Below are 144179 nucleotides of genomic sequence, written 5' to 3'. Positions count from 1 at the left end.
TAGGATGTATGGTTGAAAGAAAAATGTAAAATGAAATAAATCAAATTAATCACACGTCACCAATGTGTCATTGTCAAGCTTCTGCTTCAAATCCAAAGTGTTGGTTGGTAAGAAGAAAACTTTCAATAAACAGAAAACGGCATTAATTAATTCATTATTTTCACCCACATTAACTTACCTGAAAGATTTCGAAAATAACAACAATTTGTCTTTAAGAACTGAACCTGCGCTTCAGTACATAGACAATAATAATGTTATTGGCTTTGCGTCTCGCTAACTACTTTTACGGTTGTTGGGGAGTACATAGGCAAAAATGGAAGAGATACGGTGGGAGAATGGACAGAAGGCGGATACCGAAGCGTTTCCATCAGTATACGCTCACTGGCATAAGATCTGATGGACTGAGGCCGTAACGGACCATATGCTCTGATAATTCGTTGGATAATTGTAGTGGTAGTGATAACGATGATGATGAGGTAAGGTAAGGGTTATTCTGCCCGAAGGCAGGTCTGAACCTCCCCAGAGGTGTTCCTGAGCCGGAGTTTACGTGCGGTAGGGTGGCCAGTTCCTTTCCGCTCCTCCATTCCCTTACCCCCAACCAACAGCGCGTGGCAACCCATCCAACTCCTGACCACGCCCAATGTTGCTTAACTTCGGAGATCTCACGGGATCCGGTGTTTCAACACGGCTACGGCCGAATTCAAATGCACAGGAACGACTCTTTTCACTCTTATCAGGCACGTTTTGTTTGCTTTTGAAGTCACAAGAACACAGAAACCCAGTGGGAGGGGCACAGGAGAGGTCAATTTCCACGTTTCTTTTTCCTTCAGAGCAAGTTTTTTGTTTCCCCCTTGTAAATCTCTCACTCCCCCTCCCTACCAGTGGGGTGAGCCCCTATGACATTAAAAAATATTGTAATAATAACGATCACTGTTAGTTATAGCAAGGAATTTCCGTTACTTCTTCTTTGTAAGCCGCAAATGATTATTCTTGTTCTTACGTAGCAGCTGTTGTAGGTTTTTATTCGTGAATATTTATCGTTGTTATAATTCATTGACGATGGCTGCTAGTAGAAGAAATCCTAGAATTCATCCTCCACGCGAGAAATCTTTCTCTAGGCGTGATGCCCAGATCAAACATTTTTTGACGTAGATTTGCGTTCCTCGACAACCGGTACATGGGAAGAAAAAATTTAAGACGCTTTTAGTGTTTGAGTGGAACGCGTATATCACCGAGAATATTTAACTTCGATTATGTTTAATGTCTCAGTTGAGAGGTAAAAGAAAAGGCCATCTGTTACTAAAACATAATTGAAAATCTCAAACGTAGTTCTCATGAAGTAGACCTTCAAAGTAAGGTAAAATTTGTGCTAAATATGTGACGTCACACGCATACTCTGTTATAAGATGGCGCTGTGTTGACTCGCGCACTCAGTTGGAGGTTAGCTGTCGTGAATACATCGTGGTCAGTTGTACAGAATAACATATTTGATGATGGCTCCGTGGCTGAATGGTTAGCGTGCTGGCCTTTGGCCACAGGGGTCCCGGGTTCGAATCCCGGCAGGGTCGGAATTTTAACCATAATTGCTTAATTTCGCTGGCACGGGGGCTGGGTGTATGTGTCGTCTTCATCATCACTTCATACTCAACACGATGCGCAGGTCGCCTACGGGAGTCAAATCAAAAGACCTGCATTTGGCGAGCCGAACTTGTCCTCGGACACTCCCGGCACTAAAAGCCATACGCCATTTCATTTCAATAATAGAATTTTAGTCTTACTCGTAATATTACTTCCGAACTCATAAATTATGTATCTTTATTTCTTATATCACAAACCCATACTGCATCGAGTTATTACCAACATTCCAAGTGTACCACATTCTTCTCCTTCTTCTTCTTCTTCATCTACTTATCCTCCAGGGTCGGTTTTTCCCTCGGACTCAGCGAGGGATCCCACTTCTACCGCCTCATGGGCAGTGTCCTGGAGCTTCAGACTCTAGTTCCAGGGATCCAACTGGGGAGAATGCCCAGTACCTCGCCAAGGCGGCCGCACATGTTATGCTGAACAGGGGCCTTGTAGCCGGGTGGGAGATCCTAACCTTACATATAATTTCCTTGGCTCGGGAACTGGGTATTTGTATTGTCCTCAAAATTCCTGCAACTTGCTTTATGATACCTGTAGCCATCTCCCTTATAACCTTACAGTTATAAATCCCTACAACACATACACCACATATAATACTATCCTCCTCTACAATAACACGCAGTTCCTCCATACGCCACAGATGCTGCCCACCAACATCGGCGGGCTGCACCAAGCTAGTAATAGCCACACGAATTTTAAAGCAACAGATCGTTTAAAGCAACAGATAGCTTCTGCCATATCGTGGAGTAAAAAGAAACGACGAACTGAATACCTCCCTTCCATTGTATACCTATCAGTAAGTGATCCAGGTGAACTAATAATAATAATAATAATAATAATAATAATAATAATAATAATAATAATAATAATAATAATAATAATAATAATAATAATAATAATAATAATATAGCAACAAATTCCGCAGTAACCGGATAATAACCATGAATTTGCCTGAAATAAAGATGCTTAGAATTTGATAATGAAAAACAATGTGTTTGCTAAAGGAAATAATAAATTAATTGGGATCAAAGTTTAAAAAATATATAGAACATTCTTGTGAGCTAATGAAAGTAAGTGAATGTGATAAAGAATTTGCGGATGTTGTGTGCTAGAATATTTTGTTATGGAGATAGAACGATGTAATTATTGAAGAAGGAGTTACCGAAAAAGGATATGTGCCGCTGGATGATATTTAAAAGATGGTGAGTAGCATGATAGGCTCTTAGCGATGAAATGTATCCCCGTGGGTGAGGGTGGATTTACATGTACTTGCCTCTAGAAAGAATGCGATATTCTACATGGAATAACTGAAGCGAAGAAATCAAAATCCCAGTAACTCCTGTAAACCTAATTTTACAGGGGAGAGAAAAAAAACTGATAATCTCCCTCATTGCTTTTAAATCTAATGCGTTTATGTGCTCACATTAAGTAAAAGTATGTTCTTTATCAATTAAACGCTTCATAACTTAGGTTTTTATATTATTTAATGCTGCAATTAGAATTAAATAGTGGCGGAGTTAGGGGTTTTTGACTTCCGGAGTCTATGAAATAATAAAGTATAAAAAAATGTGACAGAAAAGGTACAAGTATACCATAACTACCGTGTGAAACTATACATTATTTGATTATTGTGACTGATTATTTGTGATTATAATTTCAGGTAATTTAAACAATTAATACGGAAATTAATGTGTGAATGAAGTTTAATTAATTAATTGACAAGTATAGCCTAATTTCGCTGGCTGCTGTTCAGTTGAAATCATTCTTTTTCTTATAAAGCAAGGCAAATGGCCTTAAAACAAATATAATATGAATAAATATCATAAGCGTGGGTCCGGCTCTGTGGTGGAGTGGTTAGCGTGATTAGCTGCCACCCCCGGAGGATCGGGTTCAACTCCCGGCTCTGCCACGAAATTTGAAAAGTGGTACGAGGGCAGGAATGGGGTCCACTCATCCTCGGAAGGTCAACTGAGTAGAGGTAAGTTCGATTCCCACTTCAGCCATCCTGATGTGGTTTTCCGTGGTTTCCAATTCTCCTCCAGTCAAGCGCCGGGATGGTACCAAACACTGGGCCACGGCCGCTTCTTTCTGCCTGTCCCTTCCAATCTTCCCATCCCTTGACAAGGTCCCTGTTCAGCGTAGCAGGTGAGGCCGCCTGGGCGAGTTACTGCTCCTCCTCCCCAAGTGTATCCCCCGGCCCAAAGTCTCACGCTCCAGGACACCGTCCTTGAGGCGGTAGAGGTGGGATCCCTCGCTGAGTCCGAGGGAAAACCAACCATGGCGGGTGAACAGATTAATAAAGAAAGAAAGAAAGAAAGAAAGAAAGAAAGAAAGAAAGAAAGATCACAACCGTGTAAAGTATAATGTATCAGAAAGTATACTCATGGCCAAAGTTATCTACTGTATTGTTTTGTGTGGATAATAATTCCAGGGGGAAGTTTTAGGCCACGAGAGTCCAAAAAGGACCAGCTTAGTGGGAGGTCTAGAGTCTGATGTCCAGAGTGACATAACATTGTTCTTGTAAACAAGTTTTCAGATGCAATTGAGCATAAAAATTATGAGTGTTTCATCGCGGTAATTTAACATTTGACATTTTGGTGCTTGATAACTCGAGTAGATTAATTTTCAAGTAATGTTATTTTAACGGAGTTAACTAAGCTTTATTTAATGTAACTCAACATTGATTCAAGTAATTCCAATTGAATTAATTTTTAATGAATCAAATAATTTATTTGTGAGTAGTTAAATTTATTAATTGTTTTTCATTAAGGATAGTGTAGTATACATTTATTGATTTCACGTTCAGAGTGAGGTTACGTTGGTCAAGCGGCACAATAACTGAGCTCTTATGTCAACGTTTTGACTCACATTTTTATACAAATTTTACTCGATTTAACTTGTATCTCAGTTTATTTCAGGACGATTGCATTTATATTCAGTTCGCAGTTTATATAATTTTATTTAACTTTCCATAATATTTTCATTATTAGAGTTTAATTTGATTTGATTCAATTCTAATTAATTTTCATATCCCATGTTAAACAAATTCATCATACAAAAGCAGTCTGGTTTTCTAATTTAGTAGCTTGGCCCATAGATTAGGTGGGAGTAGAGAAGAAGTGGTGCCGGTAGGCGTATGACCAGCGCCGAGGTAAAACCCACAGGACCATATACTCATGCTAGAAGAGGGCATTTAGATGGTACACTACATTTATTTTTCAATTAGTTATTATTTAATAATACAACTTGCTTCACGTCGCACCGACACAGATAAGTTTTATGGCGACGATGGGATATGAATGGCCTAGGAGTGGGAAGGAATCGGCCGTGGCCTTAATTAAGGTACGGCCCCAGCATTTGCCTGGTGTGAAAATGAGAAACAACGGAAAACCATCTTCAGGGCTGCCGACAGTGAGGCTCGAACCCACTATCTCCCGGATGCAAGCTCACAGCTGCGCGCCCCTAACCGCATGGCCAACTCGCCCGGTATTTTTAATAATAGGCCTAATATTAATAATAACAACAATAATAATATCTGTTTGATATCTCACTAACTACTTTTACGATTTCTGGAGACGCCAAGATGCCGAAATGGTGTCTTATATGAGTTCATTTACGTGACAGTAAATTACCGACACGAGGCTGGTGTGTTTGAGCACTTTCAAACACCAGCGGACTGAGCGGGGATCGAACACGCCAGCTTGAGCTCTAAAGGCCAACGCTCTACGGTCTGAGCTACTCAGTCTGGCAGTTACTATTTAGTTCATTCTCGTCCGGAACATCAAAGTCTCTGGAGGACAAGAAAGCAAAATCTCCTAATAACCGTGTTCGCGGCAGAGAGGTTAAACTCTATGACGGCCCACTTGAATTAACTCGGTACTAATTTGTATTGCAGTCCGAGACCCCAGGGTCAGAACTAGATGACGATAATAATATTAAATAATTGGTATTTAACGTAGCTTTGATCGAAGACGGTCTTAAGAAACACTATCATTCTGGAATATCGATTTGAAAGGGTTCTTAAGGTATCTGGAAATCTACTTTTACGAGTCTCTAATTTAGAAGGTCTTTAATGTCGATAGAATCAGTCGATTACGAACTCACCGAGCTCGATAGCTGCAGTCGCTTAAATGCGGCCAGTATCCAGTAATCAGGAGATAGTGGGTTCGAGCCCCATTGTCGGCAGCCCTGAAGATGGTTTTCCGTGGTTTCCAATTTTCACACCAGGCAAATGCCGGGGCTGTACCTTAATTAAGGCCACGACCGCTTCCTTCCAATTCCTAGGCCAATCCTCTCCCATCGTCGCCATAAGATATATGTGCGTCGGTGCGACGTAAAGCAAATAGTAAAAAAAAAAATAATAAAAAAAATACGAACTCACAATCTTTCACTTAAGAGGCAAACTTCTATTCAACATAGCCGATTATCTCCATCAGCGCTCTACATTTATAAGCATACTAGCTGATGTACCCGTGCTTCGCTACGGTATTCTCAGAAAGACTGACTTTGTAGCTTTCCTAACTGAAGTCAACATAGGTCATTACAAAAACGTCAGTAGGAAAGTAGCGATTAAAAGCAATGTTATCATATAAAATATTCGATCAAATAAAAACCGCGCATTTTCTCACTTTTAAAAAATAATACTACGGTGTCGATCTAACAGTCCAAAGTTCCAGAGCTGGAATGACCAGGGCGCAGGCAGCCGTGAACATTCCTTTGCCATTATTCCGTTAAATATTCACACTGCTCATTAAAATCAGTGCCGTAGAGTAGGGATTGAATAGCTCGAATGCTATGATGAACCAGTGCGTTATGTACCAGTAGTAACAGGAAATTTATGAAAATGAAAATTTATGCTAACGAAGAAAGTTATCTAGCTCCCCAGCTACTTCCCGCCAATATTCAGGTAGACTGTTACACTCGATACGACCGGGCGAGTTGGCCGTGTGGTTACGGGCACGCAGCTGTGAGATTGCATCCGTGAGATTGTGGATTCGAATCCCACTGTCGGCAGCCCTGAAGATGGTACTCCGTGGTTTCCCATTTTCACATCAGGTAAATGCTCGGGCTGTACCATAATTAAGGCCAAGGCCGCTTCCTTCACAATCCCGGCCCTTTCCTATCCCATCATCGCCATAAGACCTATCTGTGTCGGTGCGAAGTAAGGCAAATTAAAAGAAAATACTCGGTACGCATCAGTAGTACTATCTATCGGAGATGAGTGGCAACAGAAGACACAAAGCACGTCACAACAAACAATGGTCAATGTAATGTTATTGTTGTAAATTTTATGAGCTTTCTCTACTGTAGGCCTTGACATTTAGTTTTCTTCCGACTCTGCGATATTAGGGCGTCTTATACAACTATTTATAGCGTAAACTGTAGTTCCTTATTCTCCGACTTTACATACGGATTTTCATTAAATCCTGTTTACACATTTTCTCGTGACTCGGCGTTGATATGGACTTAGTAACAAAAATTCAAATGCATGAATATCTCTGTGATTATAGCCGGTACGGTAACAATATATAAGACGTAAATGATTGGAAATTTAATACCGGTACTATATAACTTTACTTATGTAGGATTTATCGATATGACCACTAATAACATAATTATTTGGCAATTAAATTTTAGGCCTTCCCATAAACTACCATATTACTCTGCGCGAATACAATTATTTATGGCCTAGATTGTAGCGACTTATTCCCCGACTTCACCTACCTTTTTTCATTAAGATAGGATCACTAATAAACAAATATTTGAAAATTCCATTTTAGTCCTTCCACTAAAGTCTCATTTCTCTCAGTGTGAATACAATTATTTACTGCCTAGATTGTAGCGACTTATTCCCCGACTTCACCTACTGATTTTCGTTAAGATACGCCTATTAATAACATAAATATTTGAGAATTAAATTTTATTTCTTCCCCTAAACTACCACTTCACTCAGCGTGAATAAAATTATTCATAACCTAGATTATAGCGACTTATTCTACGACTTTGCATACGGATTTTCATTAAGATACGACTACTAATAATATAAATATTTGAGAATTAAATTTTAGGCCTTCCCCTAAACTACCATTTCAGTCAGCGAGAACAAAATTATTTATGGCCTAGATTGTAGCGACTTATTTTCCGACTTTGCATACCAATTTTCATTAAATTCTTTTCAGCCGTTTTCTCTTGATGCGTGTACATCCATACAGACAGACAGACAGACAGACAGACAGACAGACATTACGGAAAATTAAAACGTGCATTTGCTTGTTACTGTGGACACGACCGATACAGAAATACCATCCTTTTTAAATTCTGAGCAATGTACAGACAAAACTCTTATTATATATATAGAAAACTTGATGTGCATAGCCGTATATGTTATTTCACGAACCATTAATAACACGCGAAAGCCAGATATGAATGGTTAAAATCTTTCTTTCTTACAACTTGCTTTACGTCGCACCATCGCAGATAGGTCTTATGGCGACGATGGGATAGGAAAGGCCTAGGAGGGGAAAGGAATCGGCCGTGGCCTTATCGAGGAACAGCCCCAGCATTTACCTGGTGTCAAAATGAGAATGGGAAACAACGGAAAACCATCTTCAGTGCTGCCGACATTGGGGCTCGAACCCACTATCTCCCGGATGCAAGCTCACTGCGGCGCGCCCCTAACAGCATGGCCAATTCGCCCGGTGGTTCAAATCTTAAGTAAGACGGCTAGATGTTAATATTTGCTAACCAGATAGTTATTTCTTTAGGGCGCGCATGAGGAGCGAACTTTGTTGACGATGAATAGACTTCCAGAACGTTGCTGAGCTACATTCTGATCCAGAAGAGCCTTTTGGCAGAGAAATGATGAGCATGTTACTCATTATGAATGATTGTAAGAGTTGAGTGTTTGACATGCAAGAGGATGCGCATAAAACACAGTCACATACGCTATGCGAACTCAATCGTGGCCGACCTCAGAACTGTGTGGGAAAGTAGCCGACAGAATGAGAGGCAACAGGCGATGCAGACCACGTTTGAAGTTACTGAGCCAGGGCCTATATCACAATTGGAAGGGAACCAAGGTAGAACATCGTGAGTCATCTTTGTAAAGGCCATGAAGCGCAAAGAACTATAGAGTAGTGGAAGATAAATGCTTGCAACTCGAGTAACCTCAGCTCTAAGGGGAAAATAGTGTTTAACTGAATGCTCAGCCAACATTGTCCCCAGAACCAACTTGGTACTCATTCCGCTTGCTTCCTCCGAATCATGTAAATCCACAGATTGAAGTCTCGTTTCTACACTGGCGGAAATAAATATCCAAACACCAAGAAGGGGTTGTGTTAGATTAACGAACGTTGGTAGGCGTGTTTATACATCTGGGCGATGACGCTGATTCAAGTTTTCCACAAATCGCATTAGCGTGGCATTAGTAGCGGCCCCATGACGTTGCACATCAGGTTTTCTTTAAATACGGGCTGAACTGTGCGAGAGCGTTAGTTACCTGTGAGTTTGGACGGAGTGACTGTGAGTGGGTCAAGAATGCCTTTAAGACGACGAAGAGGTCAGTATCAGCAGCTCACTGCGGTTGAACGAGGCCGTATAATAGGGCTACGTGAAGATGAATTTACCTTCCGCGCTATTGCAGAACGACTTGGCAGGAATGTCTCCACTGTGCATGCGTGCTGGCAGCAGTAGTCACGAGAAGGTACGCTCGCAAGAAGACCGGGCTCCGGACGACCCCGTGGGGCACCATCGAGAGGGAGGACCGCCGTATTCGACGTATGGCTGTGGCGCAGCGAACTGCGTCTGCACCAGCAATTCGAGCGGCATTTGGCACCACAGTGAAGTAACGAACCGTTCGAAATCGATTACTTGAACGACAGCACCGAGCCAGACGCCCTGCGGCGTGCATTCCACATACCCCAAACCACCGCCGTCTACGACTCCAGTGGTATCAAGTGGCTCTGCCTTGGTGCCAGTGATGGCCGTGTGTTGGTTATAAGGAGGCCAGGTGAGCGCCTGCATTCCACCTGTCTGCGGCGTCGACACACTGGACTTACACCGAGAGTTCTGGTCTGGGGAGCAATTTCCTATGACAGCAGGAGCACACTTGTGGTTACCTCACACACCCTGACTGCAGATGTGCACGTCCGCTGGTGATTCGACCTGTTGTGCTGACATTCATGAAAGCATTCCCGGACGCTTTTTCCAACAGGATAATCCACGCCCCCATGCCGCTGTTGTAACCCAACGTGCTCTACAGAGAGTCGTCATGTTGCCTTGGCCTGCTCGATCCCTCGATCTGTACCCAGTCGAGCAAGTATGAGTCATCAGTGGACGACAACTCCAGCGTCATCCACAACCGGCATTACCCGTTCCCGTATTGACCGACTAAGTGCAACATGTATGGCACTCCATCCCACCAGCTGCCATAAGGCGCCTGTACGACACAGTGCATGCACCTTTACATGCCTGCATTCAACAGTCAGGCGATTACACCGATTATTAGTTGACCAGCATGGCGTATTTGCGATGCCTTCTCTCACGCGGATATTAACCTGTAGTCTTTTAGCTTTAATCAATTAAATATGTTACCACGACAAATAAATTGCCAAAATTTTCGTATTCTAGATTCCTTATTTCATGGTGTTCGGATATTTTTTTCAGCTAGTGTAAATTTTTCGACATCGTAAATGAGAATCGAACCCAATTTCTTCTTTTACTGCCTCGGGTGGGCAGCCCATTTCTTATCAAGTGTACCGTTGAAGTAATTGTTAATTTCTTCCTTTAGGAACCAACATACTTAATGCCCATAGCTCCCAGTACATTTGCGTGCAGAAAATCTCGCTCGTACCCGTACATCGCAATTCTTCCGTAAGTTTCCTAGCACATGACTCCACCCTGCCCTCACAGCTTCTTTCTATGACAGGTTCGATGTACCTCTCTGGACAAAATTCCGATAGTAAGTTAGTTGATGGAATGTTGTTATTATTATGTCGAGATTTTGTTCCGCAGATGTTCTTTAATCCAGCAGAAGCCAAAAGACACGCAGATACCACCTAAATCAGTCCGATCGAACTCAGAGAAGGGCAACAAAACGTCTTCGCAACTGAAGTTTGCGTTTTTGTAGGAGGAATACACGATGAAAATATTTAAATGTAAACAGTTAAACTGTAATGTAAAGCAATTGAATGAAGCCAGGTGATGTAGAAAATATCAGATTTGGAAGTTAAGTCTTAATTAATAACTTCGTGTGGCTATTTTTAGCCGAGTGCAGCCCTTGTAAGGCAGACCCTCCGATAAGTGTGGGTGGCATCTGCCATGTGTAGGTAACTGCATGTTATTGTAGTGGAGGATAGTGTTACTTGTGCTGTGTGAGTTGCAGGGATGTTGGAGACAGCACGAACACACAACCCCCGGGCCATTGGAATTAACCAATTAAGGTTAAAATCCCCGACCCGGCTGGGAATCGAACCCTGGACCCTCTAAACGGAAGGCTGACCATTCAGCCAACGAGTCGTACAGTTAAGAGCTAACGAAAGGAGATGAATATTGTTACCTGGGTGGCAGAGTAACTAATGGTGGCAGAAGTATGGAGGACAGAGAATGCAGACTAGCACAAGCAAGGAAAGCCTTCCTGAAGACAATACATCTCTTGACTTTAAATATTGATATGCATATTAGAATTATGTTCCTGAACAACTTTTGTGTGTAACGTAGCACTGTATAGTAGACTAGCAAGATACCCGTGCTTCGCTACGGTATTATACTGAAATTTATAATTGAATGCTCAACCTTTTTACATATAATCCGCCGAAATCCTTGATCTGACTCGTTTTCTGAGAGATTACGGTAACGATCCTCCCAGTTTTCAATCTTTCTTTCCGGCAATCGAATTCGTACTGTACTCGCTCAAAGCCTGAGTCCCAACCAGCATTTATCTCCATATTGAAATTACTTTAACTTGCAATCGTTCTATCAAACTAGGCCCGTGCCATTATTCACAAAGCATTATTATTAAACACGCATTTACACATTACCATGTTCATTTATCAGTTCGAAACATCAACTGATTATTATATTTCCGTCCGCTGGCGAAACTTCGTGGCACAAATAATCATTGATATTTACAGACAATTTCAATGGACTTCATTCCGTCCCACAACAATTAAAATCACTTGGCAACCCTTTACCTGTGGATAATCCTACTACATGCCTTAATATCTATAAAGTTTCCGATAACGGAAAAACACATTTGGGCACTTCTAAAATGAATACTAATCTTATATTTACGCGAAACGTGCTCATCTATCATCACAAACCATTCAAGCACTTAAATCAACAAATCAATCCTACTCTACTCTGTTAAATAATCAAAATTATGATGTGTGTTTGATCTAATTATGTACATATTAATTTGTCCCTTTGTCTACCTATCTCTGAATTTATACGAGCCGGAAACGGTTCGTTTCACAATCAAGTTACCATAATGAATGAATATGATTTCCTCCCGCTAACGATAGCAATCTACAAATATATACTAAAGGGTTACTCATCTCAGCCTTGCAGTTTGCTAAACTGGACGAGGAGCATCGCCCCCATCCAGTGTTTAGCACTGCATCCTACTGGTATTCATGCCAGCTTGAAGAGGTAATCCTTGACACTTTTTATTTTTACACACCGGGCGAGTTGGTCGTGCGTGTAGAGGCGCGCGGCTGTGAGCTTGCATCCGGGAGATAGTAGGTTCGAATCCCACTATCGGCAGCCCTGAAAATGGTTTTCCGTGGTTTCCCATTTTCACACCAGGCAAATGCTGGGGCTGTACCGTAATTAAGGCCCCGGCCGCTTCCTTCCAACTCCTAGGCCCTTCCTATCCCATCGTCGCCATAAGACCTATCTGTGTCGGTGCGACGTAAAGCCCCTAGCAAAAGAAATATTTTTACACATGTTAAATCTTATAAAAACAAATAAATTTTTGCACTTGGAATATTTTTCACTCTAAATTTAACACATAAATTTTACCCTATCTGCTTTTTATCTAGCCCACTTAATGCCAATATACATTCTTCGTTCCTTCCCCGGACACTAGGAACGTGCGATACATCGGTATCCTCTTTAACGGCCCGAAGCGCACTCGAAATTCCGTCTCACGTCCGCGAGGCTAACCAGGTATCAGTAATTGACCGTTCACTTGGTGAAATTATGTCCAACACCCGCGACCGTTCTCAAGTAAAAATCTCCCTATTCTTGATATATATGGATCACTGTGCTACGTAACATTATAACACCTCAAACAGTCCTCCACGAGTGAATACACACATGTACTTGCGTATTAACGGATCCGACAATTCTCCACGAGTAAGTACGAACCCTGGCGTAGTAACGGCTCGAACAACTCTTCACAAGTAAGTTACTTCCTTCCCCACGACCATGTATTTATATTCGTCTCGCCTCCCCTCCGAGTTCACGAGACGTCATCTTAGGGCACGCAGTTCCAATATCCTCATACGACTATTTGCGGCCCTGCCAGTGGCTTAAACTTGGGATCCACTGATGTAATTATGTTATCATAGGCTCTATGCCAATTCTCAAATATAATTGTGAATTCATCTCCTGTATCCCAGGCGGGGTATTTTGCGACGTTTTTAGCGTCTCTTGCCTGCAGCCAATCAACGGATAGCATCCATGAATTTTCAGAATTACGCCAGCCAATCTCCCTCAATTAATAACTTCTAATAATTGTTATTATATGGTTAGGCTTCTAAATTTTACCCAATCTCGAATTTATAAATCACTTCCTTCTATAAATTTAATCCATGGAGTTAACGTTGATAGTGCTTCTTACAATACGAAGTTGTCGTGACTGCTTCTGCCCTGCGAATTTTACGATTGGTCCCAGCTTACGTGGGACTGAGAAGTTTCATATTCTTTTCTTCAAGTACCAACCTTGCGTTCAGCTCTCGGCTGGTATACTGTAGTTACCCTGACGTCATTTCTAGGAATTCTGCACTCGCCCCATCCTTTGTTGCAACCATAACTTCGCCCGCGGCCATGTAACTTTTCCACTGACTTGGAAATAACTCTTGATTTTCTCTTTCCCCTTCGTCACACTTTCTGAGAATACTAATTCTGCTTGCCATTGTACTTATTCTTAGAGGAGACAACAGTCTGTGGCAGATTTCACAATACCATCTCGGCGTGGCCCGTACTTACAATATGTAAAGTAAGATATTCTTGCTTCTGAAAATGAAATATATGTTCCTCCATAATTAATTACAATTGAATGACGCCTATTACACCCCTACCAGGGTGCAGTACTTCCCGGGCTAGGTCCAAATATACTATCCGGTTGGGTCCTTAAATCTTTGTCATCTTTTACTGTAAGCAATTTTAATATGAATCAAATCCTTGAGGAGATCTGGCGTGGTGTCGTCTTGGGTGCCTTGGCGATACTGAACCCGCGGCCGGACTGCATTCGTAGCCATTACACCGCCAGGACGCGTTTCCAGCGCTGTCCGCACATTTTGACGACGGTCCATAACATTATTCTTATTCTCATTCTTTTTATTTTTATTTTTCTTATTCTTATTCTTATTCTTATTCTTATTCTTATTCTTATTCTTATTCTTATTCTTATTCTTATTCTTATTCTTATTCTTATTCTTATTCTTATTCTTATTCTTATTCTTATTCTTATTCTTATTCTTATTCTTATTCTTATTCTTATTCTTATTCTTATTCTTATTCTTATTCTTATTCTTATTCTTATTCTTATTCTTATTCTTGATGTTCTGGACCCCACAGCAAGATGCAAGACCGCTACTTGGCAGCAAATTACTCAGCTGACATTGTCATTGCTGACAATGTGACCAGTACCATTGTCGCGCATAGGCAAATGCGCGGGATGTCTGGCAATGCCAATGATATAGTTCCGTGCATTATTGAGCTTATTATAGATGTGAAAAATTGCACGGTCAATATCATTCCTATCGTTTATTTCAAATGTGTTTTAATTTTTATTTATACGCTCGGAAAATCTACTGTAATCTAACTTGCAGTTCTCCAAAGGAAGAGATGGCTCTTGAAAACGAACCCAAGAAAGATTACAAACGATCGGTTTATGATCAGAATAAGTATAATATGAACACTAAAATCTATTGGTCTCAACCCCTTTTTCACCCCACCGCCGTTAAGTTGATTTACTCCCCCACCCCAAGAATGAAGAAGGCGTGTTTCTTTATGTTTAAAGGAGACTCCAAATACCAATGTTCACGCCAGTTATTTTCAGGTTTAAGATATGGGTATCCACGTGAAAATAATTCACATTTTTCACTTCTTTCACCCCCCCCCCCCCCGAAGTGAAATTTTCTGCAAAAGTACTTCTTTCTTTAACAGTGAAGTATCTTCAAAATACCAATTATCACGACTCTAACATCTTCAGTTTTTGAGATATGTGTCCCCATAAAAGGAATTCAACTCCTTTTCACCCCGGCGTCCCAAGATGATTTCTCCCAAAACGCGTTTTTCTTTGTTTTTAAAGGAGATACAAATAACAATTTTCACGTCTCTAACAACTTTAATTTTTACTAGATGTACCAATCCACATACAATTAATTCAATTAATTTTTCAATCCTTTCACCTCTGCCCCCGTTTATTGGGTATTCCGAGAATACGTGTTTCTTTACTTTTAAAACAGATTTCAAATACCAATTTTCTCGTCTGCAAAATCTCTCGTTTTTGAGATAATAGTATCTTCATACAAATATTTCAACTAATTTTTCAATTTTCCTCCCTCCTTTAAGTGGATTTCCGAAAAAGCTACGTATTTCTTTATTTTTAAAGGAGATTTCAAATACTATCAAATTTCACGTCTGTAACATCTTCAGTTTTTGAGATATCAGTACCCTAATTAAAAGAATTCAACCCCTTTTTCATTCACCTTTATTCCCCAACCAAGTGGTTTTCTTAAAACAAAAATACATGTGTCTTTATTTGTAATAGAGATAAAAAATACTATTTTTAACTTCTGTAACATTTTACGTTTTTGAGATATACTGTAGAAATACTCATTTTAAAATACACCCACTTTTTAGTTCCCCTTAAGTGGTGTTTCCAAAAATAAATCACCTATGTTTCTTTACTTTTACAGGAGATTCAAAATACCAATTTTTACGTCTGTAACATTTTACGTTTCTGAGATACATTGTAGTTATAATCTTTCTAAAAATTCACCCAAATTTGTCACTCCCGTTTAACCCCCATTAATCAGATTTTCCAAAAACAAAAAATAAGTATTTCGATGGTTTTGAATGAGATTCCAAATACCAATTTTCAGGTGTGTAATATCTTCAGTTTCTGAAATATAAGCATCCTCACCAAGGGCATTCAACCGCTTCTTCACCCTTTTCACCCCTCCTATTGGGATTTTCCGAAAACAAATAACACTTGTTTCTTTATTATTAAAGGAGATTCTAAATACCAATTTTTACATCTGTAAACTGTTAAAATTTTGATATATAGATACAGTCATTTTAAAACGTCACCCCTCTTTTCACCCCCATTAATTGGATTTTCCAAAAAAAAAAAAATTCGCGTTTCTTTATTTTTATAGGAGATCCCAAATACCAATTTTCAGGTCTGTAATGTCTTCAGTTTCTGAGATATAAGTTTGCTGATTAAAGGCATTCAACCCCTTTTTCACTCTTTTCAGCCCTCCTATTGGTTTTTTCCGAAAATAAAAAATGATTGTTTCTTTATTTTTAAAGCAGACTCTAAATACCAATTTTTACATCTGTAAACATATAAAGTTTTGAGATATATATACACTCATTTTAAAAATTCACTCCCCTTTTCACCCCCCATAAATTGGATTTTCCAAAAACAAAAAATATATGTTTATTTTTAAAGGAGATACCAAATACAAGTTTTCAGATCTGTAATGTCTTCAGTTTCTGAAATATAAGTATCCTCATTAATGGCATTGGCATTCAACCCGCTTTTCACCCTTTCACACCCCTCCTGTTGGGATTTTCCGGAAACAAAAAAATACGTGTTTCTTTATTTTTAGAGGAGATTCTAAATACCAAATTTTAGATCTGTAAACTTTAAAAGTTTTGAGATATAGATACACTCATTTCAAAAATTCACCCCCTTTTCACCCCATTACCGACGGAATATCCAGAATTCCTCCCTTAGCGAGCACCTACATTGTAATAAAAATGTATTCTCAAAATATAATTTCTTTATGTCCAGTAGTTTTGGCTCTGCGATGATGAATCTGTCAGTGAGCGAGTCAGTCAGTCAGGACAAGTTATCTATATACAAAGGAACTTTAAATTTTGGGGATAATTTCATGTTAACAAGTAAGTGCTCGCTAAGAGAGGATTTTTGGATATTCCGTCGCTAAGGGGGTGAAAATGGGGGAAATTTTAAAATTGGTGTATCTATATCTCAGAACTTTAAAAGTTTACAGATGTAAAAGCTGGTTTTTTAGAATCTTCCTTAAAAATAAGGAACCGGGCGAGTTGGCCGTGCGTGTAGAGGCGCGCGGCTGTGAGCTTGCATCCGGGAGATAGTAGGTTCGAATCCCACTATCGGCAGCCCTGAAAATGGTTTTCCGTGGTTTCCCATTTTCACACCAGGCAAATGCTGGGGCTGTACCTTAATTAAGGCCACGGCCGCTTCCTTCCAACTCCTAGGCCTTTCCTATCCCATCGTCGCCATAAGACGTAGCAAAAAAAATAAGGAAACACGTATTTTTTTGTTTTCGGAAAATCCCTATAGGAGGGGTGAAAAGGGGGTTGAATGCCCTTAACGAGGATACCTATATTTCAAAAACTAAAGATATTACACACCTGAGAATTGGTATTTGGGATGTCCTTTAAAAAGAAAGGAAATTCGAATTAATGGGAGGGAGAAAACGGAGGTGAATTTTTAAAATGAGTGTATCTATATCTCAAAACTTTGAAAGTTTACATATGTAAAAATTGGTATTTAGAATCTCCTTTAAAAATAAAGAAACATGTATTTTTCTAATTTGGGAAAATCCCAATAGGAGGAGTGAAAAGTGGGGAAAAACGGGTTGAATGCCTTTAATATGGATACTTATATCTCAGTAACTGAAGATATTTCAGACCTGAAAATTCGTATTTGAGATCTCCTTTAAAAATAAAGAAACATGTATTTTTTCCTTTCGAAAATCCAATATATGGGGGGGGGGGTGAAAAGCGGGTGAATTTTTAAAATGAGAGTATCTATACCTCAAAACTTTGAAAGTTTACAGATGTAAAAATTGGTATTTAGAATCTCCTTTAAAAATAAAGAAATACGTATTCTTCTGTTGTTGGAAAATCGCAATAGAAGGGGTGAAAAGGGGTGAAAAATTGGTTGAATGCCTTTGATGGGGATACTTATATCTCAGAAACTGAAGATATTACACACCTGAAAATTGGTATTTTGGATCTCCTTTTAAAATAAAGAAACATGCATTATTTGTTTTTGGAAAATCCAATATATGGGGAGAAAAGGGGGTGAATTTTTAAAATGAGTGTATCTATATGTCAAAACATTTAAAGTTTACAGATGTAAAAATTGGTATCTATAATCTTCTTTAAAAATAAGGAAACACGTAATTTTTGTTGTAGGAAAATCCAAATAGGAGGGGTGAAAAATGGTGAAAAATTGGTTCAATGCCTTTAATGAAGATATTTATATTTCAGAAACTGAAGATATTACAGACCTGAAAATAGGTATTTGGGATCTCCTTTAAAAATAAACACGTACTTTTTTGTTTTGGAAAATCCAATTTATGGGGTGCATTGGAGGGATGAATTTGTAAAATGAGTGTATGTATATCTCAGAACTCTTAAAGTTTACGGATGTAAAAATTGGTATTTAGAATCCCCTTTAAAAATTAAGAAATGCACATTTATGTTTTCGGAAAATCCCAATAGGAGGGGTGAAAAAGGGTGGAAATTATTGAATTCCTTAAATGAGGATACTTATATCTCAGAAACAGAAGGTATTACAGACCTGTAAATTGGTATTTGGGATCTCCTTTTAAAATAAAGAAACACTTCTTTTTTTGGAAAATCCAATTAATGGGAGTTAAACAGAAGTGACAAATTGGGGTGAACTTTAGAAAGACTATATCTACAGTATATCTCAGAAACGTAAAATGTTACAGACGTAAAAACTGGTATTTGAAATCTCCTGTAAAAGTAAAAATCATTTTTGATATTTTTGGAAACTCGGCACTAAAAAGGGGGTTAAAATTTAAAATGAGCATTTCTACAGTATATCTCAAAATTTTAAATGTTACCGAAGTGAAAAATGGTAATTTTTTTATCTCTATTATATTAAAGAAACATGTGTTTTTGTTTTCTGAAAAACCACTTGGGTTGAGAGGTAAAAGTGACTGAAAATGGGGTTGAATTCTTTTAATTAGGATACTGATATCTCAAAAGCTGAAGATGTTACAGACGTGAAATTAGGTATTTTGAATCTCCTTTAAAAAGAAAGGAATACTTTTTGTTTACGGGAATCCATCTAAAGGGTGGAGGGAAATAGAAAAATTAGTTGAATTATTTGTACGAGGATACTATTATCTCAAAAACGAAAGATTTTGCATACGAGAAAACTGGTATTCGGAATCTGCTTTAAAATTAAAGAAACACGTATTCTCGGAAAATCCAATGAAGGCGAAGGGCGAGGTGAAAGAATTGAAAATTATCTTTGCTAGTTGCTTTACGTCGCAACGACACAGATAGGCCTTATGGCAACGATGGGAGAGGAAAGGCTTAGGAATGGGAAGGAAGCGGCCGTGGCCTTAATTAAGGTACAGCCCCAGCATTTGCCTGGTTTGAAAATGGGGAAACCACGGAAAACCATCTTCAGGGCTACCGACAATGGGGCTCGAACCCACTATCTCCCGCATGCGAAATCACAGCTGCGCGCTCCTAACCGCACGGCCAACTCGCCCGGTGAATTGAAAAATTAATTGAATTTATTGTATGAGGATACTTACATCTAATAAAAACTAAAGTTGTTGAAGATGTGAAAATTGGTTTTTGGATCTCCTTTAAAAACAAAGATAAGGCGTTTTTGGGGAAATCGTCTTGGGGGCGGGGGGAAAAGAGTTGAATTCATTTTATGAGGACACATATCTAAAAAAATGAATTTGTTAGAGTCGTAATAATTGGTATTTAGAATATCCTTTACTATTAAAGAAACAAGTATTTTTAACTGGAAATTCGCGTAAGGGGGGAGTGTGAAAGGAAGTGAAAAATTAATTATTTTTATGGTGATACGTATATGTCAGAACTAAAGGTAACAGATGTGAACATTGGTATTTGGAATCTCCTTTAAACATAAGGAAACCCACCTTCATTTTGGGGGGGAGGGGGTTTAAATCAACTGAACGGCGGTGGGGTGAAAAAAGTGTTCAGACGAATTGATTTTACTGTTCATAATGTACTAATTCTGATCATAAACGGATCATCTTTAATCCTCCCTGGGTTCATTTTCAAGAGCCATCCTTTCCTTTGGAGAACAAAGAGTTTGATTACATTAGATTCACCTGGCATATAAATTAAAATTTAAACACATTTGAAGAAAAGATAGGAATGATATTGACCGTGCAATTGTTCACCCCTATAATAAGGTCAATAATTCACGGAAGTATATCATTCATGTCGCCAGAAATCTCGCGCACTTGCCTACGCGTGACAATAGTGCTGGTTACATTGTCAACAATGACAATGGCAGCAGATGTAACTTACCACGAAGTAGCGGTCTTGCATCTTGCTGTGGGGTCCAGAACATCTATAATAATAATAATAATAATAATAATAATAATAATAATAATAATAATAATAATAATAATAATAATAATAATAATAATAATAATAATAATAATGTTCTGGACCGTCGTCAAATGTGCAGACCGCGCTGGAAACGGGTCCTGGACGGGTAATGACTAAGAATACAGTCCAGCCGCGGGTTCATTACCGCCAAGGCACCCAAGACGACACCACGCCGAAACTCCTCAAGGATTTGATCCATATTAAAAATGGTCATAGGAAAAGATGGCAAAGTTTTAGGGCTCCTACTGACCGGGTGGAATACCTGGATCTAGACCGGGAAGTACGAAATCGATTGCTGGAAATAAATATTGAAAAATGGGAGGAACTTTGCCGTAACGTTAAGCATTCAATTATAAATTTCATTATAATACCGTAGCGAAGCACGGGTATCTTGCTAGTTTGATATATATAAATAAGCATGAGCACTAACTGACACATAAAGAATGAGAATAAATGATCTTGAAATGTGGTGTTACAGAAAAATGCTGAATGTGAAATTTGTAAATTGCAACACAAATGATGTGATACTGAATCAAGTTGGATGAATGGAGTACGATGTAATGATATTTGACGTAAAGAAGATATAGGCCTAGACTTTGACCCAGAACTTTTTCAGTTAGCTTTGGATGAACGTATATTAGATACAATGGTAGTGTACCGTACCCAGGTGTAATAACCCTCTAGGACGATGCCTCCATTCCTGTTTTTTTTTTTTTTTTGCTATTTGCTTTACGTCGCATCGACACAGATATGTCTTATTCCGACGATAGGACAGAAAAGGGCTAGGAGTGGGAAGGAAGTGGCCGTGGCCTTAATTATGATACAGCCCCAGCATTTGCCTGGTGCGAAAATGGGAAACCACGGAAAACCATTTTCAGGGCTGCCGACAGTGGGGTTCGAACCTACTATCTCCCGAATACTGGATACTGGCCGCACTTAAGCGACTGCAGCTATCGAGCTCGGTCCATTCCTGTTTAAACATCCGACTAACTCAGCTTTGGGCAGAGATGTGGGTTGGTTGTCGATGGGCAAGTTTAAAAGTCGATGTTTTTTCACTTAACTATAAGTATAAGACAGGAAATGGTGGTTTTAACACGAATGAGAAGCAATAATATGGGATAGGATGAGTTTATTTCATAAAATGTCCTCAAATCATATTAACAGAAATGAAATTCAAATATTTTAAAAAAATTATAAAATTTCCAAAGAAAGGAAATTGAAAAGTACATGGACATTAAAACGTTAATTACTCAAATAATGAAATACAAAAGGAAAGTTCAAACACAACATTAAATACTCGTGAACTTCAAATGACTTCTCATGATTGTCCAATATTCATGTTCATAACAGTATTTGTATTCGTATACATATACGTATTTGATTCGCATGGAGTAGCACGATGTTAAGTATCACAATGATACGGATTTAAATTCCGGAGAGTCGTCGCAAAAGTTAACATAAAAAAAAAAAATTACGACGCAATGGGACATGATATGAATTATAAAAAATACTAGTGGCATTTCCCTACGCTATATTTACAATGAGCACAATATATTTAACGTATCTCAAATATTTACATCGGATTAGGAAAGGGAAATCTTACATACTACACTGACTGGACGTGAAACGCGGTTCACTAAAAGATCTAGTGAGAACTAGCTTGACCACCAACATTCACTCAGCACTCGGGCTGTTCCCCATTAAACAACGAGACAACATATCAAAGCAACATGAAATTGCACAAAACACTATCCTGTAAGAGAAAACATATATTATCCTTTATTAAACATGTGGAAAGCAATGGGCAACATTGCGTTCCTCTGATGTATTCGCGCACCCAAAAGCGCGTTCATCCGTCACATATTTCCTGCTGTGCTGTGGGCTGAAAGGAAATGTTAGAATTCAATACTGCACTGAGGGCTTGGTTGCTGTTCGACAAGATTGTATTACGGAAATGACACCTCATTCACGCTGTCTATGTAAACACGGCTGATAAGTAAACGTGTAAGGCGAGCTCACATTTCCTCAACTGCACGGAAACTCACATTCTTGCTAGCATGCTATAATAATTTAACACACACATCAGACTCACTGGCCTGGCATTAATTTCCCGTCAATTCTGATTCTCAATATTCTCTCAGAATACAATTGCAGCACTCTTCTCACTGCACATCATTCTGATCACTTCATCAGACATGCAATCGGCCTGCATAATCAACTACATAAGTCAGCATGCATTAAATCCACTTATATATCTTTCAATCTTATCAGCCTTTCTCTTTATAAATCCAGGTTCGATTCCCATTCAAATCATTGTACGAAACAGTTTCCAATCCACATTGGAAGACTCCTTTATCATTCAACGTTGCGATACAGCTCTACGCGTGATACAGCTCTTGAAATAACATGCGTCACGCAATCTGTTACTAACTTTCTAAACAAAAAGAAAAATTGAATTTTCTCTCAACGCAGCAAGTGTTTAACTCGGAAAGTGGATGATCTTGTCAATCTAATCCTCCTATCTCTAACATACAAGAATATAGGAATAATTCTAAGCTAATTAACATGCATAAAGACACAAAACAAAATAAATCCTAACAACTCCGTCAGTATCCCATCTAACTTATCGTAAAGTAAAATAAAAGGATAGAAATCAAGCCTTCCCCTCCTATCCGTATCTACAGCATCACACATGTAAAATAAACACATGCCGTCAGGCAAAAATTACGTTAAAGAAAAATCCCTACACTAAACTTCACTAGTATTTGAACATAATTCATATAACATGCCATCTAATTTTAAAACATGCGTCTTATCTTTGACGACTCTCTGGACATTGGTAACGGCTCACATCCTTGCCCTGGTGATGTCCTACTCCATGATCACCACAGCTTTAACACATGGAAATAATCTTCTTTCTTCTATGGGCGGTGCCATCTTCTTGACAAAAGTTCCTGTACACTGCAACACAGAAAACTTCAAGTAAACACCTCTTCAACCGCTCGATTTGCACTTGCCGAATAAAAGCTTATTAGCTGTGAACTAAGCCATCATTAATCTGACAGAACAAACACACGTAAAATTAATATCACTTAGGGTTTTGTACAGTTAGTTAGAGCGGTTCGCGGTTCGGTACGAAAGTCCTTCGCGATACGCGACCGACACGGAATGCAATACAGCTGAGCGTCTCTCCTTCGCTCACCAGTCTGCGGCTGATATTACCGTCTATTACTTTGGACGAAAACTTTGCGTCATAATGAAGTCGGCAATTTAGCACTGCAGCAGTTAATTCAGCTAACTTCACAACTAACAGCACTGTTTCTCGGTCAAAAAAAACCATACACTGTTATATATCTATCCACGTGGCAACATTCGCGCACAAGTATCAGAGCAGTACCGAACAACGTTCACACCAAGTCGGCTCCCACAATCAGAGTGACGCTCCCAAAGCTTGGGACACTTGAGAAGCTTGGCTAACGCCGTTGTAGCTATGGGATTCCCGCATGTTCAAAGAAGCAACCAATCAGCGTGCTTACTATTCACAATGACTTTTATATGAATTAAAATTAACATAGAACACACTCCAGATGATATAAAAAATTACTCAGATTATTTCTATAGCATATTCCTTATTATTTTACACTTTCCGACCTGTGGAAATGCGTCAACTAACAGAACTGATTCCTTTATAGCGATTTTTATTTATTTATTCACGAAGCACAAGATACAGCTACACTGAGCAAATTTCACTTGCATTGTCAACAGACTATTTAACAAACGTAAACTTTCATAATAAAATATAATAAACATAACAAAATATAACAAGATCAGGTACACATCCTACTAATAACTGTCCAAATCGAAAACCATAGAATGTCCATGTTCATAGCCAAGTCGTCGTGGGTCAAGATGGCGGTATAATCCCTTCACATCAACTTATCTTTAAGATACTATTTACACACCTCTCGAATTCACTTTCATTTGATGATATATCAAGCTCTTGTCTCCTATTAATATTGTTAAAGAGTGTTGGGAGGCGGATTAGGAAAGATCGTTGAAGTATTGAGTGCTGAGTGTGGGGAATGTGGAGAAGGTCTTTGGTTCTGGTGGAACGGGAAGGAACGCGGAGAGAGAAGAGAGAAACAAGATGTTCCGAGCGGTAATGTCCATTTAAGTTCTCGTGGAGGAAACTCAGGTCAGCTACCTGTCGCCTGATGTGCAGCGGTGACACATTAATTGCCATTAATACCTGCTGCGTAGACAGATTTCTGAGCTTGGGGTTTCTGTTCCTTACAATTGCAGCAAAGAAGGACACTGCTCTGTCTAACTGCTTAGTATTGGAGGGGGCGGCTGTTGTCCAAATCGGAGAGCAGTAGTTTAAGAGAGGTTGAACGATCGTGAGGAAGAAGTGACGAAGAGCAATGGGGTCAGAAATTTCTGTGAAGCGATAGAGAATACCTAGTAATTTCATAGCCTTGGTTGTATATGTTTCTATATGGGTCTTAAATTGTAATTTTGTATCGAATATTACACCTAGGTCACGCTGTTGCGTAACCACGGTGATGGGCTTGTCGAGTAGGTAATACGATGTCGGTAGAGGAGATTTCCGCAGTGTTATGGTCATGTGGCTGCATTTTTGTGGATTGGGGATAAGTTTCCAATTACGGCACCAGTTCGAGAGGGCATTAAGTGAGGACTGTAGCAGAGCTGCATCTGCTGGATTCCTGATCTCCCTAAATATCTTGCAGTCGTCAGCAAAGAGTAGGGTATTCGCTGTTTCGTTGAGTTCGGACGGCAGATCGTCCATAAACAAAGAAAACAGCAAGGGGCCAAGAGTACTGCCCTGTGGGACACCGGAGGTGACTGGTAACCATGAGGATGAAGTGCCTGATATTACCACTCTCTGCTAACGGTTATGTAGGAAGCCAGCAAGAAGGGTCAGAAGACTGCCATGTATATTAAATCGTTTAGAGAGTTTATGGAGCAGCAGAGTATGGTCAACAGAATCGAAAGCTTTCGAAATGTCTACGTAGCAGATGTCCAGCTGTGATTTAGCTGCAATGGCGTGTGATGCAAAGCTATGCAGAGTGGCCAGGTTTGTTAGACAAGAGCCACCTGGTAGAAAACCATGCTGCTTGGTTGAGATATACGGCAAAGTGAATGCGAGGAGACGCTGGTGTATAATTTTTTCAAAGATAAAGGATAGTGTGGGGAGAATAGAGATTGGTCGGTAAGATGAAACATTAAATTTGTTGCCTGATTTGAGAAGTGGAACAATATTTGCCTGTTTCCAGGTAATAGGAAAATAGCCCACGGCAAAACATCTGTTAAATAATTTAGAGAGAGGGACGCAAAGAGTGCTGGCAGTATTTTTTAGGAAAAGAGGACCTATAGTGTCGGCACCGGTAGCTTTGTTGGTACGAAGAGTTTGAAGAAGGTTATGAACTTCACTTGGCGTGGTAGTTATGCTTGATAGGGTTCTGTTTGAAGCTGTACCAACGGGAGGGAGCGGTTGGTTTTGTAAGGGAGGGGAGAAGTTGGAGAAGAAATACCTGTTGAACAGTTCATTGCGATCGGCGCCATCTGCTGTTGCATCGTTGTGGTTCACGCTGACAGGAATCCGCTCCGTCCTTCTCCGTGTGTTGATGAGACTCCAGTAGCGCTTGGGATTGCTGCGGACCTTTTCAGTGACAGTGCCTACGTGTGTTTTGTAGTCTCTTCTGACCATAAACCTCGCGTGGCGGCGTATTTTAACGAAGGTATTGTGAGTGTGTGGGTTAGGGAAGTCTTTCCACAGGCGCCAAGCTCTCTTCTTATTAAATAGTATCAGTCTGGTCTCTTGTGATATCCAGTGTTGATGTTTGCTAGTAGTATCCCGTTGTGCAGGTACGAAGTCTTTAATTGCAGCTTGCAGCCAGTCGTACAGCAGGTCAAGAGCCGATTCGATATCAGCTATTTCGAGCAGACTCCAGGGAAGGCATTCCAGGGCACGACACATTGCAGGCCAGTCGGCACGGCGCCAGATGTAGGTAGGGCGGTAGGATGTCCTGCTGTGAGGCTTTGAGGAGGGGTGGGGAAGGAGGAGTGTAGCATCGAGGGACTGGTGGTCGCACAGGAAAAGGTTTCTGCCTGGGGTTATTGTTTTAAGTTCTAATGAGGAGAGTATGAAGTCCAGGGTGTTGGGTCCACGGGTTGGGTACATATTAAACTGTTTCAGTCCGAGGCCATTAATAAAACTGTCTATAAAGTATGTGTCACAGTTGTTAGCTGACAGTCCGGTAGTTAGAGAAGACCACTTTATAGACAAGTTAAAGTCGCCCATCAAAATTACTTCACCATGAGGGAGAGCTGCAATGACTGAGTCCAGGCACTGTTCAAGGTCACTGAATGGGCTGTTTGGTGGTCTGTAGTAACATCCCACAAGTACAGGGCGTCGAGGAAAGAGTAGCTCCACCCACACTAACTCACAGTTCCGTTCGAGATCTGTCCTTCGTTTACATGGTAAAGCACTGTTCACTGCTAGCAACACCCCACCACCTAGAGTAGCGCGATCACGACGGAATATGCTGTAATTAGCACTGAGTGGTAGTTCACTGTCACTAGCCCAAGAGAGCCATGTTTCCGTAAGTCCAATCACGTCAACTTCTCTTAAGTCTGGCAGGGATAGTTCACAATCAGACAACTTATTGTTTAGGCTTTGCACATTTTGACAATAGATGTTTATGTCTGTTTTCATTTCACAAGTGGTGGGACCGGGGTTTAAGTGGACATCTCCAGCCAGTAGTAGGAGGCAAAGCAAGCCCCTAATCGCTGAGCGACCAGGCCTAGGCTTGTCCGGCTCCGAGCCAGTAGGGAGGCGCCTATAAGTCTGGAAAATGGCGCATCCAGTCAGAGAGAACGCCGGAATGTAGTAGTTTCTCTCTGCTAGTAGCCATTCAAAAGGAGAACTCACTTTTTCACTTGCACACACCGATTCCTTAACTCGAATAGACCCTGCAGAGAACCGTAAAGCGCAACAACTCTGATTATTACCACACAAACAACACAAACTGCAGCAGCACTAAGCTTGCGCGTGTCTCCTCCCGCCGCCATCTTGACCCTACTTCTTTATGCAGATATCCATGTTCCTCAACCTGGGATTTTAATCCCGCGCGGTCCATACTCCATATTGGCCACACCCGCGCGTTCTAATTGGCTGAATGTTCCTCTTGGCCAACGTCTTCTGCACGTGCCGAGATGTGCTAACTTCTGGTGACGCTAAGACTTTCCCATGGTCCCAGGGAAGCATCGCGCAATATTCAGCGACTTTATATCTCCATGGACTTCCGGTCTCTACTATCCTGCGATCTACTACTTTTACCATGCCTGATTGAAATTTATTTCAATAAAATTATTTAATATGCCAAATATAAATCTCATTGTCTCTTATGGGCGGTCAGGATACGGCTCAGTAGAGAGAGGCCAAGAGATGAATATGGCAAGGAGATTAGACAAATGGAATAATATAGAATAATAATGTTACTCTTTTTATGTCCCACTAACAAATTTTGACGGTTTTGGGAGTTGCCGAGGTGCCGGAATTGTGTCTGGCAGGAGTTCCTTTACGTGCCAGTAAATCTACTGACACGAGGCTGAAGAATTTGAGCACCTTCAAATACCAACGGACTGAGTCACGATCGAATCTGCCAAGTTGGTGTCAGAAGGCTAGCAACTCAGCCATCTGAGCCACTCAGCCCGGCAGAAAACGTGTATGATAGAAGGTGGTGAAATACGTAACAGTGCTCAGTCGGTATATATTATTATTATTATTATTATTATTATTATTATTATTATTATTATTATTATTATTATTATTATTATCTCTGTTTGAGACTGGCATGGTAGTTAAACACTTTGTTTTCTTCCTCCGTCTTATCTTTCAATTTGAGACGGGAGCTTGAGCAAATTCTGAGAAGTGTTAAACCCTACAGAGGGCTCTAAAAATGTTATTCCATGGTTTGCTCTGTCGCGTGACGAGACTTGAGGAGAATAATAAAGGAGAGCAATTCAGATGTTTTCAATGTCACAAAAAGGCATATAGAACAGCGAACGATGTACTTCACTTCAGAGAATCACTACGCACTCTCTGGTAGACTTGTTTTAGCAATGGCAGTTTGTTAGTGCAAGGGAAGAAGGAATTTATTTTTAAAAGAAGAGAAATAAATCATCATCCTTTCCCCTTACATTATGTTACCTCAAAAACAGTAAAATGGTAGTTAGTGGAACGTAAAACTGAGAATATTATGTTGTCCAAATGAAACCACGACTTTCGGACGAGCATCGTTGGTCGAAGAAATAGAACATTGTGCATGCGTCGGTGGATGCTACGTTTGCCAGGAAGAAATCTGTTAGTGTCGGAACGTATTTGTGTGCAGTTAATACGTGCGGCATCAATGTGACTAAATACGGTTTTGTCATGAATTCGTCCTGACTAGCGCAGCGTCAGTTATTCAATTTATGTTGGCAAATGGTGGTAGCGGAGCCGATATTTACCGTCGTATGAAGGATATGTTGGCAATGAGTGTGTCACGCTGTACACACAATGTTCAGATTGTGGTTGGGAATTTCTTCATGGACCAGAAAGGACGTAACAGAACAAGGTCAGGCACAGTGGACAGAAAATGAAAATGAAAAACTAAACAAACAAACTAAAAAACGAGCGATGCCGATTCGCAAACAATGGGGAATCCCAGAAATCGTCAAGGAAATGTTCCGCCGCCAACTACGCACGTTATTCCGTCAGGGTATCTGTCATCATGTGGACCACTGAGGCACTTGCTTAAATCAACGAGGTGACTATATTTAGGCAGATATATCACCCGTACATCACTCTTTACTTCCTGTATATTCTCGTATTCCAAACATTTTTTATACAGAAACAGGTCTCAGTTTCGTTTGGGAAATCCTTAGGCTATATTATTATTATTATTATTATTATTATTATTATTATTATTATTATTATTATTATTATTATCTCTGTTTGAGACTGGCATGGTAGTTAAACACTTTGTTTTCTTCCTCCGTCTTATCTTTCAATTTGAGACGGGAGCTTGAGCAAATTCTGAGAAGTGTTAAACCCTACAGAGGGCTCTAAAAATGTTATTCCATGGTTTGCTCTGTCGCGTGACGAGACTTGAGGAGAATAATAAAGGAGAGCAATTCAGATGTTTTCAATGTCACAAAAAGGCATATAGAACAGCGAACGATGTACTTCACTTCAGAGAATCACTACGCACTCTCTGGTAGACTTGTTTTAGCAATGGCAGTTTGTTAGTGCAAGGGAAGAAGGAATTTATTTTTAAAAGAAGAGAAATAAATCATCATCCTTTCCCCTTACATTATGTTACCTCAAAAACAGTAAAATGGTAGTTAGTGGAACGTAAAACTGAGAATATTATGTTGTCCAAATGAAACCACGACTTTCGGACGAGCATCGTTGGTCGAAGAAATAGAACATTGTGCATGCGTCGGTGGATGCTACGTTTGCCAGGAAGAAATCTGTTAGTGTCGGAACGTATTTGTGTGCAGTTAATACGTGCGGCATCAATGTGACTAAATACGGTTTTGTCATGAATTCGTCCTGACTAGCGCAGCGTCAGTTATTCAATTTATGTTGGCAAATGGTGGTAGCGGAGCCGATATTTACCGTCGTATGAAGGATATGTTGGCAATGAGTGTGTCACGCTGTACACACAATGTTCAGATTGTGGTTGGGAATTTCTTCATGGACCAGAAAGGACGTAACAGAACAAGGTCAGGCACAGTGGACAGAAAATGAAAATGAAAAACTAAACAAACAAACTAAAAAACGAGCGATGCCGATTCGCAAACAATGGGGAATCCCAGAAATCGTCAAGGAAATGTTCCGCCGCCAACTACGCACGTTATTCCGTCAGGGTATCTGTCATCATGTGGACCACTGAGGCACTTGCTTAAATCAACGAGGTGACTATATTTAGGCAGATATATCACCCGTACATCACTCTTTACTTCCTGTATATTCTCGTATTCCAAACATTTTTTATACAGAAACAGGTCTCAGTTTCGTTTGGGAAATCCTTAGGCTATATTATTATTATTATTATTATTATTATTATTATTATTATTATTATTATTGCATTACAGACATAGTGGAGATAACATTTGCGAAGTGCTACCACTTCTATTGCTACTGTTGATGATTATGATTTTCTTCTTCGATGCCGAGTTCCTGTCTTGGGTCTGTCGAACACCAGGCTCAACTTGAACTTGACGCGGGGTTTAAGAAGAAATATGTACGAAATACACACATTTTTATAAGTAACCACAGAACACACATTTTTCAAGGTATATACTGTAACTCAAATTTTGTACAATGAATGTTCAATATATTTTCAGAATCCCAAATTGTATTTTAACAGCGTCATGCATTTCTATCTTTTGTTTACCCAAACGATTCAGAAATGTTTCCTTTTCTCATAAATTATTCATAAAAATGTTGAGGAAACTTACCATGTATAATGCTGATTTATTTACACATCTCAACAAGGTTTATGGTAAGGCAAGTTTTTAAACTATTTTAATAAACTGAAAAAATCCACATGAAAATTCTGAATCTTGTTTCAATTACCTCGGCTTGCACACAGTACTTTACTGTTTGATCTAGCGATACCATTTTATACGTATGCATAAGAGAACTTGGGTGCAAATTATCACTGATGTGTTATTTACAGTATCTTAAAAATGGACATAAATCTTTGAAGAAACAAAACAAGAACATAAAACAACAGACTTTTAAGTTTGGGCATAGCCTTTCCTTTTCTTATAATGTACTTCACCTTACGGATCCATACTAGTTCTGTGTCCTCTTTACCTTTGAGAAATCTCTTTTGTCTTCTTTCCTGTCTTATATATTTTACCAGGTTTTTAACAGATATTTCTGTTGTAGAGAGGAGTTTTGTCGATAGCTTTCAAGATGTCCTGAGTGAGTGCACCAAATTTTAAGTCCGTTGTGTCCCTTACATTGGTCCTTTCTATGTTCCCTTCACTAAATCGTCATTGCCGGGAACAAACCTCCTATTTGCAAAATAACAAATTTTTCAGGAGATATACAATCTTTCATAAAATACCCCCTCGACTTCATAATAATTAAAATATTGTAGTTCCTTTCTCTACCTGTCTGTTTATAGCCTTGTACTGTTTAACTGCAGTAATGCCAGTCTTAGATCGAACGGTACCGGGCGAGTTGGCCGTGCGGTTAGAAGCGCGCAGATGTGAGCTCGCATCCGGGAGATAGTGGGTTTGAACCCCACTGTCGGCAGCCCTGAAGATAGTTCTCTGTGGTTTCCCATTTTCACATCAGGAAAATGCTGGGGCTGTACCTTAACTAAGTCCACGGCCGCTTCCTTCCGATTCCTAGGCCTTTCCTGTCTCAACGTCGCCATAAGACCTACCTGTGTCGGTGCGACGTAAAGCAAATAGCAAAAAAGAAAAGAAGAAATACCTAACGGTATTACTCAGGGCGCTAACTACACTAAATCCTTGTTCCTATTCTCATTATTACAGCCATCAGAAATTAAAATAACCTTATTGGTTGTAGCTGGCAAATTGTCGGTGAAATCAACTGTGCAGAATGTAAATTCACTTGCACTTACACCACCATTACCCTCGATGACTTACTGATATGAGGTAAGAATCTACATAAAGATAAGAATGTTGTACATCTGGATTAATGGGGCAGTTATATTTTACGGATTTTAAGACATATGCGTTTATCCCACTGGTGATTTATTTTAATAATGCTCGTATATTTAGAAAAGCGGCGGCTTTCTGTAACAGCAAATCTAATATAGACCTAGAATCTCGTGAGAGTGATTTTACTCAAGACCTGTAAGATCTACATTAATTTAACCAAGTTGTATTATTATAGGAGCGAGATGTCTGTTTCATATGATTCTGAAGAATTATTTAATAAAGCCAAACTTATCTCCTTTGCTGTAAAACGTCCAGTAAATATTTTGGACACTTGCTTAATAAACCACCCCACTTCTAGGTAGTGGTGTAAAGAGTTAACTTGTGTCGCGGCGATTTACGCACAATTATTATTATATATGCGGTTCAAAACGAACAAAAATAAGTTACCTTATAAATGAAAAGACAGATGAAGCAATGTTACGGAATAAAATAAAAATTCATTGTAAAATATTCACTGGTGATTGTCTTTGGTGATAGTCGCAATCACAAAAGTGGTTTATATTTTCACCGTAAACACTTCCTTAATGAAACTCTTTCAGATGTCCGTAAATAAGCTAGTAAACACTGGAGCACAACAAATAAAATATTCTTTAAGAAGCACTCGTCCGCCTCTGTGGTGTAGTGGTTAGTGTGATTAGCTGCCACCCCCGGAGGCCCGGGTTCGATTCCCGGCTCTGCCACGATATTTGAAAAGTGGTACGAGGGCTGGAACTGGGTCCACTCAGCCTCGGGAGATCAACTGAGTAGAGGCGGGTTCAATTCCCACCTCAGCCATCCTGGAAGTGGTTTTCCGTGGTTTTCCACTTCTCCTCCAGGCAAATGCCGGGATGGTACCTAATTCAAGGCCACGGCCGCTTCCTTCCCTCTTCCTTGTCTATCCTTACCAATCTTCCCATCCCCCCGAAAGGCCCCTGTTCAGCATAGCAGGTGAGGCCGCCTGGGCGAGGTACTGGTCATCCTCCCCAGTTGTATCACCGGCCCAGAGTCTGAAGCTCCAGGACACTGCCCCTGAGGCGGTAGAGGTGGGATCCTTTGCCGAGTCCGAGGGAAAAGCCGACCCTGGAGGATAACCAGATTAAGAAGAAGAAGAAGAAGAAGAAGAAGAAGAAGAAGAAGAAGAAGCACTCATTAAAGGTCAATCAATGATTTAAATGTCCGACTCGTTGCCTGAACGGTCAGCGTATTGGCCTTCGGTTCAGAGGGTCCCGGGTTCGATTCCCGGCCTGGTCGGGGATTTTAACCTTAATTGGTTAATTCCAATGGCGCGGGGGCTGGGTTTATGTGATGTCTTCATCATCATTTCATTCTCATCACGACGCGCAGGTCGCCTATGGGAGTCAAATAGAAAGACCTGCACCTGGCGAGCCGAACCCGCCCTGGGATATCCCGGCACTAAAAGCCATACGACATTTCATTTCAATGATTTAAATTACCTTATGCCATATGACGGCCATATGTTCACATTCAGCAATCCCTACTGACGAAACCAGCGCTCTGCTTCGGCTGAACATGTGAACTGTCGCGAATCAGCTCACTAAGTTATTCTATTCGTTATGATTGAGGTGTGCTCTGTCTCTTCGCCAGCTATTCATCTTCACGAGATAGCATTATTGCTGCAAAAGTCTAACACGTCAACGACGGGTACACGACAGCTAAGCGTGGTGCACTTAGAGCAGTAGGTTCATTGCCCTTGCGTCATTCGCTACTTGCCAAACCCGTCATGTACAGCAGATGACAGGTTTGTGACATTTATTCCGGCGCCACCGATTTGAGGATCCTCTTCACGTTCACACATTAAGCTTGCTTTTAGTCCGAACAAATTGCTTGGTACGTAAAAAGTACCGAACACTGACATCAATTACTCAGAACTTGTATCATAGCCGATGTCAAGTCTTCTCATTTCCCATGCTACGATCAGGTGTAGAGAAACCCGCCCTCATTACAGTTCAGTTCACGTCTGCGCCTCTCAGTGACAAGACTGTAAATAGAACTGTTTCCTTGTGGTGTGTCATACGAACTATATTTACCACTTTCTTTCCTATTCCGTTCTCTTTTTGACATTGCAGCATAATACTTTAGGAAACACTTACTATTAACAACAAATGCGCACTAAATTAAACTTATTCTATACTACTGGAATTGTCCGCCTCTGTGGTGTAGTGGTTAGCGTGATTAGCTGCCACCCCCGGAGGTCCGGGTTCGATTCCCGGCTCTGCCACGAAATTTGAAAAGTGGTACGAGGGCTGGAACGGGGTCCACTCAGCCTCGGGAGGTCAACTGAGTAGAGGTAGGTTCGATTCCCACCTCAGCTATCCTGGAAGTGGTTTTCCGTGGTTTCCCACTTCTTCTCCAGGCGAATGCCGGGATGGTACCTAACTTCAGGCCACGGCCGCTTCCTTCCCTCCTCCTTGCCTATCCCTTCCAATCTTCCCATCCCTCCACAAGGCCCCTGTTCAGCTTAGCAGGTGAGGCCGCCTGGGCGAGGTACTGGTCATTCTCCCCAGTTGTATCACCCGACCAAGAGTCTGAAGTTCCAGGACACTGTCCTTGAGGCGGTAGAGGTGGGATCCCGCGCTGAGTCCGAGGGAAAAGCCGACCCTGGAGGGTAAACAGATGATGATGATGATGATGATGATACTACTGGAATTTACGATAACTCACAGTACTCTTTCGGGATGTAGTACTTTTTCACCTGCCTCTCGACTCAGGCTAGAGTAAAATGTAGAAGTCTCAGCCCTGTTTATGTCTGTGAGATTATGGAAACTGTTGAGGAATGGGTGGTGGTGAGTACTGACATTTGGAGCAAAACTAGTGCGTCTGAGTGTTAGGAAATGTGCTACTCAGGGGCTGGTTGTGTTGCAACAACATTTTCTGGCCCATGAAGAAAGCAATGTCGTGCTATCTCACTCTTCATCTTGCCTAAAGGGTCTCTTTTTTGTGGTTTCTATATGGCCGCAGAACTTCTGGTGGTGCTATTTGAAGATCCAACGAGACCTAACAGACAGACATATTAATGGATATCTCCAAACTTAAATTCTGTTGAAGTTTTTAACAACGTAAGTATTTCTGTATCTGAAATCTTAAACAGTATATCGAGTTCTTGCTCCAATTGTTAATTACATGATGCAGTGTTTAGAATTTAAACACTTTCTTGTGTCAAAAATGGCATTTTTCAGTTTATTTTTTATTTGAATAATATGCTTTCCTGGTTACTCTTGTGATATTCAATGTTATGTACTTCTTCAAAAGGGATATTTGTAAATGTCTCTGTATTTCACTTAATACGTCGTCCGGCGCCATAGCTAAATGGTTGGCGTGCTAGCGTTCGGTTTAGAGGGTCCCGGGTTCGATTCCCGACCGGGTCGGAGATTTTAACTTTAAATGGTTAATTCACTTGGCTCGGCGACTAGATGTTTGTGCTGTCCCCAACATCCCCGCAACTCACATACCACACATAACACTATCCTCCACCACAATAACACGCAGTTACCTACACATGGCAGATGCCACCCACCCTCATCGTAGAGTCTGCCTTACAAGGGCTGCACACGGCTAGATATAGCTACACGAAATTATTATTATTATTATTATTATTATTATTATTATTATTATTATTATTATTATTATTATTATTATTATTATTATTATTATTATTATTATTATTATACTTAATATGTCCTCCTCTGTCATATTTTTGTTACACATTTTCCCTTACCCATAGTTTCCTTCATAATTCAAAAACAGTTGAAGATATTTGCATGAAGTTTTGTATAGTAGTGTATTTTATCTAGATGAATAACATGTTGAAGGTTGTTTTCTGTGCCACAAGTGAAGGACCGGTTCTACCACCTCCTGCCAAAGTAACGGGTAACTTACCCTCTGTGTAAATGGTTGTTTCCGTCCGACCACTACCGGCAGTGTAAACCTTAGTTACAGTACCTGACGGGTAACTTAGCGGTCACTTCGAGGTTCAGATAACAATTGATCTGCCAGGCAATTTTTGGGAAATAAACATTTTTAGCTATCTTTTCTGAGACATACAACTTAAATTAGCGCAGTACGTTGATGTAAAAAGTGAAACCGTTGCAGTGATCGGTAATGTATTGCAGGTTTTTAATCATGAAAGATTCAATCGACATCATTGTGATATTATTATTATTATTATTATTATTATTATTATTATTATTATTATTATTATTATTATTACCGCCTCCGTAGCGCAACGGTTAATGTTATTAGCTGCCATCCTCGGGTGCCCGGGTTCTATTCCCGGTACTGGCAGAGATTTAAGAATGGCGGGAAGGCTGGTATATGGCTGAAATGGTACATGCAGTTCACCTCCTTTGAGGGTGTGTCTGAAAAGAGCTGCACCACCTCGGGGTGAGGAGACGAGTGTTCTTCTTCTCCGTTTATCTTTTTCTTACTATTATTAACATGTTTGAGAATGTTTTGTTATTACCTTGTGCCTAGATATCTCAAATTACCATAGACCTTACAAGTTGCTGTTGGTACAAAGGAGGACTGTTTATTCAGTGCCGGTACCGTAAGCTCTTCAATGGTTTGATACTAACGGTACAAGACTGTTTAGTTATTTTACGGTCTTCCTTCGAAATCTTAACTGAAATTTTCTAGTCACCTGTTACAGATGACTTGCTTTTAAACTCCGTTATATCCTTGTGATTTAACATAACACCTACCAATAAGTATTATTCCCGAGTTAATACAGTCACATCACACTTGAGCGTCCTCGTGTCGGAGACACCAGTTATGTCAAGCCTTCGTGAGGAAAATCTCCATGGGTATGAAATCAAAACATGTTTGAAAATCATCTCGAATGAGCTTGAATTGTCGAGATTTTTTGTTTTTAAGTTTTAGTTTTCAAACACGAGTTAAAATTCGTAATATATGCCATTGCTTACTGGGAACGTTCTCATAACGTAGTGGTCAAGGCGCTGGTTTAATAACATATAAATAAGTGTTCGAGTTCCTATAAAATATATTTTTTTTAATTTCGTAATTAGCTGTTGCGTTTATATTCATTCCCTTTTCCACACGTCCCTTTATTGATAAAATATTTCGTTCATAAGTTATATCACGATATTATAGGCTCCCTATTAGAAAAATGTGTTCTACTTATAGAAAGTTATATTATGATTAAATGAATGAAATACAGTAATTTATCAGCTAAAGGAAGCGTGTAAGGCTAAACGAGGTCGCAGAGCTGGTGGCAATTAGAGGATAGCGGAAGCGCTTATTTAATTCATAGACGCCTGCAGGCAGAATGCTCAGAGGCAGGAATATGTAGTCTATGCATTATGCATGTGTGTGTATGGACACATGTAAAATATAAAGCATAGAGTTAAAAAGAACGGCAGGGAATAAGAATTACTTTGATTTGATGAATCAACAGACAGCCTGTTTGAGACTTGAACCCTGTGCTCCTTCAACTTCGGATCGAGCGCCTTGAACACCGCTTCCCTAAATGTTCGCTGATAACTGGAGTACGAAAATTGAAACGTTAACATCTCGAGATGTTATGCCCAAACAGGAATTGATTTCGAACTCATAAAGATAAAACCCACGAAAACTCCCCATAAATCAGTGTCCGTTACAATAGAGACTTCCCTTGTTAGGTTTATTGGTGAATATCAGCTGATGCAAGTACAGGAAAATAAGACGATCGAAATGAGCATCATACATCATACGTTTGACGATAGTGATTTCATGACATTAAATAAGAGTTTTGTGCGCTGTTAGTGCTAAAAGAATTACGGGAAAATTGTGTTTAACGACTCTATTAATTCTAACGGGATATAGGATTAATACTGAAAGAGGTCTTTTTCCCTCAATTGGCTGAAAAGGAAAGATCACTTGGATATTTCCTACAAGACTGGGTTAGGGTTAGCTGCCACCCCCAGAGGCCCGGGTTTGATTCCTGGCTCTGCCACGAAATTTGAAAAGTGGTACGAGGGCTGGGATGGGATTTACTCAGCTTCGGGAGGTCAACTGAGTAGAGGTGGCTTCGATTCGCACCTCATCCATCCTGGAAGTTTTCCACTTCTTCTACAGGCAAATGCCGGGATGGTACCTAACTTAAGGCCACAGCCGCTTCCTTCCCTCTTCCTTGTCTATCCCTTCTAATCTTTCCATCCCCCACCAAGGCAACTGTTCAGCAAAACAGGTGAGTCCGCCTGGGCGAGGTAAGAGTCATTCTCCCCAGTTGTATCCACAGAAACAATGTCTCACGCTCCAGGACACTGCCCTTGAGGCGGTAGAGGTTGGATCCCTCGCTAAGTCCGAGGGAAATACCGACCCAGGAGGGTAAACAGATTAAGAATAAGAATAAGAAGACTGGGTTAGCACATAATGATCGTAATTCAGCGAATGCAGTGCATGATGTTTTCGGGGACAGGATATTTAGTGCAGGATTATGGACAAATCGCTCTTCCGATTTAACGCCTTGCAACATCTATTGATGAGGTAGTTGAAAGACAGCATGTATAGAAGAAACCCCACGCCATACAAGAACTGAAAAATGCAATTCGCTAAGAAATTTTGAAGATTCATGAGGCTGATCTGCAGAGAGTCAACCGGAATATTATCACAGGCTACTACGTTGTCTACAGGCTGAGGGAGAGCATTTTTAACACTTAATGACATGGGGTAAGTATCATTGCTTTCTATTTGTTGTTCAATCCGATTATTCGTTCACTGAATTTGTTGGGGTTTCTTTCTACGGGCGAACGGGAACGGTGTGACAGCGACCGAGCTCTCGTTTACGGCTGCGCGGCACACGGAAAGGACAGCAACCCTTGCGGGCTCTCCCCATTCCATTTCCTCTAGTTGCAATAATAATAATAATAATAATAATAATAATAATAATAATAATAATAATAATAATAATAATAATAATAATAATAATAATAATAATAATAATATATTTTCGTCTCACTTTTACGGTTTTCTCAGATGCTGAGGTGTCGGAATTTTGTCCCGCACGAGTATTTGAGCACTCTCCATGGCTAAATTGTTAGCGTGCTTTCCCTTTGGTCCCGGCAGGGTCGGGAATTTTAGCCGTAATTGGTTAATTCCGCTGACACGGGGGTTGGATATATGTGTCGTCTTCACCAACATTTCATCCTCATCACGACGCGCGGGTGTCCTACGAGCGTCAAATCCAAAGACCTGCATCTGGCGAGGTGAACTTGTCCTAGGACACTCCGGCACAAAAAGTCGTACGCCATTTTATTTGAGCACTTCCGTATGCCACCGCCCTGAGCCAGGATGGAACCTGCCAATTCGGTCTCAGAAAATCAGCGCTTTACGCGCCTTAGCCACTTTGCCCGGCGTTCTCTAATTGCAAAACACCAAAATATATCGTTGTCATCGTAACTCTTCAGCTACTTTTGAATGTCAAAGAGCTGGTTTTATTTTACTGTGTTCCTCTCGGCCAGAAAAGGTAATATTCGTCAACTGTTCATTCGTGAAGCTGTTGTGTACAGACTGGCTCTGTTTCTTCACATGCCTTTCTGTGTACTGTAGAGAAAGTTATACAAGGTATTATAATGCAATGAAATGTCACTAAATAACGTTATTAGAGTAACGGATCTAGGATTGAGGATCCGTTCTGTCAAGATGTACCTTTCAATAGCCATAATATGTTAGTTAAATGCGAAAACATTCCTGGACTTTACGGAGAAGGAAAGAAGTTCATCTAAACAGAAATCTGTCCGATATGTTTATTTTATGCTTCCTTCATTAATTTCACGGAACAGATTGAACTCCGTTTGGTCAGCTGTTATTGTAAATATTGGGGACTGGAGGTGGGGGGTTATACATCGTTCTGTTCCGCAGGATAGCAGATATTCCGAGTATCAGTCACGTCGTGGAGTGTTTTAGCGGCCCAGATTCAATTATATTAACTTCTCACGATTAATATAGGCCGATGGCCTAAATGTTCAGCCCCTTTAAAGTACAATCATCATCGTCCTTAAAAAGAATAATTTTGTTAAACATGAATTTAGATAATGGTTCATGGTGTGGATTACTGTACTCACGTCCTAGTTCGTGAATCATGGGCAACGGCTGAGTGGCCTAGCATGTGGCCCTGAGAGTCGGGATACCAGTTGCAACTTAAGGGGAGTGGGCATCTCGGACATATTCTGAGTAATGGCCTTCCTTTTGCTCAGGCGGCTATGACCATACAATCCACCAATGGTCCCTAACCCGTCAGAGGAGAGATCCTCACTTGGACTATGTGTAAGTAGGGTAGCATCCTGCTTCATGAATTTACCGAGCTCAGAACATTTTAAGAAAGCCTCAGACCTATGCGAGTAACGGATTCCCACTCATTTTTGACAAATGAGGGACTAATTGTAAACAACTTGGCGAACGAAATGGATTTCGATGGGGAGCTATCAATATTAATGGGGCGTATGGAAAAAAGAAAGAAAGAACTGCCTGAGTCAGCAAAGAGGATGCATCTGGATGTGCTAGGAGTAAATGCTATTCGGGTAAAGGGATATAAGGAAGAAGAGATAGGAGATTATCAAGTGTACTTAACGGGTGTTAAAAAGGGAAGGGCGGAGTCTGGGGTAGGGCTGTTCATCAGGAATACTATTGCACGCAACATACAGGTAGTTCCTGTTAGGTATGTAAATGAGCGAATGATGTGTGTAGATTTGGCAATTGGAGGAATAAGGACGAGAATTGTCCCAGTGTATTCACCATGTGAGGGTTCAGATGAGGATGAAGTTGACAAGTTCTACGAAGCATTGAGTGATATCGTAGTCAGGCTCAACAGCAAGAATAGGATAGTGCTAATGGGCGATTTCAATGCAAGAGTTGGAAATAAAACTGAAGGATACGAACAGGTGGTTGGTAAATGTGGGGATGATATGGAAGCTAATAGGAATGGGGAGCGTTTACTGAATTTCTGTGGTAGTATGGGTTTAGCAATTACGAATACTTTCTTCAAGCATAATGCTATTCACCGCTACACGTGCGAAGGTAGGGGGACCAGATCCAGAATGGGCTATATATTAACAGACTTCGAATTCAAGAAATCTGTTAAGAATGTACGGGTTTTCCGTGGATTTTTCGATGATACAGACCACTATCTGATCTGTATTGAACTAAATATCTCTAGGCCTAGGATACAGAAAGGGAAATCTATCTGCAAACGAATAAGTGTAGAAAATCTCCAGGACGAGAAATTAGACAGAAGTACGTGGATATGATTAGTGAGAAGTTCCGAACAGTGGACAGTAAGCAGGCTCAGGATATAGAAAGAGAATGGATGACATACTGCGATGCTGTAGGAGAAACATCCTGGGAATGCCTAGGAACAACTGTGTGTAAAGATAGGGAAAAGCCAACGTTTTGGTGGAATGATGAAGTGTGAGCAGCTTGTAAACGTAAAAAGAAGGATTATCAGAAATGGCTACAAACAAGGGCTAATGCAGACAAGGAATTGTACGTAGATGAAAGTAACAGAGCGAAACAGATATTAGTTGAATCCGAAAAGAAGTCGTGGGAAGATTTTGGTAATAACCTGGAAAGGCTAGGTCAAGCAGCTGGGAAACCTTTCTGGACAGTGATAAAGAATCTTAGGAAGGGAGGGAAAAAAGGAAATGAGTAGTGTTTTGGGTAAATCAGGTGAACTTATAATAGATCCCAGGGAATCTCTGGACAGGTGGAGGGAAAATTTTGAAAATCTTCTCAACGTAAAAGGAAATCTTCCTGGTGGTGTCGTGATCAACCGGGCTCATGGGGAAAGGGGATATAACAATCTTGAAATTACGATTGAGGAAGTCGAAAAGGTGGTAAATAAATTCCATTGTCATAAAGCAGCAGGAATAGATGAAATTAACCTGAAATGGTGAAGCGTAGTGGGGAGGCAGGGATGAAATCTCTTCATAGAGTAATAAGATTAGCATGGAGTGTTGGTAAGGTACCTTCAGATTGGAGAAAAACTGTGATTGCACCCATCTATAACCAAGGGAGCAGGAAGGATTGCAACAACTATTATGGTCTCTCATTGATGAGTATACACGGCAAAATATTCACTGGCAACTTGGAAGGGAGGGTGCGATCAGTGGTTGAGAGGAAGTTGGATGAAAACCAGTGTGGTTTCAGACCACAGGGGGGCTATCAAGATCAGATTTTCAGCATGCGCAGGGTAATTGAAAACTGCTACGAGAGAAATAGTAATATTTAAGTTTCGTAGATCTTGTGAAAGCATAGGACATGGTACCGAGGGAAGAGATATTCGCCATTCTAAGGGACTATGGGATTAAGTGTAGATTATGAAAATCAATCAAAGGCATTTATGTTGACATTTGGGCTGCATTGATATTTGTTGGTGGAATTAGTTCAGGGTTCAGAGTACTTACAGTGGTTAGACAAGACCTTTGTTGTTTATATTGATTATCTGCTGAAAGGTATAAAGTGGCAAGGAGGGATTCAGTTAGATGGAAATGTAGTAAGCAGTCTGGCCTATGCTGACGACTTTGTCTTAATGGCAGATTGTGAAGAAAGGCTGTAGTCTAATATCTTGGAACTTGAAAATTGGTGCAATGAGAATGGTATGAAAATTAGCCTTTGGACGACCTAATAGTTGTCAGTTGGTAAGAAATCTAAGAGAATTGAATGTCACATTGGTGATACAAAGCTGGAACAGGTAGATAATTTCAAGTATTTATGATTTGTGTTCTCTCATGATAGTAATACAGTGAGATTGAATCAAGGTGGAGTAACGTTAATGTAGTGAGCTTGCAGTTGTGTTCAACAGTATTCTGTAAGAAGGAAGTCAGCTCCCGTACGTAACTAACTTTACATCGGTCTGTTTTCAGACCAAGTTTGCTTTACGGGAGCGAGAGCTGGGTGGGCTCAGGATACCTTATTCATAAGTTAGAAGAAGCAGACATGAAAGTAGTGAGATTGATTGGTGGTACAAAGAAGTGCGAACAATGGCAGGAGGGTACTCGGAATGAGGAGATAAAGGCTAATTTAGTAATGAAGTCGGTGGATGAGGCTGTACGCATAAACCGGCATCATTGGTGGGGTCATGTGAAAAGAATTGAGGAGGATATGTTACCTAGGAGAATAATGGACTTTGTTGCGGAGGGTGAGATAAGTAGAGGGAGACCAAGCTGACGATGGTTAGCGTCAATTCCTATCGATTTAAAGATAGAGGCATAGAACTAAATGAGGCCACAGCACTGGTTGCAACTAGAGGATTGTTACGACGTTTAGTAAATTCACAAAGGACCGAGCTCGATAGGTGCAGTCGCCTAAGTGCGGCCAGTATCCAGTATTCGGGAGATAGTAGGTTCGAACCCCACTGTCGGCAGCCCTGAAAATGGTTTTCCGTGGTTTCCCATTTTCATACCAGGCTAATTCTGGGGCTGTACCTTAATTAAGGCCACGGCCGCTACCTTTCCAGTCCTAGCCCTTTCCTGGCCCATCGTCGCCATAAGACCTATCTGTGTCGGTGCGACGTAAAGCAACTGGCAAAAAAATTCACAGAGGCTTGCAGACTGGACGCCGAAAGGCATAACGGTCTATGATGATGATGTACTGTATGTATGATGATGTAGTATTAATTCAGATAAATGGAGTTCTTTGATAATGTAGTCTAATGAAGATCTATGTATTATAATATATGGCCAATAGTTACAGCATAATGCAAAAGGTGTTTTTTTTTTTCAAGTTTCTTCACGTCGCACCGACACAGATACAGTAGGTCTTATGGCGACGATGGGACAGGAAGGGGCCGCAGCCTTAAATAAGGTACAGCCCCAATATACCCAGGTTTCATAGTACATCCTATGCATATTGAAGTTCGACTCGTTGGCTGAACGGTCAGCGTAATGGCCTTCGGTTCAGAGGGTCCCGGGTTCGATTCCCGGCCGGGTCGGGGATTTTAACCTTAATTGGTTAATTCCAATGGCCCGGGGGCTGGGTGTATGTGTTGTTTTCATCATCATTTCATCCTCATCACGACGCGCAGGTCGCCTACAGGAGTCAAATAGAATGACCTGCACCTGGCGAGCCGAACCCGTCCTGGGATATCCCGGCTCTAAAAGCTATACGACATTGCGTTGCATTGAGTATTGAATCCCACGCAATGAAGCTTGTGTGCAGTCCTCAGGTAGAGCACCTTGCGACAGTTGTTATGACACATATTCATAGGCTAATATTTGGAAAAAATACAATAAAAGAACTATATCATAAAAGGCAAAATTTCAACAATAAAACACAGCAGTTAAAACAGACGCTCTTTCTGCATCTGAAACTATTATAATTGGTGGCAAGTCTCGAATAAAAATGATCGAAATACAAGAAAGGAAAATCGTCAGAAAAATCTCAAGACCAAGGTGAGAAAATGGAACTTGGATGAAAAGGAAATCACATGAAATCTGTCAAGTTACGAGATACTATCAGGAAACGGCTATTACAATTTTATGATCGCTATATAGAGTGGATAATGACAGGCTCACAAAGAAAATTTTAAATTTAGCCTTATCAGTGAAAAATCACAATAAATATCTACAAGAAATCAGTGAAGACCAAAATGAAATTGGCATTGCTGAAGAAACCATTCAAGATAGAATAAAATTTAGAACACAAGTTTTCTGTAAAGCCCACCCGACTAATTACGTGATGGTCTGAGGAAAGTAAAAAAGGAACACAGTGAAAGGATGAAGAGATACTGGGAAGAGAAGAAGAAAAATGGTCCGCCTCTGTGACGTAATGATTAGTGTGATTAGCTGCCACCTGGATACAACTGGGGAAGGGGAACAGTACCTCGCCCAGGCGGCTTCAACTGCTATGCTGAACAGGTGCCTTGTAGGGGGATGGGAAGATCGGAAGGGATAGACGAAGAAGAGGGAAGGAAGAGAAAGTGGCCGTGGATTTGATTTACGTACACTCCCATCACTTGCCAGGTATGAAAATGGGAAACCACGGAAAAATCATCTTCAATCCTGCCGACAGTGGGATTCGAACCCACTATGTCCCGAATACAAGCTGGCAGCCACTCATTCGGCAAACTACGTAGAACGATACAATAAACGAAGGAAGAAAAACACGTCCAATTTGAATAATAAATATGTTCTAGGAGTTAAAACAAAACTGCGACTGAGGACAGAGTTTGAGAATGTTGGAGAAGAACGGAAGGGTTTTAGAGTGCATCTGTCGACAGTAACCGCTGTGATTTTCTGAAACAGCTCATTATCGTGTTCTAATTTGTGGTAGATTTATTTTAATTGCATTCGTACATAACATGCTGCTGAGTATTGTTGCATCCATAACAATAGACATATTCTAATATCGTCATTTTAAATATGTTAACTATCTTCCCCGGTCTAAAAATCCAAAGTAAATGGCCGAGAGGTTTCATCATCCCGATAACATGACATCGCCTAATCTGCAGGCCTTCGGGCTGAGCGGCGGTCGCTTGGTAGGCCAAGGCTATTTGGGGCTGTTGCACCGTGGGGTTTGGTTTGTTTCATTTAACAAATCTTTGAAATGCTCTAAAAATTCTTAACTATGGTGAAGTGTCAAACGATCGTGTTCGCCAATACATTTTCTCAGTCCTCAGAATTGGACGCACTCCTTTGGGACAGAATAACGTAAGTACTGATACACTTATGTGTTTCTAAAATAAGCGTGGAATTCGCAGACCTTGTGTTTACTAGGAGAAGAGATAAAGATACGTTGATGTTACACATAAACCAACTCTTCAGTTTAAGCACATACGTTAATAGATCCAAAAATTGCCTGTTACGGATATATGAAATGAATAGCGTGGGAAAAAATCCCGTATGGTAGGTGTGAAAATGTCAAAAACTCTTAAAAATGGCTTAATGTGTTTCGATTGTAAACCCACGATATATATTTTTTATTGATTACACTTCGTTAAAATGTCGGAGAAGTATATTATATTTTATTGAATAGAGCGGAATGGCTGTCTGTCTTACATTCTTGTTCTGACACCTAATTCACTTCATCCCATCGTAGTGACCTTTAAAAGGAAGGGAGGTCTGTAATTCTTCCATTGCCTCGAGTGATTTTAAGATAGCCAATTGTTCTGCGTGATTATGAGAGCACCTATCATCCAGCTGAATGAGTTCACTGAACATGAACATAGCAATCCCGCATCCACCTCAAAGTTTACTCTTACTTCCGTCAGTGAATGTTTCCTATGTTTGTTCTTTCCTTTCTTCTGACTCATTCATCCTAACTATAGAGTCTAACGGATGAAATATATTTCGATGTACATTTCTTTCTTCATAACCTCTCCTTGGACGTTCGACACCTTTTACCTTGCAATTTGACCCGTGAATACCTGCCTCTCCAATATCAAGCGAGTGCGCAACCAAATGTCATCTACGTTACACCAGTGAACATCGTCCTACACTAAATGCTGAGTATAACATCGGCCGTTGGAACCCTTTCTAGTGCTGGTCTTTTGACACTTAGTGTCATATGGTGGATTTACAAGGAATATATATTGTCCGTTTATATTTTTTTAATTTTCTGACATTTTCACAGTACCTTGTGCGATATTTTTTCCGCTCTATTCATTGATGATATTCATTAAGTCGCAAGAAATCATTTTGGTTATTGAATTTTCTAATTTATATTTTCTTGTCAAGTCTGAAGAGAGGAATTTCATTCAGATAAAATACATTACTACAATTTCAGCTACACAGCTTCCGTAGCGTAACGTTAGCACTATTAGCTGTCGTGCTTTGTGAGTCAACAGACTTGTGTTCGATCCTGTGCGTATGCAGCTGCTATGTAAAGTGACGGTGGTGCGTGCCAAGTGAAAGGTGAGAGCTGTCGATCAAGATTACGGAAGGGTCACCAGTTGGAGACCTACTGTGAGAACTAGAGAACTTTGTACTGTAAATAGCCAGTAATTCGTGGACTTTTATCATTCATTTTCAAGTATAATTTCTGAGTGTATGTACTGATTGGTCATCCTAAATTAAATTAGTCCAATAAAAAGTGAGCGATTTTATTCGTAACAATACTCTAATAAACCCATTGCATAATTTTAAACAAAAATATTATTTTCATTTCTTTAATTCTGAGGGCAGATATTGGCAATGAAAGACTGTGAAAGTCTTCAAACCTCTTCTCCTAAAAGTTAATGATTTTGATTTAATGTGTTTTGCTAGTAAACCCACGATATATTCAGTAAATTAAATGAAAACAATGTGTATAACACTTTCTTAATCGGTTTACCCTCAAGAGTTGTTTTTTCCCTCGGATTCAGCGAGGGATCCCACCTCTACCGCCTCAAAGGAAATGTCCTGAAGAGCAATACTTTGAATTGGGGGATTAAACTGGTGAGGAGAACCAGTACCTTGCCGAGGCGGCCTCACCTGCTATACTGAACAGAGGCCTTGTGAGGGGGGAAGGTGCTGGAGATTGGAAGGGATAGGCAGGGAAGAGGGAAGGAAGTGGCCGTGGAGTTATGTTAGGTACCATCCCGGCATTTGCCTGGAGGAGAAGTGAGAAACCACGGGAAACAACTTCAGGGATGGCTGAGGGGGAATCGCAACCCCCTCTACTCAGTTGACCTCCCGAGGCTGAGTGGACCCGTTCCAGCCTTCGTACCACTTTCCAAACTGTGTAACCCTTAACAGAGCTATTTTTAGAGATCAGCGATGATATTATTCGTTGAAAAACTGGTCTACTCAGTAGTGCTTCACTAAGTAACCAGTGCTCTAACTCCAGTTCACCTGCTGTGTACTTTTTAGGTTCGCATGCGGATCTACCTGTCTGCTGATGAGCTCCTGTCAACATTGCTTTAATGATGGTCCTGGAATATGAGTGACAGCTCGTGTGTCAACGTAGGTAGCCCGAGGATGAGGATCTTACTGACCCAAGCACACGCTCCCCACGTGGCCAGGCGACTCAGGTATGTAGGACCTCCCGCGATGAACAATTAAAAACAGGTGACATCCAGACTACGCCCTTATTAACAAGGGATCCGGACGAAGACTCTCCCAAGGCTATACCGTATCACCATCTATTTAAGGACCTACCCCTTCACTATGCTATGTAATTTTCAGTGTGCAGTGAGCATCCCCGCGAGGTATTAATATTATATAGGAGTAGCGAGCAAGCGATTCCCCAGACCGGCGGAGTCTTCCCTGACCACACACGGCGCGGCAGACAATGGTAGCACCTTGAGGGACGTGGCCGCTATAGGGTGCTCCGTTTTAAACGCCACACGCTAAACTAGGTCGTGGATCTTACAAGTCAAGGTTAAGTGAGGTCCCTGCCGGTGTTCTAGGCCGTTAAATCTAGAGTATAGAACGGTTATCAAGGCTTGAGGTCAACTCATTCCGTCTAATCACAAAAATAATTCAATTTTGATTATATTAAACAGGATCAGTTTTTTCTCTGTACTAATGATATGATGTATTATACTTTTGATCTAAACATACACCACATTTTTTCCTAAATGAGCCCTCTTTCATCTTTGTATTAAATCCATTGACAAGGGTATCTCATATAGCAATTGAACACAGATTAAATTAATGTTATTTTCTAATGACAGTTTGGACAAATTAGATTTACTCATGCCTTCTATGTTAATTTGAAGGACTCTTAATACAGGACCCAAGGGTTTGGGTGATTGGCTCTGAAAAGAGCTTCTGTGAGCTGTCATTTGTTTGTGTACCATTGGTCAGGAGATCTCGAGAGACAGTCTGACCGCCAAGTGCTGATGTTCAGTTCAGCAATGGAAATTTAATTCCATCTACCTTAGCAGGAATCAGCTTCACCACCTGGTTTTAATCTCCCCAGAAGAACTTGGGTTCTTCTCAACAGAGTCCGTACCAATCATGGACGATGTGGGTCATTGTTGCATATGTGGGGTATGCGCTCCTCCCCTGAGTGCGACTGTGGTGAGAAGAAACAGACCATCCGTCATATTGTCACCGAATGTCCTAGGAGGTCATACTCCGGTCAGCTGAAGGAGTTTGTGTGTGCTTGTGACGGGGTTGTACAATGGTTGGACAGCTTGGATTTAAGTTTATGAACTGTTTGAGAGATTGGTTGATTGTTTAAGGTGTTATATTGTTTGTTATATTTTTGAATGTTTGTATGTAGAGTTATGTACTAGCCATAAGCTAAATAAATAATAATAATATAGCAATCTTAACAGACATAGGACTGAGTTTCTTAGGCAGGTATCGGCCAAATGATCGAAATTTGCTATTTGTCATGGGGTCTATGTTATTTGAATGAAAATAAGAGATGTCATTCATAAGAATAAAAAAATATTACCACTGAATTTTTGAAGTTATCTGAAATATCTCTCAGTGAAGTTATTGAGGACGATCGAGGAGATGTAAAATAACAGACTGTTTTCAAATTGAAATTCGAATGCATTTGGAAGGTTTTGATTACGGGGCAATTTTAATATTCAGACTTCTTAAAACAAACTATACCACAGAAACTAGCTGTCCAATTGAAATGAACCTTCCCATTCTCTACAATTCTCGAAGCATTTATTCGGCACAAAATGAGGAAATATGAAGGATTTCAATTTGAGACGAATGTCCTATAAACGCTAACCACCTGCGTTGAGATTCACTCCCGGAACCTCGAGTGTTCGAGGACAGCGCTTAAACAAATACATACAGCAGTACGTTACACACCTAAATAATAATAAATATATATCCTACTGTAAGTAGGCTATGTATTTCTATGTATACATTATTTTTATAATAGTAATAAAAAGAAGTGCTGAATTTTTCTCAGGAAAAACGTGTTTTTTACTTGCCGAATAAATTTACTAGTACAAGTCTTTGGCAATCTTAATTATCTATTCAAGTCCAAAGAATAACTTGCGTAATGCAAGGAATCATAATATCAATATAGTATGAGGAAAACACACAATTCAATACCGTGACTTTATTGTGTTTTTTTTCATCAACCTTCTCCTTAAAGTAATTACGATACGTAAAACACATTTGTTCTATTGACCTAATAGTGTCTTCAAAGAGCAGACAACAGCAGATTGGAAAAAAGCAATATGCACATCTCAGTAAAACCAAATTTTTACATTCAACATTGCTTTCAAATTCTAGTAGCCCAATGTCAAAAGCCTCAATAATTACATTTAAAACCATGATATGTGTATATCACAACCTGTCTTTTGCCAAGAATATTACAACATGGGCATGTACTTTGGAGCAGAAAGTTAAATGTATTTTACAGAGTGAATTCTAATTATAAAATGCCTATCATGTAACTTTACTCGTGGTTTTACAAATTGTAGTCTTAAAAATTCAGCGATCCGCCTCATATAAAGATTGTTTTGCAATAGGAGTTTGCAACAAAAAGGTCAGTATGACTTGACAGCGAATCACACAACAATAGACACTTTTCACAAACATGTTCACCAAGGACTGAACTTAGAAAACGTTTCATTTGCTCTTTCGTAATTCCACATTCCACATTCACATTTCTTTCCACATTCGCTTGCCTCCACCTGAATATTTCGTGGCCATGTTGCTTCAAGTTTTTTCGAAGTATTTATGGGGAAAGGCCTTGTGTCTCTTGTAAACAGATCTAGAGATCAAATAAAATTCTGGAACTCAATCGTCAAAAATACCATGGACTCATCAGTTGGATACGACACCTGACCGGCTAGCAAGCCGTTAGCAACACCAAGGCAGTGTCTTGGGAAGGTGCGATACCCAAGCGATGAGCCCATGCCGCACTGGGGAGAAACGCTGGTATTTTGGACGATTGAGATTCCTGAATGTTATTTTGCTAACTAAATCAGAAGCCATATTTTTGGTCAGATACACAATTTGGTAGCTAATAGGCCTATGCCACTCGCTGATAAAGCCACGTAACTTGTATTGTGGTGTATAGAGCTATGCACAGACTAGGCCTATACCTACGTTTGACGAATGTAGTAGTATGCCTGGATAACATGCCATACTCAGCCTTAAGATAGTCCATAAAAGTAATCGAAGCCATAAAATTCTCCAGGCCAACCATTTTAGACGCTTCCGGTGCCCACATTCTCACATGCAAGTAGTGTGCGGTAGATCCATACGCCCTTGACCTATCAAATTGCGACATTTAAATGTTGCACGTTATAATTTTTTTTTTCGTATTAGAGCCCGTATTGTCAAAGTATCAATTTGTGAAAATGTAGATTTTATAATTCCACCTTTACAATACTGTAATTGTCTTTATTAATTAATTAATTGTCTTTATTAATTAAATTAATTTAATGTAGTCTTTGTAATAAAGACAATTACAGTATTGTAAATGTGGAATTATAAAATATAAATTTTCACAAGTTGACATTAAATATTATTTTTAATTTTGTAATTGTGCCAGACTGTTTCCGTTGACGAGAGCTCCTTCCCGTTGTTTGCTAGTAATATAATTTAAAATTTATTTGCAATTTTATTTACTTATAATTAACTTATACTGCTTCATTAGTGTGCTACAGAATTTGAAGCCAGGATTGTAACAGACAACATACTGTAAATGTTCTCCAGTATGTTCCACGATAACTCTTAAATACACTGGACCTCAACCTGTTTGGTAGAGATATTCCGTATTACTTTGACTTCACGGTTCGTGTTGCTTGGGAGATGAAAGTCTTGTACTGCTCGGACAGCTACCTTCAGCTGCCTTCAAAATCAGTATATACTGTATATATCCAGTGTAACGTCCTGTTTTTCTATGTCAGCCCCTTTTATTTCTGCATTGTTATGCTGTATGGAATATTTGCGAGTTCCATATCGTCGACTCCGACTGCCATTGCATATTCAGAACGTCACAACAAGTTTCGAATAATTTGAAAATATTTATGGGATTTATTCTCCTCATAGTGCCAATGTTGGCTGTCCTAGCATTAAGTAAGTCGTTACCGAGCTTTATAGCTGTAGTCGCTTAAGTGCGGCCGGTATCCAGTATTCTGGAGATAGCAGGTTCGAACCCCACTGTCGGCAGCCTTGAAAATGGTTTTCCGTCGTTTCCCATTTTCACACCAGGCAAATCCTGGGGCTGTACCTTAATTAAGACCACGGACGCTTCCTTCCCACTCCTAGCCCTTTCCTGTCCCATCGTCGCCATAAAGCCTATCTGTGTCGGTGCGACGTAAAGCAACTAGCAAAAAAAAAAAAAAAAAAAGAAAGTAAGTCGTTATTAGAGGATGAGATCAACGAGAGCGATATGATTTTCAAAACGAAATGTTCGCTTAATTGCGCTGAAGGAATTAAGAGGCGCCGGGAGACGGGTTATAAATTGCAATTAACTGCTAGTCTCTCAAATGTTAAATCTGCATAAGTAGTGGTGAGTTACCACTACATAGACGTTTGCCTCCAGTGCCAAGTTTGCTGGATCAAAACTGACAGAAGTCGATCGACGTTTTATGAGTAGGACTAAGGCGTTATTAAACTAACAATCCTCTAGGTTCGCATGACGCGGGGCTGAGTGGCTCAGACGGTTGAGGCGCTGGCCTTCGGACCCCAACTTGGCAGGTTCGAATCTTTTTCAGTCCGGTGATATTTGAAGGTGCTCTAATACGTCACCTTCGTGTCGGTAGCTTTACTGACACGTAAAAGAATTCCTGCGGGACTAAATTCCGGCACCTCGGCGTCTCCGAAAACCGTAAAAGTAGTTACTGGGACGTGATTCCAATAACATTATTATTATGATTTTACATGACGGCTGATGTACAGATCAAAGCCACAGAACCTTCAGTTTTGCGAGGAATCGAAACCACAGGGATGTATTTTCTTATTTCAAAATCATATTTTCCTTTCCTAGGATTCGAACCACGGCCGCATTAATAATAATAATAATAATAATAATAATAATAATAATAATAATAATAATAATAATAATAATAGTAATGTAGGTTGGTTCCATCATGCTATCAAGAAAAAAGTATTGGGGACATCGATCTATGTCGGTGTCATGGTTACAACTGAAGTAGTGAGCTTCAGAGGTTGCTGAAGATGTTCGCGAGCTGTGCCTGTTTTTGGTCCGCGAGAGGTATTTTATATCCCTCAAACCCTCCGGACAAGTCCGGCGAGCCTCCCGATCCGCCACCTGGGACGCGTAAGTTCAACCGTGCTCATGAGTAGGGCATAACGATGTAAAAACAATTATTATTATTATTCTTATTCTTATTCTTATTATTATTATTATTATTTATTTATTTATTTATTTCCTAATCCGTTTATCCTCCAGGGTTGGTTTATCCCACGGACTGAGAGAGAGATCCCACCTGTATCACCTCAAGGCCAGTGTCCTGAAGCGTGAGACTTTGGGTCGGGGGATACAACTGGAAAGGAAGACCAGTACCTCATCTTGGCGGCCTCACCTGCTATGCTGAACAGGGGCCTTGTAGAGGGATGGCAAGATTGGGAGGGATAGACAAGGAAGAGGAAGAAAGTGGCCGTGGACTTAAGTTTGGTACCATCCCGGCATTTGCCTGGAGTCGACGACGGCAGAGGAGGGAATCGATCCCCACTCTACTCAGTTGACCTCCCGAGGCTGAGTGGACCACGTTCCAGCACTCGCACCAATTTTCAAATTTAGTGGCAGAGCCGGGTATCGAACCAGCGCCTCCGGGGGTGGCAGCTAATCACACTAACCACTACACCAAATTCATTTGACAAGTACTCGGTGATTATATGCCATTTATTTTATATGGTAAATCTGGTGACATGATGAACCGGCGCTTGCTTTTAAAGTTGTGCATTGTTTTCTCTTCGAAATAAAGAATTGGTGCAGCTGTATCCAGTCTGGAAGAACCTCGATGAAATATTTCCCAGAAGATGAGGTTGCTGCCTGAAAATGCACTCGACGGAATGAGTACTGTAAGTGGATTCGTAATATATATACCGAGCTCGATAGCTGCAGTCGTTTAAGTGCGGCCAGTATCCAGTCCGTAATATATGGGATTTGCTTTCATACCCGATGGCAGACCTTTCTCAGAAAATAATACCAGATGTTGGTGTGGTGTCACAAGTGAAGACCGGGCGAGTTGGCTGCACGGTTTAGGCCGTGTAGCTCTTGGCTTACATTCAGAAGATTGTGGATTTGGCACCACAATCGTCAGTTCTAGGGATGGTTTTACGTGGTTTCCTATTTTAACACTAGGCAAATGCTGAAGCAATACCTTATTTATGGCCACTATCGCTTCCTTCCAAGATCTAGACATTTCGTGTCCCACTGTCGCTAAAATCCTGTTTGATGGTGCGTCGTTAAACCAGTAGCAAACATTGGGAAGATTCTCGAACATTAATTTTTTGCGGGTTACAAGAGCTGCACTGAATTCCAGTGACCTATCCAAGGGTTTCGAAAGGGTAGATCATAGGAGGCTACTGACGGAATTGACGGCTAGTGGGCTAGACAACTCAGCGGTTGAACGGGTGGCTTAATTTCTAGAAAAGTAGAGCAAGTTAGGTGAAGCATTATCCGATCCTGTGATTAAGAGCGGGGTTCCGAAAGGCAGTACTATTATACCTTTATGTTTTCTTATGTATATAAATGATATGCGTAAAAAACTCGAATAAGTGATAAGGCGTTTTGGCGGTGTTGTTATACTGTATAGAGTGCGTAGTAAATAAGTTACAGGGTTATGAGTGACTGCAAAAAGACCTTGACAATGTTGTGTGATGGAAAGCAGACTACGGTAGGACGGTATATGCGGTGAAAAGTCAGACTCTAAATTTTGCCAAGAGGGCAAGTCCTCTCAGTTTGAATTATGCTAGTGTGTTGATAGAGTGAAAGTAGTACCTCATGGAGATCACTTAAATACCTAGGTGCTAATATCAGGGAAGTTCTTATTGAGGTAATCACATTCACGAGGCTGCAAATAAAGTTTACCGGGCTCTTTGTTTGGTTATGAGGGTATTAACGGGTTGTAGTGACGATGTAAAGGAGAGGGCGTATAAATCACTGTAAGACCCCAATTAGAGTATGGATCTAGTGTTTGGGACCCTCACCAGGATTACTTGATTTGAGAACGGGAAGAGGTCCAAAGGAGAGCAGCAGGATTTGCTCTGGGTGATTCCCGACAACAGAGTAGTGCTATCAAATTGTTGTAAACTTTGAACTGGAAAGCCTTGGGATTACTAAGACGAGCTGCCCGACTAAGCGGTAAGTTCCGAGCAGTCAGTGAAGAGACGGCGTGGAATGACACTTGTAGTCGAATAAGCTTGAATGGAGTGTTTACAAGTAGCAAAGATCATAACATGAAGATAAAATTGGAATTCTAGAGGACAAATTGGGATAAATATTCGATTATAGGAAAAAGACTTAGGGATTGGAATAATTTACCAAGGGACATGTTCGATATCCATATTCTTTGAAATAATTTTATGAAAAACTAGGTTAACAACTGATAGGGAATCAGTCACCTTAGCGACAGCCCTAAATGCTGATCAGTGGTGATTGATTGACTGATTGATTTGATGACAGCTATTGTTCACCAGCTTTCTGTTCGAGCTCGACACAAAGAACATGGCAAGCTTCTTGAAAGAGAAATAGAAGAAAATGGATGATACGTTCTATAATGAGATTTTAATGGGATACCACTCTGTTACACCACTTGTCACATGATTGAAATTACCTCTTAACTAGTTCCAGGCAAACGTAACGGAAAAAAAGAAAGCAAAGAGATCTTTCAAACATGTCATGATAGGATGAGAGGAAGATCATCAACTTCTACAGATGAAGAACGGCTTTCACACTATTCAGTTTTCTCCGTACGAAAAATCTGTACGTAAACACGAAGGTCCAGTAACGTACACGACTAAGCGGGGTTATTCACCTACATGCTGTTTAAGTATAGGAGTGAAAACCATCAGGATGAGTGCGCTGGATGACACAGTCGCCCTACGGAGCTGTAAATGGTGGTCGAAGGAAGCAAAACGTGCACTCTCTCATTCCACCAGGATTTGTCAACATGGAATCTTGTCAGTCGTGTCGAAGTGTCCATTCTGCAAGCATTTACACAGTGCTTTCTTTTTCAGCTGGTACGCAATGGCACCTTACTTCCTAAGTTTCTTTTAAAAAGAACTGTTATTTATTAACGGAGAATTTTATTATAAATATTCCAGCAGGTGGTTCTGTCATCACGAATTGAATTTTGATTTTCGCAAGTTGGTACATAGGTTTCCTAGACATCCTATATTGGTAACGCAGCCGGGAACAGCAAGACGAATTCACTTTCCGGTAATAATAATAATAATAATAATAATAATAATAATAATAATAATAACAATAATACCGAGCTCGATAGCTGCAGTCGCTTAAGTGTGGCCGTTATCCAGTATTCGGGAGATAGTGGGTCCGAACCCCACTATCGGCGGTCCTGAAGATGGTTTTCCGTGCTTTCCCATTTTCACACCAGTCAAATGCTGGGTTTGTACCTTAATTAAGGCCTCGACCGCTTCCTTCCCATTCCTAGCCCTTTCCTGTCCCATCGTCGCCATAAGAACTATCCATGTCAGTTAGACGTAAAGCAACTTGTAAAATAATAATAATAATAATAATAATAATAATAATAATAATAATAATAATAATAATAATAATAATAATAATAATAATAAACTAAAGTAAACTCGTGTCCTCATCCCGAGGTGGTGCAGCTCTTTTCAGGCAAACCCCCATTGGAGGTGAGCTGCATGTACCATTTCAACGACATACCAGCCCTCATGCCATTCTTACATTCCTGGCAGTACCGGGAATCGAACCCGGGCTCCCCAGGACGGCAGCAAATAACACTAATCGTTACGCTACGGAGGCGGATATAATAATAATAATAATAATAATAATAATAATAATAATAATAATAATAATAATAATAATAATAATAATAAGTGTGTGTGGCCTCCGGAGAAGAGTGGTGCAGGTCTTTCGAGTTGACACCTGATAGGCGACCTGCGCGTCTGGGAGAAAAGGGCCCTACTTAAGAAGAATTCTAATGCTGAAGACGGCACACACACCCAGCCCCCGAACTACCCAATGAGGATTAAAATCCCTCACCGTGTCGGGAATCGAACCCGGGACCACTTAGGCCAAAGACCAGCACGCTAACCATTTACTCACGGAGCCGGATATTTTCCGAATCCCAGTGTCAGTCTATCAGTTCTATATCCGGTCTGCAACATTCAGGAGCTCACGTGAGTTTTGAATAAATCTACCGTAAGTTAAATCGTTCCAGAAAATGAGTGAAATAAGTAGTTACTTCATGTCAATGAGAAAAACAAGGAGGGCTGTAGAAGCAGAAATTGTCAGTCTACTTGTGATCCTGCAAAACAACAAAACTAGCACTGAAAATAAACGTAATGTAGAGGATCACGAAACCAAAACCGAAGATACACGGGATACAAAGGAACAAGACTCTGATAATGACTGGCCAGACCGTCAGCCACTTTCCAAAAAATGGCTTGTGCAAGAGAAAGGAATGGATGGTGACTCTGCGGGTATATCGCAAGTAGCTTTACGTCGCACCGACACAGATAGGTCTTATAGCGACGATGGGACAGGAAGGGGCTAGGAGTGGGAAGGAAGTGGCCGTGGCCTTAATTAAGGTACAGCCCCAGCATTTGCCTGGTGTGAAAAAGGGAAAGCACGGAAAACCATCTTCAGGGCTGCCGACAATGGGGTTTGAACCCACTATTTCCCGAATACTGTATACTGGCCGCACTTAAGTGACTGCAGCTATCGAGCTCGGTGCGGGTGTACCGAAGTGTAGGTTAGAAGTGTGCAAGTTGCTGTAATAGCACCTAGGTGGTGAGTACCGGCAGCTTTTCTCCTAGAAAAAAGAGGCCTGCATTTTCACAATATTCAGAACATCGAGTTAATAATTTTGTGTATGGGATAACACTTCAAAGGTGTCAAAGGTTATTCTAAATTAATTTTAGAATATTTTTCATCATGAGCTCTTGAAAAAGGCCTCCAAAAACTCCTCAGTCACTAAATAAGTGGATGAACCCATCATTTCCCAACAACAAGCAGTTTACTCCTTCGATGATAAATTCATAGTACCATTAAATTGAATGTTGCAAAAAACGACAGTGAATTTATTGCTCATCTGCTCTCCACGTTTCATAGCAACGAAGTTGCCTACGGCAGCTGGCCGTGCCCGCTATTTTTTTAAAGATACCTCGTAAATATTCCAGTCAAATATACTTGTGCATGTATTAGACATTTCCATTCATGCAAAGGTTTCCATCCTTTTTTTAGATCCGTGGTTTGGACAGAGCATTGTCATTTTCTTCAAAGTTATTATACACTGACTGACAGAGCAAATGCAACACCAAGAAGGAGTGGTTCGAAAGGGATGAAAGTTGGGGGAAAAACAGAGACGGCACGGACGAATAATTGATGTTTATTTCAAACCGATATGCAGGTTACACAATGCGCACGGCATCGACTCAGTAGGATGTAGGACCACCGCGAGCGGCGATGCACGCAGAAACACGTCGAGGTACAGAGTCAATAAGAGTGCGGATGGTGTCCTGAGGGATGGTTCTCCATTCTCTGTCAACCATTTGCCACAGTTGGTCGTCCGTACGAGGCTGGGGCAGAGTTCGCAAACGGCGTCCAATGAGATCCCACACGTGTTCGATTGGTGAGAGATCCGGAGAGTACGCTGGCCACGGAAGCATCTGTACACCTCGTAGAGCCTGTTGGGAGATGCGAGCAGTGTGTGGGCGGGCATTATCCTGCTGAAACAGAGCATTGGGCAGCCCCTGAAGGTACGGGAGTGCCACCGGCCGCAGCACATGCTGCACGTAGCGGTGGGCATTTAACGTGCCTTGAATACGCACTAGAGGTGACGTGGAATCATACGCAATAGCGCCCCAAACCATGATGCCGCGTTGTCTAGCGGTAGGGCGCTCCATAGTTACTGCCGGATTTGACCTTTCTCCACGCCGACGCCACACTCGTCTGCGGTGACTATCACTGACAGAACAGAAGCGTGACTCATCGGAGAACACGACGTTCCGCCATTCCCTCATCCAAGTCGCTCTAGCCCGGCACCATGCCAGGCGTGCACGTCTATGCTGTGGAGTCAATGGTAGTCTTCTGAGCGGACGCCGGGAGTGCAGGCCTCCTTCAACCAATCGACGGGAAATTGTTCTGGTCGATATTGGAACAGCCAGGGTGTCTTGCACATGCTGAAGAATGGCGGTTGACGTGGCGTGCGGGGCTGCCACCGCTTGGCGGCGGATGCGCCGATCCTCGCGTGCTGACGTCACTCGGGCTGCGCCTGGACCCCTCGCACGTGCCACATGTCCCTGCGCCAACCATCTTCGCCACAGGCGCTGCACCGTGGACACATCCCTATGGGTATCGGCTGCGATTTGACGAAGCGACCAACCTGCCCTTCTCAGCCCGATCACCATACCCCTCGTAAAGTCGTCTGTCTGCTGGAAATGCCTCCGTTGACGGCGGCCTGGCATTCTTAGCTATACACGTGTCCTGTGGCACACGACAACACGTTCTACAATGACTGTCGGCTGAGAAATCACGGTACGAAGTGGGCCATTCGCCAACGCCGTGTCCCATTTATCGTTCGCTACGTGCGCAGCACAGCGGCGCATTTCACATCATGAGCATACCTCAGTGACGTCAGTGTACCCTGCAATTGGCATAAAGTTCTGACCACTCCTTCTTGGTGTTGCATTTGCTCTTTCAGTCAGTGTACATATGGTTTGATATATTGTGAATTCAGTGTTGTGTTGAGTTCTGTAATCATGGTTCTAACAATAGAGAAATAGTTTTTCCGATCGCTCGGAGTTGGTCGTCAGTATGCTTCACGTTAAAGAGCAGTACGACGAGGTATTTAATAAGGAGGCACCAAATAAGAGAGCTATGTTAGCTGTCGGTAACAAATTCCGTGCCCGGCTCCATGGCTAAGTGGTTAGCATGCCGGCCTTCGCTTTAGGGGATTCTGGGTTCGATTCCTGGAGAGGTCCGGGATTTCATCCTTCATTGCTTAATTCCGATAACCTGGGGACTGGTCGTGTGTGTGCCATTTTCATCATTAGAATTTATCGTACGTATGTCCCCGTCCTCAAAAGGGCGCAGGATGCCTATAGGGCGTCAACTCGAAACACCTGCACCAGGCCTCTCTGAAGGTCACACGCCATAAAAAAGCCGTGCCCGCTGCACGGAATATTTTCCGCTCTCCGCTATTTTTATAAAAAATATATACTTCAGTCAAATATACTTGAGCGTGTGTTTGTCATTTTTATTCGTTCAAAGGAAATCCTTCTTTTAGATCAGTGGCTTGGACAGAGCACTGGCATGGTTAAATATTTTCCCACTCCATTTTCTTCAAAGCCACTACCTGATATGACGATAAAATCTTAAACACTTTCTAATACATTATGGAATCCGATACTGAATGCGTTGAAACTACCTGGTTGGCAGTGAACAGCAATTTTTACCCTTACCTTCCAACTGATTACCCTCATCATCTGGTGACACTACGTATAACTACAGACTCGCAAGGCAACCACTCGATATGATGACGGTCGAACTTCTCCAGAAGTCTACCGTAGCGAAGCAGAGAAAAGCCGAACAACACACGACTACAGCAGTTCACCGGCTACATAGCACGGCTCTCTCAAGACTACTGCAGCAGTTTACTGGAGTGGAAATATTGAATAACATTTGAGTATCGTTTATTTTTACAGCACATGGTACACGCATGTACAGAAATGGTGTCCCAATATAAGCAAAGCATGGCTTCCCTCACCTCCCCGCTTCACGCATTGCTGCTGGGAAACAGCCCGCTACAAGATTTCGTAGTGAATGAAATGGTCACAGTGGTGGATGTATAGCGATAACAAACAATGTTCCTTCAACACTACCCGTTCATTTCCTTCCCCTCCTTTTCGGTACTGGAGTGGCCTTCAACGCTACCCCTTCACTCCCTCCAGTCCTTTTAAGTACTGGAGTGGGGGCAGTGTTGATTGTTTATGTCGGAAAGCCATTTCTGTGCACGAGTGTACTACTACTATTGGATGAACCCTCAAGGACTACTGAAGGCAACAAGTCACAGACGGTAGGACACGCCACTTCTCAACATGTTTTGAAACCGTACGGAGAAACTGGATAGAAACTGATGAACATACTGTTGTCAGTTTTGCGTGCTGGAGTTCCCGTGCGGAAAAAGAAGACATCGGTGCGAAATGGCTCCCCATGGGAAGTGAAACTCCCATTTGTTAGGATATGAAGTATGTGATATGCAGTGTGAGGAAAGTCAAGTGAGAGAGAGAGACAAGAAACTGAATTACATAGTAAAACATGTTCCCTCAAATCAGGGCCTCTTCCCGGAGAAGGCTTTCAATATCATACTCTGAAGAAATGCAAGTTCATTGTAGTATATTGATTTTGGAGAAATTTGAAATATATGTGTAGCGGGTGGCCGGCCCGTCCCTTATTTTTTGAAGCTACGCAAACCACCGAACTCGCATATAGTAGCGAACCTAAAAACTTTTATGTTTAAAACGATCATAATTGCGAATAACACTGCATTACGTGTGTGCAGGAAGTGTCCTTTAGGACTACGAAGAGATTCTGTAAGTGGCAGGCATAAGCCATAGCTTTGTGTAGCAAAGGTAGCTGAATCACGCATTGCTGCTGTTGCGAAGCCGAAATGCCAAGAAACAAGTTCAGTTCCCGGGCTGGTATATTTTTCTTTCGCTTTTATGTCGTTTTCATTGGATGTGGTATGGCCACATACCTACTTGTTTCAGCGAGTACATTTTATTTAGTCCTGAAAGAGACAATTTTAATCTGATGTTACGTAGACAGGTTGGATTATGACATGACCGTCTGTACGTACGAAGCAGGGTACTCTGCATATTCAACGCAGCAATTGCTCGAAATGTTGACCACCTTGGTTTATACAACACAACAATTTCAACACTTTTGCTCGTTATAACATGGCACGCCTCGGTGATTGGTTGCGAAAGGTGATCAAAATTTTCAGGATCCTGTACATACACTACCTGCTTTACTAGACCCCACAGGAAGAAGACACGTGGCGTAAGATCAGGTGATCGCACGGGCCAGGGAACGGGTTCTCATCCCCTTCTTCTCCATTTGTTAGGATATGAAGTATGAAGATGGTTCCGGACGACTACTGCTCCATAAGGTGGGGCCCCATCCCATTTGTTAGGATATGAAGTATGAAGATGGTTCCGGACGACTACTGCTCCATAAGGTGGGGCCCCATCCCATTTGTTAGGATATGAAGTATGAAGATGGTTCCGGACGACTACTGCTCCATAAGGTGGGGCCCCATCCTGTTGAAACCACATTCGTAGTCGGCATCATTGGTCACACTGCGTAATGCCCATTGACAAAATATTTCTCGAACATAGAAATCACGTCAGTGGAGCTACTGGTTTAACTGAAGATGGTACGGGTGAAATCTATTGATAAGCGATATTTTCATAATAGACGAACGGCTGAATTCGGTCTGTCGTGCACGTGTCCGGCTAATAATATAATGATTATTCAGCATAGCATCCAAAACAGCCTCTTCATTTGGATCAGACGTTATAGGAGCATCTCTAATAGGAGGTACCCCTCCAAGTGTCCCTGTTGGCCGCAATAGTCATTCAAGGTTTCATAACATATTGGAAATTGGTAGTCTTCTGTCGGAAAATCGGTTGTGATACAGGCGTTGCGACTTGAATGCGTTCTGCCTTGTTTTTCCCTAAATTAGTAAAATTTCAACCTGCTCGTCTCTGGAATACATCGCGAGTGAATGAGTAAGTGCTGTGATGTAACCTAGTACTTGTGGATAAACATTGTGTGTCCGTTATGGTGGAGCACGATCTGCCGGTCAAAAAATAATAAAGTTGGATTTGAACCACAACACTACCGATGCTCTGATACCACAGACGACCGGAACTACCAATTTGACCACACACACAGTATACATCGTACCCGCTAGAGGTGTAGTACTTAACTACTGCCCTTCCATCTCGAAAGTTAATATCCATGCCAGAATTTTCAGTCATGGTTTCCGGGGTTCATGTAAATATCTACCGTTACATATCATGTGGCAAAACCTATTAATTCGATTTATTATGGTTACATGTGTTAATGTGTTAATTCAGGGAGCAGAAAGTCGTATGTTTGTACAATGGTCCGTAGTATTGGGCAGGGAAATTGTGCATAGATGTTTTTTCTTTGCCGGATCCATGGCTTACTTACACTGCTGACACACAGGCAGGATGCAGAGCAATGTTGACCTTCAGGAAAAATTTAATGTTGGTTGGGTTTCATTAGAGGGGCTGCCTGGCTGAGGCGGTAAAGGCGTGTTCGGTTCACCCGGAAGGACGTGGGTTGGAATCCCCGTCGGGAAGTCGTAAAATTTAAGAAAGGAGATTTCCACTTCCGGAGGTGCATATGGCCCTGAGGTTCACTCAGCCTACACCGAAAATGAGTACCAGGTTATTTCTTGGGGGCAAAGGCGGCCGGGCGTAGAGCTAACCACTCTACCCCATCACGTGCCGAGGTTAAAAATGGTGGAAGCCTTTACCTTCCACCCCTCCAAAGGCCTTCATGGCCTGTACGGAGGTGACTTTGCTTTACTTTGCTTTGGGTTTCATTAAGCTATATAATAAGGGGCGGGTGGGCTACCGGTATACAAAATCACCCCTCTGTCTCTATATTTAAATATTAACTTCATGCTTGGTTTTGATGCCGGACGGGAAAAATTATAGCCTATGTCGGGTTCATTTTCATTTTTGTCTGTTACAGCATCACGGGAAAATTGTTCGGTAGATTTTCGTGAAACTTGGTAGTTCTGTTTAGGACATGGGCGAGTAGGATCCTCTTCACAGGACTTGAGCCGGTGTGGGACTTCAGAAGGGGCCATCAGCATAACACTCGGCGTATCTGCTTTGTGGCAGGTATTACAAGAAAATTGCTCAAGACAAAGTTTAGGCTACTTAGCATATATATATTTTAAATTCTGTATTTTTAATATGAAAAATAAGGGAAATGTCAGTGTCGGTCGTGTGTAAGTCCATGAGCCGATAACGAACTCTGTGGAGAGTAGCTGTGGAGCTCATCCTGGCTTTGTATGTACATGTGTCTCTAGTCCATTTTTTAATATTAGTTTGATACTTGGCATTACAATGAAAGGAAGAGATCAGACCAAGAGCAGCAATAAAGCAAAACAAATATGGAAAGAAAAAGTGACACAGAGAGCCAGAAATGGAGTACGTCACGTGTTGTTTCTCCGCACAAACATTGAACCAAGGATGTTTTTCTATTCCCTCCCCCCTCATTTGTGTAATATTAAGAGAAGATCCCCGTGTGAAGTACAAATAATTCAGCTAGTTTTTAGTATATTGTACCGCCTCTATGGTGTAATGGTTAGTGTGACTAGCTGCCACCTCCGGAGGCCCGGGTTCGATTCCTGGCATGCCACGAAATTTGAAAAATGTTTCGAGTCCCGAAACGGGTTTCACTCAGCCTCGGGAGGCCAACTGAGTAGAGAAGGGTTCGATTTCCTCCTCAGCCATCCTCGAAGTGTTTTTCCGTGGTTTCCCACTTCCCCTCCAAGCAAATGCCCCATTCAGCATAGCAAGTGAGGCCGCCTTGGAGAGGTACTGGTCCTCCTTTCCAGTTGTATCCCCAGCACAAAGTATCACCCTCCGCGGCACTGCTCTTGAGGCGGTAGAGGTTGGATCCCTCGCTGAGTCCGAGGAAAAAACCAACATGGAGGGTAAACGGATTAAGAAAAAAGAAGAAAGAGAGATTTAATATATTTAGTGCTGTAAATATGTAATTGATTTATTTTCATGTTTTAATTTTAATTTTAGCAACAGCTGAAAGGGGAATGGATTAGTGAATGTAATTATGCTCAGCTTATACCTTGCCTCCACTAGCATTTCGTTACCCTATCGTATTTTTTCTTCTCTTGTGCGATGACTCTTCATTAATCCCGCGGACATCAACATTAAGAGATGGTATATAATTTGCCTTCATGTATAAGAAGCCCTTTATCACCGAGAAATTGCGAGATATTTAATAGAAGCTGGGAGTATAATAACTCGGCACGACAGAGAGCCCACACCTGCCGAACTGCCGTGTTGCGTGCAGGTTCTGCAGCGACACGGGAAACAATAAGCTGGTATATATCTCGCCCACACCCACATTTTGATTAACGCTCCTCTCCACTTTATACCCAGAAGAATTAAGGAGTGGAAACTCCAGGTGCTCGGTGCCTGACCTAAACTGCCACGCTTTGGTCTCGTCGGCGACCTTTTCCAGCTTTAACATACATGTCTTCTGTTGTTGGACCACCGTGGTGGGATCAAGACCTCCCTTCCCCCCTCTCTCTCCCCTTCCAAGAAGCGGCGTGTTTATATAACCTGGAGGTCGTGCGACTTGGGAGGCACGTAATAATCGCAGTTAGACAGATAATATATTAAAAAATTAGGGAGGTTTGTTCCAAAAAATTTCGCCGAGGTGAGGAACCTACTAAATCTACCTTGAACTGGGGACTGGGAACAAAACAATGGAATTAAGAACAATAGGTTAGAAATGTTCAAAAGGTAACAGTTCCCGGGTAGGCCTGTTTTTTAATAATTAGTGAGGTAGTCTTCCTTTCACTTTCACAACCTTCTGTCGTTCTTCTCTGCTGTCACTTTACCAGAATAGTTTTTCCAAACATTTTAATGTCTGTATAGTCGGCGTCACCTAATATTGGTCTAAAAGGGAGAAATCTTGCCATTTCTCCCCCATTACTTCAGAAGCTAGGGATTTAGTTACCTCCTAACTATTGGGCTGTATTCTGCGTTGGCATGCATTTAGGCATAAGGATATTTGGGGATGATGTTACACTGCAAAGAGTAGTAAATGAGTTGCAGGATTGCGAGCCACTGCAGGGGGAACAATGTAGTGAGATGGACAGTACACAATGGTATGAATGCAAATGGGATGACCGAGCTCGATAGCTGCAGTCGCTTAAGTGCGGCCAGTATCCAGTAATCGGGAGATAGTGGGTTCGAGCCAGACTGTCGGCAGCCCTGAAGATGGTTTTTCCGTGGTTTCCCATTTTCACACCAGGCAAATGCCGGGGCTGTACCTTGATTAAGGCCACGGCCGCTTCCTTCCAATTCCCAGGCCTTTCCTATCCCATCGTCGCCATAAGACATATCTGTGTCGGTGCGACGTAAAGCAAATAGCATGATGATGAGCAAATGGGATGAAAAGTCAAGTTACAAGTTTCACAGGAAAAGTCCTTTCAGTTTTAATTACTGTGTTGATGATGTGATAGTACCTCATGGGGAACACCAGGTGTGTTGGCCGTGCGTTTAGGGGCGCGCAGCTGTGAGCTCGCATTCGGGAGATAGTGCGTTTGAACCCCAATGTCGGCAGCCCTGAAGATGGTTTTCCGTGGTTTCCCATTTTCACACCAGGCAAATGCTGGCTCTGCACCTTAATTAAGGCCACGGCCGCTTCCTTTCGATTCCCAGACGTTTCCTCTCCCATCGTCGCCATAAGACCTATCGGTGTCAGTGTGATGTAAAGCAACTAGCAAAAAAACCTCATGGGGAACAAAGTAAGTACCTAGGTGTTATATAAACAATGATCTTCTTTGCGGTAATATTATTATCGAGGTAGTTAAGGAAGGTTACAGATCTCTTCACATGGTTATGAGAGTATTTAGGGGTTGTAGTAGGGACGTAAAAGAGAGGGCGTATAAGTCTCTGGTAAGACCACAGTGTATGGCTCCAGTGTATGGGACCCTCACCGGGACTACTTGATACGAGAACCTCAAAAAATTCAAAGGAAAGAAGCACGATTTGTTCTGGGTGATTTCCGACAAAGGAGTAGTGTTACTGAAATGTTGCAAACTTTGGACTGGGAAGACTTGGGAGTAAGGGGAAGAGATGCTCGACTATGTGGTACGTTTCGAGGTGTCAGTGGTGACTCGGCGTCTAATGACATAAAGTAGAAAAATAAGCTTGAGTGGAGCTTTGAAAATTAAGCAGGATAGTAATATGAAGAGAAAGTTGGAATTCGAGAGGACAGAATAGGGCAAATATTCACTTATAGGACGAGGAGTAAGGGATTGGAATAAATGATCAAGGGAAATATTCGATAAATTACCAAGTTCGTTGAAAATATTTAAAGGAAAGCTAGGTAAACAATTATAAATAAATAAATGTAAATGTGACTTAAACAATTGATAGGGAACCTGCCACCTGGGTGACTGCCCTAACTGCAGATCATTGATTGATTGATTGATTGATTGATTGAAAACTTGGTTGCCGATACATATTATAGTTATCTTTTAACTTGCATCTTGACAGCATGTGCCGTGATTTATCCATTGTCAATATTGATAGTGCCGTATCATTGAAATCACTACTGGTATATTTCGGAGTGAAATTGATTAATGATTGTAAGAATAGTAGGAAAATATCCATGTGCTTGGCATCCTGCACACAGCCCATTTTAGCGCCCCCTCCTTCTGCATTATAAATTAATCTACGGGTCAGTAATGAAACTCGATATTTAAGGATGAAGGTTAGATTATGAAGAATTGTTTAAAACATATTGATTGTCGTATGGTAATAAATTTAGTCTCCGTAAAACCATTAATTTAAATTTGAATATTTTATTAAATCAATGACATGGAAAGATCTTCAAGAATCTCACGAGTGAGTATGATAGTAATAGTGTGGGTGTATTAGTTTGTCTCTTGAAAAGCATTGACGAACGTCATCACATCGTCCGTATGTGAGTTAAAGAGTTAATTGAACAGTAATACAACAGTCGGGTACACTCAAAATTCAATACCTGCCGAATGTAAGGACCAAATTTCCTATCAACTTGTCTTTGTGTCCTAATAACATAAAATATCAGAGGAATTTTTCAAAATTCCTTCCAAGAATGACTGTTTTAGAAATATTTACGAATAACCCTGATTAGGATATAGCACACAACATACAGGTTGAATGTGAAGACACTGGTAGAAAGTAACTCTGTTTAAATGTGTTCAAGATTATAATTCTAAAACGTGTGATAACTTTTAAAAAACGTGATAGTAATAAGTATTTTATTATATATTTAAAATATTTAGAAACTTTTTTCAGTTAATAAGTGAACAGATTAACATTAAACATTATTCCCTTATAAAAGTGCAGTTATTTAATCACGTTTTCGTGAATATTGAGCCCTCCGAAATTTAGTGGGTTTGTATATTCGGCAAACAAAATATCTGGTAAGTAGAATAGCGGCATGTGCGAATAGTGTATTTCATATCCCAGTACACCTTTAACGTCAATAAACCTCTTCTATCAGAACTGCTGTGTACCCAGATTTAATGATAATGTTCTAAGCTACCTTATTGGTACTTGTAATGATAAACTGCTTTGGCAATGCTTCGTAATTTTACTAAATAACTATTCAGGTTAGCATCAATTATCAATCATAATTATGTCTGCCATCTTTGCCTTCTTGGGACTAATTTACATGATTCAGTCTGTAACAATTAGACAATTGCAACTACAATTAATATTTTGCAGTGTTCACGATTTTGAATGTTTTTTCTGAAGTAAGTGAAGAAGAAAGAACTGTACAGTAAAAAAAGCAAGAATATCTTAGAGAGGTAGCCCTGCTTCTTACCAGAAGACCCTGGTTTTAATTCACAGCTAATTTAAGTATTTTAATACTGGTTTGGAGATCAACATTATGTTCACTCAGCCTTGTTAGTACAAATGAGTAAACAAAAGGAATGGACGAATCAACGAGCTAGAATATAACTGGCTATCACGCTACCATCTTTGAAGAAAGCTGAACTGGCGACCGCCATGTCTTAAAAAGTACCTCAGTAGGTGGAGCGCTATGTAAGCGAATGCGGAACAAAGCGGGAAAATGAGACCTTTTTACGCAGATCTTATTCATTAGGGAAAACAGTTAGAGGTTATTTTAGTTGATGATGAAAATATGGGATGGAAAGCGTAACTAGTTGATGCGTATAAGTTTTCCTTAAGCAGAGGTTTCCTACAGATTCGCAATGTAATGTAATTTAAAATAGAAGAAACAAAAAAGTTTCTTCTTGAAGTGGCATGGTGTTGAAAATGATTAAACCAATAATTATTTCACAAAGATGTAGAGATATCCACACATCTCCAATTTATCAACATGCAGATGAGTGTAGGCCTACGGTACAAGATTACAGATTAGGATGGATATCTAAACAGCCAAGAAAATTAAACACACTTGAATGAATTATCATAATTTCTAAGGCAACCTCTCTACGTAATATTTTAATAACATAGACTGGAAATAAAATTTACAATAAACAAACTGAATTTTGTGTTGATCTATTAATAGTCACATTTCTCGATTCGAACTAGCTCTCTCATTCACGAGAACCGTTATGTATTTTCTAGCTCTGATTCATTGCTCCATGTAAACTATGAATTTTGTGTTCATCTGCCACATGGTTACTTCTTTCATTTCTTATGTAATAACTCTATATCTGTTGTGCAGTCTATGTAATTTTCTAATTTAAAATACTGACTTAAGAAAGGTTTTGTCATACTGGTGTAATGGGTTTCCTCACTGAACTTGGTATCAGTAAAAAAACGTCATTACAAAACAACTGCCCTGCAACTGACGAGGGAACTTCAGTATGTAACTTTAACATAAGGTGTACGTTACATCTTCCAGTTAGTGACATTTTTCTGAACACTTTTTCATTCACGTGACAATTTCACAACATCATGAGCTGGATAAAGATTTTATATCTTTCTAGGCAATAAGTGCTTTCTTCTCTTCGGAATGCTGATCAAATATGATCTTCAGGCAGTCGTGGCTTTTCATTTTTCCCCACCTCACGGATGGCATTTCCTGCTACGTACTCAACAACATTTTCAGAGTAACTTACTTGGTGAATGACTCGTAATTTGTAACGAAGCAATCATGATCATTAGAGGTGCTGTCCTCAGAAGGAACCGTAGTATATAGAGAGGAGAAGTATCGATTTCTGTCGATGGATCAATCTGTCCCAGTAAATACTTCCTCTATGCTAACTAAATTGCTCTGCATTGGGATTATTTCTGTTTCCTCTAATATTACGTATGGATGTGAAGAGTAATTCCAAATTTTCAGTAATGCCTTGGGCAGCTAACGTCTCCTGTCATTAACTAAATACCCGACCCCGTAGAAAAAAGGCACAAGGGTTGCTGCTTCAGATACCACTTGTCTCCCTCATGTTATTCACCAACTGCTTAGTCAGCAATTTGTCCTTTAGTGAGATCCTGTTACGAGAATTTTTTCTTTACAGTGGCGAAAATTAAGACGATCTTTCAATGTACGTAGCCTTCTTATAGTAGTAAAGACATCAACTCACCCGAAATAAGATACACTGTCTTGCTCGAACACAGGCATTTCACGATAGAATAAATAAAGCCAAGCTATAAAATAATTTTTATCAACGACGAACTTGACACATATGTGAGATTACTCAGACAGCTGTTTTCGTTAGCTGGTACATTTATATCATGGCGGTCGTAGTGCTGCTTGCCTTCGCCAGTAGCGCTAACCGAGCAGCTATAGCCACTCTATGTCTAATATTCTAGCTCGTTGGGAGGAATTGTCAGCTTTGACCAGGTGTCACACCAATAATAGCTGACCATTGACCTGGGTAGCTACCTTCTTTGCAGAACTAAGGATTTATAGGTAGATTCAGCTAGGGGATAATTGTAACAACAGAATAATTTACTCAAACAAATTCGTATAAAACGTAGTTTTAGCTAAATTTATATTCTGAAATTTAATGCTCTTCTTGTGTCAGTTGTTTCTCTCCTGTCAGTCAGAATTGCTGTGTACATAAGTGCTATTCAATTTAGGAGATAGTTATATCTCTCATGAATATAAACCACTACCAAGTGTAGTATAGAATAGGTTTATTGTATTCAAACAACGTACAGATCCTTCTACGTTTCCTGGGTTTTTACCTAATACGCCCATCCCGTCCGGTTCACTTCTTCTTCTACTACTTCTTATTTTACTACTACTACCACTACTAGTATCACTACAACAACTACTACTATCACTACTACTGCTTCCTATCCCGACCACCCTGACAGTGTACAATCTTTCTTCTGTGCAAACGTCAAAGTCAAGGTCTTTATCTGTCACAATTTGAGCACTAAAGAAGTGCTTGGAAAATTAAACCCGAGAACTCCTTCAGCTCGAAGGGAAGTAGCCGATCTAAAGCCGGGCTTATATAAGCCACCGGAATTAGTTTCCTTCTGCCCCCTCCTCCTACCTTCCCGTAGTATCGGAATGAAGGTTCTCTTCCATATTATCTAGTCACGCCTTTCTCACATCTATACGTATTCCAGCCATGTATACCGTATTTTCTCTTAACAGGAATCTAGATATCCTCCCGTCATATCCTAGCTTCTGCAATGATATTTTTACATAGCTTCATTTTCCTTCCGGTTCTTCCCTGATCTAAACCAGATTTCCATTTTCGGATGTGCGCATGGCCTTCAGTTCACACAGCCTACTCCAATTTCTCAATCTGCACTACATCTGTTGGGTTTTCTTCAGACCAGAGGTTCCCTTTGAGAGCATTTATTTTCCTGAATCTGTGACAGGGAGTGGCCTTATGTTAAGAGTGTGAGACAGGTTTTACGTCATGCAATTATTCTAGGAAAATCCAAAATGATGCATTTCCTTAGTGACCACCACGAACTGTTTCGAAACAATTAATTTGTATTTATAAGCATGAATAGGCAACAACTCTTCTGGATGAAATATAGTAAGACACTGGACAATTTGAGGCTAAAAGATGAATACTTTAACAAAAATGAATCGGTTATTTGAATTCTTTGATATAAATTATTGAGAATTCTGTTAAGAATGTTCATTTCATGCTCTTGACTAAAGTCCGGCTTCCAGGACGAATTGTCAGCGTATTGGCGTAGGGCCCCGGGTTCATTTCAAGGACGTGCTGGGAATAATTTTTTTTTGCTAGTTGCTTTACGTCGCACCGACACAGAGAGGTCTTATGGCGACGATGAGATAGGAAAGGCCTAGGAGTTGGAAGGAAGCGGCCGTGGCCTTAATTAAGGTACAGCCCCAGCATTTGCCTGGTGTGAAAATGGGAAACCACGGAAAACCATTTTCAGGGCTGCCGATAGTGGGATTCGAACCTACTATCTCCCGGATGCAAGCTCACAGACGCGCGCCTCTACGCGCACGGCCAACTCGCCCGGTACTGGGAATATTAACCACGTTTGGTTAATTCTTCTAGTTCGGAGATTGTGTGGTTGTGTTCGTCCTAATACACCTTAACTATACACAACATACTGTATCACACTAGTAACCACCACAGAAACACGCAATAGTAAATACAACCCCTCCCCCGCTCCTCCTCACATAGGGTTGGCTTCAGGAAGTGCACCCAGTATCTGTAAAACTGGGCTTAGTCCACATTAGTCCCGATCCCAGATAACTGGGAGAAAGGCCAGGAAAGCAGAAAAAACTCCTAAGTATATCTGAAACATGATCCATATGAACTGATGACAAATGTGTAAAAATGTGAAGACTATCATACGATTCTAGGGATATGACCATTCAAATTTGTAGGCACTTCAACACTGTCAATATTAAGACAAAATACTTTTCCGTTTCCTGTATTTATACGACGCCAATAAAAGGCCCATGCAAAACATTTTTGACAAGAATAACTTGGTCTGGAGTCCAAATAATTGAATGATAGAGTAAAATTTACTAGAAAGATTAGAAAGAAGCAAATCTCACCAAAATTTAAAAAAAATCATTTACATTTTCAGTACGTTTGCTAACAATATTCATAGAGAAAAATGTAATGACGGCGCTTTTTTATAGGTTAAATTAATTTGTTTTATTTTCCAAATTCTTGAATTCATAATAGCTTTGATTTAATAGGTTGAATTTTCGAAAACCCTAAAGTGCTTTCTAAATTTGTCAAGTCATTTTTTATTTCGGTGGTTGGTTTGAAACCCCCCACCCCACCCTACCGTTGGTACCACCTTGACTTACAGAGAGCTTCGAGTAAGAGCCTTTTGCACTTTCTTAATATAAATTTCTTGCATTCTAATTTGTCAATGATTGGAGCAAATATATTATTATTATTATTATTATTATTATTATTATTATTATTATTATTATTATTATTATTATTATTATTATTATTATTATTATCATTATTATTATTATTAAACCGGCCTTATCCACTAAAATCCAAAATAAACGGTAAACTGCTTGTATTCAAAACGAAAGGAGCATACATAGGCTACATGATTTAGAATGTTCCTGTAAAATGAAAAACTTTACGTAATATAACTTACATAGACCAATGCTGTAAAAACTTCCAAAATCTTCTCGAAATGACCTTCCGGCACAGTAAGCACGAGAATTTAATAGCGATCAATAGTATATGCTAAAATATGTAGTTTCTATGAGTAAGATCTCTTTTGGAAGTGTTTTAGAAAACATGCACGTCTACGGCAGATTTATCTCGCTTGCGTTCCGCTAAGGAGCCCTGAAGAAAACGAAGTCTTACCTCTCTTATTTGCGGGGTGAGGGAAGCAAAGAGTGGGGAAAAGTCATCCCTCACCATGATGTCCGGTCATCTTAGCGTTTCTCTGGAGAGGTAGTGATATACTGCACTACTTTGTCTTTTGATGCGCTTAACAAAACAGAATATCATTGGTTATAACTTTAAGTCCGTACCGGACCGGTGACATAACTAACGTGACCCCACGTGTTTCGACATTCTGAACAATTCGTACATCTCACCGTGCGATCATTCAAGGTGTATTTAAGACAACGACTTGGGCGCTAAAGACCTCTTCACGTCACAGGAAATACACTGACTGAACAAATGTCATGGGATAGCGGAGCACTGATGCGCAGGTGTGTTGTCTGCACACCACACGCCCCCTGTGCCAGTGGCAGTTACACAGGAGACCTTGTGAGCAGTGGCTGTGCATGTGACAGGTGTAACATGGAACGGCGTCGTGAGCTGACACCGTTCGAACGGGGTATGATGGTCGGTGCCCGACGGATGGGATGTGCGATTTCGGAAGTTATGGGGGAATTCGGCTTCACACGATCAACCGTGTCCAGGGTGTATCGTGAATGGTTGCATGCGGGTGTCAGCGTCCACAACAGACGAACGACCGGCCGTCCAGCAACCGTCGATGACCGTGACCGGCGACATCTGAGACGGGTTGTCAATAACGACAGACGGGCAACCGTGCAACACATCACGGCTCAATTCAACACAGGCCGTGCTAGACACGTCTCCCAGTGGACAATCCGTAGGAACATGGGTTCTATGGGGGTATGGGAGCCGGCGCAGCACACGGGTGCCACTGTTAACGCAACGTCATCGGGCACAACGACGCGCATTTGTCGCCAGTCAACAGGGATGGACACTGGAACAATGGCGTAGCGTGATATGGTCGGATGAATCACGATTTCAACTGCACCATGCAGATGGGAGGCACCGTGTATGGTGCAGACCACATGAAGCGATGGATCCCACCTGCCTTGAAGGTGTGGTCCAGGGCGCTGGTGTCTCTTTTATGGTCTGAAGTGCATTTTCCTGGTATGGAATAGGCCCCCTAGTTGTTCTGGAAGAGACTTTGAATAGTACGCGGTATGTTGAGCTGCTCGGAGACCATCTCCACCCATTTTTGGCCTTCCAGCGCCCAGACGGTTCTGCGGTGTTTCAAGATGATAACGCGCCGCCACATCGCTCCCACGTCACCCAGGAATGGTTCCAGGAACATGCAGCGGAGGTCCAACGACTGCCATGGCCACCCAGGAGCCCCGATATGAACCCTATGGAGCATATCTGGGATGTCCTGGAACGCAGGCTCCGTGCCATGGATCCTGCACCTGCGAACAGACCAGCATTGGCTGCCGCTCTGCAAACGATTTGGTGTCAGCTGCGTCCAGAGGACTACCAGGGACTTGTTGACTCACTTCCACGGCGTCTCACTGCAGTTCGCAGGGCCAGAGGAGGACCCACACGCTATTAGGTGACTACCCCATGACATTTGATAAGTGAGTGTATATCCTCAATTTACAGTAGTCTTCACCGTGTAAGTCAACAAAAGACTGAATAAACATTTCCACAGATATGCAAACGACCGCAGGTAAAGTCGTTTTCACTGAGGTAGAAGGGTTTCTGTAAGGTTCTCTCCCTCTCACTAGGTTTCTTAGAACAATTTAAATGTGGTCTAGGTTCTACACCTGAGGAAACGGAGGACCGTCTTGTCGAAATATCAAATTTTCTAACAGTTTGCGACGTTTCACAGACCCCGTGGTCTGGCCAGCTTGTTCCTTACGCGGAGGCCCGAAGTTCGATTCATGAACTGGTAAAATGATTTCTGCCCGACCTAAGGGATGATTCGAGGTCCATTCAGTCTACGTGATTATAATGAAAGCTATCTGACGGTGAAGTAGTGCTCCGGTCTGGAAAGCAACGAGTAAAGACCGAGAGGATTTGTCTCGCTGAACAGGTGTCACCTGGTAATCTGAAGGCCTTCGGGCTGAACAGTGGTCGCTTGGTAGCTTAACGCCAGTCAGAGCTGTAGTGCCGTACGTTAAAAAGAATGTAAATGTGTTAATGAATCTGGATGCTTGTACAGTGAGTGTGTTACTGAATTTTAAAACAGCTGTTATCCTGTGTATAGTTTGCTTCGTTTTAACTTTTACTGAATATAAATGAAATTACAACACGCACAGCACATGGGTTCCTCGTTAGGAAGTCGAAATATTTAGAAACGAGATTTCCACTCCTAGAAATCTCATGGCCCTGAGGTTCATTCAGCCTACACCAGTAAAGGAGTACCATGTTCATTGCTGGGAGCAAAGCAGGATTGAAACAGCAGTCGCTTTTATGAGCAGCCAGTGACGATGCCATTCGGCTTTCATACATTTATCAGGATGGAAATGCCTATAAAATTCATCAGAATGTCGCTATTTATAGCAAGGTGTGTGCAATACTGTCTCACTGATACTACTACTAATACTACTACTACTACTACTAATAATAGCAAAGCAAAGTAAAAAGCAAAGTCACCTCCGTACAGGCCATGAAGGCCCATGGAGGAGTGGAAGGTAAAGGCTTCCACCATTGTTAACCTCGGCACGTGATGGGGTAGAGTGGTTAGCATTACGCCCGGCCGCCTTTGCCACCAGGAATTAACCTGGTACTCATTTTTGGTGTAGGCTGAGTGAACCTCAGGGCCATATAAACCTCCGAAAGTATAAATCTCATTTCTTAAAATTTACGACATCGTGACGGGGATTCGAACCCACGTCCTTCCGGGCGAACCGAGCACGCCTTTACCGCATCGGCCAGGCAGCCCGTACTACTACTACTAACACTACTATTACTAATAATAATGGTATTGGCTTTACGTCCCACTACTTTTACTGTTTTCGGAGACGCCGAAGTGCCGGAATGTTGTCCCGCAGGAATACTTTCACATGCCAGGAAGTATACCGACACGAGATTGACGTATTTGAGCACCTTCAAATACTACCGGACTGAGTCAGGATCGAACCTGCCAAGTTGGGGTCAGAAGGCCAGCGCCTCAACCGTCTAGAACAATCTAGAACTGCTCATAATTTGAACATCCAGCTTTGAAACTGGCCCATCAACATAACACTGACGCTTAATAATGATAAAAAATAAGAGAAAGAAGAAGGAGAAAACTTCACTGTTTTTATGTCGCAGCGACACAAATTGGTCTTATGGCGAGATCGGATAGGAAGCGGCTAGGAATGGGAAGGAAGCGTCCATGACCTTAATTAAAGTACAGCCTTAACATTCTTCTGTTGTGACAATCGAAAACCATTGAAAAGATTATTCAGGGCTGCCGACAGTGAGGCTCGGATTCACTATCTCCCGAATGCAAGTTTACAGCTACGTGAGTCGAACCACTCAGCCACTTGCTCGGTGGAGAAGAAGCAATTATAACCACACCAGCAGGCCTATCTATTAAGTTTAACCCATTAATGCCCAGAAAATATCTTTTTTCGAGTTTTCTTGTACTTTTTCAACATTACACCTATAACTGATCCTTGAAGCAACAATACTTAAAAAATCTGAATATTTCAATTTTAAGGACCATTTCTTTGGCGTATGATATATCATACGCTGGGCAGTAGGGGGTTTAACATATTACACCAAATAAACGTAGTTATGATATACTAAGGTCCGCCTCTGTGGTGTAGTGGTTAGCGTGATTAGCTGCCACCCCCGGAGGCCCGGGTTCGATTCCCGGCTCTGCCACGAAATTTCAAAAGTGGTACGAGGGCTGGAACGGGGTCCACTCAGCCTCGGGAAGTCAACTGAGTAGAGGTGGGTTCGATTCCCACCTCAGTCATCCTGGAAGTGGTTTTCCGTGGTTTCCCACTTCTCCTCCAGGCGAATGCCGGGATGGTACCTAACTTAAGGCCACGGCCGCTTCCTTCCCTCCTCCTTGCCTATCCCTTCCAATCTTCCCATCCCTTCACAAGGCCCCTGTTCAGCATAGCAGGTGAGGCCGCCTGGGCGAGGTACTGGTCATACTCCCCAGTTGTATCCCCCGACCAAGAGTCTGAAGCTCCAGGACACTGCCCTTGAGGCGGTAGAGGTGGGATCCCTCGCTAAGTCCGAGGGAAAAACCAAACCTGGAGGGTAAACAGATGATGATGATGATGATGATTTACTAAGAACAAAAATAATTAATTGCAACATAAATTAGAACTAAAAACAGAATACTGATCTTATAGATGGAAGTTAAATAATTCAGAACCCTCTGGGGCAAGGAATACTCGTGGGGAAAGTCCCTAATTCCCACCTATCATATGATGTGTTAGCATGATCTGAAGCGAATTTTGAAGCCTACTGTTTTTTTTTTTTTTTGTAATACAACAGAAACTTATTAGTAACAGTAACCACAGAAAACATCGTATCGTTTGTTTTCATGATTCTCTCCATCACCATTTAGTACTCACTTCATCATATGGAACTGAACAAAGCACTGGAGTGAACTTACTGACACTCCACTCTTGAACGCATGATGGTTCTGGCACATCTCTCTCTGTAAACTTCACTGATTTCTTAAGCTCCTTGTTTACCCAATTTCTTACTTTCCTTACTTTCCTTACTTTCTTTTGTGGATTCCTAGATTTATTCCATTCGGAAGATACATCAATGGGTTCTGTAACTCTAGGAGCCTTCTGTAGTGGTACTTGATTCTCATCAGCTGCAGTAAATATTCTCTCTGAATTTTCAGAAATGCATACATCGAGTCACTCTTCTAAGCCACACGGAGTTTTCCTTACCCTCTGACCTCGATTTCCTGCCTAAGTACACCCTTCCCTACATCCCAAGCTGTAGCACAATCATCATCACTAGGCCCATCGTCTTGATCACTGTCATTGCCATCAACAGCTCCCGTAAGCACTAATCATATTTCATATGCTTCTGAAAATGGGTCGTAATCACAATCACCATTTTTCTAAGCTGTCCAGAATGTTCAGAATGGCCTCCCTATCAGTTATTGTATTTTATCTCAAATTGAAAAATTTCATCTTGCGAATGCCCAGCGTATGCTATTTCATACGTTAAAAGATATTTGACCGAGCTCGATAGCTGCAGTCGTTTAAGTGCGGCCAGTATCCAGTATTCGGGAGATAGTAGGTTCGAACCCCACTGTCGGCAGCCCTGAAAATGGTTTTCCGTGGTTTCCCATTTTCACACCAGGCAAATGCTGGGGCTGTACCTTAATTAAGGCCACGGCCGCTTCCTTCCCACTCCCAGCCCTTCCCTGTCCCATCGTCGCCATAAGACCTATCTGTGTCGGTGCGACGTAAAGCAACTAGCAAAAAAAAAAAAAAAAAAAAAAGATATTTGTGTTTGAATGCCATCTCGATCAGTGAAGATAGTAACTATCATACGAGGTCAAATCCTCATACTATTCCCATAACAAATATACTGAAATATGATTAATTTTTCATAGCTCAATTCCACAATAATTGTAAATACTCACCGGTGCGTTATTTTTGTCAGCCTGCTGCGCTACCCGCACTTTCTTGCCAACTATCATCGTAACAGGAGGAAAAAAACACTGTCATTAGCTAGGAAACATTATTTGCGTCCCTGATGCGCTAAATGATACCTTTAAAAATTGCAAAACAGTCACGGTGACTTAGATATAACGCAATTTGGAAAGCACATTTTGCGTATGATATATCATACGGTAGGCATTAGTGGGTTAATATTTCTTTCTGTGGCATTTCAAACTATTATAATTCACTTTCTACTGGATCTCTAAACTGCAGTTTTCTCATCAGAATGGCTATCGCTATCCCCACCACCAGAGAGCCTTCTTGATAGATTCATGGGCACGTAAAACAACCCGTGAGGGAGAAATCTCAGACCGCCTGGTGCTTCTGAAGGCTGTTAGTGGTTGTAAGGATACTAAACCAATGCTTTTGTTGTTCTTGTGGTTCCATTCAAGAATACCCCATGACTTTCATATTTTGATTATTGTTACAACAGGTATCGCGTGATAAATCTTCGCTGCAGGTTCTCCTTTGTCAAAAGATAGATTCCAGTAAGAAAAATTTCAGGGTGGATGAAACATGGGCTTCGGTGTTGTTCTGCATGACGTCATACATTTTTCCATCGACATCTAAAGAGAAGATACGAAAGGTTCCAGTTCTGATAACCAATAACTTAATTGCACGATTAATAGCAGAGGAGCATGAAAACTTGTAGTTTTAGGTAATGGTTGACCTGGTGATCATAACCACGAAACCTCCACTTTTATGACTCCTTGGCTGAATGGTCAACATACTGGCCTTCGACGTTCGAAGTAATCAAGGCGCACGTTTCAAACTGCTCAGTACAATAGTGTTAAAAACTCGTTAATAACTAGTTCCACAACCCGCCCGTTTGAAAAGTGAGTTGATAGGCGGGGAATGGGGCTTCCAGGGAAGTGATTCCCGTGGCGTAGCTGATGACCGCTATTTCTACAGGAACTGGAGGGAACTACATGGTCCCGACAGCGGTGACTGTGCAGAAAGCTGTTTCGTTATTAAACAGTTCTGGATGAAATGATGATTTGTTTAAGGATTTCGAAAATGTTTGTGTGTGTAAGGTAGGAGGCCCATATTTCGTCCCCTTAGCAAATTTGGACTTGTAGAAATTCAGGAATATTATGGACAAGGCTATATACACAGTTCAAAGAAATTAGGGGAACATGTTTTTTCAACGTATGCCATGCTCCACAAAACAATACCTCACACCCAGGTATATTACCAACTAAACCTTTATTCTTTACCGTTGAAGTATACAAAAGAACATCGATGGATTCGAAATAATTTTCAGAACACAAACGGAAATGTCCAAATAGGGGCGAAAACAAAGTGTTAACAGCCCTCTAGGGAGCATTTTTATCACAGTTGGAGAGCTTCCGTATGGTCGATGTCCTCCACTAGCATTTATCACACCTTTTCACCTACGTGCCATTCTCCGTGTAAGTTGACGGAGTTCACGTTGCGGTATCTGGTCCCATTCTTCAATGAGAGCCTCTTCGAGGTGTCGGAGAGTCTGTGGTGGTACAGGACGGCCACGAACAGTCCATTAAGTTATGTTACAGTTGTATATTTGGCGAAGATGACGGACAACTGAAAAATGATAACATGAAATATTGGTGCCTAAATAACTGCAGTGACATTCACTGGTGTTTTGAATCTCTAACGCCGTTATAGACATACTTTAAAATTTTTAAGGAGAGTTTTATTTCTTCCTACGAAAACATTCACATGGGGAATTCCCTACTCGTCACCACCGATTTCGCTCAAATTTATAGAACATGCAGGGCTTGGCTAGAAATGAAAGTACCCGAAGTGGGAACTCCAGATGACCAAGCGTATAGAAAATAAAAATAAAAATACAAATGTTGACGCGGCTCTCGCACCGTATAAGCCACTTACGTTAGCGCGCACGCCGAGCAGTTGTTGGCGTAGCAGTAAGAGCTCGGACTGCTACTTCGCTGGTCGTGCGTTCGACTCCCCGTGTGGACACTGTTTTTTTCTGTCAACTTTAATATTATTCATTTTATAATTACGCAAAGAGGTGAATAATTCATTTTATTTATTTATTTACACGCAAAAGGCATAAAAAAGGTAAAATACATGGGATTTCATTGTCAGACATTTTTCTACCTGTGCCAAGAAACTATTGTTTGTGTACAGGCGCCAGGAGAAACCTTCACTTGTCAGGTGAAAACGAATCTTATTGTGAAACGACTATTCACGTTTATGTCAATACCCAATGAGGGGAGATATCCAGTAAAGGAGAAAATAGAAGAATTTCTGTTTGAACACGTCGGGAAAGTTCGGAATTCCAAATTTTCTACAATTGTGCGCTCATTAAAAAACATGACGTCCTATATGCCTTTTGCATATAAATAAATAAAACTAATTAAAATAAACGAATAATATAAAAACTGAGAAAAACATACTCCACACGGAGAGCAGAACCCACGACCACCCACGCCAAGCTCTTACCGCTACGCCAACAACTACTGCGCGTATGCGCTAACGTAAGTGGCTTATACGGTGCGAGAGCGGCGTCAATCTTTGTACTTTTATTTTTATTTTCTATACGCTTGGCCATCTGGAGTTCCCACTTCGGGTACTTTCATTTCTAGCCAGGCCCTGCACGTTCTATAAATTTGAGCGAAATCGGTGGTGACGATTAGGGAATGCCCCCTTGTTAGTTAGCTCCGGCCCATGTATAATACGTATATTTTAATGGTTCCAGTCTTACTTAATAATCCTCAGTAGTTAATATTGGTAATGTTGGTAACTTTGAAGTGATATGTGATACATTATTTATGAAAATAATTACTTTAAGTTATACTAGAACGAAAAAGAGATAAAAGAAGTATGCCTGCGGCTGGACTGGAACCAACAAATCACTCACACGATCTGCTGACTCACCTGAACTGAGTAATTACCGGTAAATCATCAGCTATATTTCACTTTCACAGCAAGTGAAGTAAGGTTATCAACACAGTTAAATGAAACCGAATTTGAAGATAGTAGCACCACATAACCGGACTTGGAATTCTCTGTGTTCGGAGAATCAAGGCTCAAATACTCCATTGAGATACGGTAATCTGTTCTGAGTTTCGAATTTCTACTTCTATTTTAAGTAAGTAAATACTACTCTTCTCACTTATTTCAGGGACTGCCTAGCCGAGGTGGAAAGGCGTGCTCGGTTTAACGGAAAGGACGTGGTTTCTGTTACCCGTCCGGAAGTCGAAAATTCTTGACACCTACAGGTACCTGATTTTCACACAGCCTGCTCCAAAATGAGTACCAGGTCTTTCCCGAGGACAAAGAAGACTGACGATTCCATTCTACTTCCAACTGATAATAATAATAATAATAATAATCATCATCATCATCTGTTTACCCTCCAGGTTCGGTTTTCCCTCGGACTTAGCGAGGGATCCCACCTCTACCGCCTCAAGGGCAGTGTCCTGGAGCTTCAGACACTGGGTCGGGGATACAACTGGGGAGGATGACCAGTACCTCGCCCAGGCGGCCTCACCTGCTATGCTGAACAGGGGCCTTGTAGGGGGATGGGAAGTTTGGAAGGGATAGGCAAGGAAGAGGGAAGGAAGCGGCCGTGGCCTTATGTTAGGTACCATCCCGGCATTCGCCTGGAGGAGAAGTGGTAAACCACGGAAAACCACTTCCTGGATGGTTGAGGAGGGAATCGAACCCCCCTCTACTCAGTTGACCTCCCGAGGTTGAGTGGACCCCGTTCCAGCCCTCATACCACTTTTCAAATTTTTTGGCAGAGCCGGGAATCGAACCCGGGCCTCTGGGGGTGGCAGCTAATCACCCTAACCACTACACCACAGAGGCGGACAATAATAATAATAATAATAATAATAATAATAATAATAATAATAATAATAATAATAATAATAATAATAATAATGAAAAATGAAATGGCGTATGGCTTTTAGTGCCGGGAGATCCCTGGTTTCGGGTCGCCAGGTGCAGGTCTTTTGATCTGACGCTCGTTGGCGACCTGCGCGTCGTGATGAGGATGAAATGATGATGAAGACAACACATACATCCAGCCCCCGAGCCAACGAAATTAACGAATGATGGTTAAAATTCCCGACCCTGTCGGGAATCGTACCCGGGGCCCCTGTGGTAAAAGACCCGCACGCTAACCATTTAGCCAACGAGCCGGACATAATTATAAGTTAATAATACTACAGTATCTGCTTGTGTGGATCGATACGCATATTTTCATGGAGCTTTCGTATTTAACTTTAAATACAACCGACCTGAGGTTGTGTGAAGTTTCGGGAAGGAAAATCCACATAAGCCTAGTAACAAGGATTTTACAGTAGATCCTGGATAAAGTATCACAACGTCGCAAGTTTCAGGTCTGTACCTTGCACCGTTACGCCACAATATCACAATAAAATCAGTATATATATATAATTTCGTGTGGCTATTACTAGCCTAGTGCAGCCCTTGTAAGGCAGACCCTCCGGAGAGGGTGGGCGGCATTTGCCATTTGTAGGTAACTGCGTTTTATTGTAGTGGAGGATAGTGTTATGTGTGGTGTGTGAGTTGCAGGGATGTTTGGGACAGCACAAACACCCAGCCCCCGGGCCACTTGAATTAACCAATTAAGGTTCAAATCCCCGACCCGGCCGGGAATCGAACCCGGGACCCTCTGAACTGAAGGCCAGTACGCTGACCATTCAGCCAACGAGTCGGACAATAAAATCAGTGGTGTAAAGAGTTAGTGGCTCGAAACGCAAGGCGATGGAGTGTGCAAACACTTACGATTAAGTGTCAGAAGAAATACTTATTGGTAATTTGCCCTGTTCCTTGATGCATTTATCGGTAAAGAATAAAAATAATTATGACTTAATTAACAGAGAACATATGGCAATGGAGGTACGATGAAGGGAACGGGCCATTAGGTCGGTAGCCTCGTTGGGAGGGAAGGAGGTACCTGTAACGTACTCTTTACAACACGGACATGACGAGTATGTAACCAGTGAACACATACCGCTCAGCCATGGCACTGTTCACATCGAAGGGATTATTTGGACATGATTTTAATTTTAGGCTAAGAAGGACACAATTCTCGTGCAGCTGCAGATATGTACGCTGAACGATTTCCACAATTAAAGGCTCCATATCGGCGTACGATTATAGCAGCTATACAGAGGATAGTTGACACTGGAAATGTAACGCCCAAGCATGGAGCTGGTGGGCCTAGATGTGATGTTCGTGCAGAAGACCGCATATAAATTATTGCCGAGGACTTCGGTCGAAATGCTCGACAAATCGCGGCAATGGTAGGAGTGTCCCATGCAACCGTCCGCCCTACAAACATTACGGAAAGACCGGCAACATCCGTTCCCTCTGCAGTGTGTTCAGCATCTATCGGAGAGAGATTACGCATGGCCTTCCGTGAATGGGTTCGTAGTCAACCCGAAAACTTCATGAATCATATTTTGTTCACAGACGAGGCTTCGTTTATGAGGAGTGGCATGATCAATTTTCGCAACATGCATGCTACATGCTACGAGACGTTCCCAACACCAGGTTCGGTTTTCCATTAACGTTTGGACAAGAATGTAGGAAGTCATTTTCGTAGGACCTGTGGTATTATCTCATAGACTGTCGTATCTTATCTACAGTTTCTGGTCCGCACTCGACCATGGCACATATGGTTACAATATGATGGAACAACCCCGCAAATTACGAACGCGATGCGCCGCCACCTGAACGCCACCTCTCTGCAGCGATGGATTGGGCGATTGTGCCCTGTCGACTGGCTGGCAAGGGCCCCGATCTAAACCCCTTAGATTACTTCTTTTGGGAGTACATGAAGTCTAAGGTGTGTATAGCAGAGAAGCAGAAATCCTGCAAGAGTGCCGGGAACGTGTAATAGAAGCCGCTGGGGACATTAGTCAAAATGACGAAGTACAGTGGCGAGTACAAGAGAATTTTCTCCCTAGATTCCGAGCATGACTACCGCCAATCGTGGACATTTCGAAGGCGTGCTCTAAAAATGTGCACCATTTTCCACGACCAATCTGTTCGTGTGTGTCGCTCTCGAAAAGTACACAAACGCTTTGCCGTTGTGTTCTCATTTTTTTCTAATAAAATGGTAAACTACACTTAGAGTTTTACGTGACCATTATTTTTGTGAACATAAGCCATGGGACCTCCAATTTTTTATGGAATACGATCCTTTCGTAAATCCCACATACATTGGCGGGGAATCAAACGCAGATTGCCATGGTGAGAAGAGAACAGTGGTGCCACTGGAATTGTTTCTATCACACCCCCATTTTATCCCATTTTTCCCGCGGGATGTGATGTTTTAGGAGATTTGGCGGAGCTTTGAGGGCAAATGCCCTTCTTGACGCCAACCATTAGAAGGGAAATGCTGTGTGTTAATGTGATTGTGGTGAGCTTTGTGTCTTGTTGTGTTCCGCGTACAAGTGTTGAAGATGAGAGAAACACCCAGTTCCCGAGCCACAGGAATGAATTTGTTAATATAATAAACCTTGGTGCGGACGAAAATCGAACTCGGATCCTCAGGTACTGAAGGCTAGTGCGTTAACCATTTAGCTATGCAGTCGGACAGTTGTGTTCTCGTTATGTTATTTTTTATTAACGGGTCTCGAAAATCCGAGCAGTATGGTGCAGATGTTAGCGGCACGCTATTCCGACGAGTTTGCTGTAATTGGATGGTCAGAGGTTTGAATCACACTGCCAGTCGTCTTGAAGATAGTGTTCTGCTGTTTCACATTTTCACCTTCAGGGTACAAGTAAGTGGCAGGAACCATCATCATTGGAATAGGCAAAGTTACGCTTAATGCCATATTGTTGAAGAGTTAACGAAAATTCATTTCGTTTGTTAAGTTTAAATGGTGAAGTTACGGCCTGCACTGACATAAAAACTCAGTCAATGCACTAGTGTTAGTCGTTCTGGAAAGAGGAATTGAAATGAAAATCCACAGCCTGTTTCCAGTCATTCGACCGGGTCAGGAATGGAATGAATGAAGCCCCTCTAGTGGCGAGGATAGGAATTGTGCCGGCTGCCGAAGCCTGTCGCATGATTAATGAATGACAGATGAAATGAAATGATATTGGAGAGTGTTGCTGGAATGAAATATGACAGGGAAAACCGGAGTACCCGGAGAAAAACCTGTCTCGCCTCCGCTTTGTCCAGCACAAACCTCACATGGAGTGACCGGGATTTCAACCACGGAACCCAGCGGTGAGAGGCCAGCGCGCTGCCGCCTGAGCCACGGAGGCTCTCGGAAAGAGGAATTATTGTTACTATTCTTGTTCACATCGGACGCTCGACCTGAAAGGTACTTGTACAACAGCAGGCTGACACCGGTTTGTGCACTTGCGCACAAACCCTGCCAGCCTAACCAATAGCTACCGCCAGCTGCTGCGTTGCAATTCTTGCAATTCCCAAAACACAACTTTCTTCAAGAAAGGTGCAAGGTACAGACTTGTAATATGCGACACTGTGATCCTCTCCACAATAACTATTACTTGTGTTACTTTCATGCATACCGGGCAAGTGGCTGTGTGGTTAGGATTGCGCAGCTGTGAGCTTGCATTCGGGAGATAGTGGGATCGAACCCAAATATCGGCAGCACTGAAGCTGGTTTTCTGTGGTTTACCATTTTCACACAAGGCAAATGCTGGGGCTGTATCTTTATTGAGACCACTGTCGCTTCCTTCCGACTCGTACTCCTTTCCTATCCCATTGTCGGTGCGATGTAAAGCATAATGTAAAAATTAAAAAAAAAACTTGGTGCATCACTTACCTTCCACTCTGTATATTACTTCTTCCGCCTAGTCTTGTATCAAATACAGGTTTTCAGCAAACTGGGATGAGAAATGGCTAGGACTGGGAATTACGCGCCCATGGCCTTACCGTAATTGCCCCAACATTTTCCTCATTTGAAAATAAGATAGGGCCTACTAAGTGAAACTATTTTCGAGGCTGGAGGTAATGAGCTTCGCGATAGCAAACTTAGAGAGCTGTACGATCTGTATCGAGTAGCCATTTCGCTCATTATTATTATTATTATTATTATTATTATTATTATTATTATTATTATTATTATTATTATTATTATTATTATTATTATTATTAGCGTGCTCGATAGCTGCAGTCGTTTAAGTGCGGCCAGTATCCAGCATTCGGGAGATAGCGAGTTCGAACCCCACTGTCGGCAGCCCTGAAGATGGTTTTCCGTGGTTTCCTATTTTCACACCAGGCAAATGCTGGGGCTGTACCTGAATTAAGGCCAAGGTCGCTTCCTTCCCACTCCTAGCCCTTTCCTCTCACATCGTCTCCATAAAACCTATCTGAGTCGGTGCGACGTAAAGCAACTTGTAAAAATTATTATTATTATTATTATTATTATTATTATTATTATTATTATTATTATTATTATTATTATTATTATTATTATTATTGTTGTACCGGGAGGTACACCTCAACGCCGCGCATTCTAAATTAGCGCCTAAATGAACTCCTCTATCAATCAAAAGTGGAACTAATAATTCAACGAATTGGAACTTTAATCAGAAGATGTCACCACCGAAATATTAGGTAATTTTTGTTATTGTGCAGTTTCCTAAACTGAGTAAATATCTCCTTGTTTTGTTTGCCATTCATCAAGAAGTTCGGGCATTCTTCCATAGATGACACTACCATAAAACTATCATCATGCACCCTGGTGCGAGGTGTAAGAACTTATAATTAAAGAAGTTTTATATTTCTAGGTTTTTGTAACTGATTGATGTTCATTTATTTTTTTGTTGGCAATATTTCCTTTTTCTTTCCGCCAGTTTTGAATCTAGCCAATCACTAATTTCTGTAATTAATTTTCAACTTACCACAGGCTTCTGGATCGATTCTGAGTGTTACTTTTGAACTCAACCAATAAAATTCAGAGGGTGTGGCTAGTTTAGTCTTGAATGATCTCGAACCTTCCCCGAGGGTTTATAAACTGCGGCTTTTGACGGTTCTTGGCCAATTGATCGTCATCTTTCTGAGTGTGTGTTTTAAGGAGGAGGCGGGCGGCCTCTTTCCTCGGCAGCTAGAACATCCACAAGGTAACGGCCATATAACTTTATTCTTTCTTGCTACCTCCGCAGTTTATTCCGTTGGAAAGGTCCGAATCATTAACTATATAACCTACTTTTCTAAAATGTAAATCATATTTCGGCTAATATGAAAACTTCGTAAACCCTTTAATTGTAAATCGGGGATAGAGAGTGAATTACCCTCTCGAGCTCCCCTTCATCTTGGTTTGAGGTGACTACGTTTTATAACTGTTTTTCATTCTCTAATGTGGTAAAGTAATTTCTATACGAGTCACCTCAGTAGTTTGGGAATAGCTCCTGTTTCATCGGCCTAGAGCCCTTTAGGTTTTTTGGTTTTCATTGTCTTGGAGCGCAGTGTATGCCTCCATTCCTTTTATGTTTGGGCCAGTTATTTAACCTGTTCTTTTCCATGAAGGCCTCGTAGGTTGAGTATTAAATACCCCTGTATAAAATCATTTTTTAAATTGTAAGTTGTGCCTTGAGAGGCCAGTGATTGCCTTGAGTAGGCTCTGAAAACTGAGAGCCTGTTAGCTCTTTTTCAAAGTTTTTGTAAGATTAACGAGTCCCTCTAGAAGGCTAGAAATTGTATTTTGGGAGCAAGTGCTCCATGAATTAGGGGATTTCTGCCCTTGAATAAATTTGTGTTCGTTTGTAAATTTGAGCTGGGGGCTCAGGAATTGTAAAGCGAGGGGCCTGAAGCCCAGGATCTGTAAAGTTCACTAATCTTGGATTTTCCTAGCCTTGATTCAAGATTGTCATTGTACCTGATGTTGCATTGTTATGAAAAATTGTTAAGTTTGAAGTTCTAAAATACATATAACCTTTGTTAATGGTTTACATCAATTCTTGATATCGTAGTTAGACCCATTAAAGCCCGCATCTTCTTTCACCTCCTTCTGCTCCACGGGTATCCCCGTAACTATTATTATTATTATTATTATTATTATTATTATTATTATTATTATTATTATTATTATTATTATTATTGTGCCGTACCCCCGGCAGGATGACCCCAAAGGAGAGCGGGCCAGGGATCTGGATATAAATGTAAGGTCCAACCCAGAGGATAATGTCAAGTCCCAATTCAAACAGCTTGACAACAACTTTATTCATAGAGAATGTAAAACAAACCAATTCGGAAGCGCACGAAAATCAACATAACATAACTAAAGAAGGGTTTTAACCCGTTTCCATTTCTCATCCTTGTAAAATATAAGAGGAAATCCACTCCTCTAATAAAAGGTTTAACATAACGTAAGCTGCGCACCTTGGTACCAAATAAATATCTTACTAATCACTACAGCGCTACAACGTATATACAGCTCGCCAGTTACAAGGTAAGGAAAACTCTTCTATCAGTGAACTCACAATGACACGCATACTTCCTGACTACACGTCCAGAACATTCTGGAATCTTTCTTTCATGTTACAAGAAACGTACAACACCTTAAGTTACTTTACGTTACTTTCACAAAATATCTCGGCACCAAGCCGTTCCTTATCAATTACCACCAGATACATGGCGTTACATATCTGTACAAGTTCCTAGTTCCTCCCATCATCCTACCAACACATAGCAAACCAGTAGATCTTACCTCCCATGCCCCTCTCACGGTGCTCGGTTCGACCCAAGAGTAGTGCTCTCCACCAAGAGCAGCAGGTAAGTGAGACGGACCACCGCCCGGCGAGGCACACTGGCTCGCCGGGAGGGGTAGGTCCCAATACCAACGTCATCACGCCCCTCTCTCGGAGAAGCCGGGAGGGGGTAAGTACACGCGAGGGAGCATGGCAGACGATCGACATACGAAAGAAATGCAAATACGGAGGGACGCCCCAGGACGGAAAGAATTCCTTGTCCATGGAGCCATAAGTGAGGAACAGGGAGAGACACATTTATTACACAATCAATGCCTAGGACATTCAGAAATACGCACAATGATGGTAGTAAATTTTCAATGAGCTCGCTAGGAGCACAGCACAGGAACCAAGTCCTTTAAGGCGGGAGGAGACCAAACACACGGTTCAGACCTCCCCCCCAAAACACCAACCCAGGGTTGACCAAAGTGTTCTCCTTCCATAAAGATCAGCCGCATAAAGTTCATTATCTTGAATACTTGCTGGATATACAATAGTGTTCTTGCTTTACAATAAATAACTATATACAAAAGTAACATCTTGCTGCACATTAAAATGAAGAAACAAGTCTTTGCCCAGATAATATATAAAATTAATACTCTTGCTGGTCACCAAAATGACGTAGTGAGTCCAAGATTATCTCTGAATTTACATTCTTGCTGTACATTAAATGAAATAGCGAGTTCTTGCCAAGATTAGCACTGAAATTACTTTCTTACTATACACCATAATGAAGTAGCGAGTCTTTGCCAAGCCTATCTCTGACCTTACATTCTTGCTGTATCAAAATTTAGTTTCTTACTGTACACCACAATGAAGTAGCGAGTCTTTGACAAGTATATCCCGGGATATGGCAACATTCAGTTCAATGAAGATGTCCCCAGCAATCGCCAGGGGAAAGGTGGGCCATCAGGGCCGGCAACCATCATAGCTGGGATACAACCCAACCAAACCTTGAGCGGCATGCACGCAGGACAACGGCCACAGTAGCGGACCGTCTCGGAGCCTCCTTAGGCAACTCAGACGCTGGAAATCCCAATCCTTCTGAACTCGGTAGCCGTAAGACACGGCGGCTGGAGTCAATGATCGCCAGGAATCGCACCCACGAGGGGCCCTTCTCATGGAGCAGTGGGCGTAGGTGGATACTCCAGTCCACTGTAAAATAAAGCAGAAGGCCAGCAAAGATGTCGAAAGATATCCATCCACCGGTACAGGGTACAGGGGGCCAATGCAGTGTAGGGGACCGGACCGGGGGGCATGGGAGCAGTACGGGTGCGATAGGACTCCGGGAGGACTCACATTAAATCATACATAATAAATAAATAATACATCCAGATTTGTTTTTCTTAAAAAGGAAAGAACAAACTTAAACTAACTAAGGGAAGAGCATATTTCCGACAAGAATGGAAATGAGTCAAAACTCTCCGGATAACCAAGTTAAAGCTTCATACCACATGAAACCAAGGTACCCGTAGCTGAAACGCTAAGCAGGCTTTACTTGCGAAAGATGAACTCGGAAGACTCTCTTCGTCTCCGGATCCTTTACCAACAAGGTGACCGGCGTTAAGAAATCAATAATTTCATACGGTCCTCGGAATCTAGGAGCGAGCTTCCCGGAAGGCACGAAATTCTTAACAAAAACATTATCTCCTACAGCGAGATCGGTCGGTCGGCGCCCCTCATTGTAACGTTCTCTCTTCTTCTCATAGGACACCTTGAGGTTTTCCTTAGCCTTTTTCCAAATTGCCCTGATGTTAAGGGGGTCAATCCTCTCTGGTAACAGTTCATCAATGTTCCAGAGATTACTGAGTGGAGAGTTGGGAACGAAGGAGAACATAAGAGACACAGGAGAAAACTGATGCGCTTCATGTACAGCAGAATTAAATGCGAAAGCCAGCCATGGCAACGAAGTGTCCCATCTCAAAACATCGTCATGATGGAAGGCGATGAGAGCGGCCCGCAAATTGCGGTTGACTCTCTCTGCATAAGAGGGTTGGGGGTGGTACGGGGACGTTGTCACATGCGTAATGGACAGGCTAAAGCAAAACTTTCTGAACAAATTCGACGTGAACGCCCTCGCATTATCGGACACCAAGTACTGGCTCGGACCAAAAGAAGAAAATATGGTTTTTAAACACCTTATGGTGGACTCTGCCGTGGCTAACCTCGTCGGAAAAAACCAAGAAAAACGAGTGAAGCCGTCGACACAAACAAATATAAATCTATTGCCATCCGTCCTTGACTTGGGGAGGGGTCCCACATAATCTATAAATAGACGTTGCATGGGTCGCGTAGCCTGGGTAGAAGACAACAGGCCGACCCGAGCATTAAGGGCAGGCTTGCTCATCCTACAAATCTTACACGCTTTGACCATCTCACGGACTTCAGCATCCAGCCCCTTCCAAATAAAGGTTTCGCGAATTTTCTCCCTGGTCTTAAACACTCCCAGATGACCAGCCAAAGGAGTTTCATGGAAATATTTAAATATCATAGGTACTAATACCGATGGAACAACAACTTTCATCTTGTGATCAGAGCGGGAGGGACAGCAAAGAACACCATTTCTTAACACATATGGGTTAACAATCTTGCCTTCTTTCAACTGCTGGACAATAGGCCCTAAGATAGGATCTTCCACTTGGAATTTTGCAAGATCATGGTATAACAACGGGGCATCAGTCAAGATCGCTCCAGCCAGGGGTAAAGAAGTTAGGACCTCAGGGTCAGAAGAGTCATCATCCTGAATAGGCTGACCAGTGAACATGCGGCTAAGCGAATCGGCCACAACATTGTCCGAGCCTCGAATGTGCCGTACATCGAACTGAAACGCCGATATTCTTATGGCCCACCGAGCTAGACGGCCCGTTTTCCTAGGCTTACCCAGGACCCAGCTCAACGCTTGGTTATCGGTTTCAAGCTCGAATTTTACATGTTCTAAATACATTCGAAACCTCTCTAGGGCAAACAACACAGCCAAACCCTCTAACTCATAGACTGAATATTTACTTTCAAGAGGAGTCAAGGTCCTGGAAGCGTAAGCAACAGGTCGCCGGCCCAGGTCGGATTCCTGCATTAAGACAGCTGCAACCGCCGAGGCTGAAGCATCGGTCTGAACAATGAAGGTTTTGGAAAAATCGGGCATCGCAAGTATGGGAGCATTAGTTATAGCCAACTTCAGATCCTCGAAGGCTGCTTGTTGTGAAGTACCCCATTCAAACTTCACCCCTTTACGCCGGAGGGCGTTAAGAGGCCCAGCACGCTTAGCAAGGTTAGGGATAAACTTACGGAAGAAGTTTACCATCCCGATGAAGCGGGCGACGCCTTTAACGTCCTGTGGGGGTCTGAACTCATCAATGGCCCGGGTGCGAGACTGGTCGACTGAAACTCCATTAGATGACACTATATGGCCTAAAAAGGACATCTGCGGCTTTGCAAAGGAAACCTTCGACAATTTAACCGTCAGGCCAGCGTTACGCAGTCTAGACAACACTTCGCGCAGGTGGTCAAGGTGCTCCTCAAAGGTTTCCGAATAGATGACGACATCGTCGAGGTAATGATAAAGATAACTGAATTTAATATCCGAAAACAACTGATCTAGAAGCCTACTAAGCACCGCAGCGCCAGTGGAAATGCCAAAGGGCAACCGACAAAATTCGTAGAGGTTCCAGTCGGTTGCGAAGGCTGTCAAATGACGGGACTCCTCTGCCAAAGGGATTTGATAATATGCCTGGTTTAAATCCAGGACGGTAAAATACCTAGCCTTTCTGAACCACGAAAAACAGGAATGCAAGTCTGGGAGCGGAACAGATTGCAATATCACCTTCTTATTCAATGACCTATAATCCAAAACTGGACGGTAACCTCCCTGAGGCTTAGGCACGAGAAATATGGGTGAGGAGTAAGCTGACGTGGAAGGCCGAATTATTCCCTCCTGCAACATGTTATCGATGATCTCCTTCAATGCTCGCATTTTTGGGGGAGAAAGACGATAGGGCGGACTCCTAACAGGAATAGAATCTGAGACCTCTATCTTGTACTCCAACAAGTTAGTCATCCCCAATTTTTCCGTCAGAACCTCGGGAAAGGCATCACACAACTCCCTAATGCTCTTGGCCTGATCCTCGGGCAAATGGCTAAGATCGGAGCCCTTTTCGTCCTCAGAGGGCACCACGGCAAAAGAAGAACTCGAGTTAGACCGCAATACAGGAATCCGAACATCACGACAAAATTTGAACCAGCAGGACCCTTCCTGTATATCCAAAACCAAGCCTGAGTAAGCGAAAAAATCAGATCCAAAGATTACAGGACACGGTAAATCTTTGGCCACATACAACGGAAATCTCCACGAAAAATTAGCAACACGAATCTTACACTTCACAACTCCCAAGACTTCAACTCTAGAAGAATTAGCAGCCACACAGGAAAAGGAAACCGGGTGGACGACGGGAAATTTACACACAGATTTATGCAGACCAAACCACTTCTCGCTTACAAAGGAAACAACACTTCCAGTATCTAAGAGTGCCGTCACTGGCTCATTATTAATCTCGGCCTTGACAAATGGAGCTACCCCCTTATTCTCGGTCGTTATCTGCAAACATTCGGCAGGACAGGATGACAAACGTTCACCTGGAGTCGTACGATGATTTTGACTAGGCGACGGCGAATTAATGAGCCTGTCCCTGGCCTTTTGCCGGTCTAGTCAGATACCTTTCGGCCCTTTCGTGCAATCCCTCGCTACATGACCCGGGGTCCCACAACGAAAACATACAACCTTCGAAACCCTAGGCGGCCCCTCGGTACTCGAACCACGGCTAGGCCCTTGTGCCTGAAGAGATCGAGAAGGGCACTTATTACGGAGATGATCAGACGCGCCGCAGCCAAAACATATTTTTAACGGGGCGGGTTTACGAGTAACAGCACGCTCAGATACACCTCGGCCAGAAGAAAGACCAGGATCGCGAAGCGAGTCGGCATGTCGAATGCCCTCCGCCGAGACGACCATAGCTTCCAACTCGGCAAAGTTACGAGGCTGAGACACAAAACACAAGCAAGAACGATACGACGGAGTAATCCCTTCCACGATAGTCGAAACCACCTGCTCCTCCGTATAATCAAGTGCGAATACCCTGGCATAAAATTTAATGTCAGAAAGAAATTCTGATAAGGTCTCATTTAAACGTTGCACACGAAAGTAGAATTGTTGCACCAAAGAATTAAGAGCCCTAGCGGGGATAAAGTGAGTTAGTATATGGGCATGAAACTGATGCAACGATAATTGTTCCGATATAGCATTAACAATCTTATCAGAAAGAACTCCGACAGTATGCGGATAGATCACCTGTAAAATTTGTGCATGCGTCAACCCAAATACTTGAGCGTGATCCAAGAATTCGACAAGAAAACGAAGAAATGCAACCACATCACTCGCCGAATTCACTGAGTAGCGCGGGCTGTCCTTCAGCATGTTATTCAATGGGTGAGGAATACTCGAAAATGGTGAAACCTGCGGCGACAAAGGTGGCTGTTGCCTCGTAGTCTGTTTTGAAGAACGCTCTAAAGATGAGAAATGCGGCTCGAGGAAAGTTCGCTGCCCGTCAGGCCCAAGGTCAGGAGTGGGTTGGTTTAACTCGCCTACCACCACCGCAGTGGAAGGTAACACTGGCTTAGTCTTGATGGACGGGTCAGCTAGCCAAGTCTCAACGTTCTCTAAAAGTGTAGAAGATTTGACCTGTAAATCCTGAACCTGATTTAACACCTCCTCCTTTAAGTCTAATGACAGCAAATCACCTACACGATGAACATAATGCATCAAACGACCCTGCACTCTCTTAAGTTGATGGGGCGAAGCGACGTCGCTCTCCAGAAAATCCATCACTGAGGCGATATCAGAGAGGTTAGTCTCAATAAGGGATACCGAACTCGTGACCTCGCTTTCGGTATAACAGGGCGCTGAGACATTCCGATGTAAATTGTTCCTCAACAAGAGTTCATCGGCCTTAACTGTCCCTTTCGATTCCAAATTACGTATTGCTAACTCATACAGCAATTCCTCCTTCCGCAAAGCTCCCGGATAAATAATGTCGCGAGCAGACATCGTGTAAATGATACAACACACAAGGCAAAATTACAAGCACCGAGACGAGAGAGCTCTGGGAGCTCAAATTTCGCAAGTAAATGAAAAAAAGGAAATCCAGATCGAACCACGCTCCTGGCTGCCACCACTGTGCCGTACCCCCGGCAGGATGACCCCAAAGGAGAGCGGGCCAGGGATCTGGATATAAATGTAAGGTCCAACCCAGAGGATAATGTCAAGTCCCAATTCAAACAGCTTGACAACAACTTTATTCATAGAGAATGTAAAACAAACCAATTCGGAAGCGCACGAAAATCAACATAACATAACTAAAGAAGGGTTTTAACCCGTTTCCATTTCTCATCCTTGTAAAATATAAGAGGAAATCCACTCCTCTAATAAAAGGTTTAACATAACGTAAGCTGCGCACCTTGGTACCAAATAAATATCTTACTAATCACTACAGCGCTACAACGTATATACAGCTCGCCAGTTACAAGGTAAGGAAAACTCTTCTATCAGTGAACTCACAATGACACGCATACTTCCTGACTACACGTCCAGAACATTCTGGAATCTTTCTTTCATGTTACAAGAAACGTACAACACCTTAAGTTACTTTACGTTACTTTCACAAAATATCTCGGCACCAAGCCGTTCCTTATCAATTACCACCAGATACATGGCGTTACATATCTGTACAAGTTCCTAGTTCCTCCCATCATCCTACCAACACATAGCAAACCAGTAGATCTTACCTCCCATGCCCCTCTCACGGTGCTCGGTTCGACCCAAGAGTAGTGCTCTCCACCAAGAGCAGCAGGTAAGTGAGACGGACCACCGCCCGGCGAGGCACACTGGCTCGCCGGGAGGGGTAGGTCCCAATACCAACGTCATCACGCCCCTCTCTCGGAGAAGCCGGGAGGGGGTAAGTACACGCGAGGGAGCATGGCAGACGATCGACATACGAAAGAAATGCAAATACGGAGGGACGCCCCAGGACGGAAAGAATTCCTTGTCCATGGAGCCATAAGTGAGGAACAGGGAGAGACACATTTATTACACAATCAATGCCTAGGACATTCAGAAATACGCACAATGATGGTAGTAAATTTTCAATGAGCTCGCTAGGAGCACAGCACAGGAACCAAGTCCTTTAAGGCGGGAGGAGACCAAACACACGGTTCAATTATTATTATTATTATTATTATTATTATTGAGGTTTGATTGCCACAATGCCATAGTTGTCGACTTTCCGTGAAGATGGCCGAGGTTCGAATGCTACAGTACTTTAGGGTTGTTTTTTCATCAGAAATTCACGCAGTATCTGGAAGGAAGGCAAGTGGATTTAAAACTCCATCCAAAACACGAAATAAGCCCATATGTCTAAAAGGATCTTAGAAATAAGTAGGACAAACTATGAAATAATAATAATAATAATAATAATAATAATAATAATAATAATCGATATATATATATAAAATAATAGTTTTGTCTGTACATTGAACAGAATTTGAAAATAATGGTATTTCTGTATCGGTCATGTCGACAGTAACAAGGAAATGCACTTTTTTACTTTTCCGTAATTTCTGTCTGTCTGTCTGTCTGTCTGTCTGTCTGTCTGTCTGTCTGTCTGTCTGTCTGTCTGTCTGTCTGTCTAAAAATGCATCACGAGAAAAGGGCTGAAGAGAATTTAGTGAAAATCGGTATGTGAGGTCGGGGGATGAGCCAATACAATCTAGGCTATAAAACGTTTTATTCACAACGCCTAAAACGGTAGTTTAGGGGAAGGCCTAAAATTTAATTCTCAAATATTTTTATTATTAGTGGCCCTATCGATAAATACTACATAACTAAAGTTATATAGAATTATATTTCCGATCATTTATGTCTTATACCTTTATACAGTACCGGCTATGATAACACAGATATCCATGAATTTGCATTTTTGTTGCTAAGTCCATATCAATGCCGAGCCACGAGAAAATGGGTTAATAGAATTTAATGAAAATCGGTATATAGAGTCGGAGAATAAGAAACTACAGTCTAAGCTATAAACAATTTAATTCACCCGGGATAAAATTGTAGTTTAAGGGAGGGCGCCTAAAATTTAATTTTTAAATACCAATGTTATTGGTCCTATCGAAAAGTACTATATAACAAAAGTTATAGATAATACAATTTCCGACCATTTATGTTTTATTCAGTTTTACGGTACTCACTATGATAAGGGTGATATTTCAGAGTAGGAAGAAAACTAAATGTGAAAGCCTTCAACAACATTGATCAACAATAACATTACATTGACCATTGTTTGTTGAGATATTCTTTGTCTCTTATGGTGCCATTCACCTCCGATAGATGGGATTACTCCTACGTACCGAGTATAACAGCCTGACTGAATATTGGCCGAAAATAGCTGGGGAGTTGGAAAACTTTCTTCTTTAACATGTCATTCCTCTGGTTCATACATTTCCTGATACTGCTGGTATGTAACACACTGGTCCATCATAGTATTTCAGCTATTCGATTCCTACTCTGACGCGCTGTTTTGAATGAACAGTGTGTAGCCTACATTTACGGCAGGCTCACTTAGTAGTAGTAGTAGTAGTAGTAGTAGTAGTATGTCCTGGTCTAGAATCTCAATTCACCGGGCGAGTTGGCCGTGCGGTTAGGGGCACGCGGCTGTGAGCTTGCATCCGGGAGATAGTGGGTTCGAATCCCATTGTCGGCAGCCCTGAAGATGCTTTTCTGTGGTTTCCCACTTTCACACCACGCAAATGCTGGGGATGTGCCTTAATTAAGGCCACGGCCGCTTCCTTCCAACTCCTAGGCCTTTCCTATCCCATCGTCGCCATAAGACCTATCTGTGTCGGTGCGACGTAAAGTCATTAGGAAAAAAGAATTACAATTTAGGCCGATTCCAAATTATAGCACCACAATTCATTAAATAACAAAATTCAAACCTGAGAAGAGCCGTTTCTTAAGAAAAGCTTCTTCCTCTTCACTTTTATAAAATTCTACACTCATTTCATTCCAAACATTTGCCTCCAAGTCAGATAAATTAGTTTTTTTCGCCACCAGTGTATGAACTGATATTTTCCGCCTCATCGGTACTCCTAGGAAGCAGATTAGTAAAAGGGCATAGTTTTTGCTCTGGGACTCTCCACTATTCGACACCCCACCGCCGAAAATAGACGAAGAGTGTTCACGGATCAGGGCTGTCTGCGGCTTGGTCATTTCAGCTCTGGAACTTTGGATTGTTAGATCGGCAGCCTAGTACTCTTCGTTAAAAGTGAGAAAATGTGTGGTTTTTCATTTGATCGAGTATTTCATATGAAAGCATTGCTTTTAATCGCGCCATTCCTACTGACGTCATTGTAATGACCTATGTTCATTTCAGTTGGGAAAACTACTAAGACAGTCTTTCTGATGATGTAAAAAGGCAGGTGGAGAGCGAGTGTCTGCCATTATAATGAAAACTCCCCAACGTGATTGTGACTGATGGTAGGCAAGCGGGCCTACCATTACAATGAACATTCCCTAACCCAGTCTTCACATGAGAAAAGACGTTTGGTGACTTCCCCGTCGCGTTTCTGGGTAATATTATGAGCTAAGCAATTTAATACAATCCTGCTCACAACGTGCACACTACCTAATCTAGAATTCTGTATACAATGTAGAATTCCGTAGCGAAACTCGGGTACATCAGTTAGTAGTAATAATAAAACCCGTCCGCCTCTGTGGTGTAGTGGTTAGTGTGATTAGCTGCCACCTCCGGAGGTTCGGGTTCGATTCCCGGCTCTGCCACGAAATTTGAAAAGTGGTACGAGGGCTGGAACGGGGTCCACTTAGCCTCGGGAGGTCAACTGAGGAGAGGCGGGTTCGATTCCCACCTCAGCCATCCTGGAACTGGTTTTCCGTGGTTTCCCATTTCTCCTCCAGGCAAATGGTACGCAACTGAAGGCCACGGCCTCTTCCTTCCCTCATCCTTGTTTCTCCCTTCCAATCATCCCGTCCCCCACCAAGGCCCCTGTTCAGCATAGCAGGTGAGGCCGCCTGGGCGAGGTACTGGTCATCTTCCCCAGTTGTATCCCCCGACCTAGATTCTGAAGCTCCAGGACACTGCCCTTGAGGCGGTAGAGGTGGGATCCCTTGCTGAGTCCGAGGGAAAAGCCAACCCTGGAGGGTAAGCCGATTACGAAGAAGAAGAAGAAGAAGAAGAATTAAACCCGCAAGTTTTAGTTTTACGTGACTGTTGGTATCATGGTCATGGCCTTAGTATCTCCAGCTTAACATAGAATCCGAATCACAAGAAATGGCATTTCAAATAAAAAATCTGACATTCATTGGCCGGAGTTCAAACTGTGGCCGCCTTGGAGAGAAGCTAGTTACTATACCACTCGGCTATCACTTTCTCCATATAATAATAATAATAATAATAATAATAATAATAATAATAATAATAATAATAATAATAATAATAATAATAATAATAATTTTAATCTATAAACACCACGGTCTGAATCTCTATCAATTGTTAGTTTTCATGAACCCTGAGTGTACCTTTTGTTAATCACTCTCTCATTGTCTACTTGTCCTCAACTTTTATTAGTGATATACAGGATAATAAAAACAAAATGTTGGCTTCTCTCTGCTAATGAGAATCACAAGCCGTCCAAGAAGGTCTTGGCCCTGAGGTTCTTGAAGCGAGCTAGGGTTCCTTCCATCACTCACCTACGAGTATTTTCGTGCCGATAACCATTTCTCCCTGTTTAATGGTTCCCTACTGTTTCACATGCATCGGACATTCCTTTGCCCTCATTCTGCAGTATCCTTCGGGCATATCACATTACCGACTGACAAGGTTATCACCTTGCGAGAACCTAAAATTTCGCAACTTCCCGTAATGCATACACGTGGGTAAAAGTTGTTTACTCTTGAACCCCAGGCCCATGGTTTGATCAAAAGACTACAGCGTGAGAACATCTTGAATTTTCTTCCATCTACCTGATTCCATCACTTTCTCATACAGAGATTAACTTATTTACCATTTGTTGGTCATGCTTCCTGTCTTTCACATTATCTTCCCAGTTAACATTTGATAAATTGTGACCTCTCTACAATCTCGTCCCTTTCTATGTTGTTCTTTACATAGCTGATCATCTTATGAAATAATTCAATGTCAGCATCGCCCCTTCCAGTTCTGTATACCCCAAAAATATCTTCAGTTGCCTATTATCTTTAGAGATGGAACTTACACCTAGAATTGCAGGTTTTTCATCATTAACCGAATTTTACAGCTTACGAATTCTTATTTTATCAGTACGAATATCCCCCACCCCTCTTATCTTGCTTCGTGATAAACACACACCAGTTTTGGGAGCAATTTATGCATCCATAATGTAACTTCTCGGTTAATATGAAGCAACTCCCATTACAACATCTGGTAAATATACCAGGGGAATCACCGTTAACCATCTTTTCTTGTCCATATGCAACCTGCTACGAATTAAAGTCTCTCAGTCGTATCTTTCCCGACATCCTACAGCAGTTGTTTATACGCACAGCCTGATATAGGCTTCCCCATGCAATGCAAAAACCTCACAAGCTGCTGTAAGTGAAGAAAAGTAATCAATTTATGCCCAAGTATTCCTGCTTCAGTTTTGTCTGAATGTCTTAGCACAGGATATTCATACATCACAGATGAAGGCTGTATAATGCCAAATAGATTAGGCTGAGACACTTTCACTCTCTTCTTTTTAACTGCTGAACACCTGGACACCTCTTTCGTCGACATGAAGTCTTCACAGATCGAAATGACTGTAACCACAGAGTTGTCATGCCAGAGGCACAATGTTAGAGAGGAATTGTCAGTACAGAAGTCAAACGAACCCCTCGTTTGACATAGCAAGGGAACTACGCTCTTCAGTGGACAGTCCTCTGTACTATCATGTTCCTGTCAAACCAACACAACGCTTTGTGAACTCTTCACTCACCTTTATTGATATGAAGTCCATCTCCATGGCTAAGTGGTTATCGTGCTGGCCTTTGGCCACAGGGGTCCCGGGTTCGATTCCCGGCAGGGTCAGGAATTTTACCCATCATTGGTTAATTTCGCTGGCACTGGGGCTGGGTGTATGTGTCGTCCTCATCATCATTTTCATCCTCATCACGACGCGCAGGTCGCTTAGGGGAGTCAAATGAAAAGACCTGCACCTGGCGAGCCGAACATGTCCTCGGACACTCCCGGCACTAAAAGCCATACGCCATTTCATTGTTACTGACATGAAGAAAAAATTCACAAAAGTGTGGGAAGGAAGCACATTAGAGCCGTCTTGTAGCAATGTGTCAGAAAATTGCAAAAGAACACCCCCACGAAGATCAAATTCCCGACGTAGACATGTTTAAGATTCGTACACCAAATTTTTAGCCAAATCGGACTTGTTTTCCTCTAATAAACTGTTTTACCATTGGTGGCCGTAGTGAGATACCGTTGCTCCGTCAATGGAATTGTTAGTAAATGCATTCTTCAGATGTTCAAGATAGGGTCTTACTTTAATCAGTCATTATTGTCAAGATTATCATTATCATTTAAGTGGAAATATATAATATTTTCTTCCAACTGGCATCTTTTCACGCTACAGTAATTTCCTCAGGATGTCTTCAACTTGTCCATACTCAATGTAAAAGACTGGTGGCCTTTCTTGCATGGCACAGATTACATTCTGTTTCACAGTATGAGAGCACTGTTCAACACAATTAAACATCGTAAATATCCGCAGGACTCAGTATTTGGTCAAAGGCTAGTGACCGGTAGAGAGTACAGTTAAAATATTATTTTTTTCATTCAATGGTTACTTCGGTTGGTGAGATTACAACGGGGATATTTTCTTTATAATATTCCTCCTTTATTGCCTTTTCTTCTGATGATTTTGTGAGGAACTGAATTATCAGTAATGTTCAGCTTCAGATGTACATTAGCATCACAAAACCGATTTTCAGGTGAACATGTAGCGGCTAGTGTGATGGGACATGAAACAATTTTGTTACAAGTATTTAGGCCTGAAACTTCATATTGAGCTTGGATCTTAAGTACATTCAGATTGTTCATAGTACCTCCTCGGTCTTCATCACTATTGTTCTCATCGGCGTATGCACTAATATAATGGGGAGCAATAAAAATACCCAGCTCATTGACTTGACGGATCATTTTGCCATCGCCTTTCTATTGTATAGGTAGTATACCTTCTATATCATTCCACGGGACAGAATATCTGCAAATAAATGCCTACATTACAACATAACGAATAACCACGGCCGTAATATACAGAAAATCTTCCTCGCACAAGCTCAGAAACAAGAAAATGGATACCTAGATTTGAATCCTAGATTTGAATGCATATTGTCACGAGAACGACAGGTGTGTATTTTAACACAAATTGCACAATCAGAGTCAGAAATGTAACATTAATGGTGCATTAGAAGTCATATTTTATATTGTTGATGAGATATATTTGATAAGACAAGTTGCACACATTTCACACAGAAAAAAATGGCGTACTGCTTTTAGTGCCGGGAGTGTCCGAGGACACAAGTTCGGCTCGCCAGGTGCAGGTCTTTTGATTTGATGCCCGTAGGAGACCGTCGCGTCGTGAAGAGGATGAAATTATGAACACGACACATACACCCAGCCCCCCTGCCAAAGGAATTAACCAAGTATGTTTAAAATTCCCGACCCTGCCGGGAACCGTACTCGGGGTCCCTGTGATCAAAAGCCAGCATGCTAACCATTTAACCATGGCGCCGGTCATTTGGCACACTAAAAATGTACCATGCAACAAAAGCGGCCACTGACAACAATGAACTGCTTCTCTGTCAGAATTGTTAATGTTATCCGGGAGGCAAAACTGTTTACCAACTGTTAAAAACAGCAAAGTAAGCAGCCTAACAGAAGAAAATTTCCTGTATAACTTGAAGTAAATTGTTGCGATAACGCATCACTAAGTACAGACGTCATGACGCAGTTGCTCTAGGGAGCCGGTGTTACTTACTCCGCTCCGGACGGCTGTCAGTCACATGACAAGAGAGCAGCGGTCAGGCGGGTTGCATACCGTGGCGGTACTGTAGTTGCCGCTCGGAAATGTTGCCATATGAAAAACAGCAATGAAATACCGGTACATAAATAAATCACCTGTGAGGAATTATCAAACATTATAAAATAAGTAGAGTTGAGTAGGGTATAATGAAATTTACATAAATCTTCAAATATGTTATTTTTAAGTTTTTCTAGTAACTCTATGCTTTCCCGGCCTTCATATTTATCAAACTTGTTGGATTGACATAAGGAACAACGGCGCTGCAGATTACATTTTTGAAGTGATTCAATATTTTATTACATATCAAACATTTTGTGTGTTATTTTCTTGAAGAATCAAATACTCTCCATCCCAAGAAAGTTTGAAACTTGTTGGCGTCCATGACATAGGCTGTGCTGAACTCTCTTCCGTAGTAAATGCAACATTTACCGACTAGGCTTGAACATCGTGTGGTGTGAGTATAAAGGCGGGAACACAATACTGTCACCTCACATGAGTTCAAGCGTATCGTGTCGGAATTGTTAACCTGTCCAGAAAGATGTGCTATACCTTTGCGCCACTGACCTTCAGTGCGTACTACGTCATGCACTTCCCCTACTTGCTCGCTAAGCTGCTCTCGTTCCTCACGAGCGGGGAGCAAACTGGCTCCGAAGGCATTTCGCTCTCGATTGACGATGCCTGACTAAGTAGAACAAGGAAGCGCTGTACTCTTGTGTATAGAGCGGAGTCCGCTTCTCTGATCATACTTATGAAATGTTACTGCACTGTACAAACTACAACCACCTCTATAACTGTCACTGGAGAACTGCGCATGTGATTATCCCAACAGCCATTTCTTTTTGAGGAAAAAATTACGAAGCGATATTAGAAAAGAAGTGATAGGTTGCGACCAAATACAAACGAATATTGACTGCCAAATTGGATAGTTTTCTCTCATTGCAATGGACTGGAAAGTGGTTTTTTTCTTCAGATTTTGATACAAACCATGGCACATGAATGGTATACAACAGGTGTGATAGCTATGTCATGTAATTTCTGCTGTTTGAGCGGTCAATAAAGGTTTAAAACACGGTCATTGTGCTGTAACACGTAAGTAATGTTCCGAAGTGATACGTGAATACAGGGTTATAATGCGTAAACCAGCATGCTGTAACTATATGGAATTACGCACGGTACGTATACAGCGATTCTCAGAACTGTGACGGTTAGGTTCAGCTAAGTGACAGATTATTATTCTACTTTCAATGCACATATCCTGAGTAAAGCGAGTGAGGTTCCGCTTACGTGTTAGTGTCAATTTATTACCATCGGTCTATAAATGTTAGGAATTGGTGAATGAGAGATTATTCATTTGATTACAGTATACAGTACATCCTGAACGAAACGAGTCTACCCGGGCTGAGTGGCTCAGCTGGTTGACTGAGGTGCTGGCCTTCTGACCCCAACTTGGCAGGTTCGATCCTGACTCAGTCCAGTGGTCCTCGTGTCAGTAGATGTACTGGCATGTAAAAGAACTCCTGCGGAACAACATTCTGGCACCTCGGCGTCTCCGAAAACCATCAAAAATGTAGTTAATGGGACGTAAAACAATAGCATTATTATTATGAAACGAGTCTACATGTCTGTGCTAAGTGACTACCATCGGGTAAGCTGGCAATGTGGTAACCTTTCTGTTACCCCTAAGCTTCTTTTCGGGAGATGGTGAATTCGAACCCCACCGCCGGAAGCTCTGAAGTGGTTTTCCATAGTTTAATCACTTTTACACCAAGAGCATCCAGGTATCATGCCTTAAACAAAGCACAACCGTTACTTTCCCATTTAGAAAAAAACTACCATTGGTCCGTGTCAGCTTTTACTGACTTTCACATTACTGGCCTGCTCTGTATAAATGGTGAACGAAGCCATTTACATGGAATTTGGATTCATCTACCTCTGTGTGTGTTCTTCTTTATTTCCTTTGGCTCTGATGAGTAATAGATCACTGTCTCGTGCCCAAAGAGTGGGTCAACAAACGTCAGATCGCCGAGTCACATACCGTCGTGTTGCATCGACAACATTCCAGTCTTAAGGAGCTCCATGTTTCATGGAGCCTTCGAAGTGTATACATCAGTCTCATTCTATTATTGCACAGCCATTAAACATGAATTATTTTCGTCTTAAAACTTGTGGTCACGTGACAATGATTTCAGTAGCCACGTAGAACAATGGGCCGTTTTCTATCGGTAGGGTGTATCTCTCCCATTCAGTTTTTACAAACTTCACTGCACCTTTTATCAACAAATAATTAAGGCACATGTCTAAAAAAGGTGAACCTATGATGGTTTACTAATATTTTGATACGGAGATTTCCAAAAATATCGTTTCCTTTGGCAGAAGTTTTTTAATACTCTAATATTTTCTCCTTTTGGAGGTGCTGTACAGTCAATAATTCACACACTGTTAGGTATAATACAACAGCCCTGTGTTAAAGTACTCAAAGAATCATACTTTCAAGGCTGTACAATTTTCAAGAAGTTCATGCAGGTAGTTTCCTAGGAAACGTACACTAAATCTTTGAAAACGTAACCTTACAGTAAACTAATGTTAAAGTTTCAATGCATTCCATAACCCTAACTTAGGTCATCTGGATCGTCCTGATAGGTTTCTTCCAGGCTTCTCTTTAGTTTTTCTCTTCTCTCGTGCCTATTTTACATTTCCCTCAATTCTTTCCCTGAAGCCCTAATCCTTTCTTTGTCAAGCTTGTCCAAGGCTCGTATTGTGTGATACCCAAAGCTAATACTAATTGTAAGTTTCTTCAATGCCTCACATCTTGACAAGCTGCCATTTTTAAATGTCATTACAGCATCGTAAACACCAAAATGAAGAGCATTAACTGACACAAGATCTGCTTTTGTAATTCTTGATCAGATACCGCTGTTGAAGTACTCATTCTGATGTTGGGTACGAACATGTAAACATTTTTTCAATAACTAAATCAGATAGGTCCCTGAAAATAGGCCTAAGTTCCTCTATGACAGCATATGGTAAACCATCCTTGTGTACAAATGTGTGGCCTTCTGCTTGTGCTTTGTTTTATTTACACCCTGTATCATTTCCCTTGGAACAGAGACCGTGGTTCGGTGCAGAATCAGCTGGAGCAACGTGGCGAAGACTGCCACGCCACATTGCTTTCTCTTAAATAGTTTATTTAAAGCATTTCTAGGTTACAAAAATGTATGTATTATACACCAAATTATAGAGGACTTTCCAAAGATCAATAATCAGTAAAAAGAAAACAAAAACGAAAATGATGAATTTCATCATTTTTCACCATATCGGAGCCCCTTAATTTCTAATCTCGTAGCTGTATGCGATCCCACTCAGCCTTTGCGGAGAATCCTGTTGGAACATGCCTTGTGACTATAAAGTGAATGTACTTAAATGTCTGACTTATTTGTACATATTGTACTAATTTTCGTATCTTTAGTACTCATTAAAATAAAATCCCAAAATTACTTTGATATTTGAGTACCTCACATCTTGACAAGAGGTGTGCCCTGTGCAATTTCATTTACTGGGTGAGCAAATTTCTGTCTGTAACTGGAGGATCTATGTTACAGCCACTCAAGCAGAAAAAATGAATGAGCACATGATAATGTGTAAGTACTTCGCAGGTAGATCTTTTTCAGAAAATTGAACTTATAAATATAAAGTTTGTTGAGGGTATACACAGAGTTTGTATCTACAAGAAGATGAATTATATTTCGATGATTAAACATTTCTTATAAAATTTCGAGTGCGAGAGACATACAATACCATGCGCTAAATTCTTGGTTTTTGAACGACTATAAATGCAGTTATGCAGTTTCTGAGCTAGGATAAGGAAGAAAGCGGCTGTGTCCTTGAGAAAGGCCTATCCCAGAATTTCACCAATGAAGAAATGAATTAATATCGAAAACCATTTCATAGATGGCCGATTGGGGGATTCAGATCAAACTGTCTCCGGAGCCCATAGTTACCTGAAAGTTTGCTAAGAGATCACGGCACGCTACAATGAAATTTTATATGGCTTTTAGTACCAGGAATGTGCGAGGACAAGTTCGATTTGCCAGGTGCAGGTCTTTAGATTTAACTTCCGCAGGCGACCCGCGCGTCGTGATGAAATTATGATTAAGACGAGACATACACTCAGACCCTGTGTCAGGTGAATTAACCAATTATGGTTAAAATTCGTGACTCTGCCGGGAATCTAACCCGGGACCCTTGTGACGAAGGGCCAGCACGCTAACCATTTAACCATGGAGCCGGAATACGGTACATTAAAAAATGATAAAGAAGTCTTCACATCAACGTTTTGAATGGTCGTTAAAGCTAACGTGTTACTGTGTTGAGCGGGCGGGTATCAGCTGCTCCCTGTGCGGTAAAGGTAAGGTAAGAGTGTATTCTGCCCGAAGGCAGGTCCGAACCTCCGCAGAGGTGTGCCTGAGCCAGAATGTACGTACGGTAGGGTGGCCACTTCCTTTCCGCTCCACCATTCCCTTACCTCCACCGCGTGGCAACCCATCCAAATCTCGACCACGCCCAATGTTGCTTAACTTCGGAGATCTTACGGGATCCGGTGTTCTAACACGGCCACGGCCGTTGGCCCCTGTGCAATTAAACAGGTAAAATAATAATAATAATAATAATAATAATAATAATAATAATAATCCTTCAGGCTCTTTCCCACCTGCAAGGATTTGGCACTAATGCGATTTTTTTTCTTCTTCTTCTTCTTCTTCTTCTTCTTCTTCTTCTTCTTCTTCTCCTTTTTGCTGGTAGTAGTTTTACACCGCCCTGACACACTGAAGGTTTTCGGCCTCGCAAGGATGCGAAATATATAGGACTGGAAAGGTAGCCTTCATGGCCGTAAATAAAGTGTGAAAATGATAAAACACGGAAAACCATCTTCATAGCTGCCGACGGCAGGATTCGAGCCCACTATGACTCGAATTCAAGATCAGAGCTACGCGATCCTAACGACACGGCCAACTCGTTCGGTAAATGCGAATTAAGCTCTGTTGTGAGGACGGATGTCTTTCATGGCACCAACCATATGTGGAGAAATGTATTCGCTATTGCGAGTTTTTATGGTGATGTGTAGTGTGATGTGTTGTATGCAAATGAAGATGTGTATTAAGAGGAACACAAAAACCCAGCCCCCGAGCTGGAGAAAATAACCACATGTGGTTGAAATTCAGAGCCCGGCTAGGAATCGAACCCTAAGCCCTCTGAACCGAAGGCCATTATGCTGACCATTTATCCAAGGAGAGGAATAATAATAATAATAATAATAATAATAATAATAATAATAATAATAATAATAATAATAATAATAATAATAATAATAATAATAGGTCCAAAAATATTCTTCAAACCTTAATATTTCCGTCATTTATTTACAATATAGTTTTTCCTAGAAGTAAAATAACTGAGCATCACAGTATGCCTTTATTATTAGGGCCGTACCCCATCCCTATGTAGACAATTCCTGAAAAAAAGAAATGAACATTGCTATTAGTTAATGAAAGACATTCCACATTACAGCAAATGACGGTGATGGCACACAGGTCCTCGAATACAAAAGAATGTTTGTTGTCTGCCAGCGAGTTCCTGTTCATTGAAAAGCTTCGAACTGAGGACTGAAACTTTTGCTGCTTGGTTATTCATGTCCAATAAAAGCTCCCATAATACTCAGGTATGTTGATTGCTAAGACTAAATGCAGAAGAATCTAGAACAAATAAAAAATGACCAAAAGGTAGGAAATACATTGCTGAAAATGAAAAAAAAATAATGAAGCAAAATTGAAACACTGATCTAAATTTATTTTTTTAAATATCAGAGAATGTCGAGAAAATGACTTAAATAACGCACAGTTTTGTACACTGGGGATCGTGAACAAGATACTGTGTATACATAACATAGCAATGTGTATGATGCACCAGTTTAATAATAATAATAATAGTAATAATAATAATAATAATAATAATAATAATAATGTTACAGTCTTTACGTCCCACTAACTACTTTTACGGTTTTAGGAGTCGCCGAGGTACTGGAATTTAGTCCCGTAGGAATTCTTTCATGTGCCAGTAAATCTACCGACACGATGCTGAAGCATTTGAGCACCTTCAAATTCCACCGGACTGAGCCAGGATCGAATCTGCCAAGTCGGGATCAGAAGGCAAGCGCTTCAACCACTTGAGCCAATCAGCCCGGCAGTTTACAGACGATGTCATTAAAATTCGGACTCTGGCAATGATATATAGCTTATATAATATTCATTCCATTGAAGTAGATTTTAAGGGACGCGTAACTGTTAAAATTTTGCTCTGAAAAGGAAATTTTCCACCTGCCAGTAAATATACTGACATAGATCTCTCATATTTACACACTCTTACATGCAAATCGATTGCGTCAGAATTCAACCTGGCAATCGCAATAACAGAAAATGGGCACTTCAGCAAACTACGTTACAATCAGTCTACTTTTTATTTATATTATTTTCTAGTGATTTAACGTCTCACTAACACATATAAATAGCGACCATGGCTCTAATTAAGGTACAGCCCCAGCATTTCACTGTTGTGAAAATTGGAAACCACGGAAAAACATCTTTAGGACCGCTGACGGTGGGATTCAAACCCATCCAACATGTCCCAAATGTAAGCTCACAGTTATTATTATTATTATTATTATTATTATTATTATTATTATTATTATTATTATTATTATAGACTGTGAGAGACGACGTGAGTTGTTTTCTTTTCGTGTAGAGTAGTCGAACATCCGTTATTCCAAATTTCAATTATTCAAAGCTTAGTTATATCCCCAGTCCAAATATTTTTCATTATAACCCGAATATTTAATGTTATTAAAGTAATATTACTGCTTATATGCATTACAGTAGTTATCTTTCACCAGTCACATCGAGGCTACTTCCTTGTTTAGAAGAACACTGACTGTATCATCACATTCTTCATTAGAGCAGCAGTTTTCTTCCTCTACAACTTCTGTCCACCACACCGGACAGTAGTACGAGTTGAAAGTACAATACCAGTTCAATGTAAGAAGGGGAAAAGAAAGGGAAAATTAAATATGTTGAGTTTGAGTGATAATGTCAAAATTATCAGAAATGCAGAGAAATTAATTAAAAGATACAAGGACGTCGCAGAAGAATATTGAATACTTACTAGTACTCTGACCTTCTTGCAAAATGGTAAGTTCAAACTTTAATGGTATTCGATGAAACTTTGTATTCATTGAAGCGTAAAGGATTAGGGACAACAAGCTTTCCGCAGGTAACGAAAAATTCCCTGAATCATAGACTCTTTGTTCATTAGAGAAATTTTAATCTCGAAATGACATTAACCAGACGGTATCATTTGAACAGGAGGCTGATGTTTCTGCTTTTGCTGGCAACGAATATCGACGACATATTCTCCCTGTTCCATCAGAAGGCTACAAGCCAGAATACGTTTACTATACAGATGAAACAAGGAATTTTCCCCTAGTGCTTGCCAGGTAACATTCTGATTTTAAAGGTGAGAAGTGTTACGGTGGAAAGAGGAGTTAAGACAAAATTAAAGTAATGTTATCTGCGAACGTGACAGGCAATGAGAAATGGAAATTATTCGTGATTGGAAAAACTGATTTAGACAGTGACACACCTGCATCAAAGTGAGTAAAGCGCAAGGAAGTTGTCCTAAAACATACCTCAGTTACGCATTTCCATGAGCTCACGGAGAGGGAGGGGTTGGATTCTGAGAGTTAAAATATTATTCTCTCCCTCGTAATGTTCTCGAATTAGAAACGATTATTAATTACGTCATACGAAAATTACAGTTGCATTTATTACCTTACTCTAGCATTCGTCTTATACACCGATTTGCAGTAGCTGGAGCAGATGGTGATTAGAAACATTTTTCAGGGAATTACTGGTAATGTATATTAAATACTGTAAGTATTGTAACCGCACAACAGGGTTACAGACTTCATTCAGCATTCATTATAATTATTATAATTTTTTGACCTGATTCATTAGATTTTATATTCTGATTTTCATCATTTAGATTGTAATGTTAAATAGGTATCACGCATTAATCATTCGATGATGGAATTCTGTTTGTAGTCATTATGAATGTAAATACGTGATATTTGTTGATTTGAAAACAAGGTCTTATTTTAACTTGTAAATGAAAGCAGAAGAGCTGGCTTGACATTGTGCGATCAAAGCTATGTTTAAACCGATGTTACCTTAGACAAGAAAGTTTCTGTTGACAAAGACAGTTGGTAACCGTTCATTCGCGTGAGAAAGATACTAAGCCACATGACAAATTTTGTATCGCGCGTGAACGCGTCGCTTCGAGCTTGCTCCCGTATTCGCTAGCAACCGTGTATCGGTGTGGAAATGATGACGGTGTAGAAGGGAGACGCGTGTATATAACGAGGTTATTTAAGTCGATGTAAGGATTGTAGAGTCGTCTAATATGAGTGGTAATTTGTACTGATCTGATGGAGAAGCGGCAGCATCTAATTGCGAGTTAGAACGTCTGAATGCAAGTTTATTTCAATATATTCACCAGAGGCTTCAATCAATCAATCAATCAATCAATCAATCAATCAATCAATCAATCAATCAATCAATCAATCAATCAATCAATCAATCAATCAATCAATCAATCAATCAATCAATCAATCAATCAATCAATCAATCAATCAATCAATCAATCAATCAATCAATCAATCAATCAATCAATCAATCAATCAATCAATCAATCAATCAATCAATCAATCAATCAATCAATCAATCAATCAATCAATCAATCAATCAATCAATCAATCAATCAATCAATCAATCAATCAATCAATCAATCAATCAATCAATCAATCAATCAATCAATCAATCAATCAATCAATCAATCAATACTGATCTGCATTTAGGGCAGTCGCCCAGGTGGCAGGCTCGCTATCTGTTGTTTTGCTAGCCTTTCAGTAGTATAATGGGAGAGTTCGGGCGCCTCCTCCTCCTCCCGCCGCCTCCTCCGCCGCCGCCTCCGCCTCCGCCGCCCGCGGGAAATTTGAATTTTGGCGGGAAATTTGAATTTTGGCGCGAGATTTGAATTTGTAAACAAAGCCACGTGCTTTTTGACAGCTGTCATCGACAACAACGCAACGCTAACCTCACTGCTGCCATCTTGACGGGCCTAAAACTCACTAGTGCCAACTTAACCTAACTAGCATGAGGTAAACAAAGCCACGTGTTTTTTGACAGCCACGTGCTTTTTGACAGACAACAACGCATCGCTAACCTCAGTACTGCCATCTTGACGGGTCTAACCTTAGTGGTACCAACTTAACCTAACTAGCATGAGGTAAACAAAGCCATGTGCTTTTTGACAGCCACGTGCTTTTTGACAGATTTGTAAACAAAGCCACGTGCTTTTTGACAGACAACAACACATCGCTAACCTCAGTACTGCCATCTTTACGGGCCTAAACCTTAGTGGTACCAACTTAACCTAACTAGCATGAGGTAAACAAAGCCACGTGCTTTTTGACAGCCACGTGCTTTTTGACAGCTACCATCCGCCATCTTTAAACTACAGAGCGCTGTGCTGCCCTCTTGCGTCACCTGTCATCGGCAGTGCTGCCATCTTGGCGGGCCTAAACCTTAGTGCTACCAACTTAACCTCACTAGCTCGAGATAAACAAATCCACGTGCTTTTTGACAGCCACGTGCTTTTTTTTTGACAGCTGTCATCAGCCATCTTTGAGCACCGTGCTGCCCTCATGCGGGGCAATTTCGTCAGCTGTCATCCGCCATCTTTAATCCAGAGAGAACAGTGCTGCACTCTATGTGGTGGCGGCAATTTGAAAAATTCTATGTGCTCTTGTTGGGAAACAAAGCCACGTGCAGCTGTCATCGGCCATCTTTGAGCGCTGTGCTGCGGGCAATTTCGTCAGCTGTCATCCGCCATCTTTAATCCAGAGAGAACAGTGCTGCACTCTATGTGGTGGCGGCAATTTGAAAAATTCTATGTGCTCTTGTTGGGAAACAAAGCCACGTGCAGCTGTCATTCGCCATCTTTGAGCGCTGTGCTGCGGGCAATTTCGTCGGCTGTTATCCGCCATCTTTGAGAACAGTGCTGCACTCTATGTGGTGGCGGTAAATTCCACGTGCTTTACAAACCTATGCGCTTTTCTGACAGCTGTCATCCGCCATCTTTGAGAACAGTGCTGCACTCTATGTGGCGGTAGCAAATTCCACGTGCTCTACAAAGCCACATGCTCTTTTGACAGCTGTCACCCGCCATCTTTGAGCACTATGCTGCGGGCAATTTCGTTAGCCGTCATCCACCATCTTTAATGAACAGAGCACCGTGCTGCCCTCATGCGGGGCAATTTCGTTAGCTGTCATCCGCCATCTTTTAATGAACAGAGCACCATGCTGCTCTCTGTAGTAGCGGGTAATTTGAAAAGTTCTGTTAGCTGTCATCCGCCATCTTTAATCACCGTGCTGCCCCGGTGACGGCAAATTCCACGTGCTCTTGTTTGGAAACAAAGCTTTTAATCCAGAGAGAACAGTGCTGCCCCGGTGGTAGCAAATTCTACGTGCTTTACAAAGCTATGTGCTTTTTTGACAAAAAAAAAAAAAAAATTCTGCTCTCGAGATACTTACCGAACTATACTTACGAAACTGCTCATCACCTTCTTTCTTCCATGAGTAATAAACAAAAACTCTATCCTGCAAATAAGGAGCGGGAGGAAGGTGATACCTAACCTAAAATAAAAGAATATGCCAATTCTACATTATTTATTTACATCTTGTATGTACAAGTTTTATCTCGAATCATTTTACCCTAGCGTACTTCTCGATGCAATTCTTGAATGTACAAGTTTAGACTTGCCGTACCAGCGTTCCTCTCCCGAATTGTGATGTAAGACAGCGTAACGTAAGTACACACACACCTCTAGCATAATGTTTATGTAAAGTAGTACTTATCAATACTACTATGCCCCCAGGCTAGCGTGTTGGTAGAATTTGGGATGACAAACCGTTTACAATCATCGCTATTAAGGGCTACCTTACTAATTAAATGTGTGTACAACTGGTGCTTCTTGCTTCTAATGACAGACATTTGCTTATGCAAAACAGGTGGATTACTTTTAATGCAATTGTTATAGTTTTCAAAACTTAGCTGATTCTGAACGACATTCTTTTTAACCCCCTTCAATCTCTTTATTTGTAATTCATTTAAGAGTTTTATGCAATATGACTTGGATTTAGTACCTACAAATGAATCGATAATATTCCCAGCACATTCATCTTTCATTTTACCTAGAACCTTTTTGTTCACTAGCGGCAGATGATATTGATTATCTGCAGGATAGTTACTCGTATCAAACCTACCCAAGTCAGGATTTATATCATTGTAATAGTCATCAGTTTTGATTCGATAAATAAACGAATCGGTATCTGTGTAGAGCAATTGCGCATTATGCGCGTACTTCTTCATCATATAATCGTAATGGAATTCATACATGAGTGTTTTAGCCAATTCAAGTACTGTGAAGCCGACGTAGGTAGGTTTGTCATACTTAACCTTGACACGATTCATCTGTATAATAACTAAATTCTCATGTATGATGGTGCAGCTGTGGAAATTTGGTTTACTTATTAAATAGTTAGCACCATACCTTTTCTTAATATTATCCCAGTTTGTAATCAATTTTACATCAACGCGTTTGTCAACATTCTCCATAGTCTTACCAAACACACTGTTATTCATGAGCTTGTAGAAATCTTTTTCAAACTCGTTAACCGCATTCGTTCTTAAATTATTGTTCAGATCGATATATGGCTTTAGCCACGGTGACTGATTAAATTCTAGTACGCGATGAATTTTGGATAACTTCAAACCATGCTGCAAACACTGTTTTAAATTTCGGTAATGAATGATATACTTAGATTTATCGCATAAATTAGCAATGAGCATTTTCGTCGTTGATGCAATGTACGGGGACTTCATATTTTCAGGGCAGAACGGTAGGTCATTATGAGAAGTGTGTAACTCTTTAGGATACTGTAAGTCAACTTCGAGGAAATAACCTTTATCAGCTTCATCACCTAGGGCGTGTAGCTGTAAAGCATCAATTTCGCACTGCGTCAGCCAGCGGAAACCACTCACCGGTAGATGCTGACTCATCGCCCACCCATACTGATTATTAGCATCGAGGTAAACGATATACCGAGATTCTTGACTGGAATCGAAACTCGGCATGTACTTATTATTAGCACTCGAATACCGGCCGCTGCACTGACTCAGACCGCCTCGAATGGATGCTTTTATAAAGTGCACCATATCGATATCGGACAGCAGTTCCAAATTCACACGCGTGTATTTTAACATCGCGTCCCAACTTAACCCAGGTGCAGTAAAATACTGACATGGGTCAAGGCTGTAGGTGTTCATGCAAACACAGCGAAAATTTTCAAAAACATCAGCTAACAAAAGTACATCTGTCTTTAAATATAAATCAGAGTATTCACCCAGCGTTTGAATGTGGAACTGCTCCCAGATATGTTGCGCATGTAAATAGTCATCATCACTAATATCTGCTGAATTCAGCGAGCTGTAAAAGGATTGTTTCGATGGTAAGGCACGTTCTTCGAGGCGGTCTAAGCAGTCGAGATATTCATAACAAAAAACACCCTTACGCCGAAGTAAATTAAACTGCGCTTCTTCAGGGAAAACGCGTCGAATTTCTGTAAATTGTTCAGGCTGTAAATGACTAGAAAGTTTATCGAGGCTACTCGCCATAAAGCGAAACGAGTCAAGGAATCTCAGTTTTATAGAATGCTCAGCATCTACTTTTACAGACTTTGCAAACGCAATGTACCGCTCTTTATTCTGAGGGATTATATCTACTTTTTCATCCGAAGCTCCAAATTGTGAAATGATGAAATGAGAGTCGTAACCAGATAAGTTATGAAAAATTACAGGGATAAATTTAGGAACTCTATACTTAAGATTACAGCTATAATGAGCGGCACATCTGTAGAAACCAGTTAAATGATCATGATCAAAAACTTTAGGGTCATTTTCGGAAAATTCCCCATCACAAATGCTACACTTTGTAGCACGTTCATGATCATTTAACTGAATTTCGGTGAGTGGCTTCATAGGAATATTACTATTCAGAATACGACCGAGACGAACTGCATCACTTTCAAGTCTTTCTAAAAATACTTTAGCAGCATCATGTCCTCGATACAGCTCTAACTTGTTAAGCGTACTATCGTAACTACACTTGATGTAATACGCGAAGCTATACGGGACATGCATGTGCGTAGTATTAGTGAAAGAGTTGTCAGGATTAGGTGAGCATGTGTTGCATGGCGTGAGGATGGCTTCAAAGTCTGCATAAATCACGAACGGTACCCACATCTGCTTGTGAAAATTTGTAGATTTTAAAACATTATTGCCTGTAGTAGGTATCTCTGTACGTACATGATTGCAGTCATTCTTGGAATGCTTCGTTAACTGATCTTCATTTCTGAAATACTGCAAGCATCCATCACATAGCCACTTTTTGTTACACCTGTTTGACAACTGACTGCCAACAAGTCTACTCAGATTTTTAATCCAGCAAAAGTGGCTATTCACACTGTTTTCAATATAGAGTAAATTAACGTGAGTACTCTTCTTATGACATGTATAATACAGAGGACCTACTACAGACTTTTTCTCTACACCATACACATTAATACTAATGTTATTTAGTTCCTCAAAGCGCTTAATATCCTTTATCTGCACAGGAAATTCTATACTATCGAAATTTAGCTGCGTTGAATAGTGCGGATACGATGATGTTCTATACGCTACATTCGATTTAGCAGGATTTAAAGCTGACATCACCGCCCAAGCAAAACATGCTTCGTCATTGTTTTGGATGTTTACAACAGCTTCTTTTCGCTGAATCCATGTCGGCAGCTCAATGTGCGAAGATCCACGCATAGGATTGTACTTATTGATGTTAACTTCTAGATACATTATTTCAACTAAAGCCCACCCTGATTCCTTTTCCTGAAATTCCTCGCTCTTAGTTGAAATAATGTTAGAGACATCCCTAAGTACATCACCAAAATTAGTCGACTGACTTATGATAAAATTCTTCGTATTAAATGATTTAATGTCCGTTATTTCGGATTCATCCGTGCTTTTAATGTACAAGGCGAAAAGTTCAAAATTAACTTTAAATAAACTATGATTGGACAAAGATTTAGCAAGAAGCTGTTGTACATCCGGTTGAACGCAATTTAAAAAGTTTGAAGTGCTCTGAAACTTTTGACTCGTGCGAATTCGGTAACTAGCAATCCTACTTTTAAATGCTGTATTAATTTCCTCGATGTTTGCGTTACTACCACTTCTACACGCATTATTTTTATGCGCATTACTCCGTAAGTGCCCCTGAAAATGCGAAGATGGTACATCAGTGTTACAGTGCTCGCAGTGAATAGTTTGAAGTTCATGATTTTTTCTAGGTTTTTTACTACTAGTACTTTCTACAGCTACATCAGTAGCTGCACGCTTTTTCCCTACTACTACCTGAGGGCAAGTAGATATTTGATGTACCTCTGCTAAGTGGTCCTCATATCGCTCTACGTTAGCGAAATACACACTGCAAACTTTACATAAAGCAGATGTTATGCTAGGGTGTTTTGATTTCATATGGCGCATGAAGTTATCACGCCTTGAAAACGTTACATTACATTCCTCACAGCAGGGGGACATCTGTTCATGATTTTTTCTAGGTTTTTTACTACTAGTACTTTCTACAGCTACATCAGTAGCTGCACGCTTTTTCCCTACTACTACCTGAGGGCGAGTAGATATTTGATGTACCTCTGCTAAGTGATCCTCATATCGCTCTACGTTAGCGAAATACACACTACAAACTTTACATAAAGCAGATGTTATGCTAGGGTGTTTTGATTTCATATGGCGCATGAAGTTATCACGCCTTGCAAACGTTACATTACATTCCTCGCAGCAGGGGAACATCTGAAAAGAGAACGACCGATAGAGATTAGGTGAAAGTTACGGAAGAAACCAAGTTTCAGCGTATAGAGGTTGGACATGGCTGTGAGTTAGGCCTATAGCATGAGGATTGAAGAGAACAACTAAAGTTACGATGTTCGGAAGAAACCAAGTTTCAGCCCGTTGAGACTAGACATGGCTATGTATACGTGTTTGAAATTATACCACGTCTATAGTATGAGGATTGAAGAGAACAACTATTTATCAATACTCTAAAGTTACAGAAGAAACCAAGTTTCAGCCCGTTGAGGGTAGACATAGCTATGTACACGTGTTTGAAATTATACCACGTCTATAGCGTGAGGATTAAAGAGAACAACTATTTATCAATACTCTAAAGTTACGGAAGAAACCAAGTTTCAGCCCGTTGAGGGCAGACATAGCTATACCTCGTCTATAGTATGCAAGAACAACTATTTATCAATAGACTAAAGTTACGATGTTCGGAAGAAACCAAGTTTCAGCCCGTTGAGGGTAGACATAACTATGTACACGTGTTTGAAATTATACCACGTCTATAGCGTGAGGATTAAAGAGAACAACTATTTATATATACTCTAAAGTTACGATGTTTTAGAAGAAACCAAGTTTCAGCCTGTTGAGGGCAGACATAGCTATGTGTGCGCGTGTTTGAAATTATACCACGTCTATAGCACGAGGATTAAAGAGAACAACTATTTATCAATAGACTAAAGTTATGATGTTTTAGAAGAAACCAAGTATCAACCCGTTGAGGTCAGACATAGCTATGTGTACGTGTTTGAAATTATACCACGTCTATAGCATGATGATTGAAGAGAACAACTATTTATCAATAGACTAAAGTTACGATGTTCGGAAGAAACCAGCTTTCAACCCGTTGAGGTCAGACATAGCTATACCTCGTCTATAGTATGCAAGAACAACTATTTATCAATAGATTAAAGTTACAATGTTTTAGAAGAAACCAATTTTCAGCCTGTTGAGGGCAGACATAGCTATGTGCGCGTGTTTGAAATTATACCACGTCTACAGTATGCGGGTTGAAGAGAACAACTATTTATCAATACTCTAAAGTTACGATGTTTTAGAAGAAACCAAGTTTCAGCCTGTTGAGGGCAGACACAGCTATGTGTGCGCGTGTTTGAAATTATACCACGTCTATAGTATGCGGGTTGAAGAGAACAACTATTTATCAATTGCTTAAAGTTATGATGTTTTAGAAGAAACCAAGTTTCAACCTGTTGAGGGCAGACATAGCTATGTGCGCGTGTTTGAAATTATTCCTCGTCTATAGTATGCAGGTTGAAGAGAACAACTGTTTATGAATAGCTTAAAGTTACAATGTTTTAGAAGAAACCAAGTTTCAACCCGTTGAGGTCAGACATAGCCATGTGTGCCTGTTTGAAATTATACCCCGTCTATAGCGTGAGGATTAAAGAGAACAACTATTCATCAATAGACTAAAGTTATGATGTTTTAGAAGAAACCAAGTTTCAACCCGTTGAGGTCAGACATAGCTATGTGTACGTGTTTGAAATTATACCACGTCTATAGTACGCGGGTTGAAGAGAACAACTATTTATCAATTGCTTAAAGTTATGATGTTTTAGAAGAAACCAAGTTTCAGCCTGTTGAGGGCGGACATAGCTATGTACGTACCTCGCGTGAGGATTAAAGAGAACAACTATTTATCAATAGACTAAAGTTATGATGTTTTAGAAGAAACCAAGTTTCAACGAATAGAGGTCAGACATACCTTAAAATCTTCGCGCTGCAAACTGTTACTCGGATGTATAAAATGCGTGCGTTCAAGCCTGAAACTCGAATGATAATATTCTGGTCGTACCTAAAAAAAAAGAAGAAACATATATGAATGTAGTGTAGGGTGCATCATCTAACCTAATTATCTTTACAACTCAAAGTTCGAAAACATACCTTTAAAAAAATGCACGTGCTGCAGGCTGTTACTGGGATGAATAAAATTGCGTACTTTCGAACGGCACCTAAAAAAAAGAACAAACATATATGAATGTAGATGTCCAGCGTAGAAGTTGCTTTGCAAATAAAAAAAGTAACTAACAGTTCTACCTTACCTTAAGATAAAGGCTGAAGAATAATATTCACTGCAGACGGGGGATGTGTGTGTGTGTACGTAATAAACGCATACAGAGAACTGTGAGCACTTCGCGCAGACTGCAGCGGCTAAATATTCTGCTTGTTACCAAGCGGATGTGGAAAAATCGCTGAGCTGACAACTGCGGTACAGTCGGAACGAATGCAACAAGAGCACCCACCTGCAGGCTGACGTATTCGAACCTCCTGTTGATGCCGAGGTGTCAGAATTTAAGAGTTCGAGCCTTGGAAAGTTAGCGTGTGATCCTCGACTTCTCGAGGGTACATCCGCGGTATTCCTTACCTGTAGGTATCGAGCTAAAGCTAGATCATGTAATGACGATCGCGCAGGCCCCTCGCCTAGCATTTACGGCTTCTAGTTCGAACCCGCTATCATCCGAAGTAGCGAGAATGATTGAAGAGTGTTGAGGGTGATTCATTTGTTGGATGGAGGTGTTAAGCTGGCTTCTTCGGTAGGAGTAGGCTATGTCGGGATATCGATTTAAAATCCTAGTCAGGAGGGGCAACCGGTCGTATAAAACTATGGTGTGAGGCGGGGTGTGCAAGAAAGCCAGCATTAAGTAAGGGCTGTTGATGGGGACGTTAAACCTTGTGCAGACTCCTTCGAAAATGATTTTTTGAGTACAAGACTTGACGGTGATTCATTTGTCGGATGGAAGCAATAAGCCTTGTGCAGGCTTCTTCAGCGGGAGTAGGCTATGTGTCGGTACCGGGATATCTAGTTATAAAACCCGCTACAACAAATTTATCGCGTATACTGCGATTTAAAATCCTAGTCAGGAAGGGCAGCCGGTCGTAAAACTATGGTGTGAGGCGGGGTGTGCAAGAAAGCCAGCATTAAGTAAGGGCTGTTGATAGGAGGCATTAAACCATGTGCAAGCTCCTTCACCAGGAGAAGCCTACATGCCGGTACCGTGCAGGCTCTTTCGATAGGAGTAGGCACTGTGTGTGTTTTAACCTCTCCGTACAATCATGATATTTTACGTTAGGAACTTACATAGGCTAAATGCTACACATTCCGTAGCAGAGCCAGGAACCGAACTCGGACCTCCGAGGGTAGCAGCTAACTACTACACCACAGAGGAGGACTATTTCAGAATATTTTACAACCTTAATTGGTACTGTGTTTTAAGAGCTTGAATGGTACTCAGCTAAGAAGACCTTCGCGAGTTACAAGCCGCTTATCAGCATGTAGTGTCCTCGTTCAAGGTCGAGCCGGAAGATACGTGTACAATTTCAGCTAACACACGCATTCCACACAACTCGCTCAGAATGACTGTGCCGATACTTCGAGGACTGTAGAACAAATCTATAGCCTACAGTATGCATGCCTCTCACCCGGTAGTCTCGGGTTCGATTCTCTTGGGAATAAAAATGTGTTTAAATCGCATGAATTTGTTGAGTTGTCCTTCCTGATGCAAAACTAGCAGTATCTAACCTCATACACTATAATTTTACGACCGGTTGCCCTTCCTGACAACTCAGATTAAAAATCTGTTTTACAACGTCTAACACGGGGAATCGGGGATTTACAGCTAGATGCACTTCTTAGATTTTAAATCACGAACTATTGTTTTACGGCCGGATGCCCTTCCTGACGCAAAACTAAGATTTTTAAATCACAAGAATTTGTTTTAAGACTAGTCGCCCTTCCTGATGCAAAACTGGCAGTATCTAGCCTCTCACGTCATACACTATTGTTTCGACCGGTTGCCCTTCCTGACGTCAAAGAACTCGGATTAAGAATCTGTTTTACAACTTCTAACACGAGAATCGGGGATTTACAGCTTAAAGATGGCGGATGACAGCTGTCAGAAAAGCATATAGGTTTGTAAAGCACATAGAATTAACCGCCACCACATAGAGGGCAGCGCGGTGATTAAAGATGGCGGATGACAGCTGCACATAGCTTTGTTTCCAAACAAGAGCACGTGGAACTTGCCGTCACCGGGGCAGCACGGTGATTAAAGATGGCGGATGACAGCTAACAGAACTTTTCAAATTACCCGCTACTACAGAGAGCAGCATAGTGCTCTTTTCATTAAAAGATGGCGGATGACAGCTAACGAAATTGCCCCGCATGAGGGCAGCACGGTGCTCTGTTCATTAAAGATGGTGGATGACGGCTAACGAAATTGCCCGCAGCATAGTGCTCAAAGATGGCGGGTGACAGCTGTCAAAAGAGCATGTGGCTTTGTAGAGCACGTGGAATTTGCTACCGCCACATAGAGTGCAGCACTGTTCTCAAAGATGGCGGATGACAGCTGTCAGAAAAGCGCATAGGTTTGTAAAGCACGTGGAATTTACCGCCACCACATAGAGTGCAGCACTGTTCTCAAAGATGGCGGATAACAGCCGACGAAATTGCCCGCAGCACAGCGCTCAAAGATGGCGAATGACAGCTGCACGTGGCTTTGTTTCCCAACAAGAGCACATAGAATTTTTCAAATTGCCGCCACCACATAGAGTGCAGCACTGTTCTCTCTGGATTAAAGATGGCGGATGACAGCTGACGAAATTGCCCGCAGCACAGCGCTCAAAGATGGCCGATGACAGCTGCACGTGGCTTTGTTTCCCAACAAGAGCACATAGAATTTTTCAAATTGCCGCCACCACATAGAGTGCAGCACTGTTCTCTCTGGATTAAAGATGGCGGATGACAGCTGACGAAATTGCCCCGCATGAGGGCAGCACGGTGCTCAAAGATGGCTGATGACAGCTGTCAAAAAAAAAGCACGTGGCTGTCAAAAAGCACGTGGATTTGTTTATCTCGAGCTAGTGAGGTTAAGTTGGTAGCACTAAGGTTTAGGCCCGCCAAGATGGCAGCACTGCCGATGACAGGTGACGCAAGAGGGCAGCACAGCGCTCTGTAGTTTAAAGATGGCGGATGGTAGCTGTCAAAAAGCACGTGGCTGTCAAAAAGCACGTGGCTGTCAAAAAGCACGTGGCTTTGTTTACCTCATGCTAGTTAGGTTAAGTTGGTACCACTAAGGTTTAGGCCCGTAAAGATGGCAGTACTGAGGTTAGCGATGTGTTGTTGTCTGTCAAAAAGCACGTGGCTTTGTTTACAAATCTGTCAAAAAGCACGTGGCTGTCAAAAAACACGTGGCTTTGTTTACCTCATGCTAGTTAGGTTAAGTTGGTACCACTAAGGTTAGACCCGTCAAGATGGCAGTACTGAGGTTAGCGATGCGTTGTTGTCTGTCAAAAAGCACGTGGCTTTGTTTACAAATCTGTCAAAAAGCACGTGGCTGTCAAAAAGCACATGGCTTTGTTTACCTCATGCTAGTTAGGTTAAGTTGGTACCACTAAGGTTAGACCCGTCAAGATGGCAGTACTGAGGTTAGCGATGCGTTGTTGTCTGTCGAAAAGCACGTGGCTGTCAAAAAACACGTGGGTTTGTTTACCTCACGCTAGTTAGGTTAGGTTGGTACTAGTGAGGTTTAGGTCCGTCAAGATGGCAGCAGTGAGGTTAGCGTTGCGTTGTTGTCGATGACAGCTGTCAAAAAGCACGTGGCTTTGTTTACAAATTCAAATCTCGCGCCAAAATTCAAATTTCCCGCCAAAATTCAAATTTCCCGCGGGCGGCGGCGGTGGAGGCGGCGGCGGCGGCGGAGGAGGAGGCGGAGGAGGCGGCGGGAGGAGGAGGAGGCGGGAGGAGGAGGAGGCGCCCGAACTCTCCCATTATACTACTCCTTTCCTTAAATGATCGCAAATAAGTTGGTAATTTATTGAACATCTCCCTTGGAAAGTTATTCCAATCCCTAACTCCCCTTCATATAAACGAATATTTGCCCCAATGTGTCCTCTTGAATTCCAACTTTATCCTCATATTGGGATCTTTCCTACTTTTAAAGACACCATTCAAACTTATTCGTCTACTGATGTCCTCCACTGACAGCTCGGAACATACCACTTAGACGAGCAGCTCGTCTCCTTTCTCCCAAGTCTTCCCAGCCCAAAGTTTGCAACATCTTTGTAACGCTACTCTTTTGTCAGAAATCGCCCAGAACAAATCGAGCTGCTTTTCTTTGGATTTTTTCCAGTTCTTGCTTGGTGCCGTTGTCTGTAGATGTAGGGTATACGCAGTATATATCGACCTTACTATTCAAGAGCTGAGGAAAAGTATCCTTCCGCATGTAAGCACGTCCCCTGTTCCCCCTTCCCGTCTCTGTTCCACTTCGCCACAACCAGCTTATTATTAACGTCGTGCGTCTATCTGACAAGCACGTTATTCTCAAATAGTGTAGCGTCAAAAGAAATCACTTCCTTTCACATAGTTGTACTTTGATTACGTACCATACCTATTTATCCTTTATTGACCATGTAAAACCTACAGATTACTAACGAATACCGAGGCAAGAGAAGCAAGGTTTATTTTTATTTCATAATGCAATTGAGGCACATAGGGACTTACAACGAAAAGTATCACGACATACGTATAAGATTCCTCTCTCGTGCAACGACTGTCAGTGGCAGTTTCTCACAGTTAAACAAGTTGAAAACCCACCTATGAGTGGGATTGCAAAATAGAGTGTTTCCAGGAATGTTGTAAATATTGTAGTCTCTTCATTCGGAAGTTAAAAACGAACTCATGGTTCCCTCATGACAACATTTCTTCAGATAGAGGGCAGTTACGAAAATAAAATACAAATTATTATTATTATTATTATTATTATTATTATTATTATTATTATTATTATTTCGAGACGTTTTCTTTCGCTTAAATCTGGCAATTATCTTTGTTGAGTTAGGTTTTGCTTCACTTTCCTGATCGTTTTGATTGATTGTTTACTTAAGCCAGACACTTTATTAAAACTAAATAATCAGCGACTTTAGGGAGACGTATCGTCAGAAATACTCACGACATATATAAACAACCACAGGCCAGCATATACGATATGGTACCACAAGAAAACATACGAATTCCTTTAAATTCCGCGCAAGCCGTGTAAACACTGTACGCCGGTCAGCTCTGTGGTTTTTTCACCACTTCTTCCACAGTCCACAGCGGATTCTCATCTCGTAGGCTACTGGAAACGTCCATACATTTTTTAAGTCTTCCTACTTAATACCCCCTCCCCCACTTTTTTTACCTTTAAAGTATTTCACTTGTGACTCAAGCGTCACAGCATCATCCACGTGTTGCTTACGGCTGTCAGCCATTGTGAATAATGAGCATGCATGCTATTGCAGCCAGCACTGCCAACAGTTTTCTTGTATCCATCTTTAACGCCGTAACAATTACGCGAACTGAACAGCAATGAAATTAACTCGAACAAACCTTAAAAATACAGAATGAAATAATATATCAAACTCATGTAAAATAATTATTTATTTTGCTACATACACCACCAAGAACAGTAACTATTCACAGCCAACTACGTATGAAATATAGGAGTTGGTAACGAACCCGAATATCATACAACAGGGCCTCTCAGGGTGTATGCGCGTGGTGCATGCACTGTGCACGGTGCAAAAGACGACTTCGCTTGGTTGACCAGAGTGCAGACCCCCCACTCCTCTCTCCCTACACCTGTCTCCCGTTCGGCCTGTCTCCGCGTTCCTCACCTTCAATTGCTGTTTCTCCCCCACGGCGAAATGTTTACGTGTGGTGAGCGGAGACGCACAGTTGTATGGGACAAGGTTACCAGTGTTATTAAAAAAATTAAAAAAGTGAATTAGAAATACACATACATGTTTGAGAGGAATGTAAACATAATTTAAAAAAAATGCAGAACCCGTAACCAAAATGAAAATGCTACAGTACTGGAACAAAACTCATTTGTGGATATAGAATGCTCTTCTTCAAGCTGTTTCAACTTCCTTAATTCTTTCTTTCTGACGTCTCCTATGATTTCACAATAATTTTCCGAATGTAGTCTGTTGTAATGTCTTTCAATAGATGATTTTCTTACGCACGTAATTATCGTCCCACAGATTAAGCATTTGGCGTTATCGTCACGACAAACAAACAAAAAAAATACGAAAGTTCCCAGTTCGATTGAAATGGACTTTCGGAAGTCTTTGCTTTCTTCGAAACAGGTTGCTCCATTATTATGTTGTTGTCGTGCGCTTGTCTATTTCACTGATAAACACATCGTCTACCACCAAACGCTTCGTCGCACTCAGCACACTACACCATCCGAGTCAAGCCGAGTTGAGGCGAAGCGTACCGATGCACAGTGCACAGAGCCTATGCACCTCGCTCTGCACGCGTGAGAGTTTGGGCGTTTGAGAGGCCCTGTCATACAACTTGTGAAATATTTTCCATATTTTTACAGCAAAAAATTTTTAATTGGTCAAGTCAGTTCACCAGATTATCTAACAAAACTGAGGTAAGCTCCTGACAGCAGCAACAAGCAGCAAACATAGGAACTATTTACCGCTTCGGAAGCCTCTTCACTGGCCAGAAGTCTGGCTAACATCAAAGGGATCGCTTAGGTCTTGAGTTGACTCTCAGTATAGATATATGCAGTTAACTGTCGTTAGTGTACTTCGAATTCTTAACTGAATTCTATTACGTAATTCGCGAACGTCGTTCGAGATGAATCTAACATCGCATAGAACTGTTGTATTTATATCAGCAGTCTCTATATTAGCTATCAGGACGTGTGAAACTAGAGTTGATAGCATGCTTAAATTTTACAGGTTCTTCAGTAGTCTTCCAATTTCTGACCATGAATACGAGTGGACGTGACTAAGAGTACATGGAGGTCATTACATTCGGACAGGGAAAGTAGGCCAACTTCAGGTACGCAAGAAGATGAAATAACAGACTACAGCTTCCAGCTACAAGCTGGACGGGGTGGTTCCAGGTGTACGAAGTTTAACAACAGTGGTTGCAGACGTAAGGTAATTACATCAGATATGTTATGCATAAATAACATGAGGAAGAAATTAATCAGCGACGATATCAAATATAATTCACGTTAAATGCCAATAGCATCTTAAATTTATATCAGGTTTCCTTGTATTTGGCAATAAATCTCACGGGGTATTATATTATTCAATTAAAGTCATGCAAGTTTATTGTGATGTTAAGTATAGTCATGAGTTCAGTTTTCTTTTAATAATAGGAACTGATTCATTTTCCAGGTACAATCCTCAATTGTGGAAATGCGACCACAATCTACATCTGTCCTGATCCATATTCCTGTATGTTGTCAGGTGTGTTAGTTTATCACCCCACGCCTTGAGAATTATACATATAAGAGGTGCGCTCTCCGAATTTGTCGCCTACTACAGCGGCTGGCGCTCAACTAATTTATAGAGTAATTGTGTGAATGTAATTAATAGTAACAGCAGTTTGTGAAGAATGAAGCCATACTTTCCAGTATCGCCTTAGTAAAATGTAACAAAAAAACTTTCCAGTCTGTCAAACACACAACAATTTCAATATAAATTTCTCACTATAAACATCCCTATGAAAACAACAGCAGTGGTAGGAGAAACCACAGTATACAGAATATAGCCAATGAAAATGAAGTTGCTGAATATTCAAAGACGTTTTCTAGACTGAAGTTTGCTTGGGCTGATAGTAAACTGAAACTTTCGCAACACTTTCACATCTAGTCCCCTCTATTGAAATAAACCAGTGACAATATCGGCTTGCCAACCCAGTACTTCAGATTATTCAGTAACCTCGTCGGATCTGTAGGATTTTTTTTTTTTTGGATATCATGAACCTTTTATACTGCACATCGATGTCTTTCTGTACCTATTTATTTAAGAGCAATGAACCAATCAAATATCGGAATATGTAGTAGGTTGTCATCTAATATCAACACGAAGATGTTCGTACTGGAGCGACATCATGAATACCAGGTGTTTTATTCATATCGACGAAACTAATCTGAGCTTCTTTGGAGGGTAAAGACCATTTCTGTTACAGGTCATGGGATAAGAAGCGTACGGTAACGGCTTCCATTATCAACTTGCAGCGTAGCGTAGTTAGACAGATATTCGCCTTCAATATTCAAGTTTACGGAAATTAATTCCAATGTAGTTGGTATCTCGAAGCACCTAAATGACAGAAACTCGTGAAGCGAAGACTCAGACGCCTCTCAAAATTTATAGCAATTCAGCGTGTTTAACATAATATTATCAGCTGCCACTTTTCATAACCTGAGCACGAACTGTGTGGGCTCTTCCCGGTCGAAATTATCTCCTGGAATTAATCTGACACTTATTTCTCTTGCAGGCTGTGTGAATAATAGGAAAATGTGCATTTTAAGATAATGAAGTTTCGGTTCTGATTTCTCGACACTCTGGCAGGGAATAGAATCGACGTCCTTGCGGTTGAACTGAGCACACCTTCACTAGCTCGGCTACGTAGTGTCTTCGCCCTACACAATCCCTCGTTTGAGTTACTACAGTGTGATTTTCTCGGACAACAATTGAGAACGGTACTTTGCACCGAAATAGATATTTCATCGTACAGTATCTGTAGGGATTGAACCTGGACATTTCGCTGAGAAATCGGCATTTTGTGAATCACCAAAGTTACTGAAGCCCATATTCGAAATACTGAATCTCGTCTTGTCGTAGTGCGTGACAACACTCAATTCATATTCTAAGTAGGTGAGAGGATATTATAGAATATAAGTTAAAAATTTGAATAAGAATATGCTTTTCTTGCTACACCTACATTTGTTATTAAGTCACGCAGAGTTTGACACTACCACAACATTTAAATAACATTTGCCATCCACACGGACTAGTCCTAATTGCTCCGTCTGTTAGAGGCTGAGAAGAGAGACCACACAGCAGATGTTGACCGCACCGTGTGGTAACACTTGTCGTCGGCCAGGAGACTTTGACAACAGAACAGAACCGTCGCGTCTGAGCTATTGTTCTCTTTCAGATGCAGCTGACAAGAAGACACGAGTTGTGGTAGAAGCAGTGACGCTTCAAGGGTAAAGAGTGCCACTTGTCTGCTCTTCAGATACCCACTGGGTTATTAATTCTGACTATGTGGCGCCTTATTTGGACTGTCTGATTGAAAGACAAAGAAATAATACATAAAAAATAGTACTGACAGGTCAAAGTTTTCATCTCCTACAGAGCCAAAACTCACTTCTCTTGCCGAAATCACCATCTTTTTTCTTCTTCTTGATATTGTCTTAAACCTTTACCACAATACAACAACAACAACAACAACAACAACAACAACAAAATTGGCCATAATGGCACAGTGAAAGGTATCACCTGTCAGTGACAGAGAACTTAATTACGATGTGCCAAATAACTCCAGTCTGGAGTATTAGTAGTCTGCATTAATACTATATTATATAACTAGCAAGATACCCGTGCTTCGCTACGACTTTAAACTGACAATTATTATTCAAAGTTTTACTTTTTGGAGAGTCCACTGTCTGCTAAGCCTGTAAAATACGCCCTCAGTTCGTACATCAAACGTTTTGGGGGAATGACTATATTTTTCTGACCTAACACTAATTTGAACCCCATACGGAGGAATTTGAATGTTTTAAACCCTACCTTATTTAAAATCTGGGATGTAAAAGCGACCAACCTGTGAAATTTAGATTTTGCACGTCGAACGGTAGTGGAGGAATATATACTTTATAATGGTTGAATGTTTTTAAATATTTATTAACCTCTAGAGTACAGAAGACCAAATTTCATAAAAATGTCAGTGCCTGAAAGGGTTTCGGAGGGTCAACCGCCAACTAAACCCTTTAGGAGAGAAATAATTTAAAGTAAACTATATTTTACACCTAGGACATAAATAAGAACACCCTTCTAGTAAAATTACAACTTTGCACGTCAAAACAATTTGGAGGGATGAATAATTTAGTTTACGGAGCCAACCTCATTTAACACTTAGGGTTAGAAAGTTAAAAAAATATTTCCTATTTCACACCTAGGATTTGGAATTGGAATTTTGTCTTCGTACGTTAAACAGTTTTGGAGGAAGGAATGAACATATTTGTTTTTTGATCATAACCCCCATTTAACTCTCTGAGCGGTTAAATTTGTTTCAAAGCTTCTGTTATTTAACGCCTAGGATATCATTTGGAATTTAAACCTCATAATTCAAACGATTTAATATAAATACATATTTTTGTCATCATTCCTCACCCCCAGACAAAACCTCATTCGGGGTGTATTGTTTTAAGTCCACTTCTTATTTGTATTCTCATAAAAATAATTCAACTCCTTTTACGCCCCCTTAAGTTGATTCCACCCAAGCCCGCCCCCGCCACAAAATACGCGTGTCTTTATATTTAAAGGAGATTCCAAATACCAATTTTCTCGTCCGCAACATCCTTCGTTTTCGAGATATAAGTATCCTCGAACAAAGAATTCAACTCATTTTTCAATTAATTTATATCCCACTCCCCTTAGTTGGATTTTCCGAAAACAAAAGAATACGTGTTTCTTTTTTAAAAAGGAGATTCCAAATACAAATTTTCATGCCTGTGTCATCTTCAGTAATTGAGATATACTGTATGAATCCTCATAAGCAGAAATCATCCCATTTTGCAGTCCTTTATACAACCCCGACCCCTTAAGTGTTTTTTCCGAGGCAAGAAATATGTGTTACTTTATTTTTAAAAGAGATTAAAAATACCTGTTTTCATGTCTGTAATATGTGGAAGGTTTTTTGGTATACTGTAGATATGCTCATTTTAAAAATTAACCCCCTTTAGCACTTCCCATGAAGTGGATTTGCAGAAAACAAATTATGCGTGTTCCTTTACTTTTACAAGAGATCCAAATACCAATTTTCAGGTCTGTAACATCTTCAGTAGTTGATATATAAGTGCCCTCATAAAAATAATTCAACACTTTATTCAGTTCTGTTCACCCATCCCACCCCCTTAAGTGGATTTTCCAAAAACAAAAGAATAAATGTTTCTTTATTTTTAAAGAAGATTCCAAATACAAATTTTCATGTCTGCAACATCATCAGTTTTTGAGATATATGTATACTCATAACAAGAGTTCAACTCACTTTTCAGTCCTTTTTACAACCCCCTTAAGTGAAATTTCCGAAAACAAAAATACGTGTTTTTTTATTTTTAAAGGGAATTCCAAATACCAGTTTTCACGTCTGTAATATTTCAATTTGGAGATACCGGTATCCTAATAAAAAAAATCAACCCGTTTTTCAGTCATATTAACCGCCTTAAGTATTTTTCCGAAAACAAAAAGTACGAGTTTCATTATTTTTGAAGGATATTCCCAAAACCAATTTCCACATCTGTAATATCTTCAGTTTTTTACATACCAGCATACTAATAAAATAAGGCAACACTCTTTCAGTCATTTTAACCCCCTTAACGGTTTTTCTCGAAAACAAAAAGTACGTATTACTTTATTTTTAAAAGAGTTTGAAAATACCATTAATCATGTCTGTCATATGTGGTAAGTTTTTATATACTGTAGATATGCTCATTTTTAAAATTCACCCTCTTGAACACTTCCCCTTAAGTGGATTCTTAGAAGACAAATTATGCGTGTTCTTTTACTTTTACAGGAGATTCAAATCAAAATTTTCACGTCTGTAACATCTTCAGTATTTGGTATATAAATATCCTCATAAAAATAATTCAACACTTTCTTCAGTTCTTGTCACCCACCCCAACCCCTTAAGTGGATTTTCCGAAAACAAATGAATACGTGTTCCTTTATTTTTAAAGAAGATTCCAAATACAAATTTTCATGTCCGTAATATCTTCAGCTTTTGAGACATAAGTATCCTCATAAAAAATAGTTCAACTCACTTTTCAGTCCTTTTTACAACCCATTTAAGTGAATTTTCCGAAAAAAAAATACGTGTGTCTTCATTCTTAAAGGAGATCCCAAATACCAAGTTTTGGAGATACCAGCATTTTAATAAAAATAAATCAACCCCTCTTCCAGTCATTTTAAACTCCCCCAATTTAAGTGTTTTATAAAATTACGTGTTTCTTTATTGTTAAAGGAGATTCCCAATACCAATTTTCATGTCTGTAATACCTTCTGTTTTGGAGATACCAGTGTCCTAATGAAAATAATTCAACCCCTTTTTCAGTCATTTTAACCTCGCTTAAGTGTTTTTTCTGAAAACAAAAAAATACGCGTTTCTTTATTTTTGAAGGAGATTCCAAATACCAATTTTCACGTCTGTTAATATCGTAAGTTTTTGAGATACCAGCATCCTATAAAAAGAAATTCAACCCTATTTTCAGTCATCCCCCCCATAAGTGTTCTTCTGAAAACAAGAAATACGTGTTTCTTTATTTTTAAACAACATTAAAAATACCAATTTTCACTGAAGTAATATTTTAAGTTTTTGAGATATACAACAGATAGCTACTTTTAAAAATCCACCCCCATTAACACTTCCCCTTAAGTGGATTTTCAGAAAACAAATTATGCATGTTCCTTTACTTTTACGGGAGATTCCAAATACCAATTTTCACGTCTGTAACATGTTACGTTTTCGAGATATATCGTAGATATACTTATTTTAAAAATTTACCCAATTTTTGACTCCTGTTTACTCCCTTTTGAGAAGATTTCCCCCCTCCAAAAAAAAACGTGTTTATTTATTTTTAAGGAAGATTTAAAATAACAATTTTCAGCACCTTCAGTTTTTGACATATAAGTATCATCATTAAAGGTACTCAACCCCTTTTTCACCTTCTTTCACACCCCTTAAGGGGATTTTCAGAAAACAAAACAATACATTTTTCCCTATTTTTAAAGAAGATTCCAAATATACGTTTTCACGTCCTTAAATTGTTAAGTTTCCTTAGCGATGGAATATCCAAAGATCTTCCCTTTGTGAGCACCTATATTGAAATACTAGCAAGATACCCGTGCTTCGCTATGGTATTATACTGAAATTTATAATTGAATGCTTATTGTTTTCAATATATAATCCGCCGAAATTCGCGATCTGACTCGTTCTATGCGAGATTCGGCCAAAATTCGCGATCTGACTCGTTTTCTGACAGATTACGGCAACGTTCCTCCCATTTTCAATCTTTTTTCCAGCAATCGATTTCGTACTTCCCGGGCTAGACCCGGGTATTCTACCCAGTCAGTTTGGTCTCTAAATCTTTGCCATCTTTTCCTATAAGCACTTTTAATATGGATCAAATCCTTCAGGAGATCCGGCGTGGTGTCGTCTTGGGTGCCTTGGCGGTATTGAACCCGCGGCCGGACTGCATTCTTAGTAATTACCCGTCCAGGACCCGTTTCCAGCGCGGTCCACACATTTGACGACGGTCCAGAACATTATTATTATTATTATTATTATTATTATTATTATTATTATTATTATTATTATTATTATTATTATTATTATTATTATTATTATTAGATATTCTGGATCACACAGCAAGATGCAAGACCGCTACTTGGCGGTAAATTACATCTACTGCCATTGTCATTTTTGACAATGTGACCAGCACCATTGTCGCGCGTTGGCAAGTGTGCGGGATTTCTGGCCATACGAATGACATACTTCCGTGCATTATTGACCTTATTATAGAGGTGAACAATTTGACGGTCTATCTCATTCCTATCGTTTATTTCAAATGTGTTTACATTTTTATTTATAAGACAGGAGAATCTATTGTAATCTAAGAACGTTCTCCGAAGGAAAATATGGCTGATGAAAACGAACCCCAGGAAAGATTAAAAATGATCGGTTTATGATCAGAATAAGTACATCGAAAATATACAGCCTGTTTCATGTCAATCGACAGGGTCAGGAATGGACTGAATAAAGCCCCATCTAGCGGCGACAATAGGAATTATGCCGGCTGCCGAAGTACCCCTCTGGGGCAATGACCGATGAATGACAAATGAAATGAAATATTGGACATTGTTGCTGGAATGAATGATGACAGGGAAAACCGGAGTACCCGGAGAAAACCCTGTCCCGCCTCCGTTTTGTCCAGCACGAATGTTGCATGGAGTGACCGGGATTTGAACCACGGAACCCGGCTGTGAGAGGCCGGCGCGTTGCCACCTGAGCAACGGAGGCTCCTTATAAGTACATTATGAACAGTAAAATCAATTGGTCTCACCTCTTTCTACACCCCACCGCCGTTAAGTTTATTTACCCAACGCCAAAAAAAAAAAAAAAAAATTAAAAGAAGGCGTGTTTCTGTAAGTTTAAAGGAGATTCCAAACACCAATGTTCATGTCTATTACCTTCAGTTTTGAGATATATAAGTATCCCCATAAAAATAATTCACTTTTTTCACTTCCTTTCACACTCCTCCCCCCTAAGTGAATTTTCCGCCAAAAAATACTTGTTTCTTTAACAGTAAAGGATTTTCTAAATACCAATTATCACGATTCTAACTTATTCAGTTTTTATGTGTTTCATGAAAGGAATTCAGCTCCTTTTCACACCCGCCCCCCCCCCCAGATGGTTTCCCCACAAAACGTGTTTTTCATTTGTTTTTAAAGGAGATCCAAACACCAATTTTCACGTCTGTAACAACTTTAGTTTTTATTAGATGTATGTATTCTCATACAATTAAGTCAATTAATTTTTCAAACCTTTCACCCCCCCCCCACTCCCCCTTCACTGGATTTTCCGAGAATACGTCTTTCTTTATTTTTAAAGCAGATTCCAAATATCAAATTGCACGTCTGTAACGTCTTCATTTTTGAGATATCAGTAGCCTAATTAAAAGAATTCAACACCATTTTCAGTCACTTTTACCGGCCCCCTCCTCCCAAGTGGTAATTCCGAAAACTAAAAATACACGTTTCTTTTTAATAGAGATAAAAAAATACCATTTTTCACTTCTGTAACGTGTTAAGTTTTTTGAGATATACTATAGAAATTCTCATTTTGAATTTTCACCCCTTTTTAGTTCCCATTAAGTGGTGTTTCCAAAAACAAATCACCTATGTTTCTTTACATTTACAGGAGATTCCAAATACCCACTTTTTACGTCTGTAATATTTTACGTTTCTCAGATATTCTGAAGATATATCCTTTCAAAAAATTCACCCCACTTGGTCACTCCTGTTTCTTTATTTTTAAAGGAGATCTATATACAAATTTTCAGTCCTGTAATATCTTCAGTTTCTGAAATATATGTATCCTCATTAAAGGCATTCAACCCATTATTCACCCTTTTACACCCCTCCTATTGGAATTTACAGAAAACAAAAAATACGTGTTCCTTTATTTTTAAGGGTTATTCTAAATACCAATTTTTACATCTGTAAACTTTAAAATTTTTAAGATGTAGGCACACTCATTTTAAAAATTCACCCCCCTTTTCGCTCCCCCCCCATTATTTGGATTTTCCAAAAACGAAAAAATGCGTGTTTCTTTATTTTTAAAGTAGATCCCAAATACCAATTTTCAGGTCTGTAATATCTTCAGGTTATGAAATATAAGTAGCCTCATTAAAGGCATTCAACCACCTTTTCACCCTTTTCCACCCTTCCTATTGGAATTTTCCAAAAACAGAAATACGTGTTTCTTTATTTTTAAAGGAGATACCAAACAATTTTCAGGTCTGTAATATCTTCAGTTTCTGAGAAATATGTATCCTCATTAAGGGCATTCAACCAATTTTTCATCCCTTTTCACCCCTCCTATTGGGATTTTCCGAAAACAAAAAATACGTGTTTCTTTATTTTTAATGAAGATTCTAAATACCAATTTCTACATCTCTAAACTTTAAACGTTTTGAGATATAGATGCACTCATTTCTTTTTTTTTGCTAGGGGCTTTACGTCGCGCCGACACAGATAGGTCTTATGGCGACGATGGGATAGGAAAGGCCTAGGAGTTGGAAGGAAGCGGCCGTGGCCTTAATTAAGGTACAGCCCCAGCATTTGCCTGGTGTGAAAATGGGAAACCACGGAAAACCATTTTCAGGGCTGCCGATAGTGGGATTCGAACCTACTATCTCCCGGATGCAAGCTCACAGCCGCGTGCCTCTACGCGCACGGCCAACTCGCCCGGTGCACTCATTTTAAAAAAATTCACCCCCCCTTTTCACCCTCCCATTAATTGGATTTTCCAAAGACAAAAATACGTGTTTCTTTATTTTTAAGAGAGATCAAAAGTACCAATTTTCGGGTCTGCAATATCTTGTTTCTGAGATATAAGTACCGGTATCCTGATTAAAGGCACTGAACCCCTTCTTCACCCTTTTTCACCCCCTCCTATTGGGATTTTCAGAAAACAAAAAATACGTGTTTCCTTATTTTTCAAGAAGGTTCTAAATACCAATGTTTACATCTGTAAACTTTTAAAGTTTTGAGATATAGATACACTCATTTTAAAATTTCACCCCCCTTTTCATCCCCTTAGCGACGGAATATCCAAAAATCCTCTCTTAGCGAGCACCTACATCTTAATGTGAATATATTTCCGAAATTTCATTTCATTATGTCCAGTTGTTTTGGCTCGGCGATGATGAGTCAGTCAGTCAGTCAGTCAGTCAGTCAGTCAGGGCATGTTATTATATATATATCTACTGAAGAAAATGGAAATTGCAGCACCCAGAAGGAGTTGTGCTACATTGCTGCAATTGAACATGCAGGACGATTGTCCGATTGTGATTCGATGATTACACCTTGAGGTCCCTCTGACCGCAAGTTTGGACAACAATCAATACAGGATGTGCCCACCACGAGCTGCAATACATAGATGAATTCGTCGAGACATGGAGTCAATAATGCCCTGGATCGCTTCCTGAGGAATTGTGGCCCATGCTTGTTGAACTGCACGGGTCAGTTTTTCCAGAGTTGTGGGTGGCTGAGGACGATTGGCTAGTTGTCGACCCATCATGTCCCACACATGCTCAATAAGACTGAGGTCCGGGGATCTGGCGGTCCTTTATAAGGTTGTGATGTCGTGGAGAGCTTCTCTGGAGATGCGTGCACTGTGAACCCGGGCACTGTCCTGCTGAAACATCCCATTAGCAATGTTCGCCATCATAGGGACAACCACTGGATTGAGTACCCTATCAACGTGCTGTCGAGCAGTCATAGTGCCCTCAACAAGCTCTAATTGTAATTTCACATTAAAGCCAATAGCTACCCAGACCATAATGCTTGGTGTTGGAGCTGTGAGCCTCTCGACCATAAGATCGGCGCACACGATTCCGGCGATCACTGCGGGCAAGGCAGAAGCGCGATTCATCACTAAAAACGACCGTATACCATTCGTCAACCCACGTTGATCTTTCTCGACACCAGGCCAGCCTTACACGTCGCTGTTGTGGGGTCAGTGGAACATCTTCTGCAGGGACACGGGCTCGTAAGCCAGCTGCACGCAGGCGATTACCAACTGTTTGTTGTGTAACGTGGGGTGCCACAGCTGCTCGAATTTGCGCTGCTGTTTCAAGGGGTTCCATCCGGGCCATCCGAATGATGCGGCGATCCTCTCTCACAGTTGTCTGTCGCGCTGGGCCTGTGCCAGGTCTACGAGTGTGGGTACCTTCATTTGACCACTGCTGCCATACACGTTGTACCGTAGATGCCTGTCGGCCAACACGTGCAGCGACAGTCCTTAGCGACAATCCAGCCTCACACAGACCAATTATCCGAGCCCTCTCAAACGGCGACAGTTGTTGATAGCGTGCTCTTCTCTGTCGTCAAGGCATGTTCGACGGGGAACACTTCACTGCACAGACTGCAAGTCAACTACGCTACACCAGAGTCCGTATACTGGAGTTGATTCTTCTGCGACCAATCACGTGGGGAGACCTGTAGCAACAATCCAATGGGTCTGAAACTTTGATCGTTTACATACCTACATGGCATCGTTCCATGTCTTGAAAATCAACAGAAACGACTAATGCCTTCATGGTGTTGCAATTTCCATTTTCTTGAGTGTAAATGTACCAGCTAACGACAATAGCTGTCTGAGTAATCTCGCACATGTGCCAAGTTCGTCGTTGATAGAAATTATTTTATAGTTTTTCTTTATTTGTCGTAGCGTGAATGATTACACCTTGAGGTCCCTCTGACCGCAAGTTTGGACAACAATCAATACAGGATGTGCCCACCACGAGCTGCAATACATAGATGAATTCGTCGAGGCATGGAGTCAATAATGCCCTGGATCGCTTCCTGAGGAATTGTGGCCCATGCTTGTTGAACTGCACGGGTCAGTTGTCCCAGAGTTGTGGGTGGCTGAGGACGGTTGGCCAGTTGTCGACCCATCATGTCCCACACATGCTCAATAGGACTGAGGTCCGGGGAACTGGCGGGCCATTCTAAGGTTGTGATGTCGTGCAGAGCTTCTCTGGAGATGCGTGCAGTGTGAACCCGGGCATTGTCCTGCTGAAACATCCCATTAGCAATTTTTGACATCATAGGGACAACCACTGGTTTGAGAACCCTAACAACGTACTGTCGAGCAGTCATAGTGTCCTCAAAAAGCACTAATTACGATTTCACATTAAAGCCACTAACTCCCCAGAACATAATGCTTGGTGTTGGCCCTGTGTGCCTCTCGACAATAAGATCTGGGCGGCCACTCTTCCCGGTACGTCGGCGCACACGATTCCGGCGATCACTGCGGGCAAGACAGAAGCGCGATTCATCACTAAAGACGACCCTATGCCATTCGTCGACCCACGTCGATCTTTCTCGACACCAGGCCAGCCTTACACGTCGCTGTTGTGGGGTCAATGGAACATCTTCTGCAGGGACACGGGCTCGTAAGCCAGCTGCACGCAGGCGATTACCAACTGTTTGTTGTGTAACGTGGGGTGCCACAGCTGCTCGAATTTGCGCTGCTGTTGCATGGGGTTCCATCCGGGCCATCCGAATAATGTGGCGATCCTCTCTCACAGTTGTCTGTCACGCTGGACCTGTGCCAGGTCTACGAGTGTGGGTACATTCATTTGACCACTGCTGCCATACACGTTGTACCGTAGATGCCTGTCGGCCAACACGTGCAGCGAGAGTCCTTAGCGATAATCCAGCCTCACACAGCCCAATTATCCGAGCCCTCTCAAACGGCGACAGTTGTTGATAGCGTCCTCTTCTCTGTCGTCGAGGCATGATTGACGGGGAACACTTCACTGCACAGACTGCAAGTCAACTACGCTACACCAGAGTCCGTATACTGGAGTTGATTCCTCCGCAATCAATCACGTGGGGAGACCTGTAGCAACAATCCAATGGGTCTGAAACTTTGATCGTTTACATACCTGCATGGCATTGTTCCATATCTCGAAAATCCACACAAACGGCCAATGCCTTCATGGTGTTGCAATTTCCATTTTCTTAAGTGTATATATAGATGTATAGGCGAACCCATTTATTTATTTATTTATTTATTTATTTATTTATTTATTTATTTATTTGCTTTAACTGTGGCGAATTTAGGGCTCGTGGCCCTCTCTTACACTTAACCACATAATTTACAGATAATACATATATAAAAGAAATATACTTTTCTATTATAAAATCAAAGATAAGCTAAAAATTACAAATTTGGACAACATAATTATAATGAAGAAAGAAAGGAAAGGTCAACAAATAAAATAGAACAGAAGTAAAGAAAGGAAAAGAAAAGAAAAGAAAGGGAAGGAAAAGGAAAGAAATCCGGAGCGTAAAGATAAAAAGAAAGAGACAAAGTCATGAAAAAGTAAGATACAAAATAAAAAATATAAGCAATGCATGAAGAGAACACAATACGTAATAAAGTAAGTGGGAGTATAAGTATGGCCATAAAAAGTGATATATGTACATGAGTAAGAAGCTAAATATTATGTACATTTACACTATAATAATAATAATAATAATAATAATAATAATAATAATAATAATAATAATAGGGGCCGATCACCTTAGATGTTCGGCCCCTTTAAACAGCAAGCATCATCATAATCATCAAGCAATAATAATAATAATAATAATAATAATAATAATAATAATAATAATAATAATAATAATAATAATAATAATAATAATAATATGAACATTTACACTATAAGGACGTACTGGATACGTATAAAAATGAAAACTTACAACCTGTTTTCCAGTCATTGACCCGGTCAGGGGTGGAATGAATGAATCCCCCATCTTGCGGCGGGGAAATGAAATGTGTCGGCTGCCGAAGACTGTAGCACTTCTCTAGGGTGATGATTAATGACTGACAGAAGAAATGAAATGAAATGATACTGGAGAGTGTTGCTGGAATGAAAGATGGCAGGGAATACCGGAGTACCTGGAGAAAAACCTGTCACGCCTCCACTTTGTCCTGCACAAATCTCACATGGAGACATTGTGATTTGATTCACGGAACCCTGCGGTGAGACGCCGAAGCGCTGCGACTTGATCTACGGAGGCTCTAAAACGTATATAAACAAATTTATTTTAAAAATCGCTTATTACGACTTATTGCATAAAACGGCGTATTTTTATCACATGTTCGGAGAAATGTATCGACTACAACGTTCAATGTTGATTTTTGTTTGTTACGCGTTTGGGTATTTGCTGACAACAATGTAAAGCTTACTTTCAAGCTCTTAATTTCAGTAGATTGTAGGTTTTAAATCAGTCTGTCTGTTAAATAGTCAAGGCAAGCATCAATGTGAAGATGTCGCAAAAGGAAGGGAAAGTGTTTAATACTGAAGAGAAGTCACAAATAATGTGGTGATTACAAGATGGGGAGACAAATGTCAGCATCGCCAAGGAATTGACTGTATCACACTCATCGATTCCTACAATTTTGAAGGACAGAGACAACATCTCATGTATTAGCCAAGACCGTATGTGAGATTATTGATCAATTTATATTGTTGTCATTTTGTTGGTATGTTATTGCTGTACGTACCGTGTAAAGATTAGGAAAAATTTCTGCTCAGTCCCACTCCACAAATACTGTATTGAATATTATTTTACTTACGGGTTTTGAAGTTTAAAATGTATTCTGTTAATTAACCACGTAAGCCTGCAGCCTAAGACTTACAGACGTGACATTTTTAGCATTTTTAGCAAAAAAGTAAGAACAAAGAATGGTTTATGCGACTATTGACTATAATGACCGTTATTCGGAGGTTCTTTCGGATTCGTTATGACCAATTTTGACTGTACTTAAGACGTCTCATACCGTCTCTAACGTAATAAATATTTATAAACTAGCATTTGTACCCGTTCTTCGCACGAGAATTTGCAGTGCACTACATGACACCTTCAGGAATTTATGCGAGATAACATGGCTCCATTCGCACGTTTAATGCGACATGTTAAAATTATATTTTCGGGCGAAAGCGCGTGGCAGTAACGTGAAATACGATGAAGCTTAACAAAGTCGGGATAGAGTGATGACGATTTCAGAATTTATTGTCTGGTGCAGTTACTGGTCCGAAGTTGTGCGAAATTCTCCATGGTTCTCAGGTTGCATATTGTATCTCTGTGCACTGGCCTGGCACTCTGACATTGATGATACCTCCATGAATATCTGTTTTATCGAAAAGAGCAATGTGGCCCTTCTTGAAGTGACACGCACATGTCCCACGGAACTTGTACTAAAAATCCAGTACTTTATAATCGTCTGCGTTATTGACCGTCTTACCATATATACATACATGGCTTAAAGGGACGGAAATAACATATTCTAAAACGTTTGTTGTACACAGTATTTTGATAGACCTAATATTAACGAAAATATTTGAGAATAATATTCCTATAAATAAAAACTCCATGTGAATAGGAGTACCATGACATCATATTGTACCCGGATGAGATGGCCCATAGGTATCACGATTTGATATTATAAAATTAAGTAAGACATATGACAGTATTGGAATATATACATTGTCAGTCTGGTGTAGACCGAAAGATTTCAACATGGTCAGACGTGCTCACGACATTCTGTCGCCAAGAGTTAAGCCTGTCACAATGGATGATATATTTCCAGGTCGAAAGCTAAGAGGATTAAATCGAGAACTCAGAACAACAGTCCTAATTGCTACAAGGAAACGAGGCAGCGTCTATTCTTGAACAAGTGCGCAGTCCGTGCGTCACGAATACGGAGAAAATGTCGCAATAGAGTTTCCCATGCCTCCAGGCATATTGTTGTTAAGTTGTCAGAGGGAGATATTTAAACGAACCACTGCAGTGTTAGCCAATGACAAAATTTGTAAAGGACTCGCAGATGCGCCAACATGACAGAAGTCAATATGAATTCCAGTTATCTCCAGTTATAACAATTTAAATATTCCAACCACCGAATTCAACAGATAGGACTTTTTAGATATCATCCCCATGTTGATTAATTGTGTGATGAATTTAAATAAAGAATTCTAGGGAAAGACCCACGCTGTATTGCTATTGGTCAGGAAGATCACACCAGCATAGACGCCGACTTAGCGCGCGAAAAAGTGGAAGACAGAAATCAAGTAATATCTTCGTGACCGCCGAACGATATGAGATCATATTACGAAACGTGAATGTGTATCGCCAGTTTATTAAGTGGTATAAATTCAGAGATCCAAATCCACCTGCAAGTGCCGATTTAGGATAACCAAACCCCCTCCCTCTGGTAGGACCGCGGATGACACAGGCGGGAAACCATATCGTCCATAAATAACAAGGAGTTG

The sequence above is a fragment of the Anabrus simplex genome, chromosome 2, assembly GCF_040414725.1.
Source record: "Anabrus simplex isolate iqAnaSimp1 chromosome 2, ASM4041472v1, whole genome shotgun sequence".
NCBI classification, from domain to species: Eukaryota; Metazoa; Arthropoda; class Insecta; order Orthoptera; family Tettigoniidae; genus Anabrus; species Anabrus simplex.
This window is presented reverse-complemented; position numbering follows the sequence as displayed.